Here is a 142,807-nt window from a genome sequence, read left to right on the forward strand (position 1 = left end):
AAAATAAATATTAACTATTAGATCATATATCATATATGATTGACCTAAATTTATTATTTTATTCTCTCATATGATACACCCTTGTATCATAAGGTATGCACACATGTGAAAAAAATATATGTTAGATCTTATTATGAATGATCAAATTAAAACACAAATTATGTAATATTGTTAAAAGTTATACAATTTTTTTAAGTGATAAATGATTTCAAATTTTAATCACTCATACATGATTATACTAACCAAATAATACAGGATTTAAATCTTAGATATAGAATAAATCTTGCTGAAGAGGAATACTCATCTTATGCGCTTAAGGTATCTGACAAAAACTTATTATTGTTTTCAATGAGAACAACTTCGTATCAATATCAATAGTAATAAAAAAATATTAACTATGAACAATTTCATACCCATATCAATAATTATAAAATAAAATATTACCCATATCAATAGTTATAAAATAAAATATTAACCATAGTCAATCTATTGATTCTCACATAAACAAATTTCGTCACCTTTTAACCATGGATGAGCCCAAGTTGTGTAATTTCTACATTCAAGTCCATCAAATGCAGGTATGCTACCAAACCAAGATATAACATTTTTCTCAAAACAACAAAATGTGGTTGAAATTCGGACAGCAATGCGGATAGCCGGATACCTTTCGCTCAACTTGCGCGTGGTTTTCGGCCTGTTTGAAATAACTAAAAGTCAACACCTAAAATAGGCACAATAAATATAAATAATAATAAAAACAAATAAATAAATAAGAACGATTCAAGGTCAATGCACAATTGCAAAGGAAAAAGTTTGAAAATTGATTATGCAATTATAACTTAATATGAATTTGACAACCGATTTGGCCTTTGATTGCTCCAGCATATTTGAAAAATTATGTGACCGCAAATCATTTAATTCAATATATGTCAACCTAAGATTTTCTTTTAAATTTTTTCTATGGCTTAAAATTTTTTTAGAACAGCAATGACATTTAGGTTACCAATCCGCTGACAAGTGCTGTTATTGTTTTATGTAGATAAGGATTTGAATTTCAACAAAAAATAAATAAAAATTGGTCACCACTTCATTAGACGTCTTAACCGACTTGTTTTAAAAGTTATAAAATAAAATTCTCACACGTAAAAAAAAGAATGCACGTTAAAAATGTAAATAGGACCCTCCTTGTGGGCTAGTGGGGACAACGGCCCACGATCAAAAGGAGTCTCAAATTTGTTTAAGAAAAAATATAATTATGTGCCAAAATTTATACTACTTTTATAAATAAATTAAAATGAATGAGTGGTTATCATGATTATTTTTAATATTTAAATTAAAATATGATATGTAATAAACAATAAATCATTCATCTAAATGATATTAGAATTAATTCTTTTAAGTAAATTTTTAAATTTGAATTTTATGAAATGGATAAATATGAAAGATATTTTTTGTTTAACCAATAGATTTTCTTTGACGCTCACGTTATTCTATGATTTTGCCTCCAAAATCAAATGACTTAAGATTCGAATTAAAACAGTTGAGTTTTGACATATAAAGTCAAAAGATTGAAAGGAGCAGGTGGTCGTCTGGCGTGCTAGAATGAATACAAACAGTTGATTTTGCCGGTTGAAGTTGTTTGGTTGATACGTAGGAACGGCTTTTGCCTTCTACGCAATTTGGACATTCGTAGACTATTATAATCGTTTTTATAATCATATTTTCTAAACTTATATGTAGATAATTTATAGTATTTTTTGAATTATTTATTATTAATATAAATTTAAATTATTAATATAATTGATTATAATACTTGTTTTTCTATTCATATTTTATAAACTTGTATGTAGATGATTTAAATGAATTTTTTGAATTATTAATAATAAACAACTCAAAAAACACATTAAAATTATCTATCATGATAGAACCATTGGGAAATAAATTATTTTCATCTTCTGACTGGACTTGATAATATGATTATCTGGATTCAATTTCCGTATGAACATATTCTAACTGACTTGGTATTTATACTACTGAGTAAATAAATCTGATACAAGGATATGCAAGAATACAAATGATATTGATGACAACTATGTTCAAAGCTTTGAAAAAGCTATAGATTAACACGTGATTTATCTTTGTCGCCTCTAATGAAAGCATTACTTTTGAAACATTTCAACTCCCACAAGCTAAGCACTCGTCACGGTTTGTTAAAGAGCACACCATCTGTGCCATTTTTGTATTATCATCATCCTCCACATTGGATTTTTCCTGCATTCACAGCAAAAATATTTCACATAAAAAAATGTGCAAATCACATTAATGCAAAACCTGATAATAATGAATTCTTATTACTCTGAGAGCAGAGGTGTCAACGGTGAACTTAATAGCATCAGCTGCAGCACGTGATCGAAGATAATACATTCCAGTTTTTAGACCCTTTAATGACCAAACAAAAAACAAAACATTGATCAGCAAACATTTGGCATAAAATTCCCCAACTTTGTGTGTGTAAAGAATAATATAAGCCAGCAAAGAAACAAAATAGACAACATAAAACAATTAAACCCAACTGTATATTTGCACATATTACATAAATTTATCTCACTTCACAGGCAAGCAAAAGTACTGTGTTGCTACCTTGGACCATGCATAAAAATGCAAGGAAGTCAGTTTTCCAAAGTTGGGTTGATCCATGTGAATATTTAAGCTTTGGCTCTGATCTATGTAGCATCCTCGATCAGCAGCCATATCTACCAATGTCCTTTGTTTAATCTCCCAAACAGTTCTGCTCATACAAAATTTAGTTAGACTGAATATATTGAAGCAAAATTTTAGTTATTTTAGAAATCATAAATCTCATACTTGTATATATTCTTCAGGTCAGCAGGTATTTCTGGAATTTTCTGAACTGAGCCATCTTCATAGATAATCTTATTCTTTAATGTAGGAGACCACAGTCCCATTTCAGTCAAGTCATGAAGAAGATGCTTGTTCACAACAACAAATTCACCACTAGAAACAAACAGTAGCCCAGTAAGATAGGATCATGAGGCAATAGTACACCAAGACAGAAAAAATGGGATGAAAAAGCAAACCTTAAAACTCTACGACTGTATATGTTTGAAGTATATGGTTCAAAACACTCGTTATTTCCAAGAATCTGGCTAGTAGATGCAGTAGGCATAGGGGCCACGAGAAGTGAGTTTCTCACACCATTCTTTGATATCATCTCCCGAAGTGCATCCCAATCCCAACGATTTGAGGGTGCCACACCCCACATGTCCGGCTGAAGAATTCCCTGAGCAATACAAAAAAATCACCTAAGCAAGTAAAAATATCTTGGATGCATAAGTTGCATGTGCATACGAATGCTATTACATCAGATAAAAACTATGCTGTATAAATACTTTCACTCAGGACTTCAATCGGAGGGCATTGAAAACCATTATATACCTTGCTTATAGGACTACCACTGTATGTTTCATAGGGACCTTCCTTTGCAGCCAAACCACATGAAGTTTTTAGAGCATGATAATATATAGTCTCAAATATCTCCTTGTTTAACTGCTGAGCCTGCATAATATCCAAGTAAAATATCATATGAAGTGGAAATAAAACGAATATAAACAGAAGCCCTTGAAGTAGATTTACCTCTGGTGAATCAAATGCCATGCCAAGGAGTATGAAAGTATCAGCAAGACCCTGTACTCCAATACCAATTGGTCTGTGCCGCAAGTTTGACCGTTTTGCATTTTCAACTGGGTAGTAATTAACATCAATTACTTTGTTCAGGTTTGTTGTGACCAGTGCAGTAATCTGTCATTAATCAAAAAGAAAAACAAGCATAAAACCATCACAAGTCTAGCTGTATACAATAATAATGTCAATTAGGTAAAATACAAATGTTAAAACACAGAATATTTGCTTTGTTAACTAGAATTATACCTCTGCTAGTTTATCAAAGTCAAAATACCGATTTCCAGAGCATGTGCTTCCAACAAGCTTGGATGGATGGGACTCCATTGGTACACCCTGTAGTAAGGAAAAAAATATTTAGATCATGAAAAAAAAAATTGGTCCAAAACAAAACGTGAGCCCCATAGACAGCATCCAAGAGATGTCATACCTTTTCTCTTACATATCGTGGTAGTGCAATTGATGCCAGATTGCACACAGCAGTTTCAGTTGGACTTGAATATTCAATTATCTCAGTACACAAGTTTGACGATTTAATTGTACCCAAATTCTGTTGATTGCTTTTCCTATTGCAAGTATCCTAGTAGTGTAAACAAAAATGCCGGAATTACTCAACGGGTGAAAACAATAAATACAAAATCTCATGAGGAAAGTCAAAGACATCTAAGAACACCACCTTAAAAAGCATGTAGGGGGTTCCGGTTTCTATCTGTGACTTCAGAATTTCGAACCAGAGGCTCTGTGCCTGGACAACCTTCATTGCTTTTCCCTACGTGTTATAAAATATATTTTGTAAAAACAAAGCACGAATAACTAACAAGTAAAAGCACTTCAAGAAAGGCCCAACAATATTTGCATGTGAAGAATGAACTTACTTCTCTTTCATATTGAAGATAAAGCTCCTCAAATTTCTCACCCCAACAATCTGTCAAACCCGGTGCTTCACTGGGACAAAACAAAGACCATTGGCCATTGCTCTGAACTCTTTCCATAAAGAGATCAGGCACCCAGAGAGCATAAAACAGATCTCGAGCACGATGCTCTTCCTACAAAAAATAACACCAATACAGTGATAAGAATAAAAAATGCTAAAACAACTCCTTGATGACAGTCAAAGTACATTGTTACCACCACCATTAAGCTCAGCCAATCATACCTTCCCATGATTTTTCCTTAAATCCAAGAATTCAAACATATCAGCATGCCATGGCTCCAAGTACACAGCAAATGCACCTAAAAGAAGAGCATAATCATACATACAGGTAAGAGAAGCAACTTACAAGGAGCCATGAAACATAGGAATTGCTTATAAATAATCTACCTTTCCTTTTGCCTCCCCCCTGATCAACATAGCGGGCAGTATCATTGAACACACGCAACATCGGAACAATGCCATTGGATGTCCCATTTGTCCCACGAATATAACTGCCTGTAGCACGAATGTCATGAATAGAGACACCAATTCCTCCAGCTGATTTGCTGATGATAGCACACTCCTTCAAAGTTTCATATATCCCCTCTATACTATCATCTTTCATGCACACAAGGAAGCAACTACTCAGCTGCAAATTCATATGAACACTCGCTTAAATAAGAGCCCAGGTCATCAAATCACTAATGCATTATTACAAACAAGAAAAGACAGACAAAACATAATACTTTCAAAAGGGAATAATAAAATGCAGTCATACTTGAGGCCTAGGTGTTCCAGCATTGAAAAGTGTCGGAGATGCATGGGTGAACCATCGTTGAGACATCATGTGGTAAGTTTTGACAGCAGAATCTATGTCATCCTTGTGAATCCCAACAGCAACCCTCATCAACATGTGTTGAGGCCTTTCCAAAACCTGCCCTTGAACCTTCAAGAGGTAAGACCTCTCAAGGGTTTTGAATCCAAAATAATCATAGTCAAAGTCCCTGTCATAGATTATCTCGCTGTCTAGACGAGCAGCATTCTACAGCCAAACACAAAATAATAATAAAAGATTATTTCTTCACACACAAAAGAACAACAGCCAAACAACAACTTCAAGAATTTCAAACCATAAATAAATCACAAAAATTAAGATTTAACTACTTGTTTGTCCCTATAGTTACAAGAAACTCTATTTTAGTCCCTACATGCTAAAATGGATTAAAAATGGCATGCGTAGAAACTGAAATGAAATATTTTGAAAGTATAGAGACTGAAAAGGAAAGATTTTGGAACTATGGGAACCAAATAAATAATTAAACCAGCAATTAAAACCATCCTCTAATAGACTGATCTACACTCAATACCCACACGTTCTTTATAATTATGAAACGTGTTAGACATCCTAACAAATACCTACAATACGAGAATTTATTTCATGGTTTCAAACTACCGTGATCTCAAACAATCTACACATCACATACAATCAAATTTTATTAACCATTTATTGTAAATTAAAGTCAATTTTTTGTCATATAAAAACTAATTGGAACCGTGGACACATAGTAGTAGTGGAACATATAACAATTTATCCCTAATATGCATAAAAAGTACCTTCATAATTATTTCATAAACATCATCGGCGATCAGAGGAGCCTTCAGCCCAGATCTCTCATTAAAATGATAGTACATGATCTTGATCCTGAATCCACCACAATTCCAAGTTTTAACCACACAAAATAACGCTAACAAAAACAAATTAAAAACGCAATTACAATTTCCATTCACACTCACGTCTCCGAGAACGACTTCTTGGTGTTCTTGTGCAGATTCGAAACGGCAATCCTAGCAGCCAACTGCAACAAAAAACAAAATCACTTAGAACAATCCATCCAAAACACACAATTTCAACCAATTGACCAGAAAATTGAGGAAACTAACGCAAGCGTAGTCGGGATGGTTGGCGGTCATGGCGGCAGCAGTTTCGGCGGCCAATTCGTCAAGTTGGCTGGTGGTGACGCCTTTGTAAACGCCGGCGCAGACTTTCTGAGCGACCAAAACGGCGTCGCAGTGATCGGAGCTGAGGCCATAACTAAGCTTCTTGAGGCGCGCGGTTATTTTGTCGAAGTGAACCGTCTCTTGCCGCCCGTTCCTCTTTACGACATACATTTTGTGATATCTGGTGATGGAGTGTGAAGTGAGAACAGGTTTGGCGCGTCTAAGATAAGGGACAATGGCGTCAATTATATAGGCGTCAAATTAGGGTTCGATTTTGAATATTTCCCGCTATTTATTTTGAACGCCTTTTTTCTTGTGTTTGGGTGGCGGGTAATTGAGGGTGGACCTGGCTGTGGGATCCACTTCTTTGTAAATTATTATGGTTCGTTTTAAACTTTAAATAAGGACAATGCCATTTGCAAATACCAGCGAAACTAGGCGCGGCTTGGGTTCGCTACAACCGTTGGATTGATGGGCCTGAATGTTTCGACGACTGTTAGATAAGCCTTCTTAGGCACTTTTCTTTTCTGCTTTTAAATTTCATTTTGTGGGGTCATGTAGGAGGGATGTTCGTAATAACTGTCCATAAAATTGCGCCAAAATTTTTATTTAAAGTACTGAGTTTTAAACCCAAAAATTTAAAGTACTGACATGCCAAACAAGTCAAATACTAAACACGAAACAAAATAAAAAGCTGTTAATTACAAAGGAACCCACACAGATAACAGCTCCCCCCACTAAAATGCTCCCAGTCACAATGATAATTACTTAAGACATTGGATAGGGTGCAAAAGCCAGTCAGAAAACGAGAACCTTCCTCCTTTCCCCCTTGTGTTTAACCAACTCTATGCATATAACTTTGACATATGTTTAACAACTCTATGCATATGAGCTTTTCCGAAACTTAGTAACTAAGGAACACCGACACTACACGGATATGAATACGTGGACATCTTTTAAACACATCAAACTCGATCCAGACATGAACATCAGTGTCGGTGTCGTGTCGGACACCAAACACGACAAAGAACTTGGATGTCCGTGCTTCATAACTGGGTAACCAATGCTGCTGCAAAAAGTGATTTTCTGGCTTGCAGTGCTTCATAACTGGGTAACCAATGCTGCTGCAAAAAGTGATTTTCTGGCTTGCAGTGTACTACCGTAAATACCCCTTCCCACACCTCCGAGCCGTCTTGCACATGAAGGAATAAGTGAGAGGTCGATTCTGGTTGTTCATTGCACTAAGGACAGCTCACCTCACCAATGTGGACATTTCGTCTCTGCAAATTCACTTTGATGGCAACACCATTAGAGAAGAGACGCCAAACTAAATGTGCCGCCTTAGGTATCACTGATACTTTCCACAGCTCACCAAAACTTTCTTTCTTCTCCCTCCACACCCAAGAATCCCAAGTCTAGTGAGACACATTTCAGGTCTCAAATTAGTAAAAAAAATATTTAAAATTATATTTTAAAACAAGATTAAATTCAACTTCTAAAAAGATAAGAGATCAAAGTAAATATAATTAAAAACATGAAAGACTAAATATATATTTAAATTTTTCATAAAATTTTGTATTTGTTTGGTCTATCATACAATTGTATCTCACCATTGTCTTTTTTAACGAAAAGAAAAATACAACTGGGTTATGTTGGGCTGATTAGAACAACTTATGAATTAAGAGGATCAAACTGAATTGATTAAACATATTATAAAAAACATCATGATATTCTTTTTGTGGAGCTGTTGGCCATTCATGAAGGGTTAAAATTAGCTAGGAGTAAGGGGTTCCAGAAGTTGATATGTTATTTGGATTCCTTGCACTCTATTGATCTCATTCATGGCCAGGTTGATTGCTGCCATCAGTATGCAACTCTGATCTTCAACATCATTGGAATGTCCAGATCTTTCACATACCTACCCAGAGAAGGCAATCAATGTGCCGAGTTTTTATTTGCCGCCTTCTCAAGTTAGTCTGCATTTGTTAGCTGATGCTGCAAGTGTGGCTTTTCTTCAAGGCATGTAATTAGTTTTGCTTTTTCTCCTCCTATATATACAAAAAAAAAAAAGAAGACCATCAGATATAGATTACTAAGATTAGATTGAAGAAAATGCAAAAATAAAATGAAAACAACATGAAGAAAATGAATCACGTATGTATGACTTAACTGGTATAAAATTATGTCAAATATTTAGAGACACATAATAGTCTTTGAACATAATTACATACTGGAAAAAAGATATAGATATTATATGTATTAATTATCTCAAATATTTAGAGACACATAACAGTCTTTATCTTTGAACATAATTACATCGTGCAAGGATATAGATAATATATGTAGTCTAGAAAAGAATAAAAAAAAAAATCAAAAAAGTATATTTGAGTAAGAAAGTATATGAGTTATTGTAAAATTTTTGGTTGATTAATATTCTTACTTAAAAAATTTAAATGTAATTTTATTTTTCTTGTTAAAATCTATAATTTTGATTTTCATAATTTAAAATAAAATCAATAAGTTTTCATATTTTTAAAATTCGTACTTTTAATCCTCTAACAAATTCAAAAGGTGATGGTTAATAAGAAATTAATAATGTCACATAAGATATATGATTATTTATTTAATTTATTTCATATTTTCTTAATCTAAATTTTATAATAATGAGAGATTAAATATTTTTATTTTAAAATAAAGACTAAAATTATAGATTTTAAAAAATAAAGAAACCAAATTTTATATTCCAAAATAAAAAAATAAAATTACATATTTTAAAAAATAAAATAACTGAAATTGTATGTACGTAAGAAATAAAAAGGAAAAATAATAAACCTTAGAGAAAAGAAATAAAAAGGAAAAATAATAAAGCGTAGAGAAAAGGGACACATCCTCGAAAACCACGTCACTTGTGACACACCAATTATTTTCAGTCATGGTAGGTAATGAGATTTATCATTTATCCAGTGAAGGAAAGGAAGAGAGAGCAAGTGAGTGTTGCTTAGTATCCAAGACAAGACAGTGATAATATTGGAATTTTTGGAAGCCAAATTAGGCTTCCATTCTGATTCTACTATTTTATCTGCCTAGTTTTAGGGTACTGTTTATCATCGTTAGAATCTGAAGGTGTGAAGAGTGAAGATGGCAGAAGAAAAAGAATCAACGTCAATTCCTCTTAGTCAAGGGGACAATGCATCTCGCGACGATCCCGAAGACCCAGCCAAGTCTCCACTAAGCTCGCCCAACTCTTCCACTCGCAGGGTCCAATTCATTCTCTTTTTCACTTAATTTCTCTCTCTCTTTTTCTCTTTTTCTAAATTTTCCTATATTGTTTTTTTACCCTTTAAATTAGGGCTAGGTTGTTGGATCTTGCTTCTCGGTATCATTTTATATTTTCTTTATATATTTATTCGGTGGATATCGATAGACCACAAGTCAACCCATTTTTCTGGGCTGAGGAATAGTGGTTTTGTTGCGGCTACGATGGGTTGAGATCATTTTGCTCGTAATCTTAATGTAAGTAGAAAAACGTTTGAACCTAGAATCATATGTTTTGTAATTAATCATGTTGGCTGCATGAGGGATCTGCATTTGCAGCACTTGACGAAGTGGAGAGACAAATGAAATAGTTCAAATTTTAGCTTTGAGAATTTTCCTAGAATATTAAGCAGGAGAGTTTGGTCCAATTTTTATTTTGGTTTGCATTTCCTCTCGTGTGAAGTTGTTGTTTATTTTTTCTTACAAATTTTAGTGAGACCAATGCAGTAACAATAGTCTCTGTTAAGTTCTAACTGGTAAGGGTCTTGAAGTTGATTTTCTAATTTATTTGGTAAGGTGATGTTGCGGATTTTGCTTGCTATTTTCTCTGAGGAGCAAGATTTGCTCCTTGCTTTGTTGTCCTTACCTATAATATCTGAATAAAATATTTAAATTGATTCACACTAAAAATATCAAGTCACAAAAAATTAAAACGTGATCATAATTGATTGAATTGCACTTTTCCTGTTTTCCTGCACTATAGATGCCTCATAAAAAGGAGTAAAGGACACATGACTGCTGGATGCTGGAATTCTGGGCTGATTTAGTGTGAGCCTTTTTGCGAACAAAAATGATCACCTTCCTTTTTGTGACAAGAAGTTCTAAATGATGAAATCGAAGTTTACAAATAAATCAATGATTGCCTAACGTGCTTCTGTTTGGTGTGATATATATAGATTACAAAGTTTCATATTTTTTCAAGAGAAAATTTATTTTTGTTTTGATGTTGACTCATTCTGTGCACTTGTTTCAGGCTTGCTGCTTTGTTCTCCAGAGTTGGGTCTCTAAGAAATTTATGACTGGATGGTAATGGACAAAACTACTTATTGAGATGATTAATTTTATCATCATTGTTGGTGTGCTTATTCATTTAGTTTTGAATCTGCAGCGTAGTTCTTTTTCCAGTTGCTGTTACCTTCTTCATTACATGGTGGTTTATTCAGTTTGTTGATGGTTTCTTTAGTCCAATATACTCCAGGCTCGGCATAGATGTGTTTGGTGAGTAATTTGTTTTGCCTTCAATTAACACAGCTTTGATAATTATATTTTCCCTCCTCAGAAGTTACAAATAGGGATTTTTTATTGTTCTACTGTAGATGTCATATGTCTGAAACATGAAAAGCAAAATAAATGAATATAGTGCATAAACTTGAAAGTTCAAAGATAATAGACTACTCATGGTTTTACCAATTGAGCAGGAAGGCATTATTGTTATCAGAATTTAGTGGCTAATCTGGAAGAACTCATTTCAATTATGCTCTAAATGGTTTAGAGGATATCTTATTGCCCTCATTCCTGTTCTTCTCTGCTTTCTTTGATTTATTTTTTTTCCTATCAGCACACAAATAGTATTGGTGGTGCTAAACCTTTTATATTTCTTCTTTTATTTTTTAATCTCTCCGATGGATGATCTGGATCTTGGTACCTGACCTTACTCTTTGTTTTGAATGTGATGTATAAAATGTGAAGGCTCTTCGTTTTTGGTGCAGGACTTGGTTTTGTGACATCGTTAGCTTTTGTATTTCTTATTGGTGTTTTTGTTTCGTCATGGATGGGAGCCACTGTTTTCTGGATTGGAGAGTGGTTCATAAAGCGAATGCCCCTTGTTAGGCATATATACTCTGCATCCAAGCAGATTAGTGCTGCAATATCTCCAGGTATTCTCTACATAACTGCGTAGTCCAATTAGGATTTAGCCAGAAAAGAGTTTGATGGTGGGTCCGAATTCACATGGATGAGCAGTAAGCCACATATAGGTTGGGTAGATAGTGATGTTACAATAGAAAAAATAACTTCTTTTCAAGTAGCTTTTTATGGCAAACTGCTCCCTTCAGGGACATCGATAAAATTATGGCAAAGTGCAGAATATCCTCTGTTTATTGGTCAGTTTTGAGTTCACCATTTTTCATATAAAAACATGTCGCACTAAACAGAAAATGTGATGATGGAAAAGAAAAGGTACTATAAGAACTAACAAAACTAGGTCGATTATGGTATTCTCCAGTTGTATGGACAATGAGGTTAAAAGGATGATACTATGATAGTTGTGGCAACGGTGGTGTCATGGGTGTGTTGTACTGGTTGGGAATTTGTAATAGTAATGTGCTAATGTTAAGGTGAATGTGTGATTGTGATTGTAGAAAATTTTTTAGTATTGATAACATGATACAAATTCACTTAACTGAATTGGGTACATAAATTGAATTTAGTTAATAGTTATTAGCTCTGTCATGTTACTCATTTGGTATGAATAAGGTTGATTAGGCTATTATAGATTGAAGGCATGCTTCTAATTGTTTTTCCTTATGATTTTACCTGTCAGCCTTGTTTTTAAGCCAAAATGTCTTGCCAATCAGTGAGTTATTGTTGATATTTGATAGATTGACAATTTTCAAATATTGGTGACAAGGATGTAACCATTTGTCATGATTTTTTTTTAAAATTTTCTTTTCAGATCAAAATACCACTGCCTTTAAAGAGGTAGCAATTATCCGTCACCCGCGTGTTGGTGAATATGCGTTTGGATTTATTACATCAACTGTTACTCTACAGGTACCCTGTACTGTCGCTATAAATTTGTTTGCCAACCTTGTGATGGTTTCCTTTCTTTATTTTGATAACAAATTAACTTCAACAATTTCTATTATTATTTATAATGCTTTAACTGCCATAAAATGTAATGTTATGATGTGGTCCATTTTGACATTATTCACCTTCACTAGAGCACCGTTGAACAATCCATAAAAGTAACGTGTGATGGAAGGGTGCCTGTGTGTGAGATTTGAAGCAGGCATATAAGTCTAACAAGTTTTGCATTGAGTTTATATAGTACATCTCTGGTTAATGATGGTTTTACTGAAGTGTTCTCTATAGAGTTAATTTTTTGTAAAAAATTAGGGACTTGCATTTGTCATTATGTCTCGTGTTCATCTCAAAGCAGCTTAGTGATAATCTCACAATATATTGTGTATCCTCCAATGAATTTTTGTGTTATTTTCTGAGGAACTACTAGTTTCTCTGTTTTGTTTGATATATTTAACCATTGATTATATCTTTTTTCCTCCATCGCAGAAAGATAATGAAGATGAAGAGCTTTGTAGTGTTTTTGTACCTACGAACCATCTATATATTGGTGATATATTTTTGGTTAATTCCAAAGATATTATAAGACCAAATCTTTCCATTCGAGAAGGCATTGGTAGGTTCTCTTTTGGTTGATTCATTACCAAGTACACTGTTTATATAGGTTACATCATGCTCGTTCAGGAATGTATATGGAGAGATATTGAATGAAAATCAGAACTTTGTCATTTGACTTCTGCATGTTAAAATTCTTGAACCATTATTTGCATTTCTTCTAATTCAATAGTGTATGTTGTTGCTGATACAGAAATCATTGTTTCCGGGGGGATGACTATGCCACAGTTGATATCTCCGGTGGAAAGGGCTACTCGACCGAATGAAAGAATTTCTTTGAACAGAATTGGATAAAGGATTTGACCTGCGGATCATGTGGGTGTTGGAAATTATTATAGTCTGAACCTCCTTGTAATGGAATATGTATTTGGATACATAAAAGTGTTGTTTAATATTTAGTTCTTTAATGAGAGTAATGTACCCTGTAACGCTGTAGTTGTAAACTTGTAACCCAGTATACCCTTGTTTTTGTTCTACATGTCCTTTCCACCCAGCCTCAGTCTGACAGAGATGAACTACTATGTACCATTAGTCCAATATAATGAATATATGTTCAAATTGGCTGCATGTTATTAACATTAAGTAGTTACAAATCCTAATAGTTAAGAACTTAGAATCTCCATCTAAATATAATTGATGTAAAGTTTATCCAAATTACATTTTATGTTTCTGTTTGTTTGGAAAACTACGTTGAATTATTGTTTTTTCATCTTTACAAAGAGGCATACGTAAAGAAAAATTGCAAAATTATTTGATGGTCAAATTTAAAACATTATCGTTGTGATTATATAATATGTTTGAGTGTTCGGGGCAATTCTTGTTTGTATTTTATTTTTCATACACACTTTTTTTATGATACATATATTTTTGAATTTTGATAATAATATTTTTACATTAAATAAGTCATCTAATTGATATTTTAATACTTTAAATCAATACTTTAATTTCTTCAATTAACATTATAAACTATTGTCAATTTACCACACCAAAAAGACTAATATTTTTTAATTTACAAGTAAATATTTTAAATGTTTATATTTTTATTTTTATCATTAGCCAAACCTTTCTTGTCAATTTTTTAAATTATATATATATATATATATATATATATATATATATATTATTTGAATTTATAAATATGTATGCAAGGCAAAGTATAAAAAGAACTTGGTGCAAAGAAAATTTTAAGTGACAACCAAACCCGTGGATAGATTGATTTTGGTTATTCTCTCTTAATTAGATAGATTGAGTTTGAGTGCAGGATACATGTGATTTTAAAAGAAAATTAAAATAAGAAACAAACACCATGTTGTTCAATGTTCACTTGATTAACTTTTAAATTTAATTAAAAAAAAATTGTAGTACGTAATGGTAGACTTATTTTTGACGTTTTAATTACGGTGATAAATTTGGCGTGGATGTCCACTTGTATATAAATGTCCTGTTTCCCAGTTTATTTTATTTGTTCGTTTTCGTAAGGTTTATAGATTAGGAAGACCGGAATAGCCAACCAAACCCGTCGTCGTCTAGTTATCTATCTCCTCCACCAGCGAAAACCCCAAAACCCTAGAATTCAAGAATCGAAAGCAATGGACTTCGACGAGTACGATTACTTGGAGAAAACAGTGGAGGAGCAAGAGGACCACGACAGCAGCCGGAAGAAGAAGGAGAGCGAGAGGAGCTACAGGAAGCGCGAGGAGATCGACGAGGGAATCGAAGAGACGAAGAGCAAGAGGTCCAGGGGCGACGAAGAGAACGGCTCCAAGAAGGATAAGGACCGCGAAGAACGCGACAGGGAGCGCCGCAGGGACAGGGATAGAGATGGTGAGAGAAGTAGCAGAGACAGGGATAGGGATAGGGATAGGGAGAAGGAGAGAGAGAAAGGGAGGGAACGGAGGGAAAAGGATAAAGAGAGGGAGAAGAGGGAGAAGGAGAAAGAGAAGGAGAAGGAGAGGGAAAGAGAAAGAAGGGAGAGGGAACGGGAACGGGAAGAGAGAGAGAGGTCTCGGAGGAGTAGGAGTCGTTCCGAGAGAGAAAGAGAAAGAGAACGGGATTTCGACACCAGAGATAGCAGGTAATGAATGCACTTAATCTTCCTTCTTCTTTGCCAATTCTCTCTCTTTTTTTTTTTTTTTAAAAAAATTCTTTTTGCTCGTAGATGAGGTTCTCTGCCAAGTGTTTTATGCCCAGGCTTGGCTAACTTGTAGTGAAGTTATGAATATGGTTAATGAAACAATGAACTTGTAACTTATCAGCTATGTATGCATTATAACACTTCATTTCAGGCCTATCCTATAATTAATGGAATTAGTTTTTGTCATTTGTTACTTTGCTCAGCTTATCCCAGTACCTTTTGCTCCCTGCTTATTTAACTTTTAAATGCAGTTTTAGTTATTGACTCAGCTGTTTTTCTGTATTCTATTGTATCATTTTTTTGTGGGGAGGGTGTTATTGCATGTTAAGGACAATGCTCATAAGCTAAATTGCATGAGTACGGGCTTGAGTAGTATGGGTTGACTGGTATGGCAATATTTTCAAATACTAGGGTATGGGTATGGAGACAACAGTATATATTATAATAGAATATGTAAACATAGACAATAAAGTAATTAAATCACAAGATAATATCATTTGTATGATATTCTGTTGTCCGTGATTGTGTGTTTAACTTAATAGTCCATACCTCCTCTAGATGGTTTATCCAATCCATTTTCTTTTAAAAAGGATGGGATGAGATAGGTAACTGAGAGCCGTATTTTGTTTTAGGAAGTAAACAAAACTTTTTTTTTTCTAGAGCCAACTAGAGCTTTTTTGAGCATGAATTTTTTTTATTGTTGTTTGTATCATGTGAGTGAGGTGTTCTTATCATCAAATGCCTTCCATTCTAGATGTAGATGTAAATTTTCTCTATATCATAACTATTGTAAGTATTGGGTTTCTCCTTTAGGGATAAACATAGTAGTCAATAGTGTGCAGTGCTAAATGGCGGCCATGGTGGAATGGCGAGGTGGATTTTTTTTCCAACCCTCATATAGGCAATTTGTGAAGGAAGTCTCACTATGGTGGCACCATAGGCTGCAATGGCGTGTTTACATGGCAAAATTTTGGCCTTCCACCATGTTCTGCCGTCTTCTGCCATCGATAACATTGATAGCGTAGTGGAGAGGCTCTAGGTTGCTATGGGGTTCAAATAGAACCAGAGCGGATTTCAATAGTGGCCATTTCCACGGGCTATAGCAGTGCTACTATGATATAGGCTGCAAAACCCCTTTTTTACCCCTGATAATGCTGTTTAGGGTTTTTGGGGTGAAATTGTGATTTCTACCCTTTTTTCTAATGCTTTTCTTTTACTTCATATACATAATAAGATTTGAAACCCTTCTTCCTTGACCATTCCACAAAAAGTTATGACTGTTTTGAGCTTTGTTTCTTCATACATCACAGGACTATTTTTTTCCTTGTGTTCCATGCTTTCTTCTTCCTTTATATTTCCTAGTTTACATTCTGCCAATTTTATCTTATTTGTGGTGTTCTTTTTCTATTAATTTCACCATCATCTCTCATTTTTTGACTTTGTTACTATGTTCTTGTTGCTCCTAGGTTGATGGTGACTGTGTTCATAGATTGTGACTTACTTTAAGTTTATGATTTCCTTTGACTTTTTTAGAGTATTTATGTGTAATATATAATTATAATATTATAACTATAATAATATTTAAAATAGGAAACTTCCTGCTGCTGCATTCTCAAAGCTGGCTGCTATGTCCTGCTACCTGTGATTGATAAATATGGGGATAAGTATTGCGGTACACAAGTAGCTAGGAGTGCACTACCTTTTAAATGTTAGGAAATAGGAACCTGGCAATAATTTTTACTAATTTATTAGGAATTTGGGAAAAGGTAATACTGAACAGAGGCACTGGTGTGTATGGATATCATAGAATTAAATGCTACTTTGGACTGTTATATTAACAATATACTTTGAAATAATGACTACAGTTGTGAGTTTGAGACATTACCCCCTCTCAAGATTAGGTGCTGTTTTGAACTCTAACATTAGCTATGTTTGTTTGGATTTATGTTACAAATTATACAATCTGAATATCAGGTGTAAATTTGATGTACTACTCTGCTTATTTTCTTATAGCCAAATTTTAATTTGAATTGCAGGAGATTTAGGGACAAAAAAGAGGCAGCGGAGCCCGAGGCAGATCCAGAAAGGGATCAGAGAACTGTTTTTGCTTACCAGGTTGATTGGTTGGTCATTGGCCTTTTATTTTGTTATAAATATTGTAAGATCTGATATGTTAGGGCATTTAGTATCCTTTTCTAATGATTGCCAATTTTCTATGTGATGATTACAGATGCCCTTAAAGGCATCGGAGAGGGATGCTTATGAATTCTTCTCAAAAGCTGGCAAGGTCAGTTGTCTTTAATTTTTGCATACAGTTATTGTTTTTTCCTACTTGTTTGACTATTTTACTAGTGGGAGATGACTTATGTTTCCATTGGAACCTTTGCTATTTCTGATGTAAAATGGTAGATTTAGTTGATATTGATAACAATCAGTATTCTATGCTTGGGGCTTCAGTTTTGAGTACTCCCGTGACTTTATTGTGCTTAACAGTCTGTGCACGTGTGATGAGTGAATAATGGGTTATATGGATATTTTGAATCTCTGGATGTAGTTGTTTGCTTGCTCAGATCTAAGTCTACCTGGTGACTTCTATGATGTGATAATTCCTCTATTTACTTCTAATGTTCCTTATTTTCAGGTGAGGGATGTCCGTCTGATCATGGATAGGAACTCAAGACGATCTAAAGGAGTTGGGTATGTGCTTTCTTATAAAACAATTTATTCTTCATGTGCATGCACTATTATGGTATTAGGATATCAACTTTCAAGAATCATGTTTAACTGTATTCTTAAATGGACTAGCAATGCGATAATGATGAGGGATGATGGGGGAATACCTTGCACTCATGTTTAATCAATTCATGCTGCGTACTCAAGGTAGATGACATAATCCCGGTTTTCTTTTTGGTCCTTTTCCCGATTTTCTTCCTCTGCATTTGTGATACACAGTGAGGATTTCTTTCTTTTGTTGAGCCTTTTCAATTTATATCTCTTGAACTGGTTATGACATATTTCTCGACAAGGTTGATATGGAGGGAATTTTTTTCTACTTTCTGGGGTGGGTGGGTGGCCTGTGGTAGTGGATGTGTGAATGATATCCATATGGATTTGGTGCTGTTTGGCCTTTAGAGTTGTGTGACCAGTGGTTGCAGTACCAGACCAGCCTTAAGTTGGGTTCCCTTTCTTAGCATTGATTTGCTCACATGCACATACATAAGTGAATATGAGTTGCTGTTTGCTGGTTACTATCCTCCTTGTCTTGGTGATTCCCTATGGTCTCTTGCTTCTTTCATGGTCTTATTCCCTCTTGATTGAAATATATGCTTTAGTTTTGTATTTTTATTAAGTCAGGCTAAAATTTTCTTTACATGAGTTAGATGCATCAAAAGATACTCTCAGCTTGAGCTGTCTGAACTAGAGTTTTTGTTTCTCTACATCTTTGCTGCATGCTTTGTAAGTTTTGATTGAACTCTTTGTATTTTGTAGTTCTGAAAACTTGATGTAAGTTCTTGATGATGATGTAGGTATATTGAGTTTTATGATGCAATGTCAGTGCCAATGGCAATTGCTCTCTCTGGCCAACTTCTTCTAGGACAACCTGTAATGGTCAAGCCTTCTGAGGCTGAAAAGAACCTTGTCCAATCTAATGCTACCAGTGGAGCTGCTGGAGTAGTAGGACCATATGGAGCTGTGGACAGGAAACTATATGTGGGGAACCTTCACTTTAACATGACGGAGAGTCAATTGAGAGAGGTATTTGGATTTGGTTGTCTGGTGAATATGTTTTACTTGAAATTTCATTACTGCCAAGTGCCAGTCATCGTTAGGAATATGAATACTGAGAACCAAACACCAATTTAAATATACCCTTAAGAACATGTGAACAACTAAGTAGCTTTTCTCTAAACTGGTTTAGTGCAATCAATCTGCTGTCAGACGTTAAATAAAATGATTTGATATTTTTTTTCCTCAGATTTTTGAGCCATTTGGTCCGGTAGAGATTGTACAACTACCTCTTGACTTGGAGACGGGACATTGCAAGGGCTTTGGGTTTGTTCAAGTTTGTTACTAACACTTAACTTCAAAAACTATTGTTTCCAATAATAATGTTACTTATCTCTTTTGTATATTATTTCTGGAACAGTTTGCCCATCTTGAGCATGCCAAGGCTGCGCAGAGTTTAAATGGAAAATTGGAAATTGCTGGCAGGACTATAAAGGTAGAAATGTTTTTGTGTGGGTCTATTTGTTTTTCTCACTTTGCTTGTCCTTTAGTTTGTAATTAATGCTGTTCATCGAACACAGGTTTCATCTGTAACAGATCATGTTGGAAACCAAGATACAACTGCCAAATCTGCAGATTTTGATGATGATGAAGGTGGATTGGTAAGTGTTCACTTGTATAAAACTTGAAACAAAATTGGGTTCCCACAGGAAAGTTTGTCATTGAAACTTATTTCTCATTGTACAATAATTTTATTTTGGGTGAATGGTTTTTTATTCAGCTTGGCTTGATTGACCAGAAGTTTTGTTTATTTTAATAATACTTTAGTAACTAATTATTCTAGCTTCAAATATTTGCAGTTCGACAACTGGCTTGCTACTATGATAGATACCTGCATTATAGCTTTTTTGTTGTTGTTGAGAAGGCATTACAAATTGATAATGTTGAACAAATTAAATTCTAAGGATGTCTTATTAGTTGTGCCTGTTTTTTTGCATATTTACTAGGCTTAGAAATAGGTGCTTTTAAAGTTTCTTCTTTTCCCTGATCTGGCTCTAAATCTGAAGTTTTTAATTTTTTTCTCTGCTTAGTTCCACCTATTCTGCAGCCATAAACTGCATTTTTTTCTATGTGGGATTCTGGGGAAGTGTAGCGGTGGTTAAGAAAACTCAGCCAAATTAAGTCTATTCCTGGGGATTAGTTTCTTGCTCATGTATTCTACTTTTTTTTCTGTGTACAGTCTTTAAATGCCCAATCAAGAGCATTGCTTATGCAGAAGCTGGACCGCTCTGGCATTGCTGCAAGGTTTGTTTAAAGATTTTCCTCTAGTATATTCTGTAAACTTGTTCATTTTCTTAACATATTCCAACCATTGCAGCATTGGTCTGCCCATTGCGAATGGGTCATCTCCTGCTCAACAGGCTATTATGCCTATTGGTAATCCAGGTATAGTACCAGCAGTTGCACCAGCTGTCCCAACACAAATTATGCCTATCCCAGTGACTGAACCTGTTGGAAACCCCAGTGAGTGTTTACTGTTGAAGAACATGTTTGATCCAAACACTGAGGTGAGGATTAACTGATTGATTAAAATTACCCTCTGCTATTTAATTCAACAATGTACTAATATCAAATATTATAAGATGCAGACCGAACCAGATTTTGATCTAGACATTAAAGAGGATGTAGAAGAAGAGTGTTCCAAATATGGACGAGTGAAGCATATTTATGTTGACAAGTAAGTTTATGAATGTGTAGCCCTTGTCCATAAAAGATTCATTCCCTCTTTCTGTTATCTTATTTTCCCATTTACACTTTATGCGTACTTGCCATTTTATAATTGATTCATCTTCTATGCAGAAGAAGTGCAGGTTTTGTGTATTTGCAGTTTGAAACAGTGGAAGCAGCAAGTGCTGCTCAACGTGCAATGCACACAAGGTGGTTTGCAGGCAGAATGATATCTGCTATCTATATGGTATGCGTTTCCTGTCTTGAGGACTTTGTTTCTTCAGATTTGCAAATTTAACACATTACAGTGAGAATTGTGCTGATTTCAACTGTCTTTATGGAGTGTTTGTGTCTATAAACCGGGCATTGTTGGATGAAAATTTTAAACTGAGGAGATTAAATATTAATTTACAAAACATGGGATACTAGTATGATTTAAACAAATCGCATGGGATATCTTGTAATCTGCTTTGTGATAGGTAAACACTTGATTGGCTTATTGGGTGCCTTCTCTTGATGGGTTGGGGAATCATTTGACCTGATAAGTAGTGGAAATTGAACCCAAGCCTTTCAAAATCAAATGAAGTGCTTTGATCCTTGTTAGTTCTTGTCAGTTGAACCAATGCTGCTGCTGATAGTGACTTTAATGTATTAGTATTGAGTTTCTAGCAGATGGGCACTTAATTCATTGTGCTGTGCTGAAGATTGTTAGTGCAAAATTTGAGTTGCACAGGAAATTTTCAGTTGGTCAAATTAAATTCAAATGCTATTATATGTGCTGGTGTAATAGTGGTGTGCTTAAATTGATTCTTAAATACCATGCTCGTGGTTTTGCTGCATCCCTTTTCTTTTAAATAGGTATTTTAAGAATAGTTGTTTCTGATTTGCAGCTACCTCAGATGTATGAAACCAAATTTAAAGGTGACGCTTGAAGAAAGTACTTACAGACTTGTTGACTCAGATGGCAATCTGCTTATTTTTCTCACATTAGTTTCTGAAATTGAGTTTAGTTTATAAATTTTATTCATAACTTGCACTATTAGATGTATGTTTACAGAAATTTTACTGTCAAGGTTGTGTGATATTCATGATCAGTAATTTTTTTCCCATCTCAATGTATTTTATTTTACAATAGTGCCTTCTCTTTTTATCTTGTTCATTTCTTTGTGAGCGCTATTGTTTGATTGATAAATACAACTGTGCTGGGGAATGTAAGTAGTGTAGCGAATTGTACGATACGAATTCAGCTATAATCTGTGTTTAGCATAGTTTTAAAAACCAAATTTGACTGGCTGGTTAAACCGGTCTGTTAATTTTTTTTTTAAATTGCTTATTTCGGAACTGGTGAGAAATGTTAAAGAGCAGGTAGAATTGGTTTAGAATCGGTTAAAATAGGTGAAAATTGATTAAAATCTTAGTTCGTTGCATTTTTTTAAAGTTTAAAATATTTAAGATAAATAAAAATACATATTTAAGCCTTAAGGTATATATTATTTTGTCAGTTATTATTAGTTTATCTCATAATTTAATTATTTACATTTTATATTTTTATATCTTAATTTTTTGATGATTTTATCACTCAAAATATATAATATTAAAAATCTAAATTTAATTATTACCAATATGAGTATGATTCAACTGTAGTTAAACTAATAATATGTGAAACAGTACTTTTATTATTTAATAATTGGCTTGAGTTTTAAAACATTGTTTTTAACAGAAACAAATAATGATTGAAGAGATGTTGGAAAGATTATTAAATATATGAACGAGAAGGTTGAGGATGGTGTGGTTTTCATCTGAAAGACAAATTGTATAAAAAGTGATTTCGTTCGCGATACAGATATGCATGAGAAATCAAATTTGATCCGAGTTAGCAGTCAACTGTAAGCTGTCAATGTGCTAGTTCATCTACAGAAAAAAAAAAATTAAATAGCTTTCAGGTAGCACGAAAATGTAAAGGTATTTACAAAGTAATAATTGTCATTTTCATTGTGTTTTTGAGAAAATGTTTAATGTAGTTAATTGACTACGCTATTAAATAACATGAAACAAATACTAATCAGTGGATGACTAAAAATATTAAATATTAGGCAGGCCCAAGGGAAAAAAGCCCATTGTTGTAATTAGAAAGAGGAAGAAGAAGGTTAAGTTAATTTGGCGGTCTCTTCGGCGATAAGACCGCAACGTTATAGCCCTACTCACGAGCCTTTTTACTCTGCTCGGTATACAGGGAGAGTGCAACAACAAACGCACCAGGTACGCTCTCTTTCTCTCTCCCTAAATTTCAATTCAAACCACAAACACAAACCCATATCCCCAAAACCTGTGTCTGTCAACTGCACTTAGAGAGAGTGAGTGACGCAACCAGACTAGCACGCACAACACACAATAACTGCATGTAAGATAGATTATTCTCTAAACCCTAGCTAGCATCCTCTGATTTCATCTTTCTCTGTTTCTGAAGTTTGCTTTTCCGTATTGTTTGATTTAGATGGATAGGTATCAGAGGGTAGAGAAGCCCAAGGCAGAGACTCCTATAAACGAGAATGAGATACGCGTCACTACTCAAGGAAGGATGAGGAATTACATCACCTACGCCACCACTCTCCTTCAGGTTACTTACTATTTCGTGCATTTTTTTAATCAGATAATAACTCTTTATGTTTTTGTCTAACCCAAAAATTGGGCCAAACCCGCTGTTTATTGAATTAACTCCATGAAAATACTTTTTCTTAGGGTAGGTAGGTCCAATCGGATTAATGCCGTCTGTTAGTGGAATGAAATTTCTTTGGAATGTTAATTGTAACGAGGAGTCATTTTTATGTTTTAATTAACATTTAAGTTTTAATTAACCCTTAAATATTAGATGCGCTTGGTTCACAAATAAAAACAATCTCTCTCTCTCTCTCTCTCTCTCACACACACACACACACAAACACACACACACACACGTGTCTTAGAATGGAGTGGCTTAATCACTCAAATTTAAATGTGTATCTGAAAGCATTGAAACATGATTATAGGAAAATGTGAGAAAATCATAAACCAAAACGGGAGTGAATTGACAATCAATTATCTGGTAAAGAATCTGATAAACAGAAGGGGTGGGGGGTTGAACTTTTGGGAAATGGCAATCAAATCAATGAAGAAAACGATGACTAAAACCAAGAATTTGCAAAATCAGTGAAGTTTTCTGGTGAATTAACATGACTGATGTGTAAGAGATAAAACAGAAGAGCTATGTACAATTCTCTGTAGAAATATGTTTCATGATATTTTCACCTCTGTTTTTAAGCTTACATCAAACTAATCCTTAAGATGATAATCCTTTACTTTTTTTGTTTGTGATGCTTGATGACTTTTCATTTCACATAGACTGAAAAAATTGTACTCTCTAACTGCAAGTTATTTTATTTTCTGGATAATCATTGTCCTTCTTAGCACTTCCTTGTCGTTGCTTTGGCCTATCTATCTCTCTATATTTATATTCTGTGTACTTCATCATTTACATTGATTTTCTGCTGGTGGTAGGATTTGTCCCTTTTGTTTTTGGTGTGATCCATCCATGCAAGTATCAATCTATCTAGAATCGACGGATATTTTACTATTTTTTAACATTTTATCTTGCTCTATAGGAGAAAGGATCTAGTGAAATTGTTCTCAAAGCAATGGGACGTGCAATAAATAAGACCGTAATGATTGCTGAACTGATCAAGGTGGGAGGATCAATATCTTTATGGAATATGGTGGCCTGCACTTGTTCATCTTACTTTCGTGAGTTGTGATGGTTCTGTTACTTGTTTCAGAGAAGGATTGTTGGTCTGCATCAAAACACCCAAATTGGATCAACTGATATAACTGACACATGGGAACCACTAGAAGAAGGCCTTCTTCCGTATGGATTTTTGTTTCTTCTATGCTACCTTATCAAATACTAAATTTCTGTGTTTGGGAGTGATTCCTTTGGTTTTGTGTTGTACTTGCCCAGTTTGGAGACTACTCGCCATGTTTCAATGATCACAATTACCTTGTCAAAGAAAGAATTGGATACGTCATCCGCGGGGTAAGAACTTGTGTAATATTGTATGACATTTGTATCTCTAAATGTAGTTGTTTGATGGCTTGTATTTTAACAGGCCTATTTATTTATAAGACAAGCTGCTAGATCACTAGTTAAAATTAGCAAAAAGATCATTTTTCTTGTGTTTCAGTTAGTTTGTTACAGTATCTAACCAGACCATCAGACCTGTGGTTTACACATGGAGTGAAACTGGGATATTAGTCCTGGGGTGGGGGGGAGTGGGGAGATTCACCGTTGAGATTGATTGAGTTCTTTTTAATTATGTTCGCTGGTTGCAAGATTTTAATTTTTCTTTTCTCATGCAGATACCAACATCCTCTTCCAGTTGATCAAGTAAAACCTTTAAATGAATATGAAGAGGAAGGAGGTGAGTTGATAAGTTTTTCTTTTAATGTTTCAAGACTGGATTTTGTAGCATGTTGACAGTAATATGATTTGATGTAGAAGGCTCACCAAGGATGCGAGGAAGAGGACGTGGTCGTGGAAGGGGCAGGGGTAGAGGTATTGATAAGGACTTTGTTTCCCTCATTCACTGTAGATTCCTGTATTGTAGTTTTCAAATGGTCATAATTGCTTTCTTGGACTCTTTTTTGTTTTTCTTGTGGTTTCTTTAAAATGTAAAAGCTGCTTATGAGAGCAAAATCTGTTCTTAGGATTTTACAATGGGGGTATGGAATATGGTGATGATTGGGATGGTGGGCGTGGCTATGGTGGAAGAGGGCGTGGCCGTGCAAGGGGGCGTGCTTTTCGGGGACGAGGACGAGGCTATGGTGTGCAGCCAGTTGGGTACTATGACTATGGTGAATATGATGCTCAACCTCCCCCACGTGGTAAGCATGCAAGTCCTCAAATTTTGATTTCATGATGATGAAGATAGATTGTTATTGCTTAAATTACAGCTCTTGTATTATCAGATAAGTAATGCGAGTTATTGGAAGCAGCATATTGAATGAATTTGCGGTTTTAAGTCTTATATTTTGCTGTGCTATTTGCATTACGTGGTGCTTCCTATTAAATCAGGCTACAGAAGAAACAGGACAAAATTACTTCATTTGAATTCATAGACTGTTTGTGTCTTTTTAATTTCCTCTGTTCTCTTTTGTTCCTTCTTGTTTCCAGCCTTTTAGAGTTCTCATCCTAGACTACCTGAGCGGGGACATGTTCGTATAATTTTATTTGATGTGGTGGGCATCTTAGTATAATTTTTGTTTGATGGTTTTGCAGGCCGTGGACGTGGAAGGGGGAGAGGTCGTGGACGTGGAAGGGACCGGGGACCACCTGCTTGATCAAGTGGCTGTTTCTTATCATGTATATGTTAAAATTAGATGTTGCCTCTCTGTTTAGTTTTTTGTGAGATTTACTTATATTTTGGTATTATGTGAAGCGGTCGGTGTTGCAGCCATGTTCCTGCAGTTTTGATTATGTAGTTGTTTCCCCTGTAACCACTATAATTTTGCTAAGTTGGGTAGAGTAAGTTAGATATCTTTTCTTTGTTTAAAGACTCATAAAATCACAATTGTAAAATTTTTTAATAGGAGTTATTGCAGTAAGGTCTTTCGAAGTTTGATTTAGTGTGATTGGTTTACTGGTTTAATTTATTGAAGAAATGTTATTGTTTGTCAATTTTGTAAGAAAACTTTTAAAAAGCAAGCGATGAAAATTGAAACATGCAATTAGTGGGCGTCTGATTTCTGTTGTGTATACTGAGATTTTGGGCGGGAGTCATGGCACCTAAAAAAATAGTCTGTAGGTAAATTTTTTAATTCTACCATCAACTTTAGCGCATCACCTTTGTTTTCAACCATCAAGGATTTCATATGAATTCAGGTAGATTCTACGGTGGACCATGAAGGCTAATCGTAAGATATAATATTAAAAAAATTGGACGGGTGAGATTAAATGAGATTGAATAATGTTAAAAACTGGATACTTATAGATAAATAGTTAGGCAATTTTGCAATTTGGTCCTTATATAAATGTAAGAGTTGGACCGTTTTGTAATTAAGTTTTTGGTTCAATTTGAGAAAGTGAAGTCTGATAGAGACCAATGGGAGAAGTAAGGATGAAGTCTAGCGCGATTTCGGTGTATGGCTCTAGCCAATGTCAATGTCGGCCTCGAGCCCTAATATTACAGAGAGGCATCAGTTTTCTTTCTTTGTTAGAGAATTCTCGTGTAAAAGAGACCACTATGCTCATAAATCCCTAGATCTCAATTTTCTTCAAAAAAAAATTGATTAAACTTGTGCGGTAACATCGTTATCGTCGTGGTCATTGCAGCAGATCCCCTCGCGGCACGAGCGACGGAAGGTGAGGTTGATCTATTAGATCTCGTTCTTGATCTTTTTGAGCGCGTCCAGAACCATGGGCTCACACAGACTCCTTTAGGTAGATCTGGTAGTCCTTGAGCCAAAATCATTCTCAGACTACATTGTAAAGGGATCCGCGAAATCGATGGAAAGGAAGCTGCGAAAACGGCGTCGATGCCGATGATGGAAAGGGATCTGCGAAGCAACCATCAGCTCCGGTCGTCGAATTTTGGGCTCAGACGGTGTTTCCGGTGGCATTGGTACTCGGGATCGTGTTGTCGTTTCTGTTCGTGAGGATTGCAATCTGACACGCAAGATCGAGAATAACCTGACATGGGTCACCGTGTGCTTTCAATGTTTTGGTATTGTTTAGGTGAATCATATCTTTAGTTATTTGAAATGGATCTATTTGTTGTTGATTTGGTTCATGTGTGCCTGAATTGGAAAAGGGGAGAAACAGGTTCGGAGACGAAGTGAAGCAATTTCCAGAATTTGTTAGTAGCATTTTAATGTTTCAACAAAATATTTTTTGGTGGTTTTTAACCCTACGAAACTCAGTCATCCCGAAAATAAAATCTCATATCATTACTTGATAACAACAGAAATTAAGTAAGGACTATAAACATTGACGGATAAAAAGATTAGAAATTAAGATCAGTCAACTTTTTGTTTCAAGACTAAAAGTAAAAATTTGAAAAAATTTAAAAATCATAAACATAATAACCCTTAAAAATGAGATATTTATGTATCATTATTTTTCTCTTTTAATTATTTATGTTGGTCGGATTAAGGGTGTCGATTGGTCTACTTTGACCATCATGAAAATTGTCAAATTTGTTTTCAGTTAAAAAGTAAATTACACTAATACTTTTTGAATTTTTATTAAATTAATTATATATAATTTCATCTTTTTTTAATTTTATATACTATCTTTTTTTAAAATTTTAAATTATTACACTAATATTTTCTTATATGTTTAAAAATATTTATTGACATTTTTTCGAATCTTATACTAACACCTCCTAAAAAGACATGAATGTAATGGTAATGCTTATAATTTCATAAAATATTAAGAAATATTGCTAGCTCAATATAAAACTATTCTTATCGATAATCTCTTGGAATAGACAAATACTTACTATATATGTTTGTATTTAACATATTTCTCCTGGACGCACGTAACAGTGTATAGAAGAACTTGAAATTTTTTTTACAGGAGTCAGGAGGAGGTATGTAGTCTTTAGTTTAAGAGTTTTTATTAATATTTGCAATAATACTTTACCGTGCTATAAAATAAATTTTAAGGTTTGAGATCCACTTCAGTTACAAAAAACTGCAAAAAATCATCAATGTTATGTATGACGATAAAATTATGGATTACCGATTAAATATTGTTACTTCAATACATGCTTAATAGTGAAATTCATAATGTGCCTATACTTCAAAATTAAAGATAGATTGGAATTATAAAAGATGTTTTAGAAATTCTCTTTTAAATACTATTAAAAAAAATAACTTAAATGACACGAAATTATTTAAAATTAATATAAGTAATTTCGAATTTAAATTCCGGATATCTAATTATATTAAATATTTTTAAAAAAAAATAATATAAAAAAGTTTTTTACATCGATTATTTAACATATTTTATGACGGTTTTTAACTGTCTTTGAAACGGTCGTGGTAGAAAAATTAATATTTTTCTTGACGATTTTAAATCATCTTAGAAATTTAATTTTTTTTAAATTGATTTGCGTAAAACCCGTCTTAGAATATTTTTTGTTTAAAAATTAAAAAATTAAAGATTTTAAGACAAATTTCTAAAAGAATTATCTTAAAAAGTGTTATTTTTTCGTTAAAAATATTAAAAATGTGATTATCTTTGCATAATACAATCACAAATGAGAAGTTGTCTCTCAACCTTCCCTCAAATTTATAGACAATCTGCCTTATCTCTTGTCAAACTCAGCCTAATAAACTAATGGATATCAATAATTAAGTCACTTACTTTTTCACTACCTAAAATTAACAACTAAGAAAACTAGCATATATAATCCTATGTTTGACATTCATTTAATTTGAACAATTAACAACTAAATATTAGGAATTGAAAACTAAGAAAGACAAATAACATAGTCCTAGGGTTTCGAGGCATGTTAATGATCTGAATTTGAACAAATCAAAGACCATAACTTAGCTAGTAAATAGAAGTCTAGAAGAAAGCTAGATTTACAAATTAACAATGCATTTGAGAGTTTAGACACTAAATTCACACTTAATTTTTTTTTTGGATAACAAAAGGAAGACAAGATTGACATATTTACATTCTTACATAAAATACTTACATTGTTCTATAAAGAAATTTTCTAAGACGCATAAAAGCTATAGTCACAATGCAATTCCAATTATAACATTAAAATGAGACTTTTTAGCATGTTTTATCCTCGTTTACATGCTTTTTGGGAAACTTTTCAGAATGTCACTCATTTCATAACTACTCGGAGTAAAACATGCTTAACATAAAATTCTTAAGTGATTAGTTACCGAAAAGTAGTTACATCTTGTTGGTATATGTAACACTAATTAATTTCTTTAAGCATCCTTAATTGTACAGTCTTTGGATCCCTCTCACTTCAGTATGATTCACCTAGGGTGTTACAATCTCAAGCGTATGTACACATGCATGTTTTTTTATCGAATTATTTCTTAATGTGCAATGAATTGTTTGTTTAATGGTGTTGCTATGTTAATATCTATTAGACACAATGTGATTAGGGATTCATTAAGGACAAGTCATGGATTGAATGGAAAATAAATGTCTCATTTTAAATTATGTGTCAAAATTCGATAGGCAGAGCAGGAAATAAGACACAAATGTGAGACTAATGATTTCAATTCCCACTTAACACATGCGCCAAAAATGATATATATGATAAGACCAGGGTATCTTTTTTTTTGTTGAAAATACATAATCTTTTTTGGAAGATTTCTTAATTTCGAAGTACACACCAAATATGATTTACACGATGAGAACATGGTACCCCTTGGCTAGGATGAAATATCAACCTTTGGAATCATCATCAAACCAAGTAGACAAGATTTGGAATTTGATCTTGAATAGTAAGGCGCTCCCTAAATGCAACAACATGGTGTGGCAATGTTGTTCATAAATTTTTCCAGTAAAAACAAACTTGGTCAAGAAAAGAATACAAGTTGATACTATGTATGTGTCCCCTGTGTGGAATAAAGGATGGAATCATTTTTCATGCTCTAGTCTCTTGTCTAGAGAAACAACAAGTTTGGTTTGCATCACCGTTGGGACTTAAAATGGACACAACCCGTCATAATGAGTTTAAAGCTTGGCTAACAGACTGTACAACACAAGTGAAGGAAGATTTCAAATCTATTACCATAACTCTTTGTTGGGCAATTTGGTTCGGGAGGAACCAACTGGCTTTCCAAAAAAAAAAAATGGTTGTAATGGAGGCAAATCATATAGATAATGCAAAATAATATGCATATTGTTGAATCCAATATTGGTGCGCATCAAAGTGAAATGGGGGAAGTCATTTGTTGGAAAGCACCAGAGTAAGACATGTTAAATATAAATTTTGATGCCAGTGTTAGATGCAATCCTGGTATAAGTATCAGCCTTATAGTTTGTGATTACAAAGGAGAATTTTTAGCTAGAGCTATGAAATTTTTTGAATCAAAGCTTTGTCCAAAGAAAGCTGAGGCTTTGGCTTTTAGATGTGTGACCATTACAATGGCAGAATTGCATCAGAGGTGCACATTATGAATCTAATTGTCTGTAACTTTTTCAAGCATGGAGCAAACTGGATAAAGGAGAAAGGAGTTTCTTTCACAACTTGGTGGACGATAGTAGAAGAATTAGCCCAAATGTTAAGAGTCTGCTTGTTAAAAGGAAAAAAAAAACATTGTTGCTATTCTTTAGTAGAGAAACATATAAATATGATAGGTAAAAAGAAATAAAGATATTTTTTTTGGTTAGCAAATAAATGTACGAGCTAGAATGAATACCTAACCTTTTTACACAATGCTATAAAAATCAAACCAGATCAATCGTACAGATCGATTTGATTGAAATCAAAACCATATCATGGTCAGATCGATTGAGTAATTAGATCATTCATACAATTTAACTGGTAAGACCCGGTTGACTCATTCTTAAACTATAAGAACATGTGGTTCAACTTGGCCAATTGACTCATATTCTTACACTCTCCAACACAACACATTTTTCTAAGATGCATTTTATGTAACATCGATTCTCTTAGGTAATAACACTACTTTTAAACAAACAACAATTAGCACAATAAAACCTACCAATAAGTCTCCTTTCCTACTAATAGATATTGTTCTCACATAAAGTATTGTTATTTTTTTACAATAGCTGCAATACAAATAATTCTATAGTCCTTTTAGGCATTCCAAAGGATTTACCATCCAATCATAAAAAGAAAATGAGAAGTTCTTCACCTTACTAGACAACTAACACAAGATCTAAATTTAATCAATTCAAAAACACTTTAAAAATTAGGAATTTATTTTTTGAAGACAATACAATTTTTATGCAACAATAAAGTCCATACATCAACAGAGCATACAAGTCTCTGTGCCATATTGATCCTGTTTTCAGAAAACCCACATGTATGTAGTAGAAAATGACTCTTAGGCACCATATGCTGCATTGATTGGACTCCTAGTCGCCCATAAAAATGTTTCCAAATAAAGGATGAGAACCTGCAAGAAAACATAAGATGTAAAGTTTTTTCCGCTTCAATCTGGCTGAACAAGCATTGTAAATCCCTATTTTTTAACAAAATATTTCTTTTCCTCACATTATTTTTAGTTTCGATCTTGTCTATAGTAGTATTTTCACTTGAATGCAACAACATACACTTATCTTCTGAAAGCAATGAATTAATGATGTGTCAACATGATCATGTGGTCGTTGCAAATATGCATATGCAGATTAACAAAATATACTCCACAAGCCCTGTTTCTAAACTCACCGATCATCAATGCCTTCTTTGGATTATGCAGTATTAATGAACTAGATGAAATCTTTTACCAATCATTTTTCTCACTCAAATCAGTCCCTCCTCCATCTGAATTCCTAGCCCTACTTCCTTTCCACCAACCATTTACCCACTTTCTAACACTATCCATTATGTTGTTTGAATTCATAAATATTTTGTTTTTTTTTTTTTGCTTAGGCATTCATCTTCTACCCATTTTCATGACCAAACCTAACATTCAATCCATCTTTGACTTTCCAACTTATATTATTTCCGACCCAACTTTTCAATCGACTTCCTCATATCTTCCTTAATCCCTTCACCATATTCACCCTGTGTTAATTACTCTTACTTCCATATTTAGATTTCAACACCTTGCACCATTAGCTATTATTTTTAGTCAATGGCCTCCACTTCCATTTTCCAATGATTGACTCATTGAAATTTGGTAAAATTTCAATACCTAGCTCTACTCTCCTTTGGGCAACATACTTTATCCTATTGTACCCATGTTACTCTTCCTCCTTTCTCCCTTTCCTATAAGAAGTTCCATTGGATTTTTTGAGCTTCTTAACCACACACTTAGACATTTTATAAAAAGACATGAAAGAAAAGGATAGGTGTTTATGTTTTTTTTAAATGGAAAAATGTAATTTATTCATATGTAAAGAATGATATACAACAAAATAAAAATTTGAGTACATAAAAGATCAGGAAAAAACTCGTCAAATTAAAGTTTCTAAAAATTAAAATCTAGATTCTTCAATTCAAAGAACCTCTTTAGTATTAATAGCTTATAGAATTACTTCTCCATAGGAATTAGGTTTCTCGCGATTGCAAATATGTTATGTACATAGGATAGATAACCAATTAACACCTTTTCTTAATCTCTTACATACAATAATCAAGATCCCCCTTCAGCAGATAAGCAGAATACAAAAACATCAAACTAGAAAATTAGTATACATTTAAATCTCTTCAAGTTATTAGAAATTTGGAATTCAAAGTAAGCATATTGAATATGAATATTGTGTGTCCATATATAATAATAGAAAACTTCGTTTCAGCAAGAAAAAGGAAACTATATAGACCAAGCAGTTAAAATGAAACAAACAAGTAGCATACTTAGAATTAGATAATGGCTATCTCTACCACATTCTACCCATCTTCAGTTCTGAGCAACAAAATAAATTATATGTACAATGGTATAAATCATAAACGACTTACAATACAAATGAAAAATGTTGTCTACCATGCATGGATCCAAAAACTAACCAAGAACACACTTTGGATTTTTTTTTTCACAGCAAAATCTTGGAGTGAACCATTTACCCAATTTGATTAGCCTAGCCTTCTACCACCATGGTTGACTCTATAATTGGCAGAATAATATTAAATAAACCCTAACTACTAATTAAGTTAAGTACTTCACCTTTACTCTTTTGCAGGATGAATGATGGGTTTTGTGGCCTTATATATATTTGCAAGAGATCGGTGTTTCTTCATTCTTGGGCCATTGACAACCACTTCAATATCATTATCATATATCTTTTTGGATTTTTTCACTGAAGTTATATCGTTATTTGGTAGTATTTGATCAACCTCTTGTTCACCTAAGGACGCAACTCTCTTCCTCTTCCCTGAAACATCATCACCATTATATTTGCCACCAAGTTTCAACAACATAAGGCTCTGAACCGTTGTACGAGTGCCATCAGAAAGCTCGGACAAGGGATCATGATTCTGGGTTTTTCTTGTACGTGAAGAAGAAGATCCTTCATCCGCCATTATTCTACTGTTGATTCCAAAGGTGATGTGTTTGTTAATTTCTTTTTTTTTTATGCCTTTTGAGATGCGTTGGTTGGTTCTTATAGTGTGTGTTTGACGTGAGCAAGTTTAATCAAGGGTTAAAGTAAGAGAAAGATGAGAACTTGGGATATCCTGAGAAGGAAACTGCAACGTTGGTTCTGTGAACTTGTTACAAAGGTCAATATTCTTATATACATGGTTGTCGTCTAGTGTTTTTTATTTCCTTTTTTTACCCTTTTTTTATAGGGTATCATTAATGACATATTAAATGCGGATTCACTATATATTGATTCATCTTACAACCCTACATTTATGTCTTTCATTGACTATTTGGGTCAAGTATTTAACGGTTGCTTTTTGTGCATCCTTTACTCCTTTGTTTTTCTTTTGGTGCTAGCTGCATTTTTATGCTATCTTAAATCTTTGAGAGTAATTTAATGATAAAATTTTGAATTTAATTATAATATATTAGCAAGTTAAATTTTTTAGAAAAATAAATGCTATAAAACAGAAAAATTATGCATGTATAAAATCAATTTTATACCCTCATCTATCCATCGTAAATCATAATTTATGATAAGTTTTTTTTTTTATAAAATGAGAAAATAGATGATGCTCTGAAAATGTAAAAATGTTTTATATCATCATTAAATCATAATTCATAATTTATTATACGTTTATTAACTTTTACAATAATTACTTTAATAATCATATCAACAATATTTGTGATTAATTTATAGTGTAAAATACTACCTCTCTTCCGATTAATAATACTCAATTATGTAATTCATCAAGATTAAGAAAAGTGATTTAGTTTATTGAAATAAATTTATCTTAAATTTATATTTTTTTTTCAAAAATATCATTGTCATTAATATGTTTATCTATCTCTTCTAACTACATGTCAATATAACCTCTCTTTTATTTAATTAGGGGTATTTTAGTCTAAAAATAATGAATGCAGATAACATAATGGATTGAGTCTTGTATAAAAAACCAAACAATTTTAAAAAATGAGTCTTAAAAATATGAATGAATGTAATGATTTTACCCTGTTAATGCATATCATCATAAAACTTTTAAAAAATTATCTTAATTAAAAATGATATAAAGAAAACTCTTAAATTATAAAACTTTTGGAAGACACGTCTTGAATGATGTCAATATTAAACTCTTGAATTATTAAAAATTTAATTTTTAAATTCCTAAATTAAAATAATAAGATCTTTTATTTTTTCATTTAGTACTTTCTATATCTATATTTCTCTCTTTTTCTTATACATATTAGATTTCCGTTATTTAACATCGATTTTACAAAAATAAATGTTAAAAAAAGCGCAGTGACATATCTGTAAATAAGGTTAGTTTGTTAACATTAGTTTCTAGAAAATTGATGTTGCTATCATGATGTTAACATCAGTTTTTGCTCAAAACCAATGTTGACTCGTTAGATTAAAAATCTCTGGCACCTTTCGAGTCATGGAACCCTTGCTCATTGTCTCAAAACCGATGTTGCCCTTTAGACAAATCTAGTCCAAGGGAATCATACCTTCTGTAGACCCTGAGGTAGCTCTTTTCGGTGCCCATGTCAGCACAAAAAAAAGTTGTGTTGGTCCCTCGAGGTAGGACCCAGACATGGATGCATCATACATGTGTGGGTTGTATGTTGATGACAATCTTCCCTTCCTGATTGCCCTTGGAAAAGTTTATGAGGGGTCAACAATTGTGCACCACATCCCTTTAGGCATTGATATGGTGAAGGTGGGTGTTGAGGAAGTTTGAGATACCGATGCTCGCATCCCTAAACCCATTGAAAAGGTTCAGTTAGTGGGGTAGACCCTTAACATCTTCCTTGCTTGGTCGACACATCTTAATTGTCGTTGACTTGTGTTTATTAAATGTGTAGGATAAACAGGTACCAAAGGGACCGACGAAGCCCGTTGATAGGCCAAAACCTGATGGCAATCCCATATACCAAATGACATTGATGATCCTATAAATTTTCCTCAAGCCTATACAGGTGTCGTGGGATGCAACTATGTTTAGGGTGTACAATCATAATGTCCACGTAACACCCCATTTTTTGTAAAATAAATTAAAAAGGATTTTATTTAAAAATAAATAGAATTTTAGGAAAATAATGAGATTTTTGTAATTAAATAAATAAGGAGAAATAATTTTATTAATTAAAATAATGGTTTTAAGGTAAATGAAATAAAATGTACTTAGAAAATAAAAAGGATATTTTATTTATTTATTTGATAGAGAGTAAAATAAAGTTCTTTTTTATAAAATAATAAAATAAATAAAAATAGAGTAAATAATAGGCTACAAGTACTCTAATTATAAATAGAGACATATTAGGTCAATTTTTACTATGTTTGTAAGCTCTCTCTTTCTTTCAAATTCGTTTTTCTTTCTCCCTCTTCCAAAATCATTTCTTTTTTCCGCATACTCTCAAACTTTTTCTAGTAAAATTATGATCTTAAACTTGTTAACCATTGGATCCTTGTAAGTATGTAACATTTGAAAACGAAGTTTGAAAACACATTGTCACACATCCCCACCATTGGGATTTGTGAAATAATGTCTGTGATGAGAGAAATGTCCCTCGCACGAAGTTCTCTTTTTCTCGTATTCACTCAAACCTATATAAGTAAAACTATTATCTTTGACTTGTTAACCGTTGGATCGTCATTAAATTTGAAAAATCAGTTCATAACTAATTTTGTCAAATCTTTACCATTGGAATTTGCAAAATGGTGTATATGGTGAGATAAATGTCCCTCACACGGAGACAATGAAATGGAGGCTCCAATCCCTTCTTATTCTCTCTAACGCTTGGAAACCTTAGTAGAGCAACCGGAAGAAAAACTTAAGGAATCTTAAGAAACCATTAAAGACACCAATACCACTACTAGACTACACACGTGAGCCTGCTTAGAGGTAATGAATGAATTCATCGCAATTGAGGTTAGAATGAACATGGGTAGGGATCCTTAAAGGATCAAATTGAGATTTATTTTGGGATGTTTAATGTATTGTAATTCTATCATTAGGATTATAATTACGAGATTTTTGTGTTTGAAAGACCAATTGATTCTCTCATGCGAATTGGTTTATAAAATATAGTGCTCTTGGTGTTTTCGTGTTTTTTACCTATGACTTTGATTCCTTTGATTTTGATATGATTATGTAAAATTGTTTGAGGAGTTTTAGTCCTCATGCTGTGAGAAGTATTTTTGTATAATTTTTGTGTGTTTTGGGACAAGTTACTAGATTAGCATGATAAATTGCTATATTGGGATCATGAAATAGGGATTGAAATTGAGTGTAAGTGATAAATTAAATATGTGATAAATTGTGAGATACATGTGCATTGAAATATTGTATGTGATTCATCATGTGTGATAACGTGTTCCTTTAAGATTATAACATTGTTATTGAGATTGAGTGTAAGTGTAAAATTGAACATGTGTTAATTTGTGAGATATACGTAAACATGTGATGGTGGATTGTGACATTGTGAGATGTTAAATTGTGAACATGAGATATGACTGTGAATAAGTGTGTGGTTAATACTTGATGTGAAAATACTTGTGTTGTGAATTGTGAATTATACAATAACCCGACTGATGCTTAGCTTAAGAAAAATGTTTATGCGTGAAGTGTTAAAAGGAAAATGTAAGGTTCCATGTTAGGAACCTGAAGTGTTAAATTGTAATATAATATATTATACGTGTTTGAGAACAAGTGTGAGGTTATGTGTATTGTATAATTCACGAGAAGTGTCTGCGTGCAAAATTTGTTTTAAGGGTTGAACCGAAATCTGGATGGTGAAGCCCTAACGGATGGTCACCTTATGATTTTAGTTAATGAAAGTGACTTGACATACTCATTTTGTGGCATGTCTTGTTATGTACTCCTAAGCACCCTAGTGTGGTTTTTCACTAACATGATACCGTATTGCATATAGGTTTGAGTCTTGGTATAATTGTTGCATAACGTCTGTGAATTGTTTATTATGAAATTGGTGAGTGTTGTTACATTTTGACTCGAGTATCTGATTTATGTGTAATGTGATTGCTGATTGAAAATGAATTTTAAATGATAAAGAGGTGAAGTGACATGGATTGTATTAAGTTGAGTTATGTTATAAATATTTCTATAATGTATTTTGTTTGTCTTTGTTTATTTGTATTTTATTTAGAAATATGATAATTCACTCCCTATGTGTTGTTTGTGTTTAAATCACGTGATGATGTCGAACCTTGTACTCGTGGGAGCAAATGACTTTAAAAAATATCATGCTAGAGGACACTAAGACACAATGTTCTGATAGGATGTGACATTGAGACATAAGTTTCTATTTTAATTGCATGATGTTCCAAATATGTTTTTTACTTTATTTATTTTGCTATTTAACTTGAGTTCTTTTGTAAACTTGGACGATCTTGTTTTGAGCTGAAGATGCTTTTAATAAGTTTTATTTTATAACAATGAAACGAATGTAACCCTTTTACTCACGTGAATTTGTTTAAGCAATTTGAATAAAACTGATTTAATTAAATTCTAGTTTTTATATGTTTTTCTTAATTATATATATGTTGGGGTAGAGGGTGTCATAGTCCCCCTGTACGTAAAATATGAAGATCTTGGAAAAATAACACATAATGGTCAATGTCTGAACATTCTTGTTATACAATTGTGGATTATGTAAGTAAATTTAAACTATATTCCATTACCTAATTGATTGTTTTAAATTGATGCACAATTTACTTTATTTTAACAACAATAGGCATATGAATGATTTAAGTCTGTGATCGGAAAATGCTTCTGTGTATGGACTCCTTGAGCCAGAGTGCATACAAAGATCTGGGCAACTATAGTTTGAATCTGAGGATTATATTAAGAAATGGATGCATAATTTACAAAGAAGGTTTCAAGAATAATTGAGAAATGATAATTGTTTACTTCAAAACTAATTTCATTTGTTATAGTTTTTATTATATATACTGATTTAGTTATGTTTTATTATATCATACAGTATTTTACTGATCCAAGACCATTGAAACCAGAGAGAATAAAAACAATTTGCATTCAGTGTGCAAGATGTTTACTAAGTTAAAAAGGAAGCACTAAGTAATGTTTAAGAAATTTTGCAAATGTTAGACTTATGTAAATCTAAGGTTATAGATTATATTCATGTATTGCCCATGTCTGGATTGGTTTTGTTTTTAGTTTGCAAGTTTGGATTCATTTAATAAACAAACAAAATATTAAAAAAATACAAAAACAAGATTGGTTCTCCCTAGAATCGAGTTGTATTGTGTTATACAATATCGGTTATGGCAAAATCGATATTGTAATATACCTTAGAACTGATGTTGTATAGTGCTTATAATATTGATTTTGGTAGAACCAATGTCGTTTAGTTTTTTTTTTTACTATTTGCTACCACTATACAATATCGATTTTGGGAAGAACTTATGTTGCATCGTAAATTTCAACATCAATTTTAACAACGATTTAAAAATAACATACTTTTAATGATAATTATTTTAACTTTAATTTAAAATTGATATTGAATGTCATAAGTAACCTATGTTAAAAATATTTTTTGTAGTAGTGTTTTTTGTTTTCTATTTCATTTCTGAAGGATGCCTAATTATAGTGTTGGCCGAAAGGAAATATAATCAACCATGATTTCATGCCTTGTGTGCATCTAGTAAATGGTAATATAATATTAATATATTACATATATCTATTCTATTCTATTACATGTATATAAAAATCTTCCCCTCGTCACTATTTGGATACCACATGTGACATGGTGGATAAAAATTGTCCGCTCTTTTTACATTGCATCCTAATCCTTGATTTTCTTTTCCCAACAACTAATCTAACGGCTCATATGATTACGTTTTTTTTCTTCTAAAAATAAAGGAGTTATTACTCATATTTAAATATTACATTGTACTTTTTATATTATATTATTATATTACATTGTACGTATTCATGTTTTGTTTTGTTTTTATTTTTACTTTTTACGCTATTTTTCACTTTTTCTCTTCTTTCTTTTAATTTTTACGTTATTTTCTTTATACTTTTCCTTTTTTTCTTTTTACGTTATCTTCTTTATTTGTTATATTTTTTTATGTTTCTTGCTTTCTTTATATTTTTATTTTATTTTTCCATATTTTTACTTATACGATTATTATATTGTTATTATAATATGATATATAAATAATAAACAAACAATACTGAAACTCAATAAGATATATTTAATACTTTTATTTCATGTGCTTATTTTTTATCATTTAATATTATTTTTTATCATTATATCATATGCTTTTTGACAACACAATAAAAAAAACTCCTAATATGTTTTATGACATGATAAAATATTCCTATTTGATTTTAGTGTGAAGGAGCTCAACTGTTCAATTGGGTGGGTATTTAACTCGTCCTAGCATACCTTATAGTAAGGTTTTTTTTGGTGTGTAAATAATGGTAAGGTACGTTGTTTTATCTTTAATACAACATAATATATTTAATTAATGAATTAATGCATTATTTAATGTAAAACAATACTCTATTAAAATATATTTCCTCTAATCCTATATATTGATCACATACTAAAAGAAATACTTAATCCTATTTATAAGTCATCCACTAACCTATTAATAATGATTTTTCAATTTTATTCTTTATACTATTCTTAACACTTCATTATTAAAAAAATCTATTTTCCATGTACCCCTTCAAATAATTCACTCTCTTTTTGTCTCTCTTATTACCTTCTCTCTCATATTACTTATGCCTTTTGTTTTCTTTCTCAATTGAAATTGGAATATTTTTCTGTCCATCAAGAAAGACAAGGAACCCATTGAAAGTTATGAAGATTTGTTGGCATTGGTTATTGAGATTGAATGTTGTTATTTATCCATATCCATTGATGGGAATAACAGAGTAATGTGTAACTATTAACAATGGCATGAAAGAGACAGAATGTGAAATGATAATTTAGACTAAACATTTAATTAGTTATTAGTAAAATTAGTTGGATGTGTAATTATGTTAGGATATAATTGGAAACTTGTTTTACTTTCAGACATATTTAATGACTTAATTTTTATTCCTTGATCTTGATAATTCACTTTAAAGTCACCAATATATAAGATTGGATGGAGTATTTATTGCAATAGATTGATTGAATTAAAAATATAAATGCATTAAATGTATTGCATTAAATATATTTTAATGTTCTTTTACATTAAATATATAATGTATCAATCAATTCATTAAATACATTATATATTAAATATATTTAATGCTTTTACATTATTCTCTGTCTTAAAAATAATTATTGTTCTACTTGTTTTACATAGTCCAATAAAAAATAATAAACAAATGAGAGGATAATAATTTTATAAAATTAATCTTATATAATCATTAATTAATTGATAGATTTTGTAGTTTATTATTAATATTATGATTTTTTCTAAGTACGTTGTGCAACTTTGCATAGGTTAGGCTTCATTAATGACTCGCTTTCAATCAATTTAATTAACTAATTAATTGTATAATTCTTTGAAAAGAGTAATTATCTCTCACCTATTTATTTTGTAAGATTCACTTGAATGTAATCTCTCTTCCCATTAAATTAATAATAATTGCTGACAATTTTTAATATATTATATTATTAATGTACATGCACAATATTTATACTGAAAAATAATTTTTGGACAAAAATTCTACCAATAAAACAAATCTAACAACTTTAGACTGCAGTGTATAATATCTGAGAGTTGATGTATTTACATAGCATGTGTGTACTCATTAGTCGTTAATATATGGATTTTAATTTTGTTATTTATTCATAAATTTACTTAAAAATTGTTAGTAATTATTATTATTTTAATGGGAAGGGAGAGATTACATTGAAGTGAGTTTTATAAAATAAAAAGGAGAGAGATAATTACTCTTTTCAAAGAATTGTATAATTAATTAGTTAATTAAAGTTGATTGAAAGTGAGTTATTAATGAAATTTAACTTATGAAAAGTTATACATGTTAAAAGTTATTAACATTATAAGTAATATAAGTAAAAAGTAATTAATATTATATTAAAAATTAAAATAATAATTATTTTAAATTTTTTTTTTCTTACACGATAATTATATTTATAATTGTAAAAAGGAAGTGGATAATATATATAATATTGTTGTTGAAAAAAATTACATATTACATTATAACATAAAAGCATTGAATGCATTGCATTAAATATTTTGTATTATAATTTCTTGTAAGATTTAATACCTTTATTTCCTCATAGACGTATGACAATACAGTTAAAATTTAGCTCCTAACATGTTTTATGACATAATAGGTATAATGTAAAAGCATTATATATATATATATATATATATATATATGTATGTATATACCGTATTATATATTTAAAAGACAAATACTAATTAGTATCATTTAGCATATTAGTTAAGAAATTAATTAAAATAAAAAATATTTTTAGTAGAATGCGTAAAATTGTGTTGTTTATTATTTTTTACATTCTCCTATAATTTTTATTATAAATGCTTTCTCTTTATAATTTGTTATAAGCACACCTATTTTAAATATCTTTAAAAGTAAATATAGAATGAATTTTATATTTTTTCCAAAATAAATATTTTTTTATTTCTTATAATGTGTCCATTAATACAATAAAAAATTATAAATTTATTACATGCATTGAAATACTTTAAAGAGATCATAAAGATTTTTAAAATTATATATTTTAAATCATTAAATTTATATTTAATATTTCTTATTACATTTCCTATAAGCTATCATGGTGACACTACTAACATGTCTAATAAGTTAAAATGAGTTATCTAATAATAAATCATTAGTTAATTTGTAAATATCTTTTCATTTTTTTAAAAAAATTATATGAGAAAATTTTAATAAATTAACTAATAAATAACTAATGATAGCATTTTAATTTATGAAGAAGTTTATCTTATTTATTTTAATTTTTTTATAAGAAGTCTTTATAAAAAAACTTACCCACACTTGAAACTATTTGCTTATTTAGCAACGGTGAATAGCAGGCACAGACTAGCTAGTTCCCTTTGACCCTCTTTATCCCTTTGAATTCCTTCAATTCCATTGTTACACTTCTTATATATTAATCATTATTTTCTCTTTTCTATGTTTCTCTGCCACTGATTTAATTGGACTGTAAAAACAAGTTAGTCCACCACAACTGTATTTGCTAGTGTGAATTCCCCATCTCCTTTCCTCCTTTTCATTTTATGGTACGTACATTGATATATAGCATAAGACTTGGTGCATAAATGCGATCTCGAATTAAGCTTTCATATTTTTTGTCTTGCAAATGTCAAACTGGCGAAGCTCTGCACTCTGCAATCTCGATCTCCTGCTAAGGACACAACTAGTTGCACATTCAATCTTTGTCTTCTTCCTAAAGAAACCTCTAGTCCCCCATTCACACAGAGACATGGAAAACTTATCCCCTCTCTAATAAGGTCTGAACATAAAATCTTATACAAACTATCTAAATTCTTCAGTACTAGACCAGTCTTAGCATAAAATAATGGATACACACATAATTACATGTATAGAGACACATGTCCGCACCACGGAATTCAGGAAATAGATAATAACTCCTAAGATAATACTATGAAAACCAAAGCAATTCATCTCACCTTAAAAACAATCAGAGGGGTGATCAATATTCCCCTTCTCCACTCACTGATCCCCTCTATCCCCAGGAAAAACTTATATCATGAATATAAACCTATCATGCAAATTAAGATGAGAAATCCTACTTATATAGCACTTGTGTATAATTAGTTTTTTACAATTAAGAAAGAGATATAAAAGACAACAAATTATTAAAAAAAAGTATTATAAAAAGCGCGTAGAATTCATACGACTCAATATGCACATGCACACACACTTTTATCATCATGAAGAGTTGAGATCCTTGACTTCATTCTCAATATTGCAAGCTACAAGAAAGTTCATTCATGTTTATACAAAGAAAAACCTGGGAGTGATACACACACACACACACATATATATATATATATATATAAGAAATTAAGATCTGCTACCTTCCTAAATCCTAGCTAATTATTGTTCCTATTATATTCCTAATCCTACGTGGCTTAGGGTTTTTTCTTTCTCCCTTTCCTAGGCATTTGATATATCACTTACCTTTGAAGCATTGATATGGGTGCAGTGGCCATGTATATGTTCACAAGAGACCGATATCTTCTCTTCTTCTTCTTCTTCTTTTTCTTCGGCTGATAAACCTTGTCTTCCCCGAAAATCTCTCGAATCTTGTTGGCTGCAGTTATGTGATGAACCTCTTCCCCGTCACAGCTTCTGTTCCTCTTCCCGGAAATGTTGTCGCTGCAGCTGCTATCTTCGCTCAGTTGAATAAGATGCTGCGCAGCTTCCATGTCTGACTCCATCATTTGAGGTTTGCTTTTACGTGAAGGAGATGCTTCAGCCATTAGACTGATTCTTATTCAACGAATCGAAGAAGAAATAGATCTCAAATATTGAAAACTTGTTAACTGATCATCTTTCTTTTCCTTTCCCTTCTCTCTCTTGGTGCGTGTGTTTCTCCTCTATGTTATCACGTGTTTTGCGTGAGTTTCTTTGATTTTAGGGTAACGAGAAACTGCGAGGTTGGTTCTATGAAGATATGTAGTGGAGGCATGTGTGTCTCTATTTAAGGCAGCAATCTCAATGATGTTGTGTTTTCTTGTTTTATTTAATTTGGAATTAATTTTATAAAATAAAATCTTAACGTTGGATTAATTATAAAGTTATATTGTTGACTTAGGGCTGCTTTTAACTAGTCTTCAATCTAACGGGTCATATTCATACAGTATATGCAATGCAATCGTATTCCGTTGAGGTGGTCAATCATGTATATCGTGTTGACCATAGTCATGGAATCAATGATTTCGATTTTTGAGTCTTTGGTAGAACTTGGAATTTTGGAACGCTCCTTATGTATTGGACTGAGTTGGGTGGACCTATATCGGTAATTTCGCTTTAACTTTATTTTTTTGGAGTTAAAAGTTGTGGTGTTTAATCGAGAGTTCAGTCCACTTAGCACTCGTGGCATGGAAACCTTCAAATTTCTTGCACAAATTTATTTATGCTATATTATTCTTTATATTATGTCACTCATCTTATCTAATACTTGACAATATTATTAATAATTGTTACCTCCAAATTTTTTTATCAAAATTAATTAAAATAATTAAATTTCATCTAAGAACAAAAATAGCATAAATTGAATAAATAAAACATTGAGAATGACATATTTTAACAACTTGATTATAAAGCATTCTTAAATAGTTTTGTAGCTTATAAATATAGAAAATTAATATAAAATTGATATCGATTAATACTACTTAATATTTTTATATAAAAAAATTACCTTAGGTCTCTCAAATACCTAGGAACATCTTGCTTAATACATAAAGCCGTAAATAGAATATAAGAGATAACAAATTATTAAGAAAAATAAACATAAATGTATTTGGGTCGTTCAACTAAAAGAAGAATCAATGACTAAAATTGAAAATGAGAAACTCCACACGATGGTGTTCTATTTCAAAACGTGTCCTGAAGCCGACAATGACACCATCTTCATGGGGCCTCAACAAGTATGAAAACCAGGAACCCATCAAACGATTTTCCCAAAGACATTTGGTAACCCTAATATTTCCATCTTCTTCTTTTCCCATGTATGAATCTGTGATTGTTGGTCACGACGAAGCAATTGGTTGTTAGTTGCGGTCACACGAGAGTGAGGTTAGGGATGGTGCTGGATGACAGATATGGACAAGAGGTGGGTGGCGGTGGTTTTTGGATGGTGGTGGGTGGTGGATCTGAGGTCTCATTGATGGTGGTGGTTATGGAATTTTTGGGTCGTGCTGGTGTGTTTCGAGGAGGTAGGCTGTGGTGGTTGATGGGGTTTGAAGAAGATGAAAAATGTTAAAGAAGAGGAATTCTATAATTTGTGACACTTTTTAACTCCCAACAAATCATAAAGAGAGTAATTAATTATGGAATCAAAGAGAAAGTCACATCTAGAAAAGAGAGCATTAGTATATGAATTAACTGAGTCTAATTTCAATCTATAAAGTAACCTATCTAATTTTTAGAGGATGAAAAAATAAAAAAAAATTTATAGGAATAAAATTCAAATTTCATCAATTTTATATCAATCAAAAGTATATTTTAATCATTTTTTTCCACCAAAACTTAACTTGACACTTGAATAAAGACTTTTATGTATATTGAATATAATAAAGCATAATGACAGATATCATTAGGACATTCTCTATGCCTCTCAAGTCTCACCAATCATCCTTGTGTCGAATCTTCACGTTGCGGACTTGCGGTTGCTGTTTTGTGCGAAGAAATTGCTCTGTTTAAGGATCGAATATTGTAAAAAATGACAAATAACATAATATATAATAGAATAAAAAGTTTTAAGTTTTACAAATTTACTAACTAACCTATTAGTTCAGTTGATTAGAATGTTGTGCTAACCTATTAATTCAGTTGGTTAGAATGTTGTGCTAATAATACAAAGATTGCATAAACCTGCATGAGCCATTAGTTAAATTTTAATCATTTTTCTTATCTGTTTAAGAACTATTATTACTATACCCTTTCTCACTATCAAGCATCAAGTAAATCTTCACTATACGAAGCGTCAACGATCACATTGATTTTATAATCATCTCCCATACATATCAGCTGGTACCATTGGACCCCCTATATTATTTTATCCTTCGTCATGAAACAACAAAAGAATTGTTGTTAATAAAATGCTTGTGAGTTAGAGATGTTCTGTCTTTTCTAGATTTGTTTAGCAGTGGTTCGCTAGCCATCAAAACTTCTGTTTTCTATAGTGACCTTTAAATTAAGAAAATGATTGTTAGGCATTATTTATTTTTTACGTCTGTCCAATGCATCTCTTTTAGATAGGTGCCAGCACTAGAATTTATGTGCGTAAAATATGAAGTAAATTAAGATTTTTTTTAGGGGAAGTAAAATAAGTTATATGATCGATTAATAAATTAAATTTATATAAATATAAGATCGATGACGTGTGTGTAATACATATAATATTATGTGTTAAATTATACTTGTGAAGCCACCAAAACGTAAGCACGAAGCTTTAAGTCGCAAAGTAACTTCAATTAAACATCCGTTATTTTTTATTTGAATTGAGTAAAATTAATACAAAAATAATTATTAATCCTAAAAAATAATTTTTATTCAAAACAAAAATAAGTTAAACATTTAATTTTGTTTAAATATATATAGGAAGAAAAGTTATTTTTAGAGATGAAAATACTAAAGCAGTGCATAATATAATTAGAATAATTATATTTTCAATATTTATATTATATAAAAAGAGAAAACTAACGGATGTTTATATATTCTAAATAAAAAATAACTTTCATTATATTTCATTAAGTAAACATTTCACGAGAGAGTCAAGGAGAAGGGGAAAAAATATAATAAAAGAGATGATATAATAGAAAAGTAAAAGAAATTATAAAAAATATAATAATAATAATGAAAGTGAATAACACTAATCGTATATTATATTTAAGATACCTTTCACGAGAGACGTTGGTAATTTTAAAAGAGACATTGGGTCCATAACATACGACAAAACGTAAATTGGGCTAATTATGTTATCTTGTAGTTCTTAGTACTTACGTTGAAATGTTGGGAACAAAAACTCAATTTTTTTATTTTTTTTTTACTTGAGCCGTGCGCTGAATAAAAAAAAAAAAAAGCAAGTGAAGCCAAAATAGAGTGAACTATTATTTGGTGACTCAAGAGTTTTATTTCATTTCAACAAAAAACACATCCAGTGATACAACGATAAATCTCAATCATTCATGCACATTTTTGAGAACTTTAATTCCTTTCCACTGGGACTCCATATAGTAAGAAGGATCATTTTGAGTATAAACTCCAAATTTGAAGTAGTGGGAGTAACCGCCATGGCCTGTTGCTTCGTAAACCTGAACCCTATCAAAATAAACCTTCACATTTGAGGCCTCCACATCGTGGATCACATTTAACTGAAACCATCTTCCCCATATGTTTGGAACAAGGATTGGAGCCTCATAATACTTAAGCGAATCGTTGTAGGCTCTAACCATTAGGGTTGTCGCACGAGGAGGATCTGCCCCGAACACTTGCATGATGCACACGCCAGAAGTACCATTTGGCACAAACCCCTGCCCTTCAAATTGCCACACCCCAGAGGAATAATCATATCCCTGAAAATCTCATAATACATGTAGTAAATAATGAGCTAAAGAAGATTTGTTTTTCTATTTGTAGTACCAGCAATTAGGAGAATATGAAATAGTTTAAATTAGAAAGTGTTTGAGCAAAGAAAAATGCTTAGCTTACTCTAATGCGGATTTCGGATCTAGGCCGTGTTGTGCTATTTTGGGAGAGAGGTTTGTCTGTGGAATATACCCACAGTTTGTGCACTCCATCTGTGAAGCTGTAGCGTTCAGTAACGGGTAAATCGTAGGGCTTATGATGATCGAAATTGGTGGTGTTTAGTGGGAGTTCAGTGAAACCGAGTGTTAGGTCCATTGACGAGGTGTTTGTCGGATTCATCATTAATGATACATAAAGAACCATGTTCAAGAGTGCAATCTGATACAGAGTGCCCATATCTTCTTTCAATTCAAGATGAGGAATATAGCATTAGCAGCTAAATTGGTGATGCAAGACCAAGTCTCCTGAAACGGCTGTATGTGTCTAGTGGATTGTTGGTTCCAAAATTTGCTTGCTGATGCATCCTATTTATAGATTTTTTTTTCTCACTCTTTCATTTCAAAATTTAAATCCTCATTTTTTTTTCAGTCACGCCTTCATTCGCCTCACACTAGAAAATTAATAAAGTTGCAATAGAGGAAGAGACAGAGAGATCAATTAATTTATGATTGAATGATCGTAATTCGTAAAGTACTTTTACACCATATAAATGCATTTAAATTAAAATCAAATTTATTAAATTTAATTGCTTAAAATAATCCACGTTAACAAAAAAAAAAGTAGCCATCATTTCGTAAAAGAATTATAATTGAGACGAAGCAATGCAGTTAGCCATCATCCTGGGAGAGTTGACTTAACTTTTCCTATGATTTTAGTCGATGGTTGATTGTTATTTTTTAGTAGCTTCCTTAAACATTCACGATGGTTAAGTCTATGACGTGAACTGTCAAGATCAAGGGTTTCCACTCTTGGCTATAATTAACAGACTGATTATAACTATTTTTAGCAAAGGTTATAGTATTATGAAACATGACATCATCAAACAGACACAATACAAGAGTTATATTATTTGTAAACCGTGCTTCTCACAGTCCAAGTAAATTATTCAGAGTCATATATAGTTAACTAAACAAGCTCTTTGCTTGTGTTATTAAGACCTGGAACTGAAAGGAAAGCACTGCATTTCTATTTTTTAAAAATCTGGATATCCCTCCAACGAGATTCCATGTAGTTGGAAGCACCATCCTGTGCGTAAACCCCAAACTTGAAGTAGTGAGTGCTGGCTCCACGGCCAGGTCCATTGTACCTGGGATTATCCTCCCCATTAAGAAAAATCTTCACATTGTTGGCACCCACATCATGGATCACGTTAAACCGGATCCACCTATTATAGATGTTTGGTTCCAGAGTAGGTGATTGGTAATGAGTGAGAGAACCACCATAGACCCTAGTCTGCGAGGTTGTGGCAGAAGTTACTCCACCAAACACTTGCTGGATGCACACCCCGCTTGTGCCACTAGGCACGTAAAAAAACCCTTGAAATTGCCACACACCGGATGTATAATCGTATCCCTGTATATGAAGAGTAATTTTCAAAATCCATTCTCTAATGCACTCTTTAATAAATGAAAATTATTAATTAAAATTTTCTTGTACTACAAAATTTGGAGGGGAAAACATAAAATAGAAAATACAGCCTATAAAAATTTAAAATTTTTAATAAATTTCAATCTAGCTATTATCTTAAAAAAAGAAATATTAATCAATGTACTTAGAATACTGGTTGAAAAATTTAAAATAGAAAGGTTTCATTAACATGTATTTCTAATGTGATAAAAAATTATGTGTAAAATATATATTTTTTCCCTCTAAAATATATGAAATATGGAATTGGTCCTACAAAAATTCCCATTCATTTTAGTTCTTCTGAAATTTTAACAAGTTACATTCATCTAGTATGTTGCCTTTCTTAGTGAGTCTGCTTACGTTACAACATAGTTAACACAGATTCTATCATATTATTTGTACAACAATTTAAAAAGAAAATTTAGTGGTGCTGTATGTTAAAATACTGAATCAACATATTAAATTTACAAATGGAATTTATATACTACACAAATAGCAATATATTAAAGTTTTAGATGGACTAAAATATGATAAAATATAATTTGAGAGAACAACTACATATTTCACATTTTTTTTAGAGGAAATAAAAATATATCTAATCCAAAAAAAAAAACTAGTGTTGTGTTTTAAGAATATTAATCAGCAAGACCCTGAAAAATAAGGGTCATGGATGTATTACTAATATTTCTCATAGACAATGATTAAGCAAGCTACGAGTTGGGGCTTACAGCGATACGAATCTCAGTTCGTGGCTTCGTATTGCTGCCTTGCATATGAGGCTTGTCCGTGGAGTATACCCAAAATCTGTGCACTCCATTTGAAAAGCTGTAGCGCTCGTTGACTGCAACGTCGTAAGGCTTTTGGATTTGCAAGTTTGAGCTACTAGATAATCCAAGAGGGGTGAAGCCAAATGTGGGATCGGCGGCATCGACCAAGGAAAGAGTGGTCAGAGAGATTATTAATGACAAAAGGGTTAGATGCAAAATGGGTTGCGGCACCATTGTTGCAGTTCCAAGAAGACTAACTGGTTTGTGAGAGACAACATTTTCGTATGAGTATTTATAGAAGATCCAGAGTCAATTGGTTCATGTACCATGAGTATGGCTGATACTCTCCCAGTTAATTTGACTTCTCGTTCATACATGCATGTTTTATTTATTTTATCGTGTACCAAAAGAGAATGACACTTTGGATTTCAACGAGTATTAACTTAATTTTTTTTTTTAAAAATCTTATTTGTCTTTTGTCCAAATAAAAATGCATAATTTAATTGTAATTTATAAAAAAATAACTCTTTTTTGACTTAATTCCACCCCTTCTGTGAAATAAAATTACTCATTATTTTAATTAAATTCATATTATTCTATTAAAGAAATATATAAAATAAAACATATGATATTAAAACTACATCTTATCTCATGATATTATGACGTATTCACACTTGTGAATCTTATCTACAAAAGTTCGGCAGTCGGCACCGTATGACCACCTAATGTATTAATACCTCAGGACTGTTTACAGTTTCAAAAAGAAACTGCATGCACGTGGTGAAGAGTAAAAACAACCACAATATATAGTTCCGATAATAATGAAAATGGTGGGGATGACTACGAAAGCACGCGGCAAAAATTAGGAGATCGGTCGATGGTATAGTGTAAAAGTCACTTAGGAATTATATGTTGCTAATTTTATTCATATGTATTTTATACCGAATAAAATAAAATTATTACACGTCTAATTCAGTCTATAGGAGCAAAATTCATAGATAAACTGCAGTTCACATAATGAGGAGTCTCTTTCTTCTTAGAGCACTAGACTAAAGCACACGGCACAATTAATCAAAATTGGCAACCTATTCGGCTGCAATATAATAGACTTGTATTATTTGAGCAACCCATAAAATGAATGAATGCTTACAGGTTATCAGAATCTGATACAGGTATCTGGTATATAGCTATTTTTGTCTCTTCATGAAACCCATACTGTGGTCCACAAAAATAAATGATAGGGTTAATTTTGTAGTCAAGGTTTTCAATAATGCAGGCTGCTATACTCACGCAGTCAGCGTACATTTAATAACAGATTAGTTGTAGAAAATATCATTGTCGCGAGTTGCCTTGACCTTGAGTAATCATACAATGGATTGAGAAAGTTGATTCTTAACATTCAACATTTTCTGCTGATTAATGTCTATATCTTTGCTACTTTATTGTGCTAATTACCTCTCAGAAATCGAAATGATTCCAACATGTTTCCAATCATGCCTAATTTCATTTCTAGTTTTCCTTTGGGTTAAAATCTCCAACCTATATGTGCAGCATCATCTTCCTCATGCAATGCAACTGAGTTAGTGTAGTGAATAACACTTTTACTTAATTATGTCTCTCTTATAGGTTTTTTTAAATATATAGACTGAAATGAGAGTACAGAGATCCCTCACAAATTGATAATTGCATTTAAAAGTCCTCAACTATTTTACTTTGTCTCAATATTATATATCAGCCATTGCCAAGAAATTGTTTTGATCTGAGTAATAATATCCACTGCAGATAGTTTTACTTTTAGGTTTTAACATATAATTACATGTACAAAATAAAATTCTAAATTACCGAAAAAGTTAAAAATGTAACATAGGAAACAATTTTAAAAAAATTAACACATTGACATAAACTAACCAAAATTGAAGGTTTATTTGATTTCTCTCGTTCATGCATGTTTTATCCCATGGCGCGTGTACTTTTTGAAAGGTTGACGCTTTGGATTTCAAAGAGTGCTAGCTTATATATTTTAGTATTTATTTATTTTTTTTAACAAAATGTTTAAATAAAAAAAGTTTAAAGCCTATGCAGTGACATTTATACGGTCATTACAACTCATCTCTTGAATAATTTTAAAATAATTATCTTAAAAATAAATAAATTTATTATATATAATGAATTATGATTGAATAAATGTTATAAAAAAATTTACACCCGACATAACTTTATTTCTTAAGTACAAATGCATAACTTAATTATAATTTATAGAAAAAAAATTATTAATCTTAACAAATTTATTTCTTTATCTATAAATACTTACAAGAAAAAGAAATAATATTAGTTAAACCCTTCTCTCTAAATGTGTCTATTAGTTTTATTTAGTGTAAGAAATACATCAATCTTAAGAAAGAAAATAAATAATGATAATAAGAGAGTTATTCATGGAGGAAGTAAATTTCTCTTCTAAGATAAACATTTAAATCTTATCGAATTATGACGTATTCATTTACTCGTAAATCTTATCTAAGAGTTAGGCACAGTATGGCCACCTAATGCATTAATATTACCTCTGGACCGTTTATAACTTCAAAAAGAAACTGCACGGTGAGTTGTGTGTAGTTGAAAATTTAATCATTAAAATTAATAGAAATTAATGTTAAATGAGCAATTTATTAATAAAATAAATTCATCACTCACTTTGTTTCAAAATAAATGTCGTTCCAATATGTTTTATATAAAAAAACTCACAAATAAATGAAAGATAATGGTTATTTTACAACATAAAAATTAATATTAATATTATATTAAAAAAATAAAAATTAAAAAAATAATTATTAGAAATATTAATGAAAAAACTTAATATTATATTAAAAAATTAACATAACACATTTTAAGATAAAAATTTCTTAAATTGGACACTTATTTTAGGAAGAAATGACTAGTACTAAGTACTAACACATTATTTAGATAAATTTTATATAGATCTTGTTAGAAAATTTAAACCCAGACTTTTTAATGAGACTTGATGAAAATAAATTAATTATAAAAAATACATAAGAGACCCCTTTCACATATGAAATTGATATGTTTCCAATTTTGTTCATCTACTTTGTACTGAATCTCGCTTCATACTGGTATTAAATTGAAGTTATCACGTATAAAATTATTACCCAATCTCTTTCTTCTCGGTGCTCCGGACAAAAGCCCACTGCAGTTCAGACTGCGCGCATACGGCAGTTTATCAATTACATCAAAGGTAAACGTCAATTTTGGCAACCTATATTCCGCCACAATATAGGCTTATCTTTTATTATTTGACCAACCCGTAAAACGAATGCTTACAGATTATCAGAATCTAATAGAGGTTTGGTATCGTTATTTTAGTCTCTTCATGAAAGCATACGGTGGTAGATTAGAGGTTTTTTGTCGTCTAGGTTTTAATGCAAATTGCTACTCAAGCGTACATTTAATAACAAATTGTCAAAAATATCTTCGTCGCAAAGTTGCTTGACCAATCATATATGCAATGGATTGAGAAAGTTGATTCTTAACATGCAACATTGACTATGATATGTGCCTTTTACGTAAGGAAATCTACATTATCGTGCTAATTATCACTCAAAATTGAAAGGACTCCCACATATGTTTCCAATCATTCATCATTTCATTTCTAGTTTTCCTTTGTGTTAAAATTTCCAACCATACATTTATGTGCAACATCTTCCACATACATTGCAATATTTTGATCTTAGTTGTGGTCTTATTATTAAAGGGAGCAGCTAGGCACCCTCTCAGCTTAGACCTGAGGGTAGTGAATGAGAGACTTTTGCTTAATTTTGTCTCTCTTACATGGGGTGTTTGGCAGGGAATTTTTTTTTTAGTATCATAGGTTGAGAATGTTAGATTCCTATATTTAGTATAAATACATATTTTAAAAAGTATTCACAAGAATCTAACGTTTTAAAGAAAATTTTTAATTTAGTTTTCACTAAAACTTTCTCATTGGAGGTGTGAGAATCCAACATTTCTATGAAGGGAGAAGTTTATATTTATGCCTCTCATTTTTTAGAATATGTTAGACATACAAGACATATTTAGAACATTTCAAGAAATATAATGAGTAAAATACACTCACATTTCCTAAGGTTTTTTTAAATTAATTACACACAACATCTCTTTTTTTTTTTTTATTCTTACCCTAACTTCTCTCAATCTTTGAAAACAATACATTGAGACTCATTTATATATTTCACAAATCATTCTTAATATTTAAAAACATTACATTGCCGGTCGTTATATATTACACTAACCATATCTATAAGGGAGGTTATGTTGTTGTAAACATTAAAGAAAGAGTATTTTGTGTAATTCAAAACAAAAAAACTCATGAGACCCAATGGATGTACCTAGCTCAATTGACAACATACATGTTAGTTTGCGAGAAAAAACATGAATTTGATTCTCACCAAATACATCTTTAAAGAGAAATGATGAACTTTATTAAGTGAGATTAAGTCTCAGATGACTAATCTCATAATTTAAAACCCAAAAGGATCTCAATTTGTATGAATGTCTTTGGATCTCACGATAGCCAAAGATCCTAATTACTATGGTTAAAAAAATCTGATGAGGTATTAATGTCATTTGCTTAAACATAATTTTAAGAAATATAATTCCTAAAACACATGTGGATGAAAAAGATCATGTAACACCCCCATAATATTTTATTTAAGATAGAATGTGAAATAAGAATATGAGATGCCGGTCAAGTTGAGAATTGCTTTTAAAGTTTTTAGTTACGCTAAAATATGAATTTGGTCCATATAAAATTTTTGAAGTTCAATTTTAATCTCTTAAAAGAAATATTTTTCTTTTGTCTTTCTAATTTTGAAATGTACCCTCTTTTGATCTTCCAAACACTATCAATTTAATCCACTTTTCATTTCTCTGTAAATTGTAACCTTTGAGAACTAAAAGTGATATATTTCAAAATTATAGGAATGAAAAATAGACAATTTTTTAAAAATGACTAAAACCAAATTTCAAAAAATTAGATTAACCAAAAACATATTTTACCTTGTGTTGTCATGGCATAAGAGATTTTTTATTAGATGAACATATAATATCCTTCAATAATCTTTTGAAACACTGATATGAATTTGTTGGTTCAAGATTATATTTATTTTAGTTATATCATATTAAGAGAGATGTCTCATGACATGCAAAATTATTAGGTCTCTATTAATATTTACATAACACATAATTAAATATTAATTATTAATTATTTTTCATAAATTAAAAATTTAAAATAATATAAATATTGGTTGAAATCATATACAGGAAATATTTCAAGATTTTAATTAATAATTTTTTCATCACATGAGAAATGAAATTAGTGTTATCGAAACTAAATCAGTCATTGATTTGTTCAACATAAATTATTCAGAGTCACAATTAAGAAAAGTATATTTTAGTGGGGCTTAATTCTCACAGTCCAATAAGTAAATTATTTAGAGTCGTCATAATTAATAAAACAAGCTATCTGCTTGTCATATTAAAACTTGGAATAGAAACGAAAGTACTCAATCTCTATTTATTATTTTCTAGAAATCTGGATATCCCTCCAACGAGATTCCTTTTAGTAGGAAGCATCATTCAGTGTGTAAAGCCCAAACTTAAAGTAGTGAGTTCTAGCTCCACGGCCACGTCCATCGTACCTGAGACTATTTCCCCATTAATATAAACCTTCACGTTCCTGGTTCCCAAATCATGGATCACACTAAACCGGATCCACCTATTGTAGATGTTTGGTTCTAGTGTAGTCACACACCAGATGTATAATCATATCCCTGCAAATTAAAGTGAAAACTAAGGCTGATCGTATGTGTTTGCTTCTTAATTAGTGTAAATGAAGAGTAATAACTTTGATAAGGCAATCTCTAATACGTATTCTTTTTCTTACACACTTTTGTATCTATTAAAATCTAAAACAATTCTAAGAAATCGTCTTAAAATGTGTGATATTGGTATTTTTGTAATAAAGAGGAAGACAACGACGGTTTCCATATAATCGTCTTTGTAGAATAAGAAAATAGAGGCACAATGACAAATGTGTAAATTGCATGTTTTGTACAAAGACAGTTTAAATCCAAAAATCGTCTTTGTTTGCTTGCTGATTTTTGGGCCTCAATGACTCAGTCCTTCATTCACTCTCTGAATCCTTCACTCACTAACCCCGTCGTCTCCCGTGCTGCTCCACCGTCGTGTTCCTTGGTCATCGTCGAAGTGCATAAACCTTTGCAGCTGTGAATGATCCAAAAGAAGTGATTCCGTACATAAGCCCAGCCCCAATTTAGGTATGCGTCCTAAATCTTGTATTAAATTAAATTGCAGGTTGGATTATTTTTTTAAGTGATGCATTACTCATGGTGTATCAGTAAAAGTTTACCAATTATTCCAACTCACATTATACGAAGTCAGGAAAAACTTCTTTGAAGTTCCAGTTGATCAATGAACGTGCAGATTTCTCCTTTGCGCTATTTTTAAGGTAGACTGTTAAATGTGCTTCCAAGCTCTTTCAGGTGTTCTAATATTTAATATCTCCTTCTCATTCTAACTAAAGCATGCTCATTTGTCAATTGATTCTCACCTTAGATGTACCATGGCAACCATTATTTTCCACTAATGCACTTAATATGGAACCAACATATGTTCATTCAGACTTTGTACTTCATTTGTGGGTTGACTTATAGTTATCTGATTGAACACTGCAGAGCTTCTGTCAGTTTCCAATTTCATATCATTTGTGAATCCTAAAGTGCCTCTGTTTCCACGACTTGCTCAGGGGAAGTCTTGGGATCAAATAAGTTTTTCTTCATGCTTTGAGGTCCTTCATATTTTGGTCACACAATACTATTCATTACTTCTATTTCTCCTACTATGCCTTTGCTTGTGATGCAGTTCCTAAATATGAAGCATGTTAACAAGTATCCTATGTAGAGTTAATAATAGAGTTGATGTGGGATTGAATTAAAACTTCATACTAAGGATGACTTGCAATAATCTTCTTTAAAACCTCTTCACTTTGTTTGATCTCTACATGACTTCCCTTGTCCCCTTTCTCCCTGATCCAATTTCTACAATTTATGTACCTTCCATATCTGTCTAGTTAGCTTTATTATCTTCTGCACCAATTGAATCAGAAAAAGTTGGACACAAAAATATATTAGGCCAATGTTATTATATATATAGCAACTTATCCAAGAAAAAAAAGGGGTTTGTATTATGGTTATTGACCAACTGGTGTGCAACCTAGCTAAGTGATGAAACGTAGTTATGAAGAAGTACATATGGGGTTACTCAGTCGTATGGGTTTTTCTGTTCTTGATGTTGTTAACCATTGGAGTTAAAATATATAGTATGAATGCAACAAGTGCATTATGCATTGGAAAAACAAAATGGGTTAAAGAACCCATAGTTCCCTACTCCCCTTTTTTGCCTTGAAAAGAACTTCTGAAGGTTTTGTTGTTATGATTGAATAATGTTTTGTGTAAGATGTCTGAATGTTAACAATGATAACTTTTAAGCAAATATAATTCCTTTTGACTTACCTTTGGTAGGGATTCAATATAGTTTTCAGAGATCTCCATTTCTGATAGAGTTTGAGCATTTATGGCCATACCTGCTTTAAGAGCTTGGTTCACATTATCTTTCTGATACTGGACAAACCTTGTTGCTGCATCAGATAATAAGAGTCTAAAGGGAACCTTAGGTGTAGTTATATAACTTTTCTTTTTTGTCTAAATTAGTATATTCTCGCAAGACAATAGTCGGATAATATCATTGTAAATAGGAAAGCTCTCTCTCTCCAAATTTTAGATAACTTGATTGTAGTATATATTTTTCATAAATGAATGATTAGATAAGCTGCGACTGGGTGCTTACAGTGACATGAATCTCACATGATCGCAACATGTCCGTGGAGTTTAGCCAAAATCTGTGCACTCCATTAGAAAAGCTGTAGCACTGCTTGTCCGGAACTTGGAAGTTTGAGTTACTTTAAGGAAGACGGGTGAAACCACCAGCTGTGCCTATGGAGGAAAGAAACAGTGGTCAGACAGATAATCAATAGCAAAAGGATTAGATGCAAAATGGGCTGAGGCACCATTGTTGCAGATCAAAGATGATTAGATCTTTCTCCTCGAATATTTACTATGTTTTTTTTGGAAGGCAAATATTAAGTAGTATCTGCGAGGAAGAGGCTTGATACTAATGATATATGGACAAGATTTTTGTTCATGGTTGGCAAGAATATGGTTGATATTGCAGGTTAATTGATTTCTTGTTCAACATATTTATTTCATCGTTTTGAAAACCTAGAAAATGATACTTTAATTTGGGTTTCCACGATTATTAATAATTAAGAAAGAAAACAGAAGTAAAGTCATTTGAGTTTCTTTTATAACTTAATATTAACCTATATATTTAATATTTTTTTAAAAAATTATCTTATTCATTCATCTTTTGTAAAAGTAAAACATGCATAACTTAGTTTTAATTTATAGAAAATCTTTATTGATTTTACTTTTTTATTTCCTTTTTCTAATTAAATGCTTACAAAGAAGAGCATTTGTACTAAACCAGTTGGGGCCCAAATATCCTATAACATGGAATGGTCTCACTCCTTATTTTCTTCACGCAGACACCACAGTTGGGGCCCAAATTCTACTAGATCGGACTGCCATAACCATTGGTTTGGAATTGAAGTAGAGGAAATTGTTTTTAGCCTTCTTCATGGCACCTTGCATTCTCTTTCATACCTGCAGACACTTTAAAGTTTAAACCCACGAGAGCTTTTTTTTTATAAATAAATATTAATTGTTAGTTTGGTAATTGTCATTAACGAGAGATATTCAAAGCTAATACTTCTCTTTCCTCTCCTTTTTTTTTTTTTTTTCCTTTGAGTCACCTATTCAATCCTATAAGATATAACTTCTTCCTATTTACAGATGAAAATTCCTTGCTATGCCTTTGCCCATTTGACTCATTGCTGCTACTTCAGCTTCTTGGCACTTCCTTCAACGCCATACTATAACTAAGGGTGGTTCTTGGTCCCCAAACTTCAATTAAATTCAATGTTCTCAGCCTAGTCGACATTTCACGCGTCTCCCACAGTGAGCTTTCATTCTTCCTGGTGCCCACCGTGTTCCTTTTGGAAGGATAGGTCTGCTTAGGTCCAAACGCTGAACATATTGGGTCAAATAATATGGTCCAAATGCTTAGGAGTGGGCTCATGCCTAATAGATGGGTCTAATGATACAAAGTGGAGAAGTTTCTCCAAAAAAAAAATTTAACTTACGCTGAGCTTTTCTTTTTTCTTATTTTTTCTTCTTATGACTCATGAGATATAATTTCATTTAAGTTATTAATATGAAGTATTTATTGACTTTATAAGTGACTAATGAGATTCTCTTTTTTCAATTATTTTTTTTTCATTCATAAGATTTGAGTATCATTTGGTCCAAGAACATGTTGGTACTTATGAGATATAATAAGTATTTATTTATTGAAACAAGCCTTCTACCATATAACTCCTATTATCATACGGCTGATATTGTAATCATTGATTTAACAAGTTTTGTTTACCTGAATCGGCCAGTTGTTTCTTTTCTTGACTTGCTTAGCTTCATGGATTCCTTTCTTTATGAGGCAATTAACTCTTTGATGGTCACTTTTATTGCATTAATTGAATTTCATTTGTTACACTATTGGCATGAATTTCAAATTTGTCCATTTGTATTAGCAGGGCATAAATGTTTTTTTTTTTTGTATAATGTTACTGTATCCAGGTAACAAGATACTAGAAAGTGTGGGCATTGGTATTAATAAATGAGATTCGTGAAGTGGCATTGACTTAACAGCTATTATGAATTACTTAGAAATCAGAGTTTAGACAATAATATACTAATACAATTTTCACCTTTTGACCAAGGCATGTAAGAATTTGCGATACCATTTTGTTGTAATTTCTATGCTAACAAAGTTTAACGTGAGTTGTCTTATTTTGATAATAAGACAAACAAATGGTAAAATGGAATTTTTTTAGTATGTCATGTGATATTAAGGGCATCTTTATTTCAGATCTGCTCTTAGTAGAATATGCATCCGGCACTGGACTTATATATATATATATATATCAGAATGAAGGAATCAATTCAAAATCACACACACAGAAAGTTAATTATGATTAATAACTATCAATCATATTAATCTTCATGAAAAATTGGAATGTCAACTTACATAAATTGGCAAAATCTTCTACTATTTGATTCATATCACAAAAAAACACAGAAATTATAAATTAAATTTTATGATTTAATTATTATTTTCGCTTATAAGTGATTCAAACCAAGTTAATAAAGAAAAGAGAAAAAAAAATGATTGTTGCATAGCACTTTACAGGGTTAGAGAAAATGATTGTCACATGGCACTTTACAATGTTAGAAGATATGTAGACTGTCATGGAAAATCTAGAAAATCAACTCATTATTGAAAGATCTTTAATTTTAAAACTTTTAGAAAATATTTAAATTTAACTAAATTATATTTCTGATTACTCGTTCTATAAAAACTATGAGTGGAAATAAAATAATAAAAATCAAATAATGTCTCGTGTTATGTAACAAAGCAAGAAACATGTACTTATCTATATCATGTAGTAAAATAAGAGGCGTGCACCTAACTGCACCAGTTATATCTTGTTATCTTTAGTTGACAACAAGTGTAAAATACAATGTCAAGTGTCTTCAAAATAGGTAAAGCATTCAAGGAAATGAAATTGCAATACTACTCCGACAAAATATCAAGATTTATCCAACATTCGATCCTAAGCATTAGTTAAGCGAGTTAGTGGGCAACCTATTAAGTAGGTAAGACAACCCCGCCTTGCCTCGTCCTAATTTCTTAATGGGTTAAACAATATAGGTCAAAACAAATTGCTGAATTAATATCCCTAACCCACCCTACCATAAAGGTGGGATAAATAGTTTCACAACTCCAATCCATTTTATCATCCTCAATTATAGAATATAAAAAAATATATTACACATGATGAGGAAATTGAATTCCTCTTATGTTCATAAACCAATCCAATTTAATGTAAGTAAAAAAAAAACAATTCAAAAAATCAATAATCAAATAAACTGAAAACTAAAGGATAAAAAAAAAAATTAAAGACTGAATTTTTTTTATCGAATTGAATCTTTTCAGATTTTGAATTTGGAAAACGATTCAATTCAATCCGAACTTGTACACATCTATACATTTTTATTCATAAATTTATAATATCATTCATTTTTATTTTTATTTCTTATATATTTATAAAATTATCATATAACTTATACCTGTTTATGAAAAATACATTTAATTAAAGAAATTCTTTTACTACCTATTACCTATTTGAGTTAAGATGGGTAAACATACTATTATTATTGGTTATATAGTCACATAAATTGATATTTTAAATGATTTTTTATTTAATATTTTTTAAGAAAAATAAAAATAAGAACCTCTCAGCATATTTAAGGAATTGAGTCTACCGACTATGTTATACGTTGTTCATTTATTACTAGTAATTTACCCCTGACTACAAATATGTAAAAAAATCTTTCTTTTTTGTCTCAGGTCATATTTTATACCACTATGTCATTTAATGTTAGAAAATCTTGTTTTCAATGATTTAAATAATATTTTACTTTATTACCTATAGAAACGTGGCCCAAAGTGGGGAGAGAAGTATAAAATTCAAAATCATTGTGTGTTAGTCCGTTCATCTCCCTTAGCCCACAGCAAGCATAATAATAATAATAAAAAAACCGGTCTACACATCCTGCAACCATACCTTACATACATTTACCAATACCATACTATACCATACTACTGTTGCACTTTGTAGCTGTACACACACATACACCACCTTTCAATCCAACCAAATCCCAATTAACAAAAACTAATCTCAAATCACTTAAAATTAATTAATAGTGTGTTTGGACGAGAGAATTTAAAATTCTTAAAAATTTTAAATATTAAGAATTTCAAATACTTTAATTGAAATTCTTTTATTTTTAAAATTTTGTATTTGAATAAAAAATTTAAAATTGTGAGGGTGAGAAAAAATGAATGCAGAGAGAAGATATGGTTGATGTACTTCTAAGAAAAAGAAAACTGACGCGGCATGAGAAGTCGCGGGGGAGCCGGGACATGGCGATATACACCACCACACCTAACATTCAGTCAAGGGCGCAACGCATGACTAGACCCTTCGCACCAATGAGCACCTCCGTCACATGATGGATAATGATGACTACGTCCTTGACTAGTGAGTGCAATTCTAGGTGTTCTCTTACACCCACACTCTATCGACGCTCCACGAACTTAGACAGTATTTCTTAAAGAAGAGGATCATCGACGTGAGAAAAGAGTGATGAGTTTAAGAACGAAATTTCGACAACTTTCATGTGAAAGAGAAGATAAAGATTATAAAAGGAATACAAAAACGCTTTAGAAAGTTATTTTATCAAGGAGAGAATTTCAATTTCTCATTTTTTAAAGAAAATTAAAATTTCACATTTTTTAGTTATTTAAAATTTTATTTTAAAATTCTAAAAATTTAAATTCTTCCTAAATTAAAACATCCAAACAATAAATTTTAAAATTCTCTGATAAATTATTTTTCTCAATTAAAATACTCTATCCAATTATAATCTAAGGTTTTCTTATGGAATATACTCCCTCCTCATCCCTTCTCTACTCCATTATCCACACAACTTGCAACTCTTCCCGGATCCCCAACGCCATACCTCAGATCTGTACGTCGTCGTTTCTATCTACCTCTTACCGTTTCCGTTCAGGATTAATAATTTAGATCCCCTGATGTTGCAACAGAACAAGGAATCTTCTTAGATTCTTTTTCTGCGTTTATTAGCGTTTCACAAATAGAGAGAGAGAAACAGAAACAGAAACAGAAGAAGAAACTTTTCTTATTTATATACAGTCTCTGATTGATCGGTTTTTCGGAAACTCTTTTTCCGTGAAATCCACGCGCGCGCTTCGGTTATGGATTTGGACGATTTCCGATCCGTATTGGACACCGCGGGCGTCGACGTGTGGATGTTCATCGACGCCGCAATCGCCGTCGCCTCCGCGGATTCCGCCGGTGAGCTGAAGCGCCGCCGCGACGGAATCGTCGAGCGCCTCTACGCCGCCACGGCGGCTACTCCGAAGTGCCGGATTTGCGACGACGGAGGCAATGACCTCAACGGTCACCAAATCAAGAAGCAGAGCAGCCCCAGCCCTGAACGGCAACCGCACCAACGCCGCGCCGCTGCCATCGCAGCTGCCGCTTCCCCGGCGACGCCGCAGTCTCTCGAAAACGACAACGACGGCGAGGAGGATTTAGATCCTTACGGTGGTTTGTTCGACGACGAACAGAAGAAGATTCTCGAGATTAAAGAGCAACTCGAAGAGCCTGACCAGGTAATTGTTCAATTCATGGCTTGTTTTATTTTTCAAATTCAGATTAGAAGCTCAATTAGAAAACAATCTAATTAATTAATCTCTCTGTTTTGTTTTTCCTTTGTAGTCTGAAGATTCTTTGGTGGAGTTGCTGCAAAGCCTAGCGGACATGGATATTACATTCCAAGCGTTGAAGGTAAATTAATTAACTTTTTTGTTTCGGAACTTTCTTTTTCTTTGATGTTTTAATTAACGGTGTTTTTGATTCCTGTAGGAAACTGACATCGGGAGGCACGTGAATCGGTTACGGAAACATCCTTCAAACGACGTACGGCGATTGGTGAAGTTGCTTGTCAGGTTCCCGGAAGAGATATGAATATATAATTTCAGTTTCAATCTTTTTTGCGGAAATTAAGGTTGTCGTGCTTTGCGTGAGCTTCAATTCAATTGATTGACTTGGTTCATTTCATTTGTTATTCGCAGGAAGTGGAAGGAAATTGTTGATGAATGGGTGAAGTTGAATCCTCAGGGAAGAAGCAACACTCTGATGGGTATAAATATAATCTTAATTGATAATTATTAGGTTAATAGTATGGGATTTTATAAAGCGCATGTGAAGTTATGAATGGTAATTAATGATGATGTTGGTGTGGTGGAATTTGGCAGCTGATGGAGACTCGCCGCCTGTGCAGAAAACCACCCAAAATGGGCATCATCATCAGCAGGTTGAGGTCAAAGAAATAATCTTTTTTGGCTTAGTGGTGCTTTTTTTTTTTTCCTTTGGAAAGTTGAGCTAATTAAATATATTACATTATTCTATTCCTTTAGCAGATTCCTGATTTTGCATACTCTCCCAATCCACACAGTGAGTATAGCATAATTTTAGCATCTGATTCACAAATCTTTTGGGTACTGTTGTTTTCATTTGGTTGATATGGTCATTGCTGACGCAGATGGTAGCTCAGGGTCTGACCGTAACAACTCAGAAGCAGAACACAAACCCAAAGTAGTTCCCCGCAGTGAACCTAGGCCAAAACCCGCGCCATCACCCTCAGTTTCAACCCCTGCTTCCGCTACTCAAAACGTACGGTTATGATGATGATTTCAGTTTTCATCACCATTTTGGTGTCACTGAAATATTAATGTAAAAGGTGTATTGAGTGGTCCTGACAGTGTTGAATGATTGATTGCAGAGACAGAGGGATAGCAATTTTGACGCGGAGAGGCTTGCTTCCGCGAGAAGGAGGCTTCAAGAGAACTACAAAGAGGCTGAAATTGGTGGAATTTTCATTTCCATAATTTTCATTTTTTGATGATACTTCTCTCTCTCTCTCTCTCTCTCTCTCTCTCTCTCTCTCTCTATATATATATATATATATATATATATATATATATATATATATTTATATATAAATATAAACATATAACTGACGGGTTATTTGTGGTGTTTGTGCGGTGGTGTATTTATAGCCAAAAGGCAAAGAACGATTCAGGTGATGGACATCCATGAGTTACCGAAGTCAAAACCCAAGAATAATGCCTTCTTTGGGAAGAACAAAGGTGGTGGTGGTGGTGGTGGTTCTCAGGGAAGGCACTGGTGATGGTGATTACTATTATGATGATGCATGTTTTTCCATTGTTGGTGCCATTTTGCGTGTAAAAAAGCCTTGTGGGAGGGGTGCGGATATAAGTCAAGTCCCAAACCCTGTTCATCATCCCTGTGGAATTTTTCTCCATAAACCTTTTTTTTTTCCTTGTGGTTTTTATTTAAATTAATAAATAAGCGAAGAAAAGAACTCCTCAATATAATTTTCTTTTCTTCTTGAAAGGGTACCCATCGAACCCGCGTTTGTCGGTTTGTTGAGGAGCACGTGATTTCAGGAAACAGGATAGGGATGGGACGGAAGGGTTAGGGCTAAAAAAGGTTTTCCCTTATGGATAAAAAGATCGTTTTTTTTTTAGGGTGAAGTTTGAATTCTGGTATTAATTGCATTTTAGCCTTTTTCTTAAAGAAAAGCAACAAATGGAAGTCAAGAAGTGATCACACTCCATGATTTTGCTCCGGGTGGGTGGGGAATGGGGATTAATGATGGGGGGCCTTGAGTCTTAAGCTTAGGAAGTTGACACGTTCACAAAACTCGTCCTTGCTTAATGTTTTCGAATCCTTTGCCGTAAAAATTGTTTTATTTGGTGCAGCAAGCCATTTACCACCACCCCTTTGTCTAATATTTGAAACACAACACATGGACAAAAATGGGGTACTTGTGTCAAAAGAAAATTCTTCTAATGGCCAAATTGTTTGTCAAACTTTACAGTTGGGCACTTATTAGTCATACAAGTTAGTACGTAACATGTTCCTTATCGCAATTATTCGGCTTCCTCCCTCTAGTTTAATTTTGCACTTTTAAAATGTGATAGTTGAATTTGATGTGGAGGTACGTGTTAGGTAATTTTGTATGACCAATAAATCATTTACTTCATTAAATTTTGCACCTTTACCAGAAAATGTCTTAATCTTAAATATTGTTTTAGTACGGCCTCTCCTTTGGGGCTTCTTGAGTGTGTTACACTTTTATTTGGTTGTTTCCTGCGCCTTCAAGTTGCTTCCACGCTTCCTGCCCTCTTTTTTGGGCTTCTTTACCATCAAACTTTTATCATTTTGTCAATTGTATGATCTAAGTTTTTTTTTTTTTGAATTTTATCACATGTTTTTAGTTTTCTCGCATTATCACCAAATAATGTCACTAATTTTTATTTTTTAAAAAATATAATGATGTTTTGTTATCAGTTTTGGTAAAACAATGTTATTTTGTTATGAATGTGATAATAAAATGTGTGAAAAAAAATTGAATGATAAAATGTGTGAATATTGAAGACTTGGATGATAAAATTTGTAAAATGATGATAATTGGATAATAAAATATACAGTTAAGCCTACATATTAATGATAGTTGGTTATTTCTTTGTCAACATTTCATAACTTTCAGTTCTAAATTCAAAACTATGGCTATTGGAATGTTAGAATTCATCAACAAATTCGGTAAATTAAAATTTTCCCATGTTCTATTTTACATTATTATGAAAATAATTATCTGACTATGATCACAATTTATAAATATCAAAATGTGAATAAAATTTGTTTAATTTAAAGGATAAAACAGTAATGATGCATTAGTGTGTTTTTTTCCTATTCAAATTAACTTTTTTTGTGTTTTAGGGTTTATTATTGTTTTAGTTCTTTTTTTTTAAATTATGTTTTTGGTCCCTGTATATTTTTTTATCTATTTTTAATTCTTTAACTATTTGTTCTTATATTTAGTTTTTTTTTATTTTTTTCTTGTCTTTACTTTTAATTCCTTAAAAGGACAAAAAATAAGGACAAAAAAAGTTTTGAAAGTAAAAATAAATGTGCTTTATAATAAATGTGCTTTCTTTAGAAGGCACAAGAAATATCATGTCAACATTCTTATTCATTTAAAATTGCATTGAAACTTAATGGAAAAGAAAGCAAATTGTCGGATACAGGAAGTACATAGGTCAAGACTTCGTTCCATGACAAAGTTCTTGGTGGTTCCAATAAGAGAGAAGGTTGATCTTGTTGTTCATTAACTTATACATATAGAGCATGAAGGAAGTAGTAGGCTGTTGCCAAAGGTTTTCTTGGCGGATAGTGTGTTCAAGGAAATATGTTACTGGGGAAAAACATTGGTTACAAAGTGATAAAAGACAGGTTAACAAAGATTTTGAAATTACAGGGGGGGGCTTCAGTATTATGGATGTCCACAACCGACTTTTCATGGCAGGATTTGATTTGGTAGAAGATAGAAAGAAGGTGATGAATAGAAGATCATGGATGATTTTCGATCATTATTTAGTGGTCACACAGTAGAGTCCGAATTTGTTTCCCCAACAGCAGAAGTGGATCAAACTCTTGTATAAATCCATTTTTCAGGTCTTATTCTAGTTTATTTTGATGAAAGCTTTTTGTTAGCAATGACTAGACTGTTGGAAAGCTAATGAAGGTTGATTTTAAAACATTACGAGTCAAGCATGGTTGTTTTGCATGTGTGTGTGTTGAAATTGATCTAACATAACCAATTGTCGGTAAAGTATGCATGGTTGAATAGTTATTGGTACAAAGTTGAATATGAAGGCCTGCATATAATTTGTACCACTTGCTAATGCTATTTAACACAAAAATTTCTAGATAAAAAGATAGATGACCCAGTGGCTACCAGCGACCACAATGAAGCAAATTCCAACAATGGTATTGCAGTGGGCAAGCAACTAACTGAAATTATAGGTGTAATTGATCACTATAATGAAGGAAACTGCTATTATTCAGGAGGAGCCTTTGCACTGTAATTGTCTCACGGTTACTATAAAGATGGAAGCAAAAATGAAAAGCTATTAAATACTAGCAATTGTTTTGATGTTATAGCAATTATGAAATAGGTTGATTTACTTAAATTGTATATTAAGGGAAAGGAAGCACGTTGTAATTTGAATGATCAAGTTGCTGAGGTGGGACTCAATGATAATTAAGCAAAAATTCGGCCAAAAGATTTCTAATAAGATGAAAAGGAGGCGCAATGATATGAAAATTCGGCCAAGAAGCAAGCCATTAAGCCAATAAAGGATGTCGAGTAACCTCATCAACCAGCGACCATAATTAAACAACCTAACATCCCATGAACGTACAAGATTCAATAAGTGGGACACAGCACATGTAGGGTCCTTCTTCATCCAAAGATCTTGTGCAAAATCCTATTATTCGGACCATGATGCCTAATGAGCATGTTGAAGGTATTCGTTATAGGTTCATTGGTAGAGAGTGTGTTCGTAGCACTCCTCATAATGTTATATTGCTAGAAAGTTGGATAGAGGAATGACTAACACTCATCCTTATTCTCCTTATATGTGGGGATCTCTCTCATTCTAGGGAAAATAAACCCTTAAGATTCTAAGCAGCTTGGCTCACACATGAGAACTTATCACATATGGGAAAATAAACCCTTCACATTCCTTCAGATGTGGAAGGAAGGGAGTGGACAAGTTCTACAAGCTTTGGAAATGGTTAAATTGGAGTCTATTACTTTTAATCAGGAAGTCTTTGGGAATATTTTGGAGGAAAAGAAAAGATTGAAAATAGGCTTAAAGGTGTTTAAAGATCTCCGGAAAGGATCGATTCTACAAGATTAGTTTATCTTGAAAAGCAACTCCAAAGAGATTATGACCAAACTTTGTTTCAAGAATTGCTCCACTATCAGAAATCTTGAGAAAATTGGGTTAAACTTGGAGATATTAATACCAAGTTCTTCCATGCCTAAACTGTTGTTAAAAGAATGAAGAACAAAATACATGGTTTGTTCCCTCCCAGAGGCAAATGGTGTTTAGATGATTAGATTTTAAAGTTTGAAGCTTAGAGGTACTTTCAAGCTCACTTTTAAATTCTCCTGTGCAGGTGTGTTCTAACCTTATTTCTGTTAATAACAATCCAAATTAAAATAGGGGAGAATGAAATTTGGAAAGTTGTGCAACCAGTAACTGAAAAGGAGGGTATCCTATGCCTTAAATTCTATGAAGTCGTATAAAGCTTCAGGCCTTTATGTTTTTAAGAGGTAATTTTCTTTAAACAATATAAGATTCCTCCCCCACAGAAATAGTAGACACTTTTTTTTTATATATGAAATAGTTGAAACTTTGATTGTTCTAACACCAAAGGCGGATAATCTAGATACTCTCAAGGAGTTTAGGTCTATCGGCCTCTGTAATACAATCTATAAAATTATTACAAAGACATTGTTAATTGATTAAGGCCTTTATCGAATGATATCATTGGATGCTTCCAAAATAGTTTTTGTTTACCGGGAAGAGGAACATTGGTAATTCCATTGTTCTCAAGGAAATTTTACATAACATGTACATATCCAAAAGGAAGCATAGAGATGCTGCTTTAAGATAGACGAAGAAAGCCTATGACAATGTAGATTGGACTTTATTAAGTCTAGCTTGATTGATTTTGGTTTTCCACATCAGATGGTGAAGCTTATCATGCATTGTGTAACATCTTCCCTTTCAATCATGTGAAATAGAAGTAGATTACCAATTTTTTTGTCTACAAAAGGACTGAGGCAAAGGATCCTTCCTCTCTATACTTGTTTGTGATATGCATGGTGAAATTAATTTTTATGAATTCATGGCCACGTGAGTCGTAAACTCAATTTCAACAAAAATAATTTTAATAAATTGAATTAATTTAAAATATAAATTTGTAAAATTTAATGTACATATACGCACAACAGGACTGTCTTAATTGTCAATATCATCATTAATTCAGTCACTCGTTGGAATGGAATACCTGAAAATTCGAACCAGGCGTTTCCAAAGTGTCCCTTTTGAAAAGGTTGCCTGAGAAAGTTGCAAGTTGTTCTTATTAAATTATTATATTTTTGGTATAAAAACCGAAAGATGAGATGCTATAATAAAGATTTAATTAAGTGTCCTCAGAGAATATCTAAACCGAGATTGAGGACACGCATGTTTCAATGTCACACGTCGTTACCCCCAATATTATTATATCCGTAAAAAAAAAAAAAAAAAGGAGTGCTCGAAGAATAAATACACCACTGACATTTCTAATCCAACAGTAAGTCCCCCCACATTTCTTGTGCACCGTTTTCATTTGGGGGAAGGATCAATGAACAACCAGTTTGAAATTTCTCCTATATATACATATATGTGCTTGATTAATGAAATAATGAGGTGCAATAATTCATACATTTTCAGAGGCAAATGGGTGAACTAAAGCCATATTTAGCAGTGTTTATAATACAGTTAATATATTCCGGGCTGACTTTGTTGTCCAAGGCAGCGTTTAACGGAGGAATGAATACCTGTGTGTTTATCTCCTATAGACAGTTGACTGGTACCGTTATTATGGTCCCTTTGGCCTTGATACTTGAAAGGTATGTAATTAATCAAGGATCTGTTATTTTTTCCCTAGTGTTTTTTGTTTGATTTGCCATATAGTGTGTTTATATATCACTGACGTGTATTTTTATTATATGGTCCAGAAAAAGGGCAGTGCCAGTGTCACTTTCATTTTTTACCTTCTGCAAGATTTTTGTGTTTTTCATTTCTTGGGTACAGTATGATTTATTATTCTTTTTAGTGATTAATTCTCATAAAATGTTACCCTTGGGCCATATATATATAATCTTAATTTTGTTGGTTTTCAGACTCACTCTGGCTTTAAATATGCAAGCTATTGCCCTTGTTTACACGTCTGCCACGTTAGCCGCCGCAATTGTTAATTCCCTCCCCGCATCTACGTTTTTCTTTGCTGTGCAGGTAATTTTTGAAATATATATCATTTTCTTTGTTTGGTAGTATTCTTGTATATTATACAACCCATAGAGGATTGGAACAGTCATTTAAGATTATATTATGTTCACAAGTGAAAACAATATATTTAGTGTTGGAATTTATGTTCAATTTTCATCATATAAAATTCTATTGGATCATCTCTAGTCGATTGAAGGACAGTCTCTAGAACAAAAAAAAAATCTAGTATATCATACTATCATCATTATTCCAATTTAATTAGTTCACATTCCCTTCCATTCCAATAAATTACGTGGGTTCAGTGGTTAACTAATTAGAGTGAGTGACTGGCAAATATAATTCTCAGTTGCTTGTGTATATTGCAGAATGGAGAAGGTAAATATAAGGACAAAATCTGGAATTACAAAGATTGGAAGTGTATTATTGTGCTTGGTTGGTGTAGCGACCCCTAGCATCTTACAAGGGACCCCAGTTAAGGACAGAACATCACATTTTATCTAGATACCACCATCACCACAGTCCACGCCATGAAGACCATTTTTCATCTTGGCAAAAGATGGATATTGGGTTCTTTAGTCTTGTTCTTAAGCGTCATCCTGTGGAGTTTTTGGCTTACAATTCAGGTAACCACTTGTGTTGCGAATTTGTGCAATATATTCCAACCTATGCTATAGGGTATAGAATGATGGAGTTTGGTGTTAGTCTATGAATTCTCTACTTTTTGGTAATTATCTTTTGTGTTTTCATGGTATGTACACACACAATTCTGGTTAATTATGGCTCAGTTGATGAATTGATGACTGGACTCACACTGATCCAAAAAAGAACAGCCTCAAATTCTTGAAAGCTACCCTGCAAAACTGAAGTTCTCGAGCCTTCAGTGCCTGTCAAGTTCAATTCAGTCTTTTGGTATTGATATAGCTTTTGAAAGGGATATTCAGCAGTGGAAGTTGGGTTGGAACATGAGACTGCTTGAAGTTGTTTATTGTGTAAGTACCAAAGTGATGCATTCTATTCGTGCAACTTTTTTTCTATGGTACACTGATGCTGAAAAGAATGTTACTGTAGAGCCTTATGTATATTTTTCCTATTTAAACAGGGGCGAAAGTTTTGTCATAATGATGTGCCTTGTCACAAATTCACACTGGAAGAAAAAGGACCTTGCAACTTATTTTATTGATTATCTTAGTTCTTGCTTTAAACCCTGTCATCTTACAAAACATTTTTTTATAAGAATAATGATATTATATTAATTGCACCAGAGGTGCTGAAATATCTTACAAAACAAATGGTGTTTATTAATGATATAAAAGGCATAGATTTTGATTCATCACCAAGGTCCTTTTTTTTTTCTTCTTCTAGGACACCATAAAGATGTTTCGAACTTAACTTGAATCTCACCAATTTCTAAAAGAATTTTGAAATGGGAAAAAAATGGAGAGTACTGGCTGTTCGTGCAGCTAACTGAATGTCCAATTCAATTGTCATGCACTTAGCAGTATAATATATACTTTAACAATCAGGAGACTATTGTTTGACAGTGATTGCAATTAAATATTAAGGGTGCTTTTAGAAAAGCTTATGTGCAACTTATTTTGGCTTATTTTATGGCATGATTATATGTATGCTCTTTCTCTACAGTTTCTCTTCCATTGCATTAAATAAGTAAATTATGATCATGATGTCTAATAATTACTATGGGAACATACCTGCATCTAACAGGGGGCACTGGTGACTGGGGTATCCTACTACTTGCAAGCTTGGGTGATCGAAAAGAGAGGACCATTTTCCCAAGTAATGTGGAACCCACTGAGTTTTATACTTGCTACAACAGGTTCGATATTGTTCTTGGGCGAGCCACTATTTTGGGAAGGTGAGTTGCAATGAAACAATGATGCTTAGGAGTTAGGATAGGATTAACTGAATTATACTGACCTAATTATAAACAATAAAATAATTTTTTAAAATTTAAATATAAATAAATTTAACTAATTTTATCTTAATGATAGTATCTCAAGGCTGAAATTTTATTTTTAATGATTTTCTTTTTAGTCTTGATAAAATTCCAATAAATAACACTTTAAGGAAAAGTTTTTTTAAAAAAAAATTAAATAGTAAAATTAAATTACATTAACTAAGTTTTTCATGTTTCATGTGCATTTTTAAAAAATAATATTTCTGAAAAATATTATTTTTTTAAATATTTTTTAATCAGTTTTTTTAAAAAAATTCATGTGAAATGTGAGAATATTATTTTCCTGAATTTAGTTTTTCTTTTACTACAGAAAAAATGTTATATTATTCTTTATTAAATAATATAATGTGATAAATAATATAACACTAAATGTGTTATTTTGTATTTTTATCTTTTAGGAATATATTTGTTAATAAATTGATAAAAGTAATTATTTATTCTTATTCTTATTAATTATGCATTATGCATGCATGTGACTCCTACAAAGGACGAAGGGACTTTTTCCTACATTTCAAAATGTGCTCAATGTGCAACTTATGTGTTGTCCAATTCGTTCCTAGAAAGATAAAAACGTAGTGGCTAGTAAGTAGTAACAACTAACAACAGTCTTGGATCTGATTTTGATTTTGCTTTCGCTGCACGTTTAAAACATTGTTTTGGACGGAGAAGTTCATCATAAGCAATTCGTTCATTATTTGGTCAAGACCGTAACATGTCATCATCGTTAAAGAAACATACGATGAGAGGAGTCCGTACTCTTGTCAGTCTTGTGTGTTCTTTGTTCAATTATGGTTGATCATGCGACGTAAAACTAAAGGGAAATTTTGGTAGCAAATTCGCAATCACCTATCATCCATCCACATCTAAACTCAACACAACACATAAATTATTCTTGCACTTTTAAGATTATTATACGATGTTAGGGTGCAAGTATATTTATAGTTATACTCTCTATCAGTTAACAATTATTCTTAAAAGTAATAGATAAGAAATGAATATAAAAATGATTAATAAAAAAGTATTTATAGTATTAAAAATATTAAAAAAATTACTTAAATATGTTTGACTTAAACATTTTTTGGTTTTGAAAATATAACTTTTTATTTTAATTCTTATAAAAACTTATTTATTTTGAATTTCTAAATACCCAAGTCATTTGATATTTTTTTTTCTTTTTTTAACTAGTTTCAAGGACACTTATTGGTATTTAGGATTCTATACGACGTACTCATGAACAAATTATAATAAAAAATAAAAAATAGAAATTTTTATTGAAAAATATTCATTATATCGAAAACACCAAAGTTATAAAATTTATTATTTTAAAAAATTATATTTAATATAATACTTTTAATATTTTTACACCATGCGTCTATAATCACACAATAATAAAAAAAACCTCTAACATAAAGACTTTTTTAGTTATAAATAATGATTATTTTATAACATAATAAAAATAATTAGAGGAATACAAAAGACACATTTTTTAATATACATTTTAAAATTATTATCAAGTGAATGTTATTTGAGTTTCACTAAATTACTTAGATACCTACGTAATTTATAATTATTAAGACACGCATAAAATTAATTAACCTAACTACAAAAACTTTATTATTAATATTTCTTAAATGTTTATTAATTAGATATATGTAAACCCATTAATCGGAGTCTAGATATATCAAGAATTGGCATAGAATGAGAAGAATAGGAAATATAGAGGCATATATGAAGGTATGAATATGATTATTTTATAATCATTAATTAATTTTACAAAGAAAGAGTTTGTTTCTTTATGATATAGAATTTGATTTCAGATAAATATTGAATTGATTATCCATCCATCCTATGCATTAAAATAAATTATAGATTGGAAATGATTCAATACATTTGGGTTTTTTCAATCAATTTATATTTATTAGATTAATTTGATTGCTGAAAATGAGAAACACATGTATTCTGAAGTATAAAGTGTGACCTAGCTTATCACCATTGATTAAAAAAATACTTGCACATATATAGGATGGGGACTACCTACTCCATAAGTAGAACTAGTTAAAAAAAATTAATAAAGAACTAACTAGCTAGAAAGAACAAATGAAAAATGTGTCAGAAACTAACTTAGATAATAAAAAAATGTTTAAATTCTATTAAAAAATACAATAAAACAATGGGCCTAAAACAAGAAGTTGAGTTGAGTAGCGGCATCTAGAGCTATTAGATTAGATGCATGCAGCAGGAGATATTTTAATTCAAAGAAATAGTGAACTACCTATTGCGCGCGCACACTGAACTGAAGTATATTTATTTTAGAGCTTAATATATAAGTATGAAAATTTAATGTAAACAAATTTTATATTAATATTTTTACATTATTATTTATTAATACTTTTGTTAGTTGAAGCAAATATAAAAAAAATGACAATGCTTTTAATTATTGACATATATTAGCCTAAATTGTTGATACTAACCCTATATATCAACTGAATTCATAACATATAGCCCTTCTTGACGTATCGCCATCTGTTTGCTTTACTTTTACTTCTAAAGCTCTCTCATAAATCTTAATCAATGAAAAAGGCTAAAGCATTTACTCGGTACCAAATTAACGGAAAGAAGAAGCCGTCTTTGAAGGCAAGTTGGAAACATATTTAAAACTTGTCTTGGCAATCGCATGTGGTGTGTGGAAATGTTGAGTATTGATCAAAAGTATTTGAGTGGAATAGAGAATCTTTCTTTTCGTTATTTTTTAAAAAAGTAAATAATCAAATTTGGTATAAAAAAATTACAAGGATTGATCAAATTGGTTTTTGATATATTCTCCTCCTATACAAAATTGTCTTAGGCCAATGATAACCATAAATCATGAGCAATATTAATTTTTGATTCAATAAGTTAAGAGATACTCATAATCTCTTAATCATAATAAAAAAAATTGATCTTTGATGCATCGAGTATGTGAATCAATTAATATATAATTACACCAGTTTAATAATAACTATAACTATAACTATATATATATATATATATATGTGTGTGTGTGTTTGATTAAAAGATAATGTGTGGTTGCTTTAACTTAAATAGTGATATTGGATTTAAATATTGAGTATGTAATTATGTTAAATGTCTGAAAATAAAATTTTATCATCTATAGTGATACTATATATCTAACTCAAATAAAATTACTTCAGATAAATAATACTAAAAATAATAATAATTTTTATATTAAAAAAATAGCAAAATAATTCCCAAGGCAAATCATTAATTAATTTAATCTCTCTCAAGCAATGTTAAGTAATCAAACTGATTAATAATGAAATTGTGACTGTTTATTTTAATTGTTCACTTTAACCTTCATTAAATGTTGTCTTTTATCACAATAAGGTTTCCCCTTTCCTATATCTCATTCCTCTTTAATTCTCTACAATTACAAGGGCTTTTTCGCATTTTCTCTTACAATTAGCCTTGAGTATGAGGGAATTTTCATTTCAAAGGTTTATTGTCCTCAGTTAATTATTTTTTGGTTTTACGTAGATGCTTTAATGTCGTTAATTAATGCGCTATTTTCATGCTTAGCATTTTTGCATGCTTACCATTATTTTGGTCTACCATTTTTGCAAGTTCTTTACTAAGTATTGCATGGGCAAGGATGATCTATTAAAGAGGATTTAAAAAATTACACAATTATTTAAATATCTAACTTTTAATAAAAAAATTATTTAATTATTAATAAATTTAACAAAAATATTTATTATTGATTTCATATGTCAAATTAGATATATGATGATCTACCCTTACCCCTCGGATCCGTCACTGTGCATGGGTAGTTTGCATCAAATTGGTTTTATTTGCAGTTTATTATCCTTGCACCACTTTGTATCTGTTGTCAATTACTATCTATTAACTTCAATTCTATTACAATAAAAAAAAATCTTTTTCATTATTATTCTTAAGACACATGCCATCTCACTTCTAAAAAAAATCTGTCTTTGTTTCTTTTACTTTCTAGGTTAATTCTTTTTCAACTATTAATTTTACGGCTCATATTTTTGTTTTTGTTTTTTTTTAAATAGAGGACTTATAACTTATATATAAACATTACATATATATTAAACTATATTATATATATACACACATTTTTTAAAGGTAACTATATTATTTTATTATAAAAAATTAGAATAAAATACCAGTATTCAATTAAAGCATCAGAAAAAAGAAAAAGGAAAAGAGAAAAAAATAAGTGAAATATGCGACCCGCACGTTCCGCAGTTTGCTGATGGCCGATGAGCGCATGTGCGTGCCATTATTCATAAAATAAATAATTCAAAAAAATAGACGAAAATAAAGCGGACAAATTTTAATAAAAGCATAATCTCTTAAAAGAAATATATAAAGTAACGTTCGCCTCTCTCTCTCTCTATATATATATATAAAGTAATGCTCTGCCCAGAAATCGTGATACGTGATACCTTTCGAAACAACTAACATCAATTGGATAATATATATTTTTTACGCTTAAATTCACTTTTGATTTCAATAGTATCACAAATGTACACTTCCGTCTCTATAAAAAAATTAATTTCACATTTAATCATCAATATTTTTAAAAGTGAACAATTTTAGCCCACAATTAGATTGTCATCCAAAATTAGATAAAAAAAATACTAATATGATCATGATTGATAACATGTGTGATCATATAAAAAGTTAATAAAATTTAAAAAATTACTTTGATACATTTTAAAAATTAAAATGATAATTACTTGAAAAACTTATTTGAACCAAATAGATTTTATGAAATAAGTCATGCATGTTATCAATTATGATCACATCAATATTTATTGTTTAATTTTTGGATGATTGATTAATAATGGACTAAAATTGTTCAATTTTAAAAATATTGAGGATTATAGGTATAATTAAATTTTTATTGGAAACAAAATTACATATAGAGATAAAAAAATAACTTTTTATTTATCAAAACTCATGTTAGATTAAAAGTTTATTCACATAAATTTTAACTAGAAAAATTTATATTAATATAATATTATTTAATATATCCTTCATATACGTTAAAATTGATGTAATATGTATTTAATTTTTACAGAAAATTGATTAAAAAAAATCAAGATAATATATATAATTATAATTCAATGGTTAATTCAATCAAATTCACATGTTATATAAAATTATGAATGTTATAATGTTTATGTTAGTTATACATAAAAAAATTTATTCGCATAAATTAATATGAATTTTTATATTAATCCAAAATTATTTAATTTTTCATTCATATATCTCAAATTAACATTTTTTATATATTTTACACATATTTATTTAAAAAATACCTAAAGATGATTTATAGTTTATTAATTTTATGGATACAAAATCAAAAAGGAGACACTCCTTTGATAGTATACATTTTATTGAGGAATAGAGAGACAAAAAAAAATATTAAATGGTGTAATAAAAAATAGAAAATAAAAATGGTGAAAATGTCATAATAAAAAAAAAGACGTATACACACAAGAATAACCAATCAAAATGAGTGCTTCATGGGTGGAAGGGTCTTTCACCCATAGGTGAAAAAATGGATGGAACTAATCTAACCGACTCAAACTCGCCAAACAAATTATAGTGTTTGTGCTTGAGATTTTGCACTCGAATTAAACACATGTTTCTTTATAGCATATTGGGCAATGTGGACTTAGCCGGCAAGAACTCTATACAAACCTGAAAAATCAGGTTGAGCTTCATTTTAGAGGTATCTGAGTTTTTTCTTCTCATCCCGTTATAACTCAGTAATCTACATTGGGTCGAGTAACCTGTTTTTTCAGCTTTAGTAAGTAGTATTTAGTTCAATAACTAGTAAACACGTAACACTTTTAAAAAAAAATTGTACATCTAATTTTTTTCAATTTGAACCAATCCTTCTATACACCTAGGGGTATTTTGTGTATAGGTTTTGTTTTCCTTTTCCATACTTAGGAGACACATTTATTAGAAATTATATTTTTTGAGAATCGTATTTTTTGAAATTAAATATCATAAATATATTTATGTAAGTCTAAAATATTTCTAAATGTAAGAGACAATAAAAAAAATCTCTTTATAAGAATTTTGGGTTTTCAATTCCTCCATAAAAAATGTTTTAATGAAAAACATAACTGAAAATATATTCTTGGAATGTTTAAAAACATGATACATAATACATATGAATTAATTAAGATTTTCAACCTAAGATCATTGAGAAACTTAGAATCTCTCTATCAGACACTGCTTTAGTTTTAAGCTTCTATCCGATAATTTTGTTGTTTCCTTTTGTTATTATCACCGAGTCATTTGAATATATATAGAGAAATCCAACAAAGGTTACTTTCATAAGTTATAATTAGAGATTGTCATAAAATACTTTTAATGGTATAATTTTGTTATCATACTCTAACTAAAAAATAAGTTGGATTCACCGAGAAATCTCATACGTAAAAATATTATTATTTTAAAACTTTATACGACACATGAGAGTATTGAATTCCTTGTTTACTTTCTCAAGAATGATTTACAAATATTTAAACAAGCATATCTTCAATTTTAAGTTCCCCTCCCCATTACCTTTTTGTCGTAAAAGGAAAGAAGAGATAAGGATATGAATATGGTGCCAAAAAAAAGTATAAATAAAACTCTTTTTTTTACCCTCACCCTCACCCTTCTCCTTTCCTTAACCTTAACACAAACACAAGTTTTTTTTTTAATTAAAAAGAATGAAAAAGGCACATGACGAAAACAAAGAAGGCCCCCCATTAATTTATTGGGGCAATTAAAGTTATCAAGTATGAATGAATGCATGGGAAAATTGCAAAGAAGGGTAGTGTTGCCACCTTCTAGTCTCCAACACTTATAAAGAGAGGTGGTCCCAAAGGTAAAGCAGCATATCATCTTCTTCCCTACACACACGTCCGCGTGGAAGAGCTAATATGCTTTTCATTCGCTCAAGCATTGCCTTTCATTGTGCTTAAAAGGAAAACCTTTGTACATATATATTTGTGTTGTTTAGAAACATCTCATCATCACCACACTTACCTAGCTCACACTCAAGGCCAGCGTAGACCAAAAATGAAAGGAAACAACCCTTATTTGATTGTGGTTCTCGTACAAGCCATATATGCTGCTATGTTCCTTCTCTCAAAAGCTGCATTCGATCATGGCATGAACAATTTCATCTTTGTCTTCTATAGACAGGCAGTAGCAACCATCTTTCTCACCCCTTTCACTTTCTTCTTCGAATGGTATGTAGAAATTATATGTCTTTTTTATACTCATGATGAATATATCAATCTAAATTCAACCTGTTTAACAATGCCTGTTTTTAACTCAAACCTAGTTTGGCTGTAGGAAAACTGCACCGCCTATGCCCTTTCGGACCTTCTGCAAGATTTTCTTCCTTTCTTTATTTGGGTATGTCCAAATACTGAATTGACATAATGCATTAAAGTTGAAGAGATTTGCTGGAAATGAGTTTGAAGCTTATACTTTACAAGTTCACACAACCTTAATTATATAGTGCATGTTTGGATTGCGGTTCAGGCAACTCCAACCTCGTTTCCAAAAGCATTCTCTTGTTACTTCTGCAGTGAAGGAACATTGGAATTCATGCTGCCACAATTCCAACGCGCGGCAATAGAAACATGCCTATATATGATTCAAACTATATGGAGATGGTGTAGTAGATTGTTCTTTTTACTTTTCCCCTTCATTAAAGTTGAGTTGGTGATACTAAATTTCAGGATTACTTTAAGCTTGGACATATATGGTATCGGCCTTATTTACACCTCAGCAACTTTGGCTGCTGCTACCACAAACTGTCTTCCAGCTATCACCTTCTTCTTGGCGTTCCTACTAAGGTAAAATTATACAGCAGATCATGCTGGATCATTTGATTGCTTTGCAATATTTTAATCAATTATATTATATAGTAAGTTATTCCACCTTTTAAGTCAAATCTAACTTTGAGCCTAAGCATCTTGGTCACACACAATTCAAAGGAATCGTGCTATCTCTTGTGCCAAACAAAACTTAATCAAATTATGTCAATTGTTCGACCAAATACATGATCTTTTAAAGGTGATTAAGATTCCAGTTCTCAGCTATTACATTACATCTATATGAATTACACTCGGAGCGCACCTAATATATTAATTACCATATTCCTATTCTCTTATGAAAGTATAAATCAATTAAGCACATGTAGCTTTATTATAGATCATGTGACCATTTATAGTGGATATGTAGTAAAATTTAGACAAAGAGAACTTAATTGACAGGTATATACTTTAAATACATATATATGAATTACCTGCTTGACGATTGACATCAAAAGCAGAAAAAGATAAAGATAAAGCACTTTAAAAGAAGACGTATCAGATTTGAGATTCCATCCATATTTCCAATTGTAAATCTTTCAAGTGATTCCTCACCTGGTATTTTTTTTTGTCCTTAATTATGTTTCTATAATTTGTGCAAAGCTGTCAAAAGTTTGAGCTGGCCTAACGTCCGATATTATAAGCTTAGCTCACCTCCAAAAGAAACCTACATATTAATTATGTCGCTAAGATGTAGGTCATGAACTTCAAATTAATAATTATTTTGAAATTTAAAAAAAATTATATAAAAAATAAAACTCAATAGAGGATTGACTGTGGAGATTAATCCCCATCGGATCTATCAGTAATGGAAGATACATTTAAGAATTCGACACAGGTGTGTATTTGTGCACGCAATTAAGGAAGTGTTACATAGATCGTATGACAAGACACTTTCAGATGTTGTGACAAGGTCAAAGTACTTACTAGCTATAGGGAAGACAACTTTACTTTTCTCTTTCAACTTTTGGAATGTATTTGGTATATCTTTTGGCTTCCACCTGTAATTAGCATTAATATGTTCCATGTGTAAGTACTAAGTTTACATTTTTCTATTTGAGTACATTGAGAGATTTATTTTACGGAAAAAAATTAATAAGTTATTGAGGAGGAAATAACTGGTTAAATTTTTTAAAAAAATTGAAACAGCAAAAATATTATTTGGTTAAAACATAATGGTCTAGTCTATAGGCACATATATTTTTATCAGAGTTTTAGTCATTAATTTTTTTTATTAATGATTATAGCACTTCTCTTTTTTTCTGGATTAAGTGAATCATTCCTTTGAAAGAGAAAAATTACTCGTTTAGTTCTTTGGTTTTAGCATATTGGGATCGAGCAATTTAGATTTTCTCTACTAACACCTACAGTAATTAGAAACTCACTATTAATCCACATATGAATTTTTCATTTCAGGATTGAGAGTTTGAAAATAAAGACGACCCCTGGAATTGCTAAGTTGATAGGGGTTGTGGCATGCTTGGCTGGTGCAGCAACCTTTGCCTTTTATAAAGGCCCTTCTTTGAAATTTCTAAGCCATTTTCATCTTTTGGATTACCATAAAAGCATTCAACATCAAGGTCATGCTCAATCCGGTGCATGGATAAAGGGTTGCTTCCTCATGCTCCTCTCCAACACGTTTTTCGGGCTATGGCTTGTACTACAGGTAACCTTAATTAATTTTTCTTTAATTTAGCGATCAATTAATTCATAAGTCATAATAATTCTTAATTACTAATTAATTAATATTTTATATATCCAGACTTTTATTATAAAAGGGTACCCTTCAAAGCTGCTCTTCACAACTATTCAGTGTTTCTTAAGTTCAATTCAGTCTTTTGTCATTGCCTTGGCCGTAGAAAGGGACATTGAACAATGGAAGTTGGGTTGGAATGTCAGGCTCCTCGCCGTACTATATTGTGTAATCCTCTTAATCTTTCCAATTAAATTGATTAGTTCATGACTTTTATCTCTATCTCTATATATATACATATGTGGTGAAAAGAGATTTATAATCTATAGACTTATTACAATTAATTTATCATAATAGGGAATTATGGTCACCGGTGTCTCATATTACTTACAAACATGGGTCATAGAAAAGAAAGGACCCGTGTTTCTAGCCATGTCAACTCCATTGGCTCTCATTATTACAATCTTTGCCTCTGCAGCTGTGTTGGGTGAGATAATCAGTTTGGGAAGGTACAACTTTGTTCCACTAATAAATTTTCCAAAGTTTATAATTAACTGCTATTTATAAATTGCAAATTATTTCATTAAGTTTTACTCTAATACAATACTCAGATTGGTCTAATTCCTTCCTTAACAAGACACTTACCATGTGTTATGACTTATGTGTTATTCTGATGGAATATAATCAATCTAAAAGTACATGTGACAATATCAGTCTCTCCATTAAATTAAAATTACTAATTAATTAATTCAGTGATTGCTTTGATCAGTCTTCTAGGAGGGTTCGTATTGATTCTAGGACTGTACAGCGTATTGTGGGGAAAGAACAGGGAGCACATGCCAAAAGCCACATTAGACATGGAGCAAGCATCATCGGGTTAATGAGAGTTATGGGATTAATGCAATTGGCAATTGCGATGATATGTGAGAAGAGGAAATATATTCTTCGGAGTGTTGCCAAAATTTTGCCAACAACTAATACCATCGTAATAACATACATCAAAGCTCTTTAAGCTGCCAAATGTGCCAAAGAGTAAATTTAAATATAAATGTTTCTGACTTCTTTTTGGCTAAAAACAAGGAGTCAATATATATTGGGTTGTTCTAGGGTGTTATTTTATTTTGAATAATTTTATATTCTCTTACAATATCTTTTCATTACTTTTATGGTGTAGTATTTTTTTTAATAAGAATTTAATTAGAATTATCTTTCCATCATAATATATTGGGTTGTAAGGTGTTATTTTATTTTGAATAATTTATATTCTCGCACGATATCTTTTAATTTCATTACTTTTCGCTCTGTTTGGTATAAACCACGAAATTAAGTTGGAGACAGAAACGGGAAATAATGTCACAGGTAAATAGTATATTTCGAAAATCACATTTGGTCAATTGAAGAAAAAAGTGCAAAGCACTGATTCATTATCCATCAAATACTACACAATATTATTAGAAGTCTCATGCCCGTTTTAGATGATTAATTCCTCCAAATATAGCCATGAAACCAAGGTATTGGTTGTACGACACACGACCCTGAAGTTCAATTTGCCATACACTCTTCTTATACAGAAGACTATAATTAGAAATAACAAGAATAATTGTGAAATGGTATTACAAAGGTTCTTTTATTTTTATCTGCATTTAATATATTTAGAAATTAAATATAATTCATATCATCACAATATATTGTATAGTAACATTTTTAAAACTCACTTTTTTTCATCATGTTAACTATTTTTTCTTACTTTTTTGTTTTATCATATTAAGAATATACTTTTTGTTTCTTTGATATACAAAAAATAATATAAACATGACATACTAATACAATTTCACTGCATATATATACTATAAGCCTTAGGAGTTCCGTCAGCCTTTTTATTGGTGTAGAGTTCCGTTAGCATCTTGAATTCATTCAAGTCACAAAGTTTGAAAGTTAAACCATACAAGTTATGTTGCGTTAGCATCCATCTTGAATTAATTATGATGTATGACATTAATGAATCAAATTACCAATCATATACTTCATTTTATATCAATTATTTATATATTTTTATTTATTACTATAGTTATTTTTGTGTTTAAAAAAATTGAAATATCATACATCGCACAATAGGTAGATAGCTAGTGATTTACAAATATTTAAACAATTATATTTCTTCAATCTTAAGTTTCCTCCCCGTCTCCTTTTTGTCGTAAAAGAGTTAAGAGATAAGGATATGAATATGGTGCAAAAAAAGTATAAAACTACAAATAGTAGTATAAAACTTGGAGAAATCAGTGAATTAAAAAAATAACTTTGAGAAATGCTACATGACCATGCACTTTCTCATTGATTAAAATTTATTAAAAATTATAATATTTGATAGTTTTACTCTTACATATATTTTTTTAATAATTCTCTCTTTCAATTTTATAATTTTAAATAAATTTTAACTAATAAAAAATATTAAAAAATATGTTCCTGTGTCCTAACATTCATCTAACACTTTTTTTACCTTCACCATTTTCCTTTCCTTAATCTCAACACAAACACAACATACATGTTTTTTTTTCATTAAACTTAAATTTAGGTCTGATTCCTATATAGTTTTACAAATATGTAATTTTGATCTCTACAAAATTTAATTGCAGAATTTTTAAAATTGAACAATTTTAGTCCATCATTAATCTATCATCTAAAATTAAACAATAAATATTAATGTGATCATAATTGATAACATGTGTTACTAACTTATTTACATAAGAATTTAATAATATTTAAAAAATATAAAATTTACTTTCATACATTTTAAAAATTATTTCTTTCAACTAAAATTTTCAAATAGTTATTTTTTTTAATTTTTAAAATGTATTAAAATAATTTATATTCTTTATTTTTAGTATTATTAATTTTAAATGTGAATAAGATAGTAACACGTTTTGATCAGGGTCACATTTACTTCTTTTTGTCTAATTTTGGATTACAAATTAATGATAGACTAAAATTATTCTTTTTTAAAAACTTTGTCAATCAAATGGACATGCAATTAAATTTTTATAAGAATCAAAATAGAATATTGATGATATTATTTTTACAATAATAATTTATCATGTGAATGATTAATCTTTGTCCAAGATAATGAATTAGCGCATATTATAGGTAAGTATTTTTCTTTTGATATAATTTATTTCATATTCAATACGTTGATTAATTAAAAGACATATATTGCTATTATTTGTGTCAACTGGTCTGTATCCATGATATTATAATCACTAAAAAAAAGTGGATTTAAGTCTTTTTATTATTATGAAAAAAAAATGAAAAAGACACATGACGAAAACAAAGAAGATCCCCATTAATTTATTGGGGGCAATTGAGGCAACAAGCAGGAAGGTATGAATGAAATGCATGGGAATTGCAAAGAAGGGTAGTGACACCTTCAAGTCTCCAACACAAAATATAAATTAAAGAAAGGTGGTCCCAAAGGTAAAGCAGCAAAGAGGATCCGGATCCATATATCTTCCCTACTTACACACCCGCGTAGAAGAACTAATATACTTTTCATTAGCTCAAGCACTGCCTTTCATTGTGCTTAATTAAAAGGCAAACCTTTGTACATGTGCGTTGTTTTGAAACATCTCATCACCACACTAATTATCTCACACTCAAAGCTATAGACCAAATTAAAATGAAAGGAAACAACCCCTATTTGGTTGTGATTCTCATACAAACCATATATGCTGCTATGATTCTTCTCTCAAAAGTGGCATTCGATCATGGCATGGACAGTTTTATCTTCGTCTTCTATAGACAGGCAGCAGCAACCCTCTTTTTGACCCCTTTCACTTTCTTCTTCGAATGGTATGTAGAAATATTGTCATATATATATATATATATATACTCACGATCAACTTCTTTTCCCGGGACAACAAATTAATGCCAGTTTTTAAGTTAATTATCATTTTGGATGTAGGAAAACTGCACCACCTATGCCTTTTTGGACCTTCTGCAAGATTTTTTTCATTTCTTTATTTGGGTATGTGCAAATACTGAATTGACATACTTCACAAGTTCACATCATCTTAATTATTTATATGTGTGATTCAAACTATGGAGATGGTGTGGTAGATTGTTCCTTTTTTATTTTTCCTCTTCATTAAAATTGTGTTGGCGATACTAAATTTCAGGATTACTTTAACCTTGGAAATATATGGTATCGCCCTTATTTACACTTCAGTAACTTTGGCTGCTGCTACTTCAAACTCTCTTCCAGCAATCACCTTCTTCTTGGCACTCCTACTAAGGTAAGGTTGAGTTCAGCTTACCACCAACCTAATGGAAGCTATATATATAGATATATTTATGATATGTTTGGCATGACTGTGCGGTGAATCAAATTCGATTTTAAAACCATGGTACCCTTGAAGTGCTACTACCCCAGAGTTGTTTTACAAAAATCACGTTTTTTATGTGATTTTATTGGATTCACCATGATTTTGGTGCTATCCAAACAAACACTTTAAAATATAGCACAAAAAGTATGCATTTATTGATACGTAGTTATGGTTGAAAAACAACTCAAATTTTTAGGAGATTACCTAAATTTAAGAAAATATTGTTTTTTTCTTATAATCTTTTCTTATTTTTTTATGGTGTTGCTTTTTTAATTTAATGAAGTTCTCTCACTATGTCTGAAGTGATGCATATGTTTTTTTCCCAACAATAGGGAAGACAACATTTCTTTTCTCTTTCAACTTTTGGAATATACTAGTATTTGGTATCGTTTGGTTTTCAAAGTACAGAATGTTTGGCATCTACCCCAGCAAAACGGATCGCTTTGAACTGTGTGACACTTCATAATTAAATAGGCCTTTCACGCAATATGCTATATATTAATCCACATATGAATTTTTCATTTCAGGATTGAGAGTTTGAAAATAAAGACGACCCCTGGGATTGTTAAGTTGATAGGCATTGTGGCATGCTTGGCTGGTGCAGCAACCCTTGCCTTTTATAAAGGTCCTCCTTTGAAATTTTTAAGCCATTATCACCTTTTGGATTACCATAAAACCCTACAACATCAAGGTCGTGCTCCATCCGGTGCGTGGATAAAGGGTTGCTTCCTCATGATCCTCTCCAACACGTGTTTCGGGCTATGGTTTGTACTACAGGTAACCTTAATTAATTAATGATTCCCTTTAATAAGTCACAATAATTCTTAATTACTACAATAATTAATTTATAATTTATCTATATATCCAGGCTTTTATTATAAAAGTATACCCTTCAAAGCTGCTCTTCACAACTATTCAGTGTTTCTTAAGCTCAATTCAGTCTTTGGTCATTGCCTTGGCAGTAGAAAGGGACATTGAGCAATGGAAGTTAGGTTGGAATGCCAGGCTCCTCGCCGTATTATATTGTGTATAATTATCCTCTTAAACTTGCCAATTATATTCATTTACTTTTATTATATGCATATATATGTGGGGCCAGAGATTTGAAATTAATCTATAAATTAATTTGTCGTGATAGGGAATTATGGTCACGGGCGTAACATACTACTTACAAACATGGGTTATAGAGAAGAAAGGACCCGTGTTTCTAGCCATGTCAACTCCACTGGTTCTTATTATTACAACCTTCGCTTCTGCAACCATCTTGGGTGAGATTATCAGTTTGGGAAGGTACAATTTAATTCCACTAATAAATTTTCTAAACTTTCAGTTTTTTTCTTTTCTTTAGTGGCTATTTATAAATTGGAAATTGATACATTTTATTATTTTAAGTTTTAACGTAACTCCATACTCTCTCTCTATATATATAGATCGAGATCGGTCTAATTCATGCACATGCACAAGTTACCAATTAATTAATTCAATGATTGCTTTGATCAGTCTTCTCGGAGGATTCATATTGATTCTAGGATTGTACAGCGTATTGTGGGGAAAGAGCAAAGAGCATCACATGCCAAAAGTCTCACTAGACGTGGAGCAAACATCGAGTAATTAAATGAGAATCATGAGATTGCAATTGTGATGATATGCGGAGAACCACGGAAGAAAGGGATGGATATATACTTTGGAGTGATGCAAAAAATTTGCTAGCAACTAATATATCATAGCATTAAAGCGCTTAAAGCCTACAGAGATTTGCCAAAGACAAAATGTAAATGTAAATGCTTGACTGACCCCTTTTTTTTTTGGCGAAAACAAGGGGTCAATTATCTTTCCATCACAATATATATATATATGATAAATCAAGCTAAAATACTAGAGAAGAGTCTTCTTTTTTTTAACCCAAATATTAATTTTAAAATTATAATGCATTTTGCTTTTAAAATTATTAAGTTAGTATCCTTTAAATAAAAAATTTATCCACGTGAAGTAAATCGCACTTGATTAGTTAATTTTTTTTTATTTCTGTCAATTTACTAGCTGTCAGAAAAAAAAAATTGTACGTGTTTAACATGCCAGAAATTATTGTTATAGACCATGAGAAATCATTTGCATTGAAAAACAAAAGGAAGACAATTTCATAAATTGCAACTTGCTGCGTAGAATAAAGAGTTCTAACTCAATCGATTTAACATGTGAGTCTGATACACTCTCTTCTATCGTGTTTAATTTTTATAAATAAATAAAAATTGTTGTATAAGAATGAATTATTTTAACAAAATACATTAGTTTAGCTTAATAATTTTAGATTTAATTACTTATTTGAATCCTTATAGTTTCATAATTTATATCTTTTAATTTCTATAGTTTAAGTTATAGTTTAAGTGTGGTCAATTTATTTCCTATAATTTATATTTTTATTCTCTTTTAATCTTTATAGTTTAAAAGTGTTATTATAATTAGTTACAAATTAGTTATAAATTATCTTACGATAAATTAATTATGAATGACTTGTTAATATTTTTGTTATTAATTGTAATTGATAATATTATTTATATTTTGATGGTAAAGATTAAAAGAAAATTAAAATATAAAATATATGATTAAAAAGATCATTTTCAAACTATATGGATTAAAAGAGAATTAAAATGTAAATTATAAGAAATAAAAAGATTAACAATAACTAAAAGAAAATTAAAATATAAATTATATATACTACAAAAATTACTTTCAAACTGTAAGAACTATAAAAGATACAAATTATGAAATCATAAGTACCAAATGATTAATTAAACTATAATTTTAAAAGAAAAATGTACTAATTTATAGTATTAAAAAAATAATTACGCTTTTTATCCTTAATTTTTTACTTTTTAACAAACTTTGTCCTTAAAAAATTATTTAACGTTTTATCCGATAAATGATTTTCTGGACCATAAAATAAAAATACGCGTCAGCTGTTATATATAAGCACACTATGCTCTCGAGTTGTTGACAAATGTAATAGTACATGTTGGCGTTTTATTTTCAAATGTTTAGAGTGCATTATAAATTAAGACTTGGACAATGTTTGGTATAAGGGTTGGATTAGTACTCTTACTAATGTTTTTAAATAATATATTTATTTTCATATCGAAACACACGTACTAGCTATATAACAAATCAAGGAAAAATACTGGCTTATTTTCTTGAGGCAAAGAAAAAATAGTAGCTAAGAGTCTTTTTTTTAGTCAAATATAATTAATGCATTTTGCTTTTAAAATTATCAAGTTGGTGATGTCTTTTTAAAAAATTCCATTCACATGAAGTAAGTCGCACTTGATTAGTCGATATTTTTATTTATTTATTTCAATCACTTTACTTTACTAGCTGCCAGAGAAAATATTGTCGGTGTCTAACATTACCAGAAATTATTATAGACCGTGAGAAAACATTTGCACTAAAAAATGAAAGGAAGACAAATTCATAAATTGCAAAAACTTGTCGGATGGGAATAAATATTTTTTAAAAAAACACATTAGTTTAATAATTTCGAAAGCAAAATATACTAGTTTAGTAAAAAAAATATTTAATTGTACTTTTTATTTTTAACTTTATATTTCTTTTATAAATTTTGTTCTAATAATGATACATTTTACCTTTCACTTTTAAAAATCTTTTGAATTTTATTCATACGAAAATTTGACAAAATGGATGGATAACTCCGGATCAAACATTCAAAATGAGTCAACTCAGATCCAATCCTAACTGAATTTCATAGGCCCAATCCTATGTCAGACTATCAAGCCATCGGACCTATTCAATTTAATTTAAAAATTAATAAAAAAAGTTTAAAAAATTAATTCTATGTAAATAAAAATCCAAAGACAAAAAATTGTTTATTATACATTTTTTTATCTAACAAATATTAACAAAATCATTTAAATTATATTTTATGAATATTTAAATTAATAATATTACTTCAGGATTATCACTTATGGATACTTATTTTATGTTTAATGAATATGTTTTACTTATTTAAAAATATAAATTATAATTTAAAATTATAAATTATATTAATAAATTATTATATTTTATTTAATATTTATTATATATTACTAATTGGGCTAGGCCGGTTCGAGTTCATTATTCTAACCAACTATAAAATATCCGAGAGAAAGTGAAAAAAAATTGTCCCAAACATTCTTCTTTTCATATTTATGTTAAATTTCAATTGGTCCTAACATTTTTTTGTGATTTTTAACCGTCGCTAGATGAACTTATTTAAAGTAAATGTTTTTAACATAATGGCAGCTTTTTATGTGCCACTTTATTTTTATTTTATTTTTTGTTTTTCCTCTTTCAATGACCACCATCTTCGTTCTTCTTTTTAACTCATCAAGGATCAGATGAATCATATATTAGTACTCAAAACACATTCAAAATTTCAACATTTCTATCTTCATCTAGCTAACTATTATAAATGCGATGAATGCGTCATTACATTCAAAATTAACTACATTATATTGAATCCGGTTCCATTAGAAATCGAGATTTAGCAGTACCAGTAACACACAATCAATAAATTAACATTGTGGTATTATAACATTTCACATTCAAGGATCAAGACCTATACGAGTAAGAATCCATGTATCACACTTTAGAATCTAATTTCAACCAATGCAAACGAACGAGAAAGTCTTACGAATTTCAAACTCAGAGACAAAAACACCAAAAAAATATATATATAAAAAGGTATATAGGAAATTACATCTTGCATATTTCGACTTGGCACTCTTTGTGTTCGTATTCTTGCCTGATATTTTTTTCAGCTTTGACCAGCTACAGCTTCTCGATAGTGAATTCTTGTAGAAAGAAAAGTATGATTTCATTTGAGAGAAAGAACATAAAATGGTGAAGGAAGTTAAATGAAGACACCTCATCAGCAGAGACAAAAATTTAGTTGGCCTTTTCCTCAACTTCCTGGTGGATGAACCTCTCCATCTGCAGGCTTTGCTTCGAGACATTTGCGTCGTTCATCTGTGTCATTAATTATAGCGACGATTTTTACCTATCATTATGTTAAAAACACTCATTTTAAATACACATGTTTAGTGACTGTTAAAAACCGCAGGAAAGTATTATTATCGTTTGGAATTTAACGAAGACATCAGAGGAGGTGTAAAATTCACAAGATTTTAAAAAATGGGAGTAAATTGCGTCAAATATTTGTTAGAGGGCAAAATTAGTCCAAAAAAATGGACTGAAAAATGTAATCACTCGTTATTTGTAACTGTCATTGGCCTAATAAAATTTTAGGAATATGAATTTTTCTATTAAATAAATCATTTCTATCCATGTTAACGCACAAAGACATGCATCATTACGTGAACAACATAGGGTTACTATAAAGTGTAATTAAGTCTAGAAAGAAAGGAAAAAGAAAAGGCAAGAAAATTGTATCCTTTACCTACCTTTCAATTATGAAGGCCAGAATAACGGCTCCAGTATAAATAAAAGACAAGCACACAGGTATTCATCCCCTGTTAAAAGTAGCTCTGGACAACAGTCAACAAGGTCATCTCCGAATATATTGATTGTATTACAAAGATTGTCAACTAAAGCCAAGTATGGCTTTATTCAATCATATGACAATGGAAATATATGGATTATTGTACCTCCTTATTCCATTAATCAAGTGCATAGTCTAAAGTTGATTGCTCAATCCTTTCCCAAAATGAAAACGTGCATATTTATGCTTTAATGAACTTGCAGTTGGATTTGAAATCTCAGTGGTGTATCTATTCTGTAAGCACTCTAATTTTTAAATAAATCTTTATTATAGAATATCATCTTTTTGATTTTTCTACCTAAAGGAAATAGTTTAATATTGCAAATTTTCTCGGCAACCTTTTCAAAATGGTCTCTTTGAAAACACCTGCGAACTTTCAGGTATTCCGTTCAAATGAGTGAATGAATGTCGATAATTAAGAGAGTTCTCTTGTGGCGGTCCTGTGTTTACATTAAATTCTACAAATTTATATATTTTCAATTAATAAAAAAATTAAAATTAATTTGTTGAAATTTAGTTTACGTGACCTTGAATTGATAAAAAAAAATAGTATTATGTAGATACTGCTAATAGAAAAAAACTTAAATATGATACTTTATTTTTAATATTTAAATGTTTGAAATTAAAATGTAGTTTTGTTTTCTTATTCACACAATTCATTTTTTTATTACTTAAAACTTTGATTACTTAAAAAGAACATCGATTAATACATTAACATATCATTAAGTTTTGGTAAAAAAATCATATCATTAAGCTAATTAAACTTTTTCTCTTAAAAAAGTTAAATGTTTTTAATATTTATACTTGACCTCATATCATTTAAATTTCTAAGGCCTTTTTAACACCAATGTTAGAGGTGTTTAGAACTTCTTTCAATCTTTGAAGATACTAAAATCAATAATAAAATGTTCAATACTAATTAATTGTTTTTTTGGAGAAAAATAATAATTAGCTGTTGATGATACTAATAGTTGTAGAAATTCACAAAATATCATTGGGAACATATTCCTGAAATAAATCAAATAACTATTCATTATGTTGAATTTTTTGGGTACATATATAGTGTTAAGATGCTTGTTTATATTGAAAAGAAAATAAAATTACAAGTAAATTGAAAAAGGGGTGTAGTTGCATGATTCCTACCATGTAGTAGAGACAGAACGAGACGAGGTTGACAAGCTGGGCGTAGTTGTGGCCTTATCTCAAACTCCCTTTGGTCGCACTCTGACTCACCATAGCAAGCGCTTTCCACCTCCTTTGACATGCAATTAGCATGATGGCAAAATTTCTCGTCTTTAAAGACTCACTTTATTCCCTCTACGCATTTTTTCTTCGGAGTTTCCTTCCACTCCTTGTTCGTGTCAGAAGTGGAAGAACAAATTCAACTCCATGAGTTTTTTCTTTTTTCTATTTTAAAATTTTATGATTTTCAAAAAGCCATTTGATTTCGTGGTGGTGTTAATATGGTAGGAATGGAATGTATCGATTAGTTTCAAAAATATGATAAAATACATTACATGATACACAAACTCATGTCGCTTGTTTGTTTGTCTATCATATTTTTTTTCAGTTTGATTTGTTTATGTTCTCAAGTGATTAACTTTTTACTAGCTATGACAAAGTTTGAAAATTAATACAATGTTTTTTTTTCTTACCAGGATGTAAAAAAAAGTCAACAACCATCTAATGTATGCATTGGAGCATATAACTAGGAATAACATGAATATATATGCTCTTTTTCTTAGGTGATCTAGCACATATGTTTCTGCCTATTTTTGATAAATGAGTTTATTAAACCAGCATTATATGGGTTCTAAAACTGTAAAGTTATTGTACAATGCATTTATTGTTGGTATTTTGAATTTTCTCCATTAATATACTGATTATCATGTAAACTGGTTTTATACAAGGCAAAGTATTATCATGTTAATATGTTGATGATCATTAAGCCTCGTGCATTCTGAATCGGAGAAATATATGTTTGGCTGTTATGCATATGTTCAATTTGTCCAGGCTTCCAGCTGTCTGTGGTGAATTATTTTCAAAATCCACTTGTGAACAGTATTCAAATTGTTTTCTAATGGTCATTATCTAGGACAATGACAGAGCATGTGTGAGTGTTTTATATCTAAAGTTCTACAGAATTTCCTGATATGAAAATATCTGATGTCTGAACGAAACAAATAAAGAGGGCAGCAATTTGGGCACGTCCAGCTGAATGCCTCTTGTACACATTCACACATGACAACACCTAAGTTAACTGGAACCAGTTAAGCTGTTTCTGTATGGTGAAGATTTTCTACCCCTTAAATTAGGCATGCAGTGAAACTGCTATTTCCCTTTGTAGATAATGGATTCAAGCTCTAATTTAAAATAAAATCAGGGAAGGGTTGAGAGAAGGAAAGATATATTCTTTATCTTTTCCTGTTTTCTTTGACTATTTGGTGTGCTTAGTTAATATATGACATCTTTTATTGTTTCTGTTTACTAATACAAGGAATTTCAGATTCAATTGCTGTACTGGTATGGTTGATGAAGTTTTTTTGCAGAGTACTAAAATTATGAGCAAGCTTGCATTGATTGCTGAACAAATCTTTACTCTTGCATGTATTAGAGTGGATTGCTCCTACGATCAGATTGTATTGATTTTTCATTTCTCAAGCTTGAGGGATTTTTTTAACTATGAGATGCTATAAGATTTTTTAGTGATGTGTAATATCTATTGTATTCTTAAGAAATTCAGATGGAAATTTGTTTAGCTTATGTCTCCCCTGTGTTACTTTACTTCATGCAACTGTTATGGGGAAAACTTTGCTTGTTTGACATCAATATAGTTATTAATATAGTTGCTTTACTGATGATGGAAATGTGAATTTCAGAATCACATGAAATTTATTACACGTTAAAAGCTTGCAGATGCAAAGAAAGCTCTCAATAGTCTTCTTTACAATAATGGAGTCTCTAAATTTTCATTTGAGGTATGCTTTCTAAGATCTTGATTATGTTGAGAAACTTTGTTATTTTATGCTATTATCAATAATACCTTTTGTATTGTTTACTGGCCCCATGTTGGCTAAAATTTTTCTGGTTGAGGATTTGTGTGGGTAAAGTATGTGGATTAAAGAGAGATGAACTAAAAATGTGTGAACTAGTTAGTGGCTTTTGGAGTAAAACTTTTGCACTATTTAGATGGGACTTTCTCCATGAATTGGTCATGAACTCGAGATAAATAATTGCATGTTGACAAAAGGTGCTGGATGGGAAATCACCAAGAGTACGTGTGTGTAGCTTGATAACAGACTCCTTACATCCACTCTTACAATATCAATAACTTTATATGGAATGTGTTTTTTTATCAATTTAACTGTTGAATTATAATTATATGTTATCTTGATTGTTTGTGTCAAATTTTAATAAAATTGAACAATAATTAGAATATATAACGGTTCTCATTTTCTTGTGTTTCAAAAGTATATATTATGATAATTTTGATATTTATTTGTGAAATACTAAATAATTTCAAATTAATATAAGGTTTTGTAGATATGATCAATATAATATAAACCTTCAATCCAACACTGGATTTTGAGATAAGATTATCTAGTAAAAAAATATTGAATGATATAAGAATGGGTATAACTTGTAATTGTACTGCTGTAAACTGCCCCCACCTCTCTCTCTCTCCACACACATTAAAACTAAACTATCCAGAAAGATGACATATGTCAAAATTGTGACCTGTTTACCTTTCAAATTGCCTTTTGGTTATTTGTATGGATGATAGGTATTTTTGTGTTGATGATTTATGGTTTTTTGTATGTATAGTGTTGTCCATTGTGCTAGTTGCAATTAAAACTAACTAAAACCTACATGATGAGTATAGTCTGTCAATCAATTTCAATCTCATTTAGAAGTAGAGTAGGACTTGTCTCCCTGATATGCCATGAGCAATGGCTGCAGAATTACCCTCTCTCCCTCCAGCTAACAATCATAGAGATGTTATTAAATCACATTTATCTAAAAATGCTTCTCATTATTTTTCACTCATTTCTAAGATGTTTTTGCTTGTACTTGATACCTTACATTGTGTTCTATTTGTATGCATTGGAATTGCCAACTGTCAAACAATTGATGATGACAATGTTTTATACATCCTCCTAAGACAAGTATGGATACCAAGGTAGTTTTTCCAATAAAGGTCAACCAAAATCTGGTCAGCATTCTGGTGGAAAACCACAAACGAAAACTAAACGTGAGTTCTTTTTAGTTCACATTTATAGTTTGTTCCTTCATTTTTTTTCCCATCACTTCTTCGCCAACCCACCCTCAACATCACCAACATTTATAGTTTAAGATGAAAATGTCAACCCATATATCTTAGTCAAAGATTGTTTTCCTAATTTACCCCATTTTGAGTTATATTTGTAATATTTCAAACTTAAGGAAATATATGTATTTCATTCAATTATTTTTAATGGATGTTTATGAAGGAAAGTAGACTTTTCTAGCAATATATGTAGCTTTAAAGTACAGTCATTATAGTTAAAACATGTAGTGATTACAATTTATTATTTCTTCATTGCAGAAGAGGGCGAGCCCTGGTGCAGCGATAAAGTTGTGCCTTGGTGACTTGTTGGTCATGGGTTCGAATCCGGAAACAGCCTCTTTGCATATGCAAGGGTAAGGCTGCGTACAATATCCCTCCCCCATACCTTCGCATAGCGAAGAACCTCTGGGCAATGGGGTACGAAGTTTTTTTATTTCTTCATTGCAGACTAGTAAATAATCTGAGCATAGATTGAAGATGTTTTGTTATGCCATCTGGGAGTTCCTTGTGAATGTTTCTTTAAAATAACATTTGCTTACATTCGTAACCACTGATCTCCATTATATGTTCAGGAAAAATCAGATGAGAAACTTTCAACGAGGACTTTGATGGCCATCCTGAGCAAATATTCCAGGCAACATTTGGTAACAAATGGTATACATGGTCCTTCAACAATTGGAGCGGTTTTTCCTCTGAACATTCCACGTCTGGGTTTGAATGGAGGGAACATTCAAATAGAACAAACAAGTGGAAAAATGAAAGTGATATTGAGCATGATGATGATGATGACTCATGTGTAGGATCATGTTCTGATAGAACTGTTCTGGGTCTGCCTCCAACAGGTCCATTAAAGATTGAAGATGTTAAAAATGCGTAAGTGATTCAGCGTTTCTGTTCGGTGCAAGGCCTTTTACCAGACATAAAGACAATATATACATTATAAACTGCTGATATATGTTTATTTCCCTTGTAGTTTCCAGTTATCAGCTTTAAAATGGCATCCTGATAAGCATCAAGGCCCTTCCCAGGTAAGTTTGAAATATTCCTTTGACCAATTTGCATCTTAAATACATGTTAGAAACTTGGAATTGAAAGGGGCATTATGTATGACAATGGACGACTTCATATGTTAGGTTGACAGCTAACCCACCCTACTCAAAACTCAGTATTACCTACAAACTGTCTTCTTGAGTGTAGGTGTAAAGTATGCATGTATAATCCATCCTGAACTACCGTTTAAGTTGGCCCTTTTGATGAATATATTTTATGCACAAAAGTAGTTTCCAAGTATTGTGGAATTGGCATTATATACCATCTACGACTTTTATGAACAATGAATAAATAGCCATCTGTGTCTGTCTGGTGGCTTTTATGGTGCACCCTCTTTTAAAGGGTGCATTACTGGTCCTACTGAATACTAATATCTGCATTGATTAAAACGAATTTTGCATCAATGGTTAACATTCACTAATCATTACCTATAATTCGTTTAAAAGGTTATTTTTAAATTTTGATATTGATAAAAAGTCTCCCTAAAAAATGGAAATTGTTTACCAGCCCTTCAAAAAAGAAGGAAAATAAATGGGAACTAACAAATGTCTTTGATGGTTTTTTGAGCAAATAGGTACTGTGCATCTCTGTTTAGACTGGTATATGTGCATTCTATTGCTTCAATCCAGCACAAAACTTGAAAATGGAGTAGTTCATTTTTACTGGTTTTCTATCAATTGTAGGCAGCTCTGATAGTCAATGTTTGCAAAGGGACAAATATAGGTTAGACTCTGAATTGTAAAAAATTATATCAGGTGTTTTGAATGTACATAACAAAAAGCCACCTTTCATTCTTCATATTTTTGTTATTGTTTGTGTGCTATCTGGTCTCATGTTTGCGCTTTACCTTTATGTGATGGCAGGCAATGGCTGAAGAAAAATTCAAACTGTGTGTAAATGCTTACAAAACATTATGCAATGCTCTCTCCCCATCTTAGGTGGCTTGTTACAGCTACAAGTCAGTAAAGTTAACCATCACAATTGATCAATGTTGTACGATTAAATTTATTTATTTTTGGTTGGCATTTAATTCACAATAAGGTCAAGTTTTCAATTTTGAATGTTACATAAGTGCACACACACTCTTACTGGTAGAGAAGTTATTTTTTTTACGCAAATATAATTTTCCGCCTATGGGGTGCTCCCTTTGAGTTATATCTTGTGATGTGATGACTGATGATAATTAGACATTTTTAAAAGACTAATTACTACAAAGCAAATTAGTCATTTCATGCGGATTTGTTAACAAAAGCAGGATGGAATGCAATGGAACAATTATGTTTATAATAATTCCATGTCTATTTTTGTTTTATTTTTAAAAACTTAATTAGAATATTGATAGTATAAAGGTTTGTTACACTCATTTAGTAGTGCAAAAGGTTTTTTTTTAATTATTGATTTTTCATAAAATTATTTTAAAAATATATTTAGAGTAATTTTTAATTGATTGATGATATAAGATTAAAAAACTCTAGTGTATTAAAAGTAAATTCTATTTTTAATGTATTAAATATAGAACAATATTTATACATTAAGTGTCAACAGATTGACTAAGCGTTGTCATAAATGTAGTATCGATATGGAAGTTGAAGTGATTCATGGCTCTAAAAAAAAAAAAAAAAATAATAATAATAATAATAAAAGTGGTTTCTTTTACACCACTTAACAAGTATTCAATTTGAGAAAGAAGAATCAGCAAAAAGAAAAGAAAGATTGCCTCATCCAATGCTCGTTTTGTTGCGCACTAGTTTGGCAAAAGACAAGCACACAAAAGATATATTTTTTTTATGATATTTCAATTTAAGAAAAGAAAGATCACAAGATGCTCTTGAGAAAGTGTTTGGGGAAACCAGTGGGCTGTGGGGTTAGTCCCTTTTTGCCATCTTCAGTGTGTGGATTTATGTACTCCACACAGATCAGTGCAATGCGGCAAGAATCTCTCCCATAGAAGCTGATTCAATGTCTTCTTATCACTTTCAAAGATGCATTATTTTCAAACACTTGATAGAGAATAGAATATACTCATAGCCATAGGTTGCAATAAAGCATACACTCTATTTAGCCATTTATGGATCTACCCGTTTCTTGAAGAATGACTCTGTTAAGGCTAAAAATAAATAAATAAATTCGCAGAACGAATGATAAGAGATTGGATTTTGATTTCAGAACTAACACTAGAATTCAGTAGAGTGGAAAAAAACAGAAAGAAAGTGAAATGAGATGAAAGTTTTGAATTAAAATAGAGTATATAAAAGTGTGAGTCTCATCTCATTTTGCATGAAATTACAAATCAAAAGCAAAGAAGAACGACAGAGGAAGAGATCATAAAAGCGTAGATCAAGATCAAGAAGCTAAAATGCAGAGCCCAATTCCTCTTAAACTTTCCAAAGTAGCTCTCAGGGGGTTCCTGGTAGTGAATCTCGAACTCCTCGTCAGCAACCACCGAGTCGTAGTCGGCGCCGTTGGTGGCGGCGCCGGCGAGTCTGGTCTTGATCTCCCTGAGCTTCTCGGTGGCCAAACCAAGAGTAAGCTTGTGGCAGCGGCGCTGGTACTTGAAGGCGTTGATGCACCTTAGGGTTTGGGCGACGGAGACGTAGAAGATGAGGTGGGCCATGGAGAGGAGAGTGATGGGGATCCAGCAGTGGCGGCATTGGAGGCGAGGGGACTGGGCCTGGGCCAGGAAGACGAGGCCCAAGAAGATGAAGAATATCTGGAAGAGCTTGTGAAGCTCCTTCTTCTGGAGGTCGATGGCGCGCTTCTTCTCCAGGGTTTTCTCGAAGTGGAGCTGGATTATGGTGTTCAGGGCCTGGAAGGCTGTTTCTTTCGAGTGGTGGTTGTGGCTGGTGCTGGTTTCGTAGTCTGCCATGGATGGAACCACGCCAAGCCCAAGCCAGCTCTTTTGTTCCCGACAAGAACGTTGGGACATCGGTTCGCCCAATCCAAATATACTACTCCTCCTACTCATGAGGACCACCTCAGACTCATATTTTTACATTTTATTTCAATTCAATTTTTTTTTTATTTCATTTTTTCACTCTACCCAATCATTTCTTAGTAACTTAACCACTTAGGTTGGTAATTTTTTAACAATCATATATAAATATTTATTCCTATTTATTTTAAACATCTTATTAACATTTATTAGCACTTATTTTAAATATTTCATCAATATTTTTTATTCTTTTTATTTATCTTTTTCTTCCTATCTCATTATAAATCCGATTCATAAAATATACTATACTAATACATTAAAACTAGATGATGGTCTACAATATATTATATCACAAAACTCTTATTTGTTTTCCCGTTTACTTAGAATTAAGAGAAATTAAAGAAGAATCATAAAATCACTAATTGTCATCATTGTTTCTTTTTACTTATTGGTTATTTGTCAGCATCCTTTCACTATTCCACTTTTGGTGATTGATTACAATTGATCCAAGTATTTATCCCATCCTTAGTAATCTAGCATGTCCTAGATTTTAAGGATATGAGAACATTTCTTGATATAATAATGCATGCTTGTATTATTTAGTTTTTGCACAAAGATTTCACATTAAGATTAAAAAGATACTTACTATTGTTAATAATTAAATTATTTTAATAAAAATTTCATTAAAGATAATCAACTAAGTTTTTTAATAAATATTAATTATCAATAAAATTAATAAATATTTTACATCAATAAAATGTTAAACCTCTGCCCAAAAAGGAAAAAAAAAAAATAAAGACTTGCAGGGATGTTACAACCTACAAGTGTGATGAGGATCTCATGTTGTGTTTAGAATTGTGACACGAAATGCTCCATATAAGTTGGCTGGATAAGTAAGCCCTTTACAAGACATAGGTTTTATGTGAATAAACTTCTCAATACGTATTTATAGAGAAAAAAAATTAAAGTAAATTAAATTAAGTTTATTCAATAAGTTAAATTTTGATTTTATAAATCTTAAACGAGAAACTTTAAATAAAATTGAAGTACATAAATTTATTTTAGTTTATGAAATAAATCTAATTTATTGTCTTTTTTATAAGTATTTACAACACAGGTCTAACTATTAAAAAACAGAAGTATAAGGGATGTTTGTTTCATGCACAATTTTTTTATTCTTTAAATTATGGTTCCTAGGAATAAAATATGAGAATATTCTTAGATATATTATAACAAATGTGTTTGATTAACTATTAAAAATAAAAATGGTTTGAGAATATTTTTATATGTCCATGAATAATTAAAACATGTGTTTGTTTGACATTTTTTTCTAAGAATAAATTTAATAATTATTAAAATATTATTATTATTATTTTATTTTTTACAAAGAGATATCCTTATCGTTAAAGTCTGTTAAAAAAAAACATGTGTCCAAAATAGGTACAAATGTAACAAGGAAAACCCTTAAAAAGTAGTGGGAAAAAATATAACTGCAACTCATCATGGCCCTTTAAAACTGCAACCTTGCCCCTGCCACCTAAGTACATGTATATTTATTGCAAATCAAATTGTCAAACAAAAAGACACAAGTAAGAGAATAGTAAATTTAGAGTTACAATGTTAATATTATAAAAATTTAGAGTACCTTTTTAAAAATTATTATGAATAACACACATGAAATTGGGGATAAATGAAATTGACACAAGAACAAAATATGTGAAAATGATAAAAATTATAACACCTACTTCAAGAGAGCATTGAGGTGGTAGTTGGATAGTGGATAATAAAAAAAATATGTGTGTACTTTTACACAAAGAAAGATATCCCATCAAAATAAATATTCCATACTCCTTCCATCATAATTAAATATTAGTAAAAAATTATTGTTTACCCAAATATAAAACATATCTGATATTAATCATTTTTTTATTACTTTAGCTATGTTTGATGAAAAGTTAATTAGAAGCTCAAAATTAAAAAATTAACTTATTAAATTAAAAGTATTTGATAGAATTAATTATTGAAATAATTGAAAAATATAAAATTATAAAAAAATGATATCGTGATTTATTTTAAAAAAAGGATAACAAGAAAAAAAATATATCAAAGATAAAAGTGTAAGAAAATATAAAAAAACCTAAAGTAATGTTTCAAAAAATACTAGAAATTATTAAAAAATTGTTTATCAAATAATGAATGAAATGAATTTTTTATCTAGTAAAAAAATTAAAAATTAACTAAAATACATTATTTGAACATAGCCTTTTTAACAAATGTGGAACGATTTCCATCCTTCCTGTATAGGCAGGATTAAAAAAATTACTTATGAAACTAACACCCCCTAAATTGAATAATCATTTCTCAAATTTTACTCCAGCTGCTGTGCTAGCCGGAGTCAACAAGATCATTACGTAGATCACAACTCATTATACCGAAGGCAAGGAAATTCAGTCAGCACTAGAGTATAGACTTGTGTGTAAATTCCCAAATATTCTCACGAAAATAGAGGCCATTCTACGTTAATTGGAGACGTTTAATTCATTACTTGATCTTCCTATTACTTTGCCAAAGCCAATAATCTTTACCCAAAAAAGCTAGGAATTAAGCACAACTTTGGTAAGAAGTAAGATACATATCCATCTAACATGATTGCCAATAGCTTTGCCCGCGCGTGATGTAATAATCCATTTCGCTACTTTAAACAAAAATAGAAATATCATTTTACATGCTTCATACAGTCTATTTTACAAATTGAAAAGATACAAAAGGAAGAAAAGATAAGAAGAGAAAGAGAAAAAGTGTGAGATAAGATAAATGAATTGATAAAGAAGATTACAAAATAAATTTATTGTAAAAATATTATTATAACTCAAAACAAACATGCACTTTCATTATCATTGCAGTTCACTGTTCGCCACTATGCTATCCTTTATTGTCACAAGCATACAAATCCAACCATTTCCCACCTGATCACACATGGGTTTACAAACTTCTAGGGAAAAATTTAAAATATCAAATTAAAATAACACGCCCAGTGACTTTGTTTTTTACAGAGGGGCAAATCTCTCTCTCTCTCTCTTTCTCTGTGCGCGTGTTCCTTGTATCATCTACCATGTTCGCTAAAGAAAAAAAAAACGATTAAGAATTGAAAATTGGAAGATACAGTGTACTGTAATACATACAAAAACAACACCCTTGAGATTGATTTGTATTTACTACTTACCTAAACCCAGCAACAAAATAAAATATTGAAATCTACTCTTGCTGTTGTTGATGACTCCGACCCATCATAAGATTCATAACCCCCTCCAATCCAACAAGTTTGATAAATGATTGTAAAGTCAAAGGAACCCCCACGTTGCTTGTCATCAGAGAAGATGTTCAATTTTAGCATATTAAAGAAAGAATCTCTTGAAACGAAGCTTTTTAACTCATAATTGCAATGGAAGAAGGACTATTATTATTATTATTATTATCAACCATCTGATTCTGATACCCACTTTGATCCTGATTCTGATCCTGATCTCTCTCAGCATCTTCAGATGATGACTGAGTCTGAGTCTGCATCTCTTGCTGCTGTTCCTGACTTTGACTTTCCATGATATGCATTAACAGCTCCTCAGGCTTCAACTCGTTCCCATGATCCACCACCTTCTTAGGCTTCTTACTGTACAAAGCCTCAAGGTGGTGATAATAAGGACACGTCTTGGAATCCTGAGGTTTCCTCTTGTTCTTCTCCTTTATCCTCTTGAAGTACTTGTTTATGTTCTCCCATTTCTCTTTACACCTCTTTGCACTTCGATCATAACCAATGCTCTTCATAGCCAAAGATATCTCCTCCCAAAGAGGCCCTTTAGACCCATTATTACTATTATTATTATTCCCTTGTGCCTGCACATCAAACTCAGTCCTTAACCTTATCAAAGCCTCCACTTCATCCTTCGGCCACCGCGAACTACTCATGTGCACAAAATTCCCAACACTAACACCATTATTTCCACATTCTTGTTTATCCATATCAGTGACAACCGTGACATCACCACCTCTATTAGCATTAGCACCATTTTGATGCTTGTTTTTCTGTTTGTCGTTCTGAACCTGAATTTTCTCGAGCAACTGCACCGTGCCTTCTGCTTCTGCGAACTTTTTAAGAAAAGCAAGAACAGCTTCATCTTTGGCGGCAGCAATTGATCTTTCATGAGCGAGAAGCTCGCGTTCTTTCTTGATCCTCTCGAGCTCCTCCTTCTTCCACGCTTCCTCCCTCGCCATTCGATCTTTTTCACACTTATCCAACACTTCCATGAACTTTCTCTGCAGCGTCTCTTGCTTCTCTATCACTTCCCTCATCAGCCCCTCCAGAAACCGCGTCAGCTTTCTCTTCATCTTCCCCGAAGACGACGTCGTCGAACTCGAATGCTCGTGCGCCGCCGCAGCTATAACGGAACACGGAACCGCGTTGAGGATAACATCATCATCATCAACGTTGTTGTTGTTGTCGGTTGTTGTTGTCGGAGGAGGAAGTGAGTGGTTTCCGTCTAAGGCTTCCAACTGCTCGAAAAATCGATAAGTTTTTGCACCGTTTGATTTTCCAAAACGACCTTCTTTGGTTCTCCTATGGTACTTGTAAACGTTCTCGAATTTCTCCTTGCACTTCTTAGCACTTCTATTATATCCTAGCTCTGCTAACTTCCTGAATTTATAATTAATTCATTCAGTTCAATCACTACTATATTATTACACCAAAAAATGAAAGACTATATATATACAATACATTTATGAATTAAGTGTAACATTAGTATTACTAATTAAGGAATGATAGAAGGGGTTTCAGTTGAAAAGAGGGGAAAACAAAAGAAGGAAACTGACCTTGAGACTTGTTCCCAGAGAGGGGCTTTGGGGTTTGCGTCTTTGAAAGCAACGTCCATTTCAGACCTTATCTTGAGCAAAGCCATTGTCTCCTCTCTCGGCCACCGGTTCGCGGCGGAATTCCGGTCACCGTCTTCGCTGTGCTCCGCTTTCGACCCGTCGGATACCGCCGCGGAACCGCCGTCCGCGTTCTCCGTCGCGGTTTCCGGTAAAGTTGAGATTTCCAGCATCGGTTACAACGAAATTACAGCCACGAAACTCTCAAAGGGTAAGGTCAAAAGAGAGAAAAAAAAAAAGAAAAAAAAACAGCCTCGGGTGAAATTTGGGGGAAAAAAGGAAAAGGGTAATTTCAATTTCAATAACTGGAGTTGTGTGTTTTGGTATGAGGAGAGTTGGTATTGTTTGTGCTATTTCAGTTTGAAATTTGAAGGGCTACTACTACTTCTACCATACCATTATTTACAAGTTTAAAACAAGGGGGAGAGAGAGAGCATCTTGAAATTTGAAAGGTGAATAATAATAATAAGGGGGGGATTATAATATATATTTTAAACTTGATTTAAAAAAAATTGAGATTTAAAAAAGAAGTGAAATGGAGGAGAGGGAGAAGATCAGATAGATTCCATCCAGCTAGGCCTATCAACAGGGCGTGGTGCCATTGGGTGATGGGTCATTACAATATTTTCCCACTCAATGCCATGTTTGTTTGACCTTTGGCAATTTGCACGCAGGGAGCCAACTTAAAATTTGACAGCTACGGTCAATATTTGTGGGCTTTCTTTATCCTTCTTGCTGGGTGTGAAAGGGGTAAAATGGGGAAAGTGGACACTTGGGGCCGAAGCAAAAGTCAGTTTCTTTCTTATTTTTTTATTATTGTGTGGTAATGGAGTTGGGTTCGTAAGGGGAAGGCCCACAGAGCCCACATTCTTGTTCTGTACGTTTCTGCCTCACCGCTGGCTTTGCCCCACGCCACACACAAATCACAATTACGTGTGCCATAAACTCGCGAGCGACGACCGCATTTTTTCTTGTCGGTGAAAAACAAAAATATCCATCCCGCCCCCTTTCTTTTCTTTTTTTCTACGAGACTATCTCTCAGTCAAAAGGAAATAATTAATCTTTTAACGTCTTAAATTTTATTTTTGAGTGAATCTCTTTCAATAAATATTATTTCATATGACAGGAGTCAAAAATAAACTCATTATCATTTGCTTAAAAAATAATGTTATCTACACGCATCACTCTTTCAATTTGTTGGATAGGATAATATAATTGACAAAAAAATAATAAATAATAATCCTCTCAAGTTTCAATTTCAAATCCCTTGTTGTGAAATTATCTGAGTTTATGTGAGAGTGATTATATAAAAGTTTGAGTTCGTTAAATAACGAATTAGGAACCGATACAGTAATGGGAATGGTCCAATGGACAACTAATTATGTTTATTTATAGCTATTAGCTAAAGCGGCGACACCCAGTCTAATCAAACCTGATGTTTTGCATTTTTTTTCTATTTTAATTATCTTCTTTTTCTTTTTTACTACTACAACATTGAATACTGACATTGATAGAGATATAAAAAAAATTAAAAGGAGTCAAAACAAACCTAGAATGAGTGATTAGGAGTTGAAATCGAATAAATTACTGTGGAAATGAAGCTTTTGGTTTTGTTATTGCCATAAGGTCAGGAATTTACTACCAAGTTGAGATACTTGAGATGCGATTTGGAAACTGGGACTATCCTTATCAGTGACTATCATTGAAATTTGAGAATTGAGATAGTCTAACTTATCGGTGTGGTGTTCTTTTTTTTAACTTAACCCGTTCTTATTTGGTTGGTTGAGTAACTTTGGGATTTCATTTTGAAAATGCTATCCATGATTACAGTAGAAAACGACAGCATTCTTCCCTAATTTGAGTTACGTAAACCGTTTCAACACTCCTCACGCGACCTCGCCATTTTCTTAATCTCTTTTTCCCATTTTATCTTTATCACCTCTTTTTTCATCCCCCTCTCTTTACAAGCATTTAGCTGGACATGAGACCCATGAACAACAAAACAATGTACCAATAAGCTATCCGATAAGAGAATATATTAACTAAAATTTTAATCATGATACTTACACATACATGATCTCATGTTTATACGTATTTCTGATCTTTGAATTCTAATTTAAGTAGTTAAATTTTTTGCATACAATAATTTTATTTTATTTTTTATTTTTAAAAACTAAATAAAACAAATTTATTGGATATGCATTCTTTATTTGACTAGTAATAATAAACTTAAATATGTTTTTGTTCTTCAAAGGCTACTTTTGTTTTTTTGTTTTGTTCCCCGTATTTAAATTATTATTTTTAGTTCTTTAATTTTTAAAAAATCTCTTTTTAGTTCTTCTTATCAATTTTTTACGGTTTAGACATATAGTTTGAGATGATTATTTATCACAAAAGAAAAAAATATATTTTTTAAAATTGAAGGACTAAAAAATAAATTTAAAATTAGAGGACTAAAATAAAAACTTACCTAAAGAGACTAAAAATATACTTAAACTTAATATAACTAAAACTATTTAGGAATAACAATACGAAGAAATAAAAGAAAGTGGGTGAGATATATGCACTACAAAGAAAAATACAAATTAATGACGAACACTTAGGAATAGTTTTGAGACTAACACAATATAGCATCAACTGACACTACGTAGGCATTAATTGATTTTCATTGATGTTTTATTTTATAATTTTTTGCTTGTGTCAGCCATACTCCACATTAAATGATAATTTTGAAGAAATATGTTATTATAAGTGTCAACTAGGCTAACATTAATATTACTTTTTGAAAAAAAAAAAACTGACTAGTTGGGGACAATAATTTTTATTTTATGTCCGAAAACGAAATCCCAAATTTCTTCCATGTCCTTCCCTTTTTTCACCCTTCTTTCAATATCTCAAACCCCGCCACCTTTAAACCCTAACATCGAGTAGAGTTATGCGACAAGCTTGCTGGAGCAATGGTTGAAAATAGAGAGCAACAACCTGATCATTTAGGAAGTTTAAAAGTGTATATTGACGCCTTGAGTAAAATGATTAGGATGTGTCTTGATGGAAGATAGGAATGTAGTAATTTGTGCTTCTAGACAACCAATACCACAAAAAGAAAGTTATCCTATCCATGACTTTGAGCTAGCAGTTGCGGACATTCACCGTAAGTTGTGGAGATATCATTTATATGGTGTTAAGTTTGAAGTTTATAGTGACCATAAGAGCCTAAAATACCTTCTTGATAAGAGAAATCTTAACATAAGATAGAGGATGGGATCGAGTTCCTGAAAAACTATAACTTTAAGTTGAAGTACTATCCAAGCAAAAAGTGCTTGTAGTGGCAAATGGCTTGAGTAGAAAATCTCTATGTGTCTTCCATGATGTTGGATGAGATGCAACTTACAAAGGATTTTATGAATCTCATTCTAGATATATCCTTGCATGACCATGGTATAGAATTGCATAAAATTTAGATTTCATGTGACTTAAGAGCATATTAAGAAGGCCCATGGTGTAGACTTTTGGATTGCAAGTCAAAATATTGCTAAAAAATAGGTTTTTTACATCGCTTATTAAAGACTTTCAACATTAGTTATTAACTTATATTGAAACTACTGACGTTAAAATATCAGCATTAATATCGGTTGTTTAAAAACTAATGTTGTTTTATGAAAAAATAACATCAGTTTTTTTGAAAACCGATGTTTTTCACTGATAACATTGATTTTTTAAAAAAAATCGATGTTTTTTGAATTTTTTTTAAATATCATATCTGTTTTTTTAATTATCAACCTATAATTACTCATATGACTACTTATCATTTAAAGTTGTATAAAAACTCATAAAATAAGCTAAATTTATAAATAAAATATACTATCAAGACTTATAAACAAAAATTTACATAAATTAATATATCACGAAGAGTTATAAACAAGATATACCATGCATCAAGAGTACTTATAAACAAAACTTTCTCACAGATGTGTTCAAGATGTTCCAATTCCCACAAAATATATACCACCAAGACTTATAAACAAAAAGTTACATATCAATAATACTATAGTATAATGTACTTTAGTTACAAACAAATCCAAAATAAAACAAAGTTAGAAGTTACATCTGGGAACTTAAATTACTTGCAAATTTTGTGATTGTGCAAAAGTCTTCCATCCATTTCCAATTTTTGCAGTCTTCCTCCAATGATTATAAACAATCCTACACTCTGTAATCCCTTCCAAGTTCAAATGGATGAATCTTATATCTTTCATAAATGAGTAGATGATACTTGGCACATCCTGAAATTAACATTAAATTGATATTAGATATGTATATGATTTTAAAATTTGACAGACAGAGGAGTGCTTAATTATTCACTAAATTGATGCAAGTCATTTTGTACTGACTCAGCAAGACTTTAAAAGTAACTGAGTTATGAACTTAGTGGTACAAGAAATATCATTTAGGATAAGCTTTTGGTTCAGAACTACTTTTGAAGATCGTGAAAAAGAAAACACTCTATCCAAAATGGGTCATGGTCACTTGATGATTTCCAATGAGTCCATATAAATCTCTGAGTTCTATCCATACAACCAGTAGAGTTGGAGTCACCAAATCTTGGTTGTATGTAACAGAATGCATGTTGGCATTACTGTCTAATAGATGTCAAGTATATTCTAGTTCATTCTTTCATTTTACAGCAAAAATGACTTACAGACTTCACCATAAGACTACATTTAACAAGAAAACTAATATAAGGCTACATTTAACAAGGAAACTAATATAAGCAAATGTGTTATATCATGTCATGTTTATTTGAGAATAGACTTAAAATTTCTAACCTGGTCCATAATATGAATTGTGTTGAACATTTCCTCTTAGTTTTTTTGTTAATCTTCATCATTGTCTTAGCCATTTCCTTCTAGTTCTGTTGATCTTCATCCATTGTTTCTAAACTCCATTTACAATATTAAAATTACTATTAAAAATAAATATGCATGCCTACCTACTAGTAGTAAACCAACACATATGAGTTTGGTCAAGTACATGCCACAAAGTTGAAAGACACACTAGTGCATATACCCATTTTTGAAAAACAACAATGATATTCCTCTCATGAAACAATTGGAGGCCTAAGGCTATGGCAGAATTCTCACACCAATACAAAGTCCCATTAGCAAACATTTTCATGACCAAACATAGAAACAGAGAAACAACCAAACACAAAAATAAAACTAACCTTTCGTGATTGAGAACAATAACCAGACTGAGTAGAGTTGTGAGTGACAGTGAGAACGAGAGGGCGAGAATTATAGTGAGAGTGAGAGCAAGAACTAGAGCACAGAGCAAGAACGAGAGTCACAAAGCAAGAATGCAGTGGTGACACGGTGGGCACATCACACAGCGAGGAGTTAAGTCACAATGAGAGAGCAAGAACGCGATGGTGACACGATGCGCACGTTGCGCAACGAGGAGTTAAGTCACAGTGAGAGAGCGAGAGTAAGAGTCGTAAGGAAAAAGAGAATGAGAGTTGTGGCGTCACAGGGAGGAGGAGAACACGAGAACTGAAACGATAAAAAAGGGTTTGGGCGCCAGAACCCTTCTTTTATAAAAAAAATCCAACAACATCGATTTTTTTAAAAAACCGATGTTGCTTAAACAAAGACAACATCAAAGAAGGGGGTATCAACATTGGTTATTTAAAAAACTGATGCTGTTTAAGCACACATAACATCAATTTTTTAAAAACTGATGTTATCAGTGCTTATGCAACATCTATTTTTAAAAAACCGATGTTGATATTCCCCTCATAACATCGATTTTTAAAAAACCAATATTAATGATGACATCTTATTTACAAAAATGTCACGACATATTTTTTAACATCGATTTTTGTTGTAATTAATGTTAACATGACAATGTTAAACGTCAATTTTTTAGTAGTGAAAGAATCACTTTAATTTTTTCTAAAGCTAAATATGAGATCATTATTTTCAAAAAGGGTGTGTGTCCCTAGTAGTGGTAGGTTGAGGGGCCAAATCTTAGTAACAGTCTATAGAAGTAGATTTTTGATGCATCCTAAAACTACTATGATGTACCAAGATCTAAAAAGGGTGCTTTGGTGATCAAGCATGAAAAAAGATACAATTAAATTTGGATCCAAGTGTCTAATATGTCAACAAGTCCAAATGGAGCACCAAAATTTATCTCACTAGTTGTAATCCTTAGAGATCCCAAAGTGGAAATAGAAAAGTGTGTCCATTTGGATAGTTTGCCAACTCAAGTTAATTTATATAAAAGACAAGCTTTGTCTTAGATGTTAGCTATGTCTTGTGTGTTTTGCTTCTCCTGAGGTAGATAGCCATAACCTATTTCTATCTTACTTGGTGACAAACCAGATCTGGAATATAGTTTATGCATGACTTGGATATTAATGCTCATTATGTTCAATTCAGCTTGATCTTAAGAAGGAAAAAAAGTGTTATACTTGTCATATTATTTGGCATAGTGTGGAATTGTTTACTTGGATTATGCATAACAATATTGTATTTTTGGGTGTTCCTTTTGAATTCAATAGTACTCTAGATTTAATAAAGGTTAGATCACGGACATAGTTTAAGGCCAATATGGGCAATGTTCAATGCTCCTTTTTGATTGGTGTGTTGATTTTGTAGCCAATTAAGAAGGTATTCATAGTCTTGGGATCAAGCTCCCTGAGTTATGGATTGTAAGGTCTCACCTCTCCTTTACAACCTCAAACATTAAAGTGTCTTAAACACGATTTGTTTTCAGTCAATAACTCAGGGAGTTTTAAGCATGAATTTGCTAGGGTACCTGATTAAGAATGTACGCCATAGTCCTTGAAGCACCCTTCTAAAGAAAATCTAGAAACAAATAATGCTTAAGATAATTCTCATTATGTATAAAAGCATGTGGATCCTTCTCTCTATAACTCCGTTTTGCTTAAAACACAATGCATAATGATGTATCCATTTTCAATTCAACATTTTCCCAAAAATACTAGGTAAAGAGTGTTGGAACCAAAGATGTATGAAACATCTAATTCTTAAAAATATTTTGATGAAAAAAAGACTATTAAAATCTGTGAATTGATAACAATGTGTTACGTGCGCAACACATATATGTTTTATTTATGAAAACACCCACAATTGCCTTCAATATAAGTTTCTCTTGATATTAATGTACATGAGAAAATTGATTTGTAACAAAAGAAACATTCAAAATGAGTTTTTGAACCAAGTGTCCAATCTATTTTTGAACTAAGTGTCCAATACACATTTTTTTCCCTCAAGGGTCCAAAGTTATGTGCTCTCAACACATGAACACAAAGTTGTCTCACCAAATAAAGCATCATGGACCCAAAGTTGAATTCACGTGCACTTTCTTAATCCTTTCTATTACATATGAAGACTAATATTTGTTTTTAGTTATCATACGTAATAGAAAAAAGAGAAGAGAGAGATAATATTAAAAATGTCTAATTAAAAGAGTGAGAAAAACGAAAGTTTTACTTTAAAAAATTGTATTCTAATTTTATATTTTTAAAATATATTGAAGGGGGACTTTATAAGAAAAACTTAACCTTTCTTTTCGTATATTTTTTTATTTGCTTTAATTTAAAAACTCTAAAACTTTAGTTACTTTATACTGTTTTCCTCTTCCACTTCTTTTTATTTCGTTTCTTCTTCTTCTTTTTTTAACTTTAATACAAATAAAACATTATAATGTGTTCGAGAGTTTAGTTTTAAAGAACAGTGGAAATGATAAATATTTTTTTTATTAAGAAAGGTATATAGTTTTTTTATAAAAATATACAAAAGATTAATATATTAAATTTATGTTAATCTTTATCGTGTCTTTATTTAAAAAATATCAAATTATATAATATTTATTAGAAATAAAAAATATCCTTTTTCCCTTTTCTTCTAAACTTAACTTCCAAATATACCCTTAAAAATGATATGTTCTTTTTATTTTACTAAACATTCAAAATCAATTGCGTTAATTATATAATATTTTTATATTTATTCATTTTAATGTATTTTTAAATTTTCATCTGAATTAATTATACCTATATACTACTTATAAATTTTTTTCAATTTATAATTTTAAAATTTATTTAAGCTATGTTCGGTAAGACAATTAACTTCTAATTTTTTTTACTAACTGAAAATTTTATTTGACTATTTAATAAATATTTTTTTTAATAGTTTCTTATTAGCTTTTAGTATTTTTTTAAAACATTACTTAAAATTATATTTTCTAAAATGTTACCTTCTAACTTCTAGTTTTTTTTTTATATTTTTTTACTTTTATCTTCAATATATTTATTCATTTTCCTTGTTATCTTTTTTTAGATAAATCATATTTTTATTATTTTTTTATCATTTACTCATTTTAAACTTTTCAATTATTTGAACAGTTATCGAACATTTTCATAAAATGAAAAAAGATTCGTACTTACCCAATTTACTGGCTAACTTTCATCCAAATTTGCATCCCTTCTTAGGGACCAGAGATTCTAAAGTGGATTGGTACCATTTGACTGGGGCCCAACAAAATAATTGTTAGTGAGTACTGAGTAGTTGTAATGTGGGACTCATTCGCGTATAATTGGTCTTAGATTGCGATGGGCATCATTCGCCTATCTATCTTACGCTATGCTCCCTCTTTGTTTTATACAATACAGACATCACAATTGGATCTTACAATTTTCCATAAAAAAAAGTACTTGAATTCTTTGTAAAATTTAACAAGCTTACCATTTGTAATAATCTGAGATTAAACAAAACTGTGTTTTTCTTTACACTCTCCGTGCAATCTAATATTTTTTTTTCTGATTTATGTAACTTAGTTACTTAAATAATATATTAGCACGTAATAGGATGTTAGTATAATTGATTTTTCTCTTATGTACAAATATAAATGTTTAATAATTATTCACTAATTATTTTTTGTTTAAAAACATTTTTTTAATAATTACTCACAAAGTTATTGATTTAAAAAAAATAAAAATAAGTCATTTTGAAAAGATAAATGATTTTTTATATAAAAAAGAGATAAGTGATAAGTGATTACTCACCAGATATTCAGAAATAGCAGTATAATTTATTTTTATGTTCGACAGAAATCGAAGTTTTTTCTATAAAATTTGTGGAAACCTTAATTAATGTATAAGATTTTTTTTTACTGACTTAATGTATAAGATTAATAACCTGTTTTTGACATGTATAAGATTAACCTAAAAATAAATTAAAACTAATAAAATCTTATCATTTCAGGAATGACATACGTTAAATAATGATAAATTTTCAATTCAATTTGTTTGGATAAGACAAGGGATTAACCTCTTCTACAATGATAAATTTACTTTAGAAAAAACACTAGAGTTGTCAATAAAAATTAACCGTTAATATTATGTTAAAAATATATACACACATTACTTCCGTTTTTTATATACAATGTTAACAATTAGGCCAACATAAAATTCTATTTCATAATATATATATATATATATATATATATATATATATATATATATATAAAATCTAGTCTATCTCTAAGTAGACTAATAAATTAATAGGCCAATAAGAAAAAACTCTATAAATCAAACAATAAATTGAGAAAATTTAAATCACTTCTATCCAAAGCATGTGACAAAAAATGATAAAATAAAAACACGTGACAAAAATGGAAATAAATAAGGTAAATTTTATATATGAGTCAAATACAACTTATTTATATAATATAAATATTTTTTAAGATTTAGTTTCATCTTCGTGATAACTTATTTAAACACATTTTTAATAAATTCTCTAAAGAAGACATAATCTTCTTTAAACTATCTTGGTGATAGTTTGTTTAAAATATTTATTTATTACTAATTTTAATTATAAAAAATATATATTCATTTTGTATTTATTATAAATTTTAATTATATAAAATAAATATTTATCATATCTCATGCACAAATTTAAATACTATTAATTTTTAATAAGAAAACCACAAATTATTACTCTTCCCTCACACTCATATCATCATTGTTCCAAATCAAAATCCCAATCTCCAATTGGAAAAAGTTGTATTTTTTTTTTTTCACGAAAACAACTAAAGTAGCGTCACTACTTGCATGGAGGAAAAAATATTAGTAAAAAAAAATATTAAAAAGAAAAGAACCCCATGAAACGAAATTGCAAAATAAAAACCTAGGTGGCGGAAAGCTAGGTACTGCCTGCGACTGGAGTGAGTGGTTCTTCAGACATATCTATAACGCTGTTTCTGTGAGAGCATCAATGGCGACAAAAGCTTTGTCCTTCGCTCTGTCTCTCAATGACCTCACCAATAACCACTTCTCTTCCAATACGCCACACACCGCCGCCAAAGTTTCCGTCTTTACCGTCAAATGCTCTTCTTCGGGTACCCTCTCTCTCTCTCTCTCTCTCTTTCGGTTTTCTTTCGCAATACCTTTAAAAAAAGTTTTCTTTCTTCATGGACCCATTTTTTTACTGCATGAAAAATTGTTTTTTTCTTTGCCCCTTTGATGTGAATGTCGTATTTTTCGCTTTTATTGTTGGAGGGTATTTTGTTAAAATTGTTAACTGACGCAGTTCTGTTGCATGTGACATAGGTGGTGGAGAGAGGCCTTGGAAGAATTCAGATGCTAGACTTGTGCTTGAAGATGGTTCAATTTGGAAAGCAAAATCGTTTGGTGCTTCGGGGACTCAAGTTGGCGAAGTTGTTTTCAATACATCATTGACAGGGTGAGGATACTATGAATCTTGGGATGCGTGTTCTTTTTTTGGTTTTGCTTGCATGCTAAATGAGTGGTTGGTTTTCTTTGTTGTGTTGTGTGTGTGATTCTCAGGTATCAAGAAATTTTGACAGATCCTAGTTATGCTGGCCAGTTTGTGCTCATGACAAATCCACATATTGGGAACACTGGCATAAATTTTGGTTAGTTTTTATTTTCTAATTCAAATGAGTCTTGAATCGATGTGGTTGGAAGCCATTTGAAAACTGTGTTTTGGTTCACTTTTTTCCAGATGATGAGGAATCAATACAGTGTTTCCTTGCTGGTCTTGTAATTAGAAGTTTGAGTATCAGGTTCTGTTCTCCTGCTTTGGAATTTTTTTTCCATTGATTGAGGTTTGATTAGTCTACTTACTCTTTTTGCAATGCGTGATTATTCAGTACCTCTAACTGGAGATGTAAGAAGGATCTGGGGGATTACTTGGCCGAAAGGAATATCATGGGAATTTGTGAGTAGTTTATACAAAAAGATGTTTTTGCGAACAAATGTTGCTTGCTCTCTGCAATCTGCATGACTGAAGTTTTCAATTTTGATTTTGTGGGTGCTTTGTGATGCAACAGATGATGTTGATACTCGTGCAATCACGCGCCGGTTGCGTCAAGATGGCAGTCTTATTGGTGTCTTGACCACTGACAATTCCAGAACGGATGAGGAACTGCTTCACATGTCTAAGTCATGGGACATTGTTGGTAAGAATACCAGTCTTTGAGGTTGTGTAAATGTTTCTAAAAATGGAATTTCATGGATGCCATTTCAATTTCCAGGTAAGGATCTAATAAGCGGAGTATCATGCAAAACTCCACATGAATGGGTTGATAAAACAAAGCAACAATGGGAGTTTAGTAAAGTGCCTGGAGAGACTTTCCATGTAAGTAATGCAGAAAACTTTTTGTTGACCTTTGTGTAATTAATTAATGTCACATGCTGATGAATGAAATTGCAGGTAGTTGCTTATGATTTTGGAATCAAGCATAATATACTTAGGCGCCTAGCATCTTATGGCTGCAAAATCACCGTTGTTCCATGTACATGGCCAGCATCAGAAACTTTGAAGATGAAGCCAAATGGGGTTATTTTCAGCAATGGCCCTGGAGATCCATCTGCTGTTCCTTATGCCATCGAAACTGTAAAGAATATCATTGGAAAGGTGCCTGTTTTTGGAATTTGCATGGGTCATCAATTGTTAGGCCAGGCTTTAGGAGGTAAAACCTTCAAGATGAAATTTGGTCACCATGGAGGAAATCATCCTGTTCGCAACCTTCGAAGTGGCCATGTTGAAATTAGTGCTCAGGTATGCGAACTAAAAAGTTTCTGTAACTTCTTATTTCTTAAGTGTTCTGCCATAACTAAAATAGTTAAATTCAATCAAGTCCATTATGTGTGCTGAGGAGAGAAATAGAATCTTGTTTTAGAACTACATTTTTGCCTCATAAATCATGAGGGTTGGAACCTGGCCCCTTGACTTCAGAAAATTAAACCAGAACTGAATCAACTTATTATAATGGTGACATCTGTGAAAAGGCAAATGTGATTGGTAATTGATATCATCAGTTCCAGTTCCATGTCCCTGTTGTAGCGACTCATGGTATTATTGGAGGTGAAAATGAGCATAACAAATTCTACGTATAGCAGCAAACATGTTGAACTGAAATAATATATGCAGGTCCTATTCCTATATTTGTTGTGCCAATCATGTCTTTGAAACAAATTGAAGTCACTTGAGATGGCTTCAATGTTCTTTTTCTTGTTTTAAACTTGTCTTTTTATAACAGGAAATATGTTTCCATGTTGCATTATTTTGTTGTTTTATTCACGGACTTGTGCCATCATGAAGTGATATGTAAATTGGCAGAACCACAACTATGCTGTTGACCCTGCCACACTGCCGGAAGGAGTGGAGGTTACTCATATCAATCTAAATGATGGAAGTTGTGCTGGTCTTGCTTTCCCTGCTCAACAGCTTATGTCTCTTCAATACCATCCTGAAGCATCCCCTGGACCTCATGATTCTGACTACAGTGAGAGACTTGAACCTTGCAGTTTATTAAAAAAAAAAAAAGCTGGATATAATAACAAATCTATCTAGTCATTAATAAGGGGATCTAGTTCAGTTGGCCCAATAGTATGCGTGATTTGTTGCAAACCCTCTGGTGGCTGATACCTGAGCTTGATTCCTACAGATAAAAAGAAAAAATCTATCTAGTCATTACTATCTCAAGAAATGTTAGTTTCAAGAGCAGAATTGTGGGTTATCAAGGATGTCTTCACTGCAGTTATTTTGCCTTTTCATTTCTTGATACAACCTTTAAATTGGATTTGATTAATAAATACTTAAAATGATTGTGTTGATAATGCAGTTTTTAGGGAGTTTATAGAGCTAATGAAGCAAGGGAAAAACAGAACAAAGGGAAGGCTACACCAACTATCAACAGCACATGCTTTGGATGCATAAGTAGTTGAAGGAAGCTGCTCGCGTTCGGGGCAAAAAGAATAATGCATCTGCTGAAAAATTACGAAGTTATGAGTCCATTACTATGATTTTGTAGATGAGTTTATTAAGGTTTCCTAGGGATCCATAAAGATTATGATTTTCTCATGCTCGCGTTCGGGCCATGATTGTCATAAACCTCAATGAGGTTTAATGTACTTATTACTTATCGCTATCAACACTAAATTTTGGTTGCTGGTATCACCAATTGTAAGAGCAATTAATAATGATTGTTTCCTGTTAAGAAAAATTGAAAATAAACTAACCTATAGATGTCTAAGATGTCTTACACAAAAAATAGTTCTTGTCCCCAAATTAATATAAACCTAAAATATGTCTCAAATTATGGCCAAAAGGGTTCGGACTTTTGCACTGATTAATTTTTCTTACCTAATTTTTTGTCACTTGAAGATAATTATTTCTAGTTGATTTTCATTTAAAATTTTAAAATAACATCAATATTTTTTCATTTTTTTTAACAATTTCTATGGTTCGAGTGTAAAGAATATACACAATTTGATTCAAGTGTAAACCAATTAAGTCTAATTAAATTATATAATTTGGAATCTGTTATTCAAATCATTAACTTGAACTTCATTTTCGTATTTTTGTTATTATTTTTTGCTTATATACACAGTAGAACATTGTTTCAGCTAAAAAGCTAAATCTCTCTACTATGTACTAACTTTTAAGAATAACATTAAGATTACTTATCTTTTAAAATTATTTAATTATTATAAAATTTTCATAAAATATATATTTTTCTGCAAAACTTAAAAAATGATAAATAAATAAACTAACATTTTTATTTTTTCTTGTGTATTTTCCAATTCAAACTTAACCCAAAGAATGAGACTTATTACCATAATCAGTGACTAAGATTACAAATAATTTATTTTAGCATTTAAATTTGCATCGTGGGAACAATAAGATATGGATTATTAGTGGCATAGCAACCTCACACCCGAAAAAAGCAACATACTGATTACTTTTAACCTTTATTATGTTTGGTTGAATTGAATGTGGTGCCTAAGTATCTATATCCGTCAATTTAAATCGATTTAAGAATGAATGAAGATTTGGATAAAAAAAATGAATGAATGAAGGCAAAATAAATATAATATATTTTTTTTCAATACAAATGGAGTAGGAGGATTGCTGATTTTTAAGTATTCACAAATTCAGTTTAAAAAAACACATTATATTCAAAACTCAAGTTAAACCGAGAAAAATTAACTACGGCCAACTTTAATTGTTTTCCACGTTTATGCATGTAATTAATTATCTTTCCTTTCATTTTTAATACTAGTATTAAAAAATAGAAGAAGAAAAAAAAAACCCTACTGGATATTTTTTACCTCGCAATTTCAATCCTATCAAAAGGGAAAGACCTCCTCCCTCCTATCTTCTCCGGTAACCCTTCCCCTCTTCTATTCCTTCTAATTGCAGTCCCATCCGAGTTTGTCACCAACGGCAATCAAAACATGTTTCAAGCTCCAAATACACAGCTCTTTGTATATTTTTTTTTTTATTAACAATCACCATAATAATTACTTAATTTGAGACTTAATTACATTTAAGGCCTCTCCCGTTATGCGAGAATCGAATTTAAGTTCTTTTTCACAAGCTCGACATATCTTGTCAATTGAATTATACTTTTGCATTTTTTTCAACGCATTATATTGAATCAACTATCCCCTAGGTTTGAATGCAGGTTGTAGGGAAACAAAAATCTGAGTTGTTTTCGCCAATTAACCATTTAATAGTAGTTAGCGTGTCAACAACCGCTGTTTAGCTAATGGGTTAATGCTGTCCAAAGTTTCTTTTGATCAACTAAAAACGTAGCACGTACAGTGCATAAAAATTAACATTAATAAGTCCATACAAAAATATTAAAAATAATCATGCACATCACATTTATTCTCTTCTTTGATAAAGATTTCCCATCCTATTCCTTCCTATTTCAGTCCCCTCCGAGATTTTGATTTGTCAATTTGTCATCAACAGTAATCAACATGGATTCAGTAAAATAAGTAATCTTAGTAATAACTCATGCATAATTTATTATACATACACAATATGAACCACCGATTTTTTAAAAATTAACTGAAATTAGTTCCTTCAGCTTCTAAAGTGAGCCGTTCACTTTAAAAGTTCCGGGTCCGTCCAATCTACAAATCATGTTTTCATTTTATAATTATAAACATGAACACACAAATGCAGTTGCATTTGTTCAACTTACAGTGACAATATTCTTTTCATTCATATATCGTGTATCCACTAGGTTTGAATGTAAAATTATTCTTGTTATCTGAAATTCTTGTGAAATTATTTACTCAACTAAAAACATAACACGTAACAGAGCATAATCATACACATTAATAAACTCAATACTAAAAAATATTAAAATTAAATTTAACCGATAGCAAAATTAGAGTATTTAGATATTTTCCCTTCCCTTGGACTCCTGGTAAACCAGGGATCGTGCAGGTATCCTCACCATTACAACTTTTAAGTGTGTCTTCATGCCTATAGCACACTCAAATATCGGGCAAGTGATTCATGAATAAACTAAAATTTGATAATTTGAGTGCGAACTGACAATCTTATATAAAATTCTCGATACATGTAGCTATAGACATTCACATTAATGTTCCGAAGGCCAAAAAAAATGTGAACTCTGAAAAAGGATACATAGAAAATAAAATAAGCATTCACAATCACTCCTTTGCTACAGACAACCTACTTTCGAAGACATTGATGAATTCCAAGGTGAAAAATGCTTCTCATCAATTCTGTGCCCGCCACATCCAGAGGGATGCCACACAATATATGATACATCAAGCTCCGAATATACCCTCCAATCCTATCCCACCTCTTATCCATGACAACATAGTTCGCATGATATGACACAGACACCAAAAAAGCAACCACAGCAAAAACATAACTCACCATTAAAGCATTTCTTTTTGACTTAGAAGCACTTCCTGTGGACGATGGATGGACCAGACTCATCATATTCACCCTTTGAAATCCACATCTGCAAAACCAAAACATGTTCTAGAGTTCAAATTCAATCTACTTGGCACATACGTCAAAGAGCTAATTTGTAATAAACTAAACAATCACCTGCTGGAAGGTGCTGAGGGACGCAAGGATTGATCCTCCAATCCAGACACTATACTTTCTCTCTGGTGGAGCCACAACCTTAATCTTCATGCTGCTAGGAGCAAGTGCAGTGATCTCCTTGCTCATACGGTCAGCAATACCAGGGAACATAGTTGAGCCACCACTAAGAACAATGTTACCATACAGATCCTTCCTAATATCCACATCACACTTCATGATGGAGTTGTAGGTGGTCTCGTGAATTCCAGCAGCTTCCATTCCAATCATAGAAGGCTGGAAAAGAACTTCAGGGCAACGGAATCTCTCAGCTCCAATGGTGATAACTTGCCCATCAGGAAGCTCGTAGTTTTTCTCAACTGAAGAACTGCTCTTTGCAGTCTCGAGTTCTTGCTCATAATCCAAGGCAACATAAGCAAGCTTCTCCTTCATGTCACGAACAATTTCCCGCTCAGCAGAGGTGGTGAACATGTAACCTCTCTCGGTGAGGATCTTCATCAAAGAGTCAGTCAGATCGCGGCCAGCAAGATCCAAACGGAGAATGGCATGAGGGAGTGCATAGCCCTCATAGATTGGCACAGTGTGACTCACACCATCACCAGAGTCCAAAACAATACCTGATTCAAAAAGATTTGATTCAAGGATAGAACAATGTGAAGACAAAGGAGTGAATTAAGACAGATGGAAATAAGTACAAACCAGTTGTGCGACCACTTGCATATAGGGAGAGGACAGCCTGGATGGCCACATACATGGCAGGCACATTGAAGGTCTCAAACATGATTTGGGTCATTTTTTCTCGGTTGGCCTTTGGGTTGAGTGGAGCCTCAGTTAGAAGCACTGGGTGCTCCTCAGGAGCAACACGCAATTCATTGTAAAATGTGTGATGCCAGATCTTTTCCATGTCATCCCAGTTACTGACTATACCATGCTCGATTGGGTACTTCAAAGTAAGAATACCTCTTTTTGACTGGGCTTCATCACCTACATAGGCATCCTTTTGACCCATCCCAACCATAACACCAGTATGACGAGGTCGACCAACAATACTGGGAAACACAGCCCTAGGAGCATCGTCACCAGCAAATCCTGCCTGTACACAGATGATCATTTAAATAAATTGAGCAATAATGAAACCAAGACTAAATAGATGCAATTACACTAACAAGAAACTGCAAAGTACTAACCTTCACCATTCCAGTTCCATTGTCACAAACAAGGGGTTGAATATCCTCAGCATCAGCCATTTTTTACCAAACTACAGTACGCATACAATAAATTGTCAGTACCACCAAGTTTGAATAGACAATCTACAGAACCCAGCCATTTACAGACTTTGAGGGTTTACTTCAAACTCTCTTTTTCTACACAAGACAGCATCATAGTATATATAACACACAAAATCAATAGGAAAGAAAACAAGGAAAAAAAATAATTCAGTATTATACAATCTACTTAGAAATAAAACAGTAACAAATGTACATAAACAGATAAAGGAGCCGATCCTGTGCATTTTTTAAATGAAACTGCCAAAATTAATAGATGAATAGAAAACGTCCATTAGGACACCAGCTAAAATCTCAGAAGTCCTCTGACACAGCATATCTTAAGTTCCCAAACCAAATGATCTTCTACTAAGAAAGATCAATGAGGAAAAAAATAAAGCCAAAAAAGTGATAAAAAAAACAGATCAGACCATAAATCCATCCAACACCAGATTATGTAATCGATGGCTATCCACATTTCAGAATAAGTAAAGGTACAGTTCAAAAAGTTCGAAGATCTCTGCTATAGAAGATCGGAACTGTGATATGTCATTTCCACCACTAAAACTACAGATCGCCACAATCTACTACATTTCATTCAGTATAGATCAGGTAGTACGAATATAAATAATCAGATACAAAACATCCAGATATGATTTTGATGAGGTAGGTAACAATCTTATCTCACACAGATTTAAAAAGAAAAACATAAAAAAGAGTACTACTATGGAACAAATCTAAGAATAAACATTCGAGATTGCAAAAAGCGCTGAATCAAAGAGCAAAAGGAAACGTACTTTGCATCAAAGTTATGATGTGAGAGATTAAGATGAATACCTTGTGTGAGAAGAAGAAGATGGCTTAGCACTCACTCACACACACACACTCTCTCTCTCTCTCTCTCCGGTGCTTGAGGGCTACAGAAAGAGGAAAGAGGAATGAGAAGAGAGAAGGGGAGAAGGAGAGGGGGTATATATATGCGGAAAGAGAGAGTGTGTCGTTGGTGTGAGAGTGAGAGTGTAATGTAATGTATTTGAAATTGGAATTGAGGTTGGGACCAAAAATTGAAATTGAAGGACTGGAGAGAGAGAGAGAGAGAGAGAGAGAGAGGGAATCATTTCGACCACGAGAAAAGAGGGATAGGGTGACCTGGATGACAGCCTTTTCTTTTTCATTTCACACCTTTCTACCCTTTATAATTTAATTATAAGTTAATATTACTAACAAAATATAAATTTATTTGTTGTAAAATTTTAGTTTTTTAAAATTTACGTATTTTGTATTATTAAATTCACTTACAAAATAAATCAAAATTCAGTAACATTATAAAAAATTATCTAAATTTTAAATATGCAAAATATATTAAATAAAATAATATAAAAATATATACAAAATATGAAATAAAAATAATAATAAGTAAAATTTAAATTATTTATTTAATAATTAAATAAATAGATAAATAAAATTATTTGATTTTTAAAAAAAAATTGAAAGCACAACACAAGAAAATATAAATCCTAAAAAAAGCTTTACACGTAAAAAAAAAGTTACAACTTTAAATTTGTAAAATATATAAAAAAAATTATGATTTCAAAATCATAAAAGAAAAACATATACAACTTCAAAGTCGCGAATAATAAAAAATTAAACTAAAATTGTAAAAAATTTACAACTTTAATTAAGAAAATTAATAAATACTGATAAATGTTATGACTTCTAATTCAAAAGTCATAACATATGTTATGACTTATCTCATTTTCAATAATAATTTAAAATTGACTTCATATAAAAAAAATATAAAAAATTTGCAGTCATTTAGGAAAAAAAACCCTTTTTTATTCCCTTCTCAAATCAACATTAATTTGTATTTATTTATTTATTTATAGGCTGGCTAGTTTCTATTGGGTCAATATTTAAAAGATACTATTATTTAAATTTATGAAAATATTCATTTTAATAAATATTTTATAATATTTATTAAAAAAATTAAGATGTTTTAATCAGTTTTATTGCTAAAGTTACAAATAAAATTTTAATTTATATAAAATAAACACTTAATTGAACTATTTATTTACATGCATATTAGAAACTCTGGCTTCTTAGGTTTTTTTTATAAAAATAATATTTTCATATTCTTAAATATACTCATATTCCTTCACTGTGTTGTGGTATGGATGGACAGATGGTTTGAGAAAACTAACTTATAAGTTAGTTGAAAATTTAGAATGTGTTTTAATTTTTTTTTCTTAAAAGTTAGTTGAAAATTTATAATTAAAGTGAGTTTTGTTTTTTAAATAATTTTTCATGCACGTAATTAAGAATCAAATTCATAGCAACATATTTAAAAGATTTCATTATTTATCTATTGTGCTAGATCATGTTGAGGTTGTGTGAGGGTCAAAGTAAAAGACAACCTGATAACATTGAAAAAAAGAAATTCAAGTAAATTAGTGATTTAAAAATAAAAAAATAATTTATAAGCTATAAAATTTAACTTATAAAAATAAATTAGAAACTAATAAAATAAACTCGTGCACTAAATAAGTTTATTTTGGTTAGATCATTTATAAGATAGTCAAATCAGCTTAATTATAAGTTACTGGAGTGACTTGCCAAAGGTAAGAGCTAAAATATTGAAAATTATAAGCTAGCTAATTGAATTGAAAGTGTTTAGCATAATTAACTAAAAAAATAGTTGATAAATACAAAATAACATATTTAATTATTGCTTTACACACAAATACACATATAAATTTACTTCTAATAACTTTCATCTTAAAAGTTAGGACAATGATTTTTAATTTGTATATTATAAAAGAATTAAAAAAAATTATAATTTTATATTATAAAAAATAGTCATAGTTGTTTTGTTTTTTTGTTTTTCATTATACGTTTCCTTTTTGTCATGAAAAAGTATAATTTGTTTAAATCAATTTTTTAATATTTTTTATTTTTTAATATTATTTGTGCTAAAAAAATCATCACTTTAATAATTCTGTCAAACATACCATCTTCTTTTAGAAAAAAGCTTTTATCCTTTAATAATTGATGAATTGATTCTTTATTGTTTGTATAAAATATTTTCATAATTTTGTCAAACATACCATCTTCTTTTAGGGGAAAAAAAAAGCTTTTTGATATAGAAGTAGCTTTTTTTAAAAAAAAATCCTTCAATTGATTTTTTCCCCTTATTTTCGTATGTTTTTATTGTTCATAACTCAGTGAATGAACGCAGATATGCAACTACTAGTTGGATAAAGTAGATTCAAAAGACATTGTTAATTTGCTCCTAATCCCATCAATGAATGGCAAACATGATTAAATGACATCAAGGATTCAAGATCACAGAGTATAATGGTTCTGTTCCAATCCTCATAAGATTAAGATTTCTCCCTTACATGATGCCTCATGCAATACCTTTCTAATCTTAATTCCAATCAATCGATAGTTGATTTTGGAATTTCATGGTGAAAATTCTTAATTTAGATAAAGCTACAAATAAAGCCACCCAGCTCTCAAAAACTACATTTCTCCTAAACTTTTCACTTGGGTCTCTTTGTGCTAGTACAATAGAGCTTTCCAAGGACTACAATGAGTGATTTCCTACATCAAATTAAAAACAAGTTTTTCGTGAAGCTCCCACTTTCTGTCTCTAGCTAGTTTTTATTTTTGCCGGACAATTTATATTATGGGAGTACAAAAAGTACTCTAATCCCCTGTGTATATCAAGAGATAATTTATTTTAAGAACAAACTGAATCTAGTAATGTTGTTTCATGTATTATTGGACACATCAACCAATCTGAAGAAGAGACAGACTTGCCTACTACTATGGAGGTGATCCAGGACCATGTACAAAATTTAATGAGATGCACTATATATACTTGAAGAACATCGTCCTTTCTTTGTTTAAAAACGATTTCATTCCTGTGAATCCAGATGGACCATACTGTGGTTGGTCATGACACCATCTGTAATTCTATAGCTTCTTTACCTTATTGTCTATTAAACCATATATATATATATATATATATATATATATATATATATATATATATATATATATATATATATATATATATATATAGTGTTTAAAAATGATCTATCCACTTGTAGAACAACAAACAGCAAAGCATAATAATAGGACCAAAAACCAGAAAAACATTTGTACCTGGAAAACAAATTAGCACCTGATTCTTGATGAGAGTGGCAGAAGACACATAATTGTTGCTGTTCTTGATCTTGAATAACATTTATAAGATTCATTTTTGCTGGAATCATTCCCGAGACTAATTTTAATTTTTTTGGTAAAGATCACATATAAATTTTATGAGAAATAATTTTATTAGAGTCAGATAAAATTATTATAAACGATAATTTTTTTTTTGGAGTATATAACTAAGTTGCTTACTAAAGTTCGAACTTAAAATCATTGATGAAGATAAAATAATCTCATGTTAAATTACACCATGTTTACGCACGATTTTATCTTGAGACAAATTACACAAAAGTGTTATTAAATAGACATTATTTGGACAATGGGCAAATAAAAAAAGGAACAGTGAAATGGTTTCTTTTAATATTTTCACACATTCATGATCGAAATCATTGTATGAATATTAGATGACTCAAATGTTGAATGTTTGTTTTATGTTTAATTTACTAGAATAAAATGTGAGGCATTTGATATTTACAACGGTTCTGATTGTTGACTTTGTGTGAAAATTTGATAATGCTGATTGCAGTACATCTGGATCCAGTACTTGGAGGTAGAGCAGTGTGCCTTCGTTTATTTTCATCTTGTTCTTTTTTTATACCAAATTTATCTCAAAGCAACTGAAAATGAACACCGAGGAAACACAATATGTTTTAAGATATATATTACCATTGGGCATGTTGTCTCCATCATTAGTATTCTCTTTTCAGTTTTCTCTTAACTTTTTAAATAAAATTCTGGTGATACTTGCAGAATGAGTTGCAAATCCAGATAGTCACGTATGCTTGTACAAATGATTAATGTGGTGAATAAAGTTATTCTGTAATCTTCATAAAAGGCAGACCAACTTTAACCCGCAATATTAAAGTTTTAGAAATATAGTTATTAGTGTTCAAATTGAGTACTTATATTGGTGTGGTACAAAAACATCACGTTAAAGAAAATAAAATTTTCTTACTTTTAATTAAAAGCTTACACATGCTTACACATGCTAGTGGCAGACATGTCCTTCTTGCTCTAATTAGATATATACCATTGCATGGTATTTAGTTGGGTTCACAACAGAAGTATCGAATGGTAATAATTGGAATAGGGGTGTGTTTATAAATATTATTTGTGACAATTGAAATTCAGAGCATGTTTCGATAAAGTCGCATTATTTATGATTTATTTAATACTTTATAGTAAGTTGGGTCTCTTTAATTAAAATAGGATAGAAAAGGAGATAGAGATTAGTTTCTTCATGTGTTTTTTATATATAAAAATAGTATTATTTTTACTATTCTCGTAATTGTTCTTATCAAACAAAAAAACTTCTAGTATACTACACCGTTTGCTGAATTGCTACATGGTTTACCTTAAGCTTAATTACACAAGCATTCTAACTTTATCACACTATGCTGGAAGTAAATTTTAGTAACGTTTTAATAATAGGGTTTCTTTATCAAAGTGATACAAAAGAAATCGCTCTTCCCAAACAAAAATAGTGCACAGGAAGGTAAGACAGCAGTTCTATAAAAAAAATTGTTAATGTAATTTGTAAGAATGGCAAATAACTATCAAAAGTTAGTCTTTAAAAATTTGTTGATTGAGATGCATTGCAAATTTAACTTGTCAGGGAAAGCAAACTTTGTTGCTTCATTGGTTGACAGAGGTGTCTTGGTGGGAATGGGGATGAGAAGTTAGAGATCGGGTGAGATAGTTAGGTTGCAAGCAAGATCTTTGATGTCTCTGATAGAGACAAAAACAGAGAAGAAAAGTTTAATTTAGAGATAGAACTTAAATTTCACAACTTTTGAGTTTGAAGAAGAGTCTCCACAGCCCAAAGAGATATTGCGGTTGTGAGAGTTAGAAGCGTCAGGTACAGTGGTTACCTCAAAATGAACCGACTTGGTGAAAGAGAATTAGTTGGGTACCAAATAGAAGTTATCTATATATATAAAAAAATTATGTAATGTTGGTAACTGATCGAGACTTGAAGGTATAAAGGAAGAAGAAAATAAATATTGAGCTTTAAAAGCCATAGTTGATAAGGTGAAACTAATTCAGTTGCAAAAAGTAGTTTGCTTTAAGAGAGCATGTGAGTAGTTGGGATAAGGAAGCCATCTTTGAAACCTTTGACATTTTGAAATTTTGATAAAACGTTACATCGTTGCAACTTCCTAGATGGGTTAATTGAAAGATGTAGTGGGCAAAGTGTCTGTGTCCAAAGATTGTATCAGCCAACTAGATGTTGCTAGCTAATGCAAGATTTGTTAGCTGATATATAGGTGCGTTCATGTTGTTTCTGTTTGCGCCAACTATGGTCATGATTATGAAACTGTTGATCACTTGTTTTTGCACTGTCCATTTGGGCACCAAATTTGGAATTGGATCTCCTCTATGTTCTATTGTTGTTTTGATCTTTCCCCCATCCAGAACGTCCTTGCTGCAATTACCTTTTCGTTCTTCTTTATTTAGAAGCTGAGAAATCTTGTAAAATTTTAAAATCTGTCATAAGTTATAATTCAGCCAGTGTTCAGCTTTTTGGTTCTATCTCTTTTGGTTTTATGACTAATTCATTACAAATTTCAGCACTTTGAAGAACTTTTCAGTTAGCAGTCACCCGTGGAAGGCTTGGGTTATCAAACAAGTTTCTTGGAAGCTTCCTGATTATCCTTTTGGATAAAATGTAATACAGACGGTGCAGCTAAGGGGAGTCCTGGTTTGGCAGGTTGTTGCGGATTGTTCATACAGTAAAGGAGTGAATTCAGCTTTCTTTGCTGAGGTAATGGCAGCAATTATTGCAATTGATAAGCCTGTGGAAAATAGATGGGATTTCTTTTGGCTGAAAACTTATTCAAGCTTACTCAAGTGCCCAGTATTACACACATTTATCGCGAAGGAAATGCTTGTGCTGATAAGCTAGCAACTTCTAGGCAAATAATTTTGGTAAACCTTCTTTCCTTTTACAGAGCTCCATAAGTATAGCTGTATAGGCAGGAGCTTCCTTTTTATAGATTCAGATAATTTTGTTTCCTTGGGTTGGGTTTGGTCCCCCAAGTGTTTTGTTCACTTTTTGCTTATCATCAATATATCTTCAAGTTTGTGTGGCATAGGATTAGCAGGGGGTTGGATTGCTAACATAGTTGGAATGTCATCCCCTGCTGTGTTGCTTTAGCTCACTTGTTTTTTTTTTTTTAAAAAAAAAAAAGAAAAAGAAGATAGAATGATAAAAAGCAGCTACATAACTAAACTTTTATTTTATTCTAGGGAGTATAACATATAGAACTTTTGAAAAGTTATCAAAGGTTTTATCACTTTGCTTTTCAACACATTCACACATTCAGTGATTCAGAATCGTTGGATGAAAATCAGATTACTCATTTTATTGGTCAATCAACTTAAAACACACATTTGACAACTGTTTAATGTTCATCTAACGGTTATGTAAGTGTTTATATTTGCGTCGAATTCATGTTTGTCTCTAGATTCACTCGAAATTCTCAGCAGAAGCAAGTATTATTAACTTCACGGTTTACACACGTCCACCACTCTCTGATATCTAATCAAACACCCGGTATAAACACGCTGAGTGCGTGAATGCTTGAAAAAGTGGTTGCCTGGTTGGCCCGTTCCATGATTTGTGATTTGTACTGAGAATATTTCTTAACCGATAATCAGAGACTAATTTCTTTCGAGATGTAAAGATTATCAACCCAATTCTTTGATTTGGCTATGATGTAAAAGCTTACGTGAATTTGGGAAATCAAATTTTAACTTTTTTGGAACGTTCAAACTCCTCCATTTATTGTTAATTCCGCCAAGCAAAACGTATCGCAAAATGTAATTTCAACGAATCAAGAGTAAATAGCCGCCTAATTCACACATTTTCTTCAACAACTAAAATCCAACACCAACAATATAATAACTGAAAGCAATGCAGAAAAATATGGTATATATTCAAGCAGTTAGGTACATCGCAAAGCGAATAATTCGCAGTTGGGCATAAAAGGTTGCCTCCTTTCACCATTTCCAGAAAACATTAGAACCGCACTTGTATTTGTCCTTTCCTTCGCATTCAAGCTCCAAATCGTCACTAAGGAATGGCACTTTCTGCGTAAATAAAATCCCAGAAACGAGAAGGAAAAAAGAACAACAGCATGAGAATTAATTACTGAATTAGAAAAAGGCAAGAGCAAGAGTTAGAATTTGGGAAAGCAAGTGAAATATCAGAGGTAGAGCTAGACCTTTTGTTTGGCAAGATCTTGGCAACCAGTGAAGTTCTCAGGGAACTTGCAACTACCGAATTCCACGGTGTATGCTCTTGCAAAGTTTGCTCCAGTAGTAGCTAACCTCTTCTTGTCATTCAATTCCTATAGCACATAAACTAGTCTACATTATGAAGGCAAAATTAAGGGGAAAAACCCAAATCTTATGCCGGCCAATCACAGAAACAATCAATATATATGAGGATCCTTTGTGTGTAAAAGTATGATAAATATATATTTCATAAAAAAAAATAGACACAGTTTTATTAAAAATAATATATTTTATTACATACAAAATATTTTTTCATACAAATATAAAACATTACTTGTTAGGTTTAATGTTTGAAAAGTTAAAATTTAAAAATTAAAGAAGTTTTAAAAAAGTCAACTAGATAAAGTTGTGCTAAAAGAAATTGAATTTCTTGTTCTCCTTACACTATAGTTGTTTGAATTTTCTTTTGGATCCCCTTCGGCCATGGGCCTTGGGCGGTTGCACCAGAAAACAACCTCAAAATTAAGAGAAGGGGTTGATTATACCTTGTTAGCCTTGCTCCTCTCAAGGTAATCATCAATGATCCCAGCATTGGCAGAAGAATTGGAGGCTGCAGAGATGAAAAGGGTAGCTGCCAAGAGAACAAGGGCACCTCTCCTTCCTTCAGATTCTTTGGCTTTGGGAACTCTGGCCTCACATTTGATCAATGGCAACTTGTAGCCAGAGGATGCAACAGAGGCCACGGAAGTGACCTTCCCATTGAGCTCGGAGCATGCTGCACCAGATATGGCATAGCTACAGGCCAATACGCTAGAGTTCATGCCAGCCATGTGTGGATGGATGCAAGGTTTGTGAGAGTCAAATGAACTTACTTTGCAAGGCCTAAGCTTCGTGGGTTGTTATTGTTAGTATTAGTATTATTTTTTCTTTGGCTTGGCGCTATGGATGATGTGGAGTGGTGGGATGATGGATGTAATTTAAGATTGTGGTGGGCGTGTGGATAAGGTGAGATTGCCTCGCTCCTATTGGCAAATCTTGCTACTCATGCTAGCTGCTTTTCGGGCACTCCAGTTTCTGTGGTGCTTCGAGTTGCAGGACCCACTCAAACATTAGTTTGTTTCACATACAATTGAAAATTTATTAAATTGAGCACAAGTGGTTACTTACTTAAATTACAACACATTTTGTTTCTTTTAATATTAAGTTTCCGAAAAAATGAAGTTTTTGTGATCCAAGAGATATATAACATAAGTTTCCAAAATGGATTTGTAGTAAGTGGCAGAGTCGTTTATTACAAATTATCAGTAATTATTTTTACCCAAAATCTTCTTTCATATCTATAATCTAGGTATTATATTGGTGATGGGTTTCACACATTGAATTTAGAAAGGATTTTAGAAGATCACTCGGATTTTATCTTTGTTCATTCCGTTTGAAGAAAGGAAGGATCCCAATAAATAATCAATCTTTCTTTTGGTTGTTGAATCTCTCTTTAATTGACAATGTGTGATATTCTAAATCATCATTCTTAACGGAATAAGGGTAATTTATTTTAATATTATTTAAATTTAATTATTAATAGAAATAATTATTTATCAGACTTTATTTATCTTTTGATTGAATAAAGGATTAATCAGAACTTCTTTCTCCTAATAAATCTAAGGGTTGAGACAAAAAAAAAACTATTATTTAATTAACAATAATACCACCTATCATCCTATGCATAATAAATAATTATTTAATTTATCAAGATCAATAAAAGTGATTAGAATGATTAATTTGACATAAATTTTAATTATATTTGAAGACTACCCATGTTATGATATTAAACGATTTAAGAGGTGATTATTTTTCAAAAGATAATTTTTCTAACTAATAAATATACTTTGTTTTTTTATAGCTCAATAATTAAACAAACTTTCATAGAAAATTAGGGAATATCATTAATAAATATCACAATTAATTAGGAATAAAAGGAAAATTAACACTAAAGTAGTCATTTTTTTCTTATAATTAAAATCAAGGAAATCTTAGATAAAAGATCCAAGGTAAGGTAATAATACGATATCAAGTTTATATGTATAGATAGAGAGAAAAAAGGAGAGAGATCATGTGTGTGTACCATATCAAGTTTATATGTATAGATAGAGAGAAGAAAGGAGAGAGATTGTGTGTGTGTGTCAAAAATTTAAGCTTACTTGTAAATTTTATCATCAACTTTCATGATTTCACAAATTTTACTACTCAATTTTTCTGCATAAATTTTATCATTCAATTTTTTTATTTTTACACATTTTATAATCGTTGACATGTCTAAAAAAATGTTAAAAAATAAATAAAATGACATTGTTTTGTTACCAATGTAATGATAAAATGCGTAAAATTAAAAAAATTGGGTGGCAACATTTTGAAATAATGAAAATTGAATCATAAAATTCAAAGAAAAATTTAGGTGATAAAATTTGTGAAATAGTGAAAGTTGGGTGATAAAATTTGTGAAAATAAAAGTTGGATGACAAAATTTGCAAAATCATGAATGTGGGGTGATAAAATTTGCAAACAAGTCTAAAAATTAATTTAAATTTAGTATTAGTATGATGCAAAATATCAACCCGCATCTATTGATACAAGTAATAACAACTTATATTTCTTAACCAAGTAATCCAGTATCAATATGAAATAAATAATTTTAAAAGAAAAATATTCATCGTGTCCGTTAAGTAATATTTTAAGTTGGATGACAAAATTTACAAAATCATGAATGTGGGATGATAAAACTTACAAATAAGCCTAAAAATTAATTAAAATGTAGTATTAGTATGATGCAATATATCAACCCGCATCTGTTGACACAAATAATAACAATTTATATTCCTTAGCCAAGTAATCTCGTATAAATATAAAATAAATAATATTAAAAGAAAAATATTCATCCTGTTCGTTTGCTAGGTATTTTTTTTTTTTTTAAGTTTAAGCTGATAACTTCCCTCTCAATTTTTAAGTACAAAGCCCTTGTCTTATCCAGCTTATATGCATATCTTATGCAAGGTTGGAAATTATCATTAAAATTTCACTTTACCGATAAAAAAGAAATTTTTTTTCCTCTCCATTGTATTTATATAAGCTTGTAGATTCTGGAACTTATGCATAATCTCTCATGTTTTATAAATATGTTATACTTAAATGATAAATCATAGCCTACTACACACAATTGTCAACAATGGTCAATGGTTTATTTTCAGTGTAAAATTGGTAAAAAAAATTATTGACGCAGGTTTTAACATTTATGTCATTTATATATTTCTAAAATCTTAAATAAATTAACTTATATAAAAACTTATGAAAGGAGTATAACTCAATTGGTTAAACAATATGTGTGATATTGTCTCTAATTCTTATGAATAAAAAAAATTAAATAAAAACTTGAGATTACCCAATATTTATACAACAATTTTTTTTTAAAATAACAAGAAAGTAACATTAAAATATATATAAAAAAAACAAATTAGTTTCATACATTTAAAATAAGGAGATGGGTCATCGTCCCCTTACCTAGGCCCAGGGTCAGCCCTGTTTTTGCCTCCAACTAATATACCAAGAAAAGTAAAAGAAAAAATAATTTGTCATCCAAAATCTAATAAGACATGAACCTTTCTTGTCTTTGTTTGCTCCGTCTCAAAATTCCTGGCCGCAATCTTCAATTTTCATCCATTGAATGTGAGATCTCGAATCTTCACAAAACCCACTCTCATCTCAATCTCATTCATACTCCCATGTCTGAGTGTAATATTAATTATATAATACTTATTTTGTTACTAAGACTCAATTAATTAATTTATTAAAATTAAATCAAGATTAAAAAAAGTGATTAATTTAATTGATAATAATAAATTTATCTTAAATTTATAACTTCTTTTAAAATTATTATTATCATTAATATTTCTCTCTTTTAATGGTTTCTTAATATATTTTCTTTCTTATTTTAATGAGAGATATTTTTAATATAAAAATATTCAATGAAAAAATATTATAAATTGAGTCATATAAAAGGAAAAATTTAATGTCCTTACAATCCAATCACTAATTACTATTGAATTAATTTAAGATAATTATTTAAAAAAATCACAAACTTATTGTAAATGATGATTTCTGATTGGATCATTGTAGATCCCTTTTCCTCTAAAAAGAAACAAAAATTATTTTAAATTTGAATCTTACAAGAAGGAACAGGAGAGTATATGTAATAAATTTAATTTATAATATTATTGTGTGCAGTGTATTTATTAATTACATATATTAAATTCATACATGTGTATAATATTAGTTATATATTTTGTTTGACTGTATTATTATACATTATATTAAATTAATAAAACTGATAGCCACTAAGTTGTTTAGAGTTATGAATTATAGTTAGTTATTGAGTATAAAATAATTCGTGTTGAGAGAAAAAATATTCATTTTATGTGTATTTATAATCCACAACAAAAATTAATCATCGCTTCAAACGGGATTACTTCGTACTAATATCATAATAAAGAAACTATAATATTATTAAATATTTAAATAAATACCACATTAATTAAAGTGTGTGCAATATTAATTATATATCATATTTAGTTAGTATTATAATTAATATTATTTAATAATTAAATACAAGTGTGTGATTTTGTAATAATAATTTCATTTAATAATAGATTTTTAATATATATCATCATATATATTATTCGAAATAGTTTTTGAGTATATTTATGTATGCCTTAAAAGATAATGGCTGTCCCACAGTTAAACATGGGAAACAAACCTAATACTTTTCTACTACAACGCACCCTTAGATGGATCTCACGTACGACTGAGAAAAAAAATGCTTCTCAGACTTTTTGTACTTGCTCGGTTTGTTGCGTCATATGTGAAATAACTTTTTTTATATCTTAAATTTCAACATCTAATTCAATTAATTAAACAAGTATATGAATATTATAAATTATTTGATATTATGATGAATTTATATGAATAAAAAGAGAAATTTATCATGAATTTTAAACATTATATTAAAAAATATAAAATATTTTTTATATTTTAAAATTAAAGCAAATTACTTTGATTTTCCCTCAATTTAGCACTTTTTACATGCCTCCCCGGCTTAAAATTGCATTTTTTTTGCCTATCCTAATCCAATATCGTTAGTGATGATGCTAATTATTCCAAAATTACCCTTAAAATTTAAGCCAACGAAAACTAGGTCTCACTCCTTTCCTTGTGTGTAGCCTCTGAAATTTGAAATCCCCAAATGTATAGTGTTAGGGTTTGCCAAATATTTTATTGGTCGTCGGGTTTCTTTATTTGGGAAAGATAAGACAACCTCATCGGCCAAAAGCACCCCAACAGCACCCTAATGTAAAACACAAACTGAAAAAATTACACCTAATCGAAACTACAAATTGCATTTCGCAGGAAAAAATGCATTTTTTAATCGTGGTTCCAAGCGGATGAAAAAGAATCAAAATGAAAGTGCAATTATGTTAATGTAGAGACAATTCAAGATAAGCCACGAAGTCGACCATGAGCGTCTCGCGTCTTCAATTTTTTTGCGAGAACAAAGGCGTTGTTCCCTTTAACAGGTGCTAGGAGGAAGTTATTGAAGATGAGGGCAAAACTGTCATAAAAAATCATTAAAGGACCATGTGCGACGCACGTGACTAATTTTCATCAACGGAATGAAGACGGTAAAGAGGTGCCAATGTAACGAAGTTACTAAAATAGGAGAGGTTGGTGTAGGGATATTTAATAAAGAAAATACACATGTAGTAAGCGCTAAATTGAGGAAAGATTAATGTAATTTGCTCTTAAAATTATTACGTAAAAAATTATATTTGATATTTGAAAATATTTAAAATTAAACATTAATTATTCAAGTATATTTTTTATTTGAATAAATAAACGGTAATTAATTAAATAAGAGTTAACAGTAAATAAAAACACTTATTTAATAAAATTGATTATTTTTAACAAAAAATAATATATGTATATATATATATATATATATATATATATATATATATATATTCCAATTTATCTAAATAAAATAAGACATTTTTCAATTTTTATAATTTTATTTGTCTAAACAATATTTTTCTCTCTTATTTCTTTTTCATACACAAAAGGTATCAAAGAGAGCCGCAATTTTAAAAAAAAGGAACTAGAATTTACGATAAATTTTTTACGGAATATAGGCTATGTTTGGCTCAACTTTTTTTTGACTTATAAGTTATTTTTAAGTTAAAGTTAAAAAAATATATTTAAAATTTAAGTTAAAGTTGTTTGGTAAAATATTTTTACAAAATTTTAATTTTATTTAAAAATGACATATATTAATATAAGGGTTAATAAAATCAATTTATTATATAAAAATATAATAATTCTAGAGAAATTAATAAATAAAAATAATTTTGAATAGTTAAAAAATCACTTACCATCCTAATTAATAAATCCTGATTTTTATAAATTAAAAAAATGATTAAAAACTCCATTAATTTATATTTTTTTTTACTTGAGACCACATTAAAAAACTAATTGGCATAGTATGGTTTGAGAGAACAGTGGTTAGCTACAATATCTCTCCCATTGTGGGAATTCACGGTGAAAAAAATAAAATAAAAGCATAAACATAACATTTTGGGTGCAGCAGACAAGAATCGATCAAAGATCTCCACAAAAGTTTAAAATAAGCTCCATGGAGTAACTTATTTTAAAGCTTCTTATTTGAATAATTTATTCATAAAATTAAGTAGCTTATATTTTTAGAGCTTTTATGAAAAGGGTGTTTGGCTCAGATTCTCCTTTTTAAGGAGAAAAAAAATAAAAAAATAAGTTGAGTCAAACGCTACCTATAGTCTAATATATTAAAAAATCAATGCTTTATTAAAATTATCAACCACTTAAAAATTATTATGGCATGAATTTTGATAATATTGTATTTATTAATTATATGATACATTTAATAAATATATTATATAATTAATATTTACATACATATGCATTTAATATATTAAATAATGTATTTAGTTAATATTTGGTGGGTAAAAAAATCAAATATTTCATAAAAATTGTAAAATGTCTTATAAAAAGAACTATCAATTTTTTTTTCTAAATTGTGCCTTATAAAAAATAATCGAAGGGAGGGTTACACACAATTTATTAATGCAATATTTATATAAATATTAAATAATATGATTTCTCATATTTATTAAATATAATATATAATTAATGCAATAGAAATATAAGTAATACTATTATACTCATGTATATAATTAATATATGTAACGAATACACTACACATAGTAATATTATTAAACATATTTATTTAATACTATATTATATAATTAATATTACACACATACATATGTATTTAATATATTAAATAGTACTAATGTGTGTATTTAATTAATATTTAGTGAGGAAAATTTAATGTTTCATAGGAATTATAACATGCCTGTAAAAAGGACTATTGATTTCTTTTAAATTTTGCCTTATAAAAAGGACCGAAGGAAGTAGTAGCATTACACACATTAATGCAACTAACCAAGATATATAATTATATTCACTAAATATAATATAAAATTAATGAAGTAAAAAAAATATGTAATTAATATTATACACATGCATGTATTTAATAAATACATTGCACACATCACTATTATTAACTATATTTATTAAATGTTCTTTTAAAAAAACTATATGTATTAAATGCAGTCAAACAAAATGGAGTATATAATTATATTAATGTATTATTTATATAAATATGCTCTTTAGTTATGATTTTTTATGAATGTGTTTTGGTGATAAGGATCCAACTATGTTTCAACTGTAAATAGTTATGATTTTTCTCTTTTTTTAATGACTTTTTGTATGTGAATGTGTTTGTACAGTGAGGAGCCAACAAGTTATATAAATGGGACCCCTTTGAAACTAGAATTAAGCTTTTGGGCTTCTGTGAAGCTTTTCTTTCTCCTATGAGAGGCATGTTGCTTTTGCATTCTTACGCAAGTTAAGCCTTTAATTACATGTGCAATGCATTTTCTTATCAGGTGATGAAGGTGACTTATGACAGGTAACCAACTAGTTTATAATGTAACTTTTTTTCTTGTCTACTTGTACAAATATTATGATGTCTTCACAAACCAAGGCTAACATAGTAGAAACCTATGACAAGTTAAAATAATGCTTATTCGTAAAAGAGGTTTGGAAGGTTTCAGCCACTGCTGGTGTTAGATGTGTAAAGAAAGGTTCGTAAGTACTCTTTGAAGCTTTTGCTTCAAGCAATCACTCAACAAAAAAGTGTGTAGTTAGAAGTAAAAATAGGTCAAGCCACTTGATACGAGCCCATAGCCTAACCCACATCACGCACAGTTCAAGTCAGGCATTTTCCAAAAAAAAATCAGACCAAGACTTTTATCAAAGTCTACTTAGTTAAAAACTTCAAACTCTAGGCCATCCAAAACTTTTTTGGCTTAACATGCCCGCCTATTTAACTAAATATATGTTGCTTTTATTGTTATTATTATTATATCATATTTTTATAATATATTAAAATCTTATGTTTATTTATGTTTTAAAACGTTAAGAATGTTGATCTACATAATAAAAATATGCTTAAGCTTACAATTTTTTTAATGATAAAATTGTTTTATATAGAGGTCTTAGTGCAAAATATATTTTTAAACAAATTATGATAAATGTCAGTTAAACACCTTAAGAATATATTTATACCATATAAATAAGTTAGAATTGATCCTTGTAAAATCTAACATGCATATTTTCAATTTTATTTTGTTGTTAAATAATCATAAAATAGGCCTTTATCATGTTTGTAGATTAAGTCAAACTTTTATGTAAGTCAAACTAAATTTTAAAAATGATCTTTGACATGTAAGCAAGTCAGACACTCATAGTTTTAACCAAGGTTAGACTTAGTTCTAGCAAAGTCTAGCTTGACTTAGCATATTTTCATCCCTATTGCACTTAATGAACTTGTGTTACAAAGCTTATCTAAAAATGACCAATGTGTTTCTATTGAGCAAAATGATGAAACTATTAAGAATAAATCAAAAGATTCAAAAGGTGTCAAAGGCGGCTCACTCATTTGATGAAGAAAAAAATGGTTAGTCACATGAAGAGAAAAGATATAAGCATCCAAAAATAATGGAGTTTGCAACATCAAAATTAACCATGTTTGTCATTTAGGCCTTTTGGTAAAATTGTTATTCATCATCATTTTTTATGCAATATTTCAAATTTGAGCTAACTAGAATGTAAGTGATGAATGACTTACGGTTTCTTCTCTTTCATTTTGTTGCTAAATAGTTTTATTTTTATACAACCTTATTGTTTTCCTTAGAAAGTCATCCCAAGGACTTGGAGATTCTTGAACCTATCAAGAAGGTAAACACTTTTTCAAAGATCTATAATAAGTAATTTTGTGTTCTAGGTTCATTATTTTATAAAATAAAATTATTTATTCAAATAAAGTATTATACTGATCATAGTTTGGTGTTATTATGAGAGTCACATCCTCGGATTTTACCACACACTCTTTTCAACCCATGCATACCCATGCATTGGAAACGTTAGTCATGTATATGTATTTCATGTTTATAGTAATATATTTATTGGACCACTTGAGGTAAAAAAAACTTGTTTGCTTTCATATGTATATAATTATGCCCCACAAAGAAGAAAAGAAGATAACTTATGTTATTTTAATCATCCTATTGATGACATATCTTATTTGCTTTCTCGAATTCTAGACTTCTTTAGTAAATTTGACTGGAGAAATTTTTGTATTAACTTGTGTGGACCAATGCTTATTAGCTAACCTCCTAATAAGTCAGGTATGTGAAAAAAATTTATTGTGTTCATCATATGTGTGTTAACATGTTCCCTAAAATGTTTTTTCAGGAAACATAAGCTTTCACCGGTAAATATAATGAACACAAGAAAATTTTATTCATATATATAGCTTTGATATTATGAAGTGAACTAGTAGGCACCAGTCCCTACAAGTTAAGACAATAATTACTCTAGACAAATTTACAAAAAAAAATCTTGAAATTG

The 142,807-nt window shown here is 31.1% G+C and overlaps 15 protein-coding genes, 3 long non-coding RNA genes and 1 pseudogene across 28 annotated transcripts; 11 read left to right on the plus strand and 8 right to left on the minus strand.

Annotated features, from left to right (window-relative positions):
* Positions 1–1,942: 1,942 nt before the first annotated feature.
* On the minus strand, positions 1,943–6,845 carry LOC114415738 (ribonucleoside-diphosphate reductase large subunit-like). The gene is made up of 17 exons (XM_028380571.1): positions 6,554–6,845; positions 6,407–6,468; positions 6,227–6,314; positions 5,391–5,654; positions 5,021–5,261; positions 4,856–4,932; positions 4,575–4,745; positions 4,376–4,468; positions 4,130–4,279; positions 3,949–4,035; positions 3,655–3,819; positions 3,457–3,576; positions 3,099–3,301; positions 2,866–3,015; positions 2,641–2,788; positions 2,356–2,439; positions 1,943–2,271 (listed from the first exon to the last, which is right to left on the minus strand). Exons 1-17 carry the CDS (start codon positions 6,779–6,781, stop codon positions 2,176–2,178), a joined length of 2,427 nt encoding a protein of 808 aa, XP_028236372.1. The 5' UTR covers positions 6,782–6,845; the 3' UTR covers positions 1,943–2,175.
* Positions 6,846–9,507: 2,662 nt separating this feature from the next.
* LOC114415739 (protein LIKE COV 2-like) lies at positions 9,508–13,914 on the plus strand. The gene is made up of 7 exons (XM_028380572.1): positions 9,508–9,868; positions 10,899–10,951; positions 11,034–11,143; positions 11,635–11,802; positions 12,600–12,697; positions 13,217–13,343; positions 13,536–13,914. Exons 1-7 carry the CDS (start codon positions 9,749–9,751, stop codon positions 13,634–13,636), a joined length of 777 nt encoding a protein of 258 aa, XP_028236373.1. The 5' UTR covers positions 9,508–9,748; the 3' UTR covers positions 13,637–13,914.
* An 873-nt stretch (positions 13,915–14,787) lies between these two features.
* On the plus strand, positions 14,788–22,089 carry LOC114415740 (RNA-binding protein 39). 2 transcript variants are annotated; one of them, XM_028380575.1, is made up of 13 exons: positions 14,788–15,416; positions 17,513–17,591; positions 17,707–17,763; positions 18,118–18,173; positions 19,004–19,232; positions 19,453–19,539; positions 19,624–19,698; positions 19,784–19,864; positions 20,443–20,507; positions 20,581–20,770; positions 20,852–20,940; positions 21,066–21,177; positions 21,821–22,089. In XM_028380575.1, the coding sequence occupies exons 1-13, from the start codon at positions 14,932–14,934 to the stop codon at positions 21,860–21,862; spliced, it is 1,647 nt and encodes a 548-aa protein (XP_028236376.1). In that variant the 5' UTR covers positions 14,788–14,931; the 3' UTR covers positions 21,863–22,089. The 2 variants fall into 2 exon arrangements, with proteins under 2 accessions (XP_028236376.1, XP_028236375.1); XM_028380574.1 differs by having other exon boundaries at positions 14,789–15,416; positions 21,063–21,177.
* Positions 22,090–23,034: 945 nt separating this feature from the next.
* Positions 23,035–26,585, plus strand: LOC114415741 (ribonuclease P protein subunit p25-like protein). Of its 3 annotated transcripts, none has more exons than XM_028380576.1 (9): positions 23,035–23,189; positions 23,425–23,547; positions 24,569–24,649; positions 24,740–24,828; positions 24,922–24,996; positions 25,320–25,381; positions 25,459–25,515; positions 25,668–25,844; positions 26,239–26,585. In XM_028380576.1, exons 2-9 carry the CDS (start codon positions 23,425–23,427, stop codon positions 26,298–26,300), a joined length of 726 nt encoding a protein of 241 aa, XP_028236377.1. In that variant the 5' UTR covers positions 23,035–23,189; the 3' UTR covers positions 26,301–26,585. The 3 variants fall into 3 exon arrangements, with proteins under 3 accessions (XP_028236377.1, XP_028236379.1, XP_028236378.1); XM_028380578.1 differs by having other exon boundaries at positions 25,462–25,515; XM_028380577.1 differs by having other exon boundaries at positions 23,189–23,331.
* A 17,830-nt stretch (positions 26,586–44,415) lies between these two features.
* LOC114414337 lies at positions 44,416–44,721 on the minus strand. Its single transcript, XM_028378607.1, has one exon. It carries the CDS (start codon positions 44,719–44,721, stop codon positions 44,416–44,418), a length of 306 nt encoding a protein of 101 aa, XP_028234408.1.
* Positions 44,722–48,084: 3,363 nt separating this feature from the next.
* On the minus strand, positions 48,085–49,328 carry LOC114415742 (citrate-binding protein-like). Its single transcript, XM_028380579.1, has 2 exons — positions 48,677–49,328; positions 48,085–48,540 (listed from the first exon to the last, which is right to left on the minus strand). The coding sequence occupies exons 1-2, from the start codon at positions 48,947–48,949 to the stop codon at positions 48,148–48,150; spliced, it is 666 nt and encodes a 221-aa protein (XP_028236380.1). The 5' UTR covers positions 48,950–49,328; the 3' UTR covers positions 48,085–48,147.
* Positions 49,329–49,588: 260 nt separating this feature from the next.
* On the minus strand, positions 49,589–51,220 carry LOC114415743 (citrate-binding protein-like). Its single transcript, XM_028380580.1, has 2 exons — positions 50,908–51,220; positions 49,589–50,125 (listed from the first exon to the last, which is right to left on the minus strand). Exons 1-2 carry the CDS (start codon positions 51,178–51,180, stop codon positions 49,739–49,741), a joined length of 660 nt encoding a protein of 219 aa, XP_028236381.1. The 5' UTR covers positions 51,181–51,220; the 3' UTR covers positions 49,589–49,738.
* Positions 51,221–56,707: 5,487 nt separating this feature from the next.
* On the plus strand, positions 56,708–59,270 carry LOC114415744. 2 transcript variants are annotated; one of them, XR_003667406.1, is made up of 3 exons: positions 56,708–57,293; positions 57,375–57,484; positions 57,711–59,270. It is a non-coding gene; the product is annotated as an uncharacterized LOC114415744 (long non-coding RNA). The 2 variants fall into 2 exon arrangements; XR_003667405.1 differs by having other exon boundaries at positions 56,713–57,293; positions 57,375–59,270.
* A 4,454-nt stretch (positions 59,271–63,724) lies between these two features.
* On the plus strand, positions 63,725–66,432 carry LOC114415747 (probable mediator of RNA polymerase II transcription subunit 26c). 3 transcript variants are annotated; one of them, XM_028380581.1, is made up of 9 exons: positions 63,725–64,470; positions 64,577–64,645; positions 64,724–64,806; positions 64,933–65,000; positions 65,116–65,180; positions 65,281–65,314; positions 65,403–65,533; positions 65,643–65,727; positions 65,920–66,432. In XM_028380581.1, exons 1-9 carry the CDS (start codon positions 64,051–64,053, stop codon positions 66,048–66,050), a joined length of 1,086 nt encoding a protein of 361 aa, XP_028236382.1. In that variant the 5' UTR covers positions 63,725–64,050; the 3' UTR covers positions 66,051–66,432. The 3 variants fall into 3 exon arrangements, with proteins under 3 accessions (XP_028236382.1, XP_028236383.1, XP_028236384.1); XM_028380582.1 differs by having other exon boundaries at positions 63,726–64,470; positions 65,116–65,174; positions 65,278–65,314; XM_028380583.1 differs by having other exon boundaries at positions 63,727–64,470; positions 65,116–65,174.
* Positions 66,433–70,843: 4,411 nt separating this feature from the next.
* Positions 70,844–73,940, plus strand: LOC114415748. The gene is made up of 6 exons (XR_003667407.1): positions 70,844–71,417; positions 71,526–71,595; positions 71,691–71,802; positions 72,162–72,419; positions 72,582–72,785; positions 73,519–73,940. It is a non-coding gene; the product is annotated as an uncharacterized LOC114415748 (long non-coding RNA).
* A 6,696-nt stretch (positions 73,941–80,636) lies between these two features.
* On the plus strand, positions 80,637–84,534 carry LOC114415749 (WAT1-related protein At5g64700-like). The gene is made up of 7 exons (XM_028380585.1): positions 80,637–81,057; positions 81,164–81,226; positions 81,556–81,672; positions 83,107–83,356; positions 83,453–83,611; positions 83,741–83,892; positions 84,153–84,534. Exons 1-7 carry the CDS (start codon positions 80,885–80,887, stop codon positions 84,262–84,264), a joined length of 1,026 nt encoding a protein of 341 aa, XP_028236386.1. The 5' UTR covers positions 80,637–80,884; the 3' UTR covers positions 84,265–84,534.
* Positions 84,535–86,843: 2,309 nt separating this feature from the next.
* On the plus strand, positions 86,844–89,642 carry LOC114415750 (WAT1-related protein At5g64700-like). 3 transcript variants are annotated; one of them, XM_028380588.1, is made up of 7 exons: positions 86,844–87,226; positions 87,339–87,401; positions 87,553–87,669; positions 88,287–88,536; positions 88,628–88,786; positions 88,898–89,049; positions 89,190–89,289. In XM_028380588.1, the coding sequence occupies exons 1-7, from the start codon at positions 87,054–87,056 to the stop codon at positions 89,203–89,205; spliced, it is 930 nt and encodes a 309-aa protein (XP_028236389.1). In that variant the 5' UTR covers positions 86,844–87,053; the 3' UTR covers positions 89,206–89,289. The 3 variants fall into 3 exon arrangements, with proteins under 3 accessions (XP_028236389.1, XP_028236388.1, XP_028236387.1); XM_028380586.1 differs by having other exon boundaries at positions 86,849–87,226; positions 89,260–89,642; XM_028380587.1 differs by lacking the exon at positions 87,339–87,401 and having other exon boundaries at positions 86,846–87,226; positions 89,260–89,642.
* A 7,297-nt stretch (positions 89,643–96,939) lies between these two features.
* LOC114414338 lies at positions 96,940–99,821 on the plus strand (annotated as a pseudogene).
* A 1,005-nt stretch (positions 99,822–100,826) lies between these two features.
* LOC114415751 lies at positions 100,827–101,645 on the minus strand. Its single transcript, XM_028380589.1, has one exon. It carries the CDS (start codon positions 101,611–101,613, stop codon positions 100,978–100,980), a length of 636 nt encoding a protein of 211 aa, XP_028236390.1. The 5' UTR covers positions 101,614–101,645; the 3' UTR covers positions 100,827–100,977.
* Positions 101,646–104,463: 2,818 nt separating this feature from the next.
* Positions 104,464–107,106, minus strand: LOC114415752 (trihelix transcription factor GT-2-like). 2 transcript variants are annotated; one of them, XR_003667408.1, is made up of 3 exons: positions 106,486–107,106; positions 104,843–106,309; positions 104,464–104,738 (listed from the first exon to the last, which is right to left on the minus strand). XR_003667408.1 is itself a non-coding variant. In XM_028380590.1 (2 exons), the coding sequence occupies exons 1-2, from the start codon at positions 106,713–106,715 to the stop codon at positions 105,046–105,048; spliced, it is 1,494 nt and encodes a 497-aa protein (XP_028236391.1). In that variant the 5' UTR covers positions 106,716–107,106; the 3' UTR covers positions 104,482–105,045. The 2 variants fall into 2 exon arrangements, 1 of the variants encoding a protein (XP_028236391.1); XM_028380590.1 differs by having other exon boundaries at positions 104,482–106,309.
* Positions 107,107–116,731: 9,625 nt separating this feature from the next.
* On the plus strand, positions 116,732–120,107 carry LOC114415753 (carbamoyl-phosphate synthase small chain, chloroplastic-like). Of its 2 annotated transcripts, XM_028380591.1 has the most exons (10): positions 116,735–116,964; positions 117,176–117,308; positions 117,413–117,501; positions 117,591–117,651; positions 117,739–117,806; positions 117,919–118,047; positions 118,123–118,226; positions 118,302–118,649; positions 119,211–119,376; positions 119,716–120,107. In XM_028380591.1, the coding sequence occupies exons 1-10, from the start codon at positions 116,841–116,843 to the stop codon at positions 119,808–119,810; spliced, it is 1,317 nt and encodes a 438-aa protein (XP_028236392.1). In that variant the 5' UTR covers positions 116,735–116,840; the 3' UTR covers positions 119,811–120,107. The 2 variants fall into 2 exon arrangements, with proteins under 2 accessions (XP_028236394.1, XP_028236392.1); XM_028380593.1 differs by lacking the exon at positions 119,211–119,376 and having other exon boundaries at positions 116,732–116,964.
* A 2,298-nt stretch (positions 120,108–122,405) lies between these two features.
* Positions 122,406–125,266, minus strand: LOC114415754 (actin-7). Its single transcript, XM_028380594.1, has 5 exons — positions 125,075–125,266; positions 124,160–124,230; positions 123,672–124,065; positions 122,976–123,589; positions 122,406–122,886 (listed from the first exon to the last, which is right to left on the minus strand). Exons 2-5 carry the CDS (start codon positions 124,217–124,219, stop codon positions 122,821–122,823), a joined length of 1,134 nt encoding a protein of 377 aa, XP_028236395.1. The 5' UTR covers positions 124,220–124,230; positions 125,075–125,266; the 3' UTR covers positions 122,406–122,820.
* A 4,805-nt stretch (positions 125,267–130,071) lies between these two features.
* On the plus strand, positions 130,072–131,547 carry LOC114415756. The gene is made up of 2 exons (XR_003667409.1): positions 130,072–130,722; positions 131,027–131,547. It is a non-coding gene; the product is annotated as an uncharacterized LOC114415756 (long non-coding RNA).
* Positions 131,548–132,302: 755 nt separating this feature from the next.
* LOC114415755 (photosystem I reaction center subunit N, chloroplastic-like) lies at positions 132,303–133,783 on the minus strand. The gene is made up of 3 exons (XM_028380595.1): positions 133,240–133,783; positions 132,682–132,807; positions 132,303–132,547 (listed from the first exon to the last, which is right to left on the minus strand). Exons 1-3 carry the CDS (start codon positions 133,522–133,524, stop codon positions 132,458–132,460), a joined length of 501 nt encoding a protein of 166 aa, XP_028236396.1. The 5' UTR covers positions 133,525–133,783; the 3' UTR covers positions 132,303–132,457.
* Positions 133,784–142,807: the final 9,024 nt, after the last annotated feature.

Source organism: Glycine soja, chromosome 6, assembly GCF_004193775.1.
Source record: "Glycine soja cultivar W05 chromosome 6, ASM419377v2, whole genome shotgun sequence".
Classification (NCBI taxonomy): Eukaryota; Viridiplantae; Streptophyta; class Magnoliopsida; order Fabales; family Fabaceae; genus Glycine; species Glycine soja.

Bases quoted from the DNA above. Each gene is read 5' to 3' on its own strand.
- LOC114415738 (XM_028380571.1), bottom strand. From the start codon at position 6,781: ATGTATGTCGTAAAGAGGAACGGGCGGCAAGAGACGGTTCACTTCGAC. The intron at 3,820-3,948 runs GTATAATTCTAG...GATTAATGACAG, and splicing joins ACTTTGATAAACTAGCAGAG to ATTACTGCACTGGTCACAAC. The intron at 3,302-3,456 runs GTATATAATGGT...TGTATTGCTCAG, and splicing joins GTGGTAGTCCTATAAGCAAG to GGAATTCTTCAGCCGGACAT.
- LOC114415739 (XM_028380572.1), top strand. From the start codon at position 9,749: ATGGCAGAAGAAAAAGAATCAACGTCAATTCCTCTTAGTCAAGGGGAC. The intron at 10,952-11,033 runs GTAATGGACAAA...TTGAATCTGCAG, and splicing joins AAGAAATTTATGACTGGATG to CGTAGTTCTTTTTCCAGTTG. The intron at 12,698-13,216 runs GTACCCTGTACT...CCTCCATCGCAG, and splicing joins CATCAACTGTTACTCTACAG to AAAGATAATGAAGATGAAGA.
- LOC114415740 (XM_028380574.1), top strand. From the start codon at position 14,932: ATGGACTTCGACGAGTACGATTACTTGGAGAAAACAGTGGAGGAGCAA. The intron at 15,417-17,512 runs GTAATGAATGCA...TTTGAATTGCAG, and splicing joins TTCGACACCAGAGATAGCAG to GAGATTTAGGGACAAAAAAG. The intron at 19,540-19,623 runs GTTTGTTACTAA...TTTCTGGAACAG, and splicing joins AGGGCTTTGGGTTTGTTCAA to TTTGCCCATCTTGAGCATGC.
- LOC114415741 (XM_028380576.1), top strand. From the start codon at position 23,425: ATGGATAGGTATCAGAGGGTAGAGAAGCCCAAGGCAGAGACTCCTATA. The intron at 24,829-24,921 runs GTATGGATTTTT...GTACTTGCCCAG, and splicing joins CTAGAAGAAGGCCTTCTTCC to TTTGGAGACTACTCGCCATG. The intron at 25,382-25,458 runs GTGAGTTGATAA...GATTTGATGTAG, and splicing joins TGAATATGAAGAGGAAGGAG to AAGGCTCACCAAGGATGCGA.
- LOC114414337 (XM_028378607.1), bottom strand. From the start codon at position 44,721: ATGGCTGAAGCATCTCCTTCACGTAAAAGCAAACCTCAAATGATGGAG.
- LOC114415742 (XM_028380579.1), bottom strand. From the start codon at position 48,949: ATGGGCACTCTGTATCAGATTGCACTCTTGAACATGGTTCTTTATGTA. The intron at 48,541-48,676 runs GTAAGCTAAGCA...TGAGATTTTCAG, and splicing joins GATCCGAAATCCGCATTAGA to GGATATGATTATTCCTCTGG.
- LOC114415743 (XM_028380580.1), bottom strand. From the start codon at position 51,180: ATGGTGCCGCAACCCATTTTGCATCTAACCCTTTTGTCATTAATAATC. The intron at 50,126-50,907 runs GTAAGCCCCAAC...CTTCATATACAG, and splicing joins GAACTGAGATTCGTATCGCT to GGATACGATTATACATCCGG.
- LOC114415747 (XM_028380581.1), top strand. From the start codon at position 64,051: ATGGATTTGGACGATTTCCGATCCGTATTGGACACCGCGGGCGTCGAC. The intron at 64,646-64,723 runs GTAAATTAATTA...TGATTCCTGTAG, and splicing joins TTACATTCCAAGCGTTGAAG to GAAACTGACATCGGGAGGCA. The intron at 65,534-65,642 runs GTACGGTTATGA...GATTGATTGCAG, and splicing joins CTGCTTCCGCTACTCAAAAC to AGACAGAGGGATAGCAATTT.
- LOC114415749 (XM_028380585.1), top strand. From the start codon at position 80,885: ATGAAAGGAAACAACCCTTATTTGATTGTGGTTCTCGTACAAGCCATA. The intron at 81,058-81,163 runs GTATGTAGAAAT...GTTTGGCTGTAG, and splicing joins TTCACTTTCTTCTTCGAATG to GAAAACTGCACCGCCTATGC. The intron at 83,357-83,452 runs GTAACCTTAATT...TTATATATCCAG, and splicing joins GGCTATGGCTTGTACTACAG to ACTTTTATTATAAAAGGGTA.
- LOC114415750 (XM_028380586.1), top strand. From the start codon at position 87,054: ATGAAAGGAAACAACCCCTATTTGGTTGTGATTCTCATACAAACCATA. The intron at 87,402-87,552 runs GTATGTGCAAAT...ACTAAATTTCAG, and splicing joins TTTTTCATTTCTTTATTTGG to GATTACTTTAACCTTGGAAA. The intron at 88,537-88,627 runs GTAACCTTAATT...CTATATATCCAG, and splicing joins GGCTATGGTTTGTACTACAG to GCTTTTATTATAAAAGTATA.
- LOC114415751 (XM_028380589.1), bottom strand. From the start codon at position 101,613: ATGTCCCAACGTTCTTGTCGGGAACAAAAGAGCTGGCTTGGGCTTGGC.
- LOC114415752 (XM_028380590.1), bottom strand. From the start codon at position 106,715: ATGCTGGAAATCTCAACTTTACCGGAAACCGCGACGGAGAACGCGGAC. The intron at 106,310-106,485 runs GTCAGTTTCCTT...TTATAAATTCAG, and splicing joins CTCTGGGAACAAGTCTCAAG to GAAGTTAGCAGAGCTAGGAT.
- LOC114415753 (XM_028380591.1), top strand. From the start codon at position 116,841: ATGGCGACAAAAGCTTTGTCCTTCGCTCTGTCTCTCAATGACCTCACC. The intron at 117,502-117,590 runs GTTAGTTTTTAT...ACTTTTTTCCAG, and splicing joins GAACACTGGCATAAATTTTG to ATGATGAGGAATCAATACAG. The intron at 118,048-118,122 runs GTAAGAATACCA...TTCAATTTCCAG, and splicing joins TAAGTCATGGGACATTGTTG to GTAAGGATCTAATAAGCGGA.
- LOC114415754 (XM_028380594.1), bottom strand. From the start codon at position 124,219: ATGGCTGATGCTGAGGATATTCAACCCCTTGTTTGTGACAATGGAACT. The intron at 124,066-124,159 runs GTTAGTACTTTG...ATCTGTGTACAG, and splicing joins ATGGAACTGGAATGGTGAAG to GCAGGATTTGCTGGTGACGA. The intron at 123,590-123,671 runs GTTTGTACTTAT...TTTTTGAATCAG, and splicing joins TGCAAGTGGTCGCACAACTG to GTATTGTTTTGGACTCTGGT.
- LOC114415755 (XM_028380595.1), bottom strand. From the start codon at position 133,524: ATGGCTGGCATGAACTCTAGCGTATTGGCCTGTAGCTATGCCATATCT. The intron at 132,808-133,239 runs GTATAATCAACC...TATGTGCTATAG, and splicing joins AGAGGAGCAAGGCTAACAAG to GAATTGAATGACAAGAAGAG. The intron at 132,548-132,681 runs GTCTAGCTCTAC...TTATTTACGCAG, and splicing joins AAGATCTTGCCAAACAAAAG to AAAGTGCCATTCCTTAGTGA.